We start from the raw sequence: 144,179 nt of genomic DNA on the forward strand, positions 1-144,179 counted from the left end.
CACCACTGGAATATACTTTTTAAATGCATACCTCTGTTCAGTGTGTGTGTGGATGTCTATATGTACATACTTACTAAATATATATATAGAAAGAGATAGGCATTTGGAGCATGTGATTAACATCCCTCACAAGTATCAAAAAGTAAGGAAATGACAGCACAGATACTAAGGATTGCCAACTTTTATAACTTGGTGAAAATTCAGATTTCGGTGGGTATATCAAAGGTATATCAAAACACCCTATACTAGGACAGAAATCTAAATGATCCATTGAATAATTAACCTACAAAAAATAATAGATACAGTCATTCTCAGAAAAGATAGTATGGTTTTGACTGAGATGTTCCAAAAGGATTATGTATAAGGCAGAGATCCTGAGTAGAAACATGGGTACAAACAGTTAATATTTGGTAAAAGCTGTGTAGTGCTGAAGACAAAGGCCTATAATGGGAAGTGTCAGACACCTTAATAGGCAGCAATATAAGCACCATCTGTAATAAATGAGTGAGGGATTGAAAAAGAAAGAAAAAACAAATTAACCATAGCCTAGAAACCTCAAACAAGGTGTCTCACTTTGCTGAAAATAAGATTTTTCTTACTAACAAGTACAGGAGTTTTACATGACATACTGAGAGGTATATTTCTTTGAGATGCTGGTCTATCTCAGAGGTATCATAAGTATAGAACCATGTAATGTGGCTGTTACTATGGAAACAACTGCTTTTCTAAGGAAAATCAGAAGGTATAAGTCAAGTAAAATCCCAAATAATTTCTCATGACATAGGTTGGACATGTTGTTAAACTGCACCCTTAACTTATTGCATACCATTTCTGTCAGTTCTTCCTTAGTCTTACAAGTGTTTCATGTAAGAACAAGCAATGCTAATTTTTCCCACATTAATTGAAGCAATACATCCTGGGTATGGCAGCACAGATTTCTTCATCTCAGCAGTAAATGCAGAGCAGACTAAGATGGGATCTGAGGATCTCTCTGCTAGAAGACATACCTTCTTAACACAGGAATCCATCTAACCGGCTAAGACCTGGTAAGGTGGTGCACAGGTTGTGGAGGGCATAACTTCACAGCTTACATGCTAAGCAACAAAAGAAAACAGCATGCCAAGCACAAGGCAGTTTGTTTGTTTTCTATAAATAAAAACAATTCTGTGAAGACTGACAACTCACAATAATGTGTAAGAACACTCAAAAAACAGAGAAGAGATTTAGAGGAAGAATTGCTAAGGTTTGCTGTTACAAATTCCTCTCTTGCAAACGTTAAAGGATGTTACCTGCCAAATGACCCCTCAGCTCTTACTTTGCATCTCTAGGTCTCCAATGTCCACAAAGTATCTCCAAAGAAACCCCAATAATTAACTGTTTGCAAAAGATATAGTGTTTAACTTCTGTTTCAGCACTATTCCCTGAGCCTGGGCTACAGACTAGCAAATTATACTTCCCTTGAACAAGGGAAGCTGAGTGCAGGTCTGCTTCTTAATTTATGTGTTCAACTGAACAACAGGCTCAGGGGAGCTTGCCATCACGCTCCCTGCAAAGAATTTCAGTTTTACAAATTCCAATAATCTTCCTCTTTCTCACCAGCACAAACACATAAAGCCTTTGCACTACAAGAGATGAAGATTTTGTGTGAGATGACATATTGCTTGACACAACAACACAAAATACATTAAAAATAAAAATAATAATAATAAAAAAAAAAACACTTTCCACTGTCCCAATATGGAAGTAATTAAAAGCAGCAGATAGGGGTCTGGTTGTACCATTTTCTAGTAGGTCTGTAAAGGCACAGGCAATTACTCTGTATGAATGTGACAGGAGAAATTTAAATCTGAACTCTACCCACAGCCAATAAATCTTGCATTAGCCTTTTACCTAACAAGAATGACACCTCATACAATGCCTCTGTGACCCAGAAAGGAAAAAAGATTAAAGAATTAGAGGGAATTTCAAACCAATTGCTGCTTCTCTCTATGAAAATCAAAGAGCGTTGCCTTCTTTTCCAAGTACTTCTCCTCAGTGTAAAGGTTATGTTCAGCCAGCTGGGAAACAAACTCTGCCACGTGGCTTTGGGGACCACAACTGCTGTGTCAAAAGTCTGGTACTGCTCAATACCAGGGAAGCTGCTTGCAGTAAATCAGCATGCTAATAAATAAATAAATAAATAAATGGTTGAGTAAATTTGAATAATACGTAAGTTGAAAGAAATTGTCATCTGCTAGAAAATTTTCACATAAACAGAGAAAGGGGCTTCAGTAATTCATCCAATAAGCTATTCACCATGAATTATTCACTTAGTTTTACTACTAAGGCTTCCATGTGCTTCAAGTCATGCAAATCTGAGAAGGAGATGTAAACCTGGGAATCAGGATTGTGAAGGCCCTGCCTGCTCTTATATTTTCTAAGAGAGGAAATGAAGTTAGAATAATTATATTTTTCTATTTTTATCTTGCCTATTAATCTCTTGGCTGGATTACTGAGGGATACTGTATCTCTGCTTTGCCCTTTCAATGGCCCGTTTCCTCTGGAAGTCACTAAGGTGAATTTTTCCTTTCAGCTGTACTCTTCCCCTTTGCAAATAGAGTCTCTAACGATCAGAGGAGAATAGAAGTGAGTTAAGTGCCAGTGGATATGAAGACTTGTTTTCAGGACTTTATCCATATTCATGAAAGAAAGTAGTCCAAAGAGAAACAGCTTCAAGAGAAGTTTGATGATAATATAATAAGGAAGGGAGAAAAGAAGTAAGAAAAACAGTGAAAGCCACATAAGGAATAGAATAAAATAGTGATTAAGATGCAAGGAGCTTCAACGTAAATTCCCTGTCCTTGAGTTATCATTTCAAAAAGAAAGGGGCAGGAGTGTTTGGTTTTTTTTTTTTTTTTGTTTTGTTTTTTTAAAAAAAGACATCTTGATCATAGAGAAAACCTAAAAGCATGTTACCTAAGGGTATGAGACACTGGTATACCTCCCCAGGTTCACAGCAGCATCTCTGACAAAACCTGTCCCTACAGGTTTTCCTCCTGCAGGAGGAAGCAGAAGGCCTCCTTTTTCCATGCATTGACCTGCAGGTATCTTCAGTAACTGACAGCGGCACAGATGTTTAGCAAAGTATCATCTGCATTTGTTCGAACTCTGCAAAGAAAGTTGTGACACTGTGGGTGTTTCTGTAAGAGAGACAGGTGTAAAGACTGGGCCTGGTATCTGTGCCAGACTGTATCTGTACCTACTCCCTGGTGAGAATGAAGGGACCCCAGGCAAGAGGGGGGTTGACAACCTGTTTTACTGAATCTGTGCATATAGATGTACCAGTCACTCCTCTGGGAGAAGATAAACTGATCACTAAAACATTTTAGATGACATCTAACTCTCAGGACAGATGCTTTGGAGAAAAGACATGAACAATACTATCATTTTTCTATATCCTTTAACTTGTAGAATCACTGCTAGTGAACTGGAGGAGTGCTAGTTGGTCACATAATATGGACTGGATATAGATAACACATTGGTTTGAAAAGACTGATAAAGTGTCAGCTGAGTCTGTGACAATATAAAAGAGAAAGAGCCACATTACAGAAAGAAAAGTGTGTTTGTCTTCCAAAACAAAGCAAAACAGTCAAAGACTGAAAACATGGTATTTATGTTCTAGTGGTTTGATCACAGGTTTGGCAGCCTGAAGTAATCATGTAACATGTTTACATCTGCTGTTCCCAGCTACTTAAAAAAGGAAAAAAAAAAAAGAAAAGAAATTCTTAAAGCACTTAAAGCATGTGTCCTTCCTGAGACATGCTGTCCACTGCAGTCCCTGCAGTATGTTCCTTCTGCATGGGGAAGCATCCAGGGAACAATCAAGCTGTAGGTCTGCATACTCAGGATGGAAGTTCTGCCTGCTTTGGTGATTCAGGATGGAAGTTCTCCCTGCTTTGGTGAAACTTTTAGCAGGTGAAGCAATTTGGTAGAGTATGTCAGCAAAGTCGATGGATATTTGTACAAATTAATCTAATTTTCCATGCTGCATTCTATCTTGTTTTGTACTACTGCATGTTACAATATAATACTGAACTTATAAATATGCACAGAGGATTTTTGTTTCTTAATATTATAAGGTTAATAGTCATGGTTAATGACGATATTTAATATGTCAATGAGGCTGTGAAATACCAAGTTGAATAGCTTTAACATATAAGTTCTATTTGTGAAGCTACAAAAAGAACCTTGCCAGAAATGTATTCAAACCAAGATCAGTATTGATTTTGGTCCCTGGAACATGCACTGGACTGTGACAGTTTTAAATGATAAATGTCTAGAGAATTGTTTGCCAGGACAGAGGGAAAGAGAAAGAGATAAATCTGGTATCCCATAATGCACCAACTGAACTAAGAGCAAATATAACAGCATCAGTATCTACAGATAACCTCTCCTTTGATACCCATACACTAATGAGCAAATGTATATACTAATGTATTAAAAGACCTCTGAATTCCATGTACTGTACTTACAACTCATAGAAGAAAGAGTGCTTCAATTAATTGCAGATGCACCAGGAGACCAGACTAGCAATTACTTAGTCCCATTTGTTTTTCCACCTGTTCTATTGACAGTATTATTTAGATTCATGGTTTGCAGACTATGCTTTTTTTTTTTTTTTTTTTTTTTTTTTTTTAATACAAGTTTTTTCCACTGATACCAAAACTTCAGATGTAATAGTGGAAGTACCATCACATCATTTTGTCCTGAGGTATCTATTTACATGTATACTGGAAGCAGGCAAGGACAGAGGAAGGAAAGAGCATAGCACAATCACCCATGTTGGACTGATTTAATACAATCACAGAACTGGACCATAACTGAAAAGAAAATAGCAGTGAACAAATATAAGTAAATGATACCAAATTTATTTTCAATTTGTACTTCAGCTATTTTTCTAAAACCTTTTTCTTGGTGATTAGCCCAAGCCCTGAAGCATGCTATTTTGTAACACCTTCCCACCAGCTGTGGAGTACTCTTTTCTAACAGGGACAATGCCCTATGTTTCTCAGAAAGGCATACACAGACACTTAAGTAGATACTGTAAGTATGCACATGTACATTTAAGTCCTAATTAGAGAAAGGTATATAAATACATTAGCAAGTGATGTGTCTTCATTTATGAATAACAATTTTTATTTCTTCCATTTTAATTCTTCAAGAGAATGATAAGTGATGCCTACTTTGCTTATTAGACAATCTATAAAAGAAAGTCATTAAAACATGTAAGAACATTTACCTTGGGAGCATTAAATAAATTGTAAAGGCTTAATCAAAAGGCATGTGTTGTTTTTTTTTTTCTTTTTTACATTTAGAAATATTGACCAAGGTTTAAAGTGAACGGACTCTTTTAGACAACCAAGACTAAAAGTTTTGGCAGAATCCTAACGTGCTCAAAGGTGCATACCAATGTCAATGTTCAACCCCCCTTAATTTGGCAGTTGACTAAGGACTGTTGATATTAATGGCTGTTACACCCTTCTTTGCCTCAATATATTTAGAAATCTCTCTCATGGCCTTCCTCGTTTTTAGTGTGCTTTATTCTTTCTCAGTCTGTCCTCACTTATCTTCCAGAAGATTTGGCAGCTCTCAGTGACTGGGTGAAAATATAGAAAATATTTTCCTTTACCTGCTGGCCAAGTTGAAAAAAAAAAAAAAGTCCTAGGAAACATACACCATGGTATTTACTTTTTTTTTTTTTTTTTTTTTTTTCTCCCCCAGATAATATCAGTATTAGAAGGAATAGAAAATATTTTTGTTATCAGGCTTATAAAGACAATTTTGGCATTGCTTGACTGACAAGGGAAGGCTGTACAACATTGTCTGAAAGGATATTTAGAACTGGCCCAGGCAGCCAGATGCCATCCAAAATGAAGGTCACGAACTACAGCTTTTAATGGGATCTTTTCTAAGCTCTGCAATTCTTAGTGCCAGAGCCTGGCATACTTCCATGACCTTTTTCACCAGGAGTGTCCCAAGTCATAGGAGGTCTCACTGTTCTTAACAGTTTAGGTCACTGTGAAAATTATCAATCTAGAGCAAAGCTGCTTTGGAGTATTCAAAGGAATATTTTCCACCACTGCCTCTGTTACTTAGAGAAGTTAGAATGAAAATGTACCCCAGAGAAAAACCTAAAATAGCATTTGCATGCATACAACAAGAGGCTAACAGCTATGTGGTCTTGAGTGTGGTGGTGTGTGAAGGAGCGCAGTTTTGCTTTATGTCATGGAAAGACACGCAGTAATGTCCCTCCCATTTCTCCTCATAGCCACCATAAGTAAACCACAGCCTCCCTCAAGTGCCACAGCCCACCAGGAGAGAAACACTATGCCGCTTTTAGAAACAACTGCTGCCCACCAGATGGTGGGGACGGCGCTTCTGCTGCAGCCACCCTGTGGTGCTCGGGTCTGCTGCTCAGTCCTGCCCGTGGCAGAAGATGCTGTCACCACTGTGACAGTCGGCATTTTGGCCACAGTTTTCATCATCAATCAACACTGTTAGAAAGTGGCAGGCATCTATCTAACAGGAACATAAGCGTTCCTTATATCCTTGCTATAATCCCTTTCATAAGGATTACATTTTACATACACATATATATACACATTTCTATACTTGTATTGAAAAACTTATACGTCCACAGAATTTAAAAACAAATGCTAGAGGGAGGGTAGCAAGCTGCCACTCACTCTCCAACTTCCTGCCATGCTGCCATGTCTGGCGTGTGGGGTTTGGGAAGGTTTGGCAGCGGATGCACTGATGGTCCATCTGCTCACAGCAATATCAACAATGCACCAGGTTTCTAACTGTATTCCTTAGCCATGCCACAGCATTTATCATTCAAGTAGATTGTTTTCCTACTACTTAATGCTGATTTGTAAGCTCTGTTTCTACTTAGCCCCCTTTTCCTGAAAATGAAAGGAAATACTATAAATGACTCTTACAGCACAGCCTTTCCTTCACCATACCACAGCCGGGGGGAGCACGGGGGAAGCCCATTGTGCTGGCTACATCTAGCCCTCTGAATAAGAGAGGGATCTACATCTAGATTTGAATATGTGAATAATCCAGTCAGCAATAGAAACGCATATCTCCCCGCAGTGTATTTAATTTCCACTTGCTACGCTCTCCCCCATGCTGCTTTGCATCTCTGTAAGTCTTCAATTATTATCGCTGAATCAGTCACACAGTGTACACCCTGCCTGTCACATGGATCTGCATCAAATTCACCACAATACACTCATGCCTATAGTTTAACTAGACTGTTTCTATGGTTATGACAGATATATTATTGCTTTTGCTTAATTATATACCTTGCTCTTGAAAACTCTTTGTGATCCAGTCCCTGGATAAGACTCTGCAACAGGGTCTGCTGACGTTAACGTGAAAAACTAAAATAGTCATTTTCTTCTGAGCTGAGGAACACTGGAGGCTTAAAAGAAATCATACAATACATGTCAATAGCCACTGATGGCTAACAAACACTGATTTAAAGAACAGCAGAACGGTATGAGCCCTAAACTATTCTGTACACAGTATCTGGGGAGATAAAAATGTTTTGATGAGTATGGTTCTGTTTTTAAGCCAGTTAATCACCATCCCAATCTCTCCATTGATTTTACTGCATTTCATATCTCACTGTACCATAATCACACCTAGCAGTAACTTTCTTCTCGGACACCTTGCTTTTCAAGGAAACTCTATTTGCTTATGGAAAATAAATAGATAAATAAATAAATAAATAAATAAATAAATATGTGCATATATATATTTGGTGGGCAGGGAGCAGAGGGGTGGATAAAAGCAGATTCTTTCTGATGTCCCAGAGGGTTATATTGCTCCAAACTTAACTAGCCTCATTATCTCATTGGCTCTGTCATGAATCATACAGATTATGTCAAATAATCAGCCAAACTCTTCTACAATAGGAAAGCTCTTCAGATTTCTCAGTATGTTCATCCCAGCACACAACATCAGCATTGAATTCATTCTGCATGTCATTTCAACACAATTATTTTACACTAGGAGCTATCAGCACCTATTTATTGTGGCACAGTACATTCTAGAAGACAGCTTCCCTTTAAGAAAAAAATTCAAAACTCAGGACAAGAGGTTTGCTTCCACACTATTTCATCTGCAATGACTTTCACTCAGCAGCAGCGCAGTCATCTTCCTTTCTGGGAGGCCAACACAGCAACAGAAGTGAGGATCCTGTTTCTGATCATCAGTGTACTTCTGCCACAGCCTCCAAAGCATTTGGGGAGCAGCTGGTTAATAACAACTTTTAATTGTTATCAAGAGATGCAGACCATTGCAGCATCCATTCCTACATCAAGACATATAATTCAGAACAGAATTGGAAAGAATGGGACTGTAAGTGACATGGATCCCTTTCTCTTTATTATGCACCACAGATGCTGCAGAGATCCAAGACATTTCAATTTCTCATACATCTTTTTGGGCTGTAGACACAGATCAGAAAACCAGATGGACCTATCTCAAGCCTACTGGAGGCTGATACAACTCTGCTAACAGCCCTGAGAGTCTGGTATGGCTGCTGAGGCATGTGCAGTAGGGCAAGGCATTACGCACATTGTTGTGAAATGAACGGTGCACGTATTTATATATGCAACACTCACCATGAGAACATGAACAAAAAGAACTTCACTAGAAATTGAAGATTTTAAAGCACAGAAGAGGGGCTAGAACAAGGGGGAAGTAAGGGAGAGAGAAGAAAAGGAAAATAAGGAAAAAAAGAGGGCTCAATACCTATGACATGAGAAGTGAGAGAAACACACTTTGGACAAAAGACCCAAAGTACTGCAAAAGGGTTCTGCAGGACAAATAGGTCATTAAACATGTGTAACAGTGAGAAGGAGTGAATAAGAACCCATACATCACTAAGAGTAAAGCATAAAGGATGGATGGCTGACATGGTAAAATAATGATAAACAGGATCTTAAATTTCCCTTTTGTCCCAAAACACATCAGAAATGAAAATGTGGCAGGAAAGCTTGAGGCTGAAGCACAGGAACTGCTTACCAATGCACACAATAGTGAAGGACAGGAAGAGAGGGACCATCATGATCAATTGAAAGGGTAAGAAGAATTTAGAAAGACAGAATGTAATTACTTAAACTGGAATCTGGCCAGGCTACTAGAGATATCAACCTTGCTATAAAGACCTTTAAGAGGTAAAATAGCAAGTACAAAATGAGATTGGCAAGATTATACGTTAAAGATCCAAGAGCACAAAAAGAGAAAATGCACTGCAGAGGAAGAAAGCAAAGCTACACAAGAGGTTAAGCTAAATAACAAGAAATTTTCAAGTGAATTAAGAACATGAGGTCAGCAAAGGAGACAGTATGACAGTCCTCTAAGAGGTAGGAACTATAATTTATTCATGAGAGGGGGAGAAAGGCAGTAATTCTAAGTGTGCTGGAGCCAAGAATCCAAGTGTAAAGTTCAAAAATGACACATTCTGTCAAAGGAGTTTGAAAGAAACATACTACGCCAGGTCAAAACATAAAAACGTAGGAAACGACTTGGAAAAATCCATCAGATCATAATTGTTTTTAACCAAAGCCTTAGCAGTACTGGGCAGATGTGAAGCCAGTGATGACAAGGATGAGACTGTAAATAAAGTCGTAAGTACCTAACATTGGAAAAAGGAAGAAGTCCAAAATAAACAATGTACAAATTAAGCATTACAATTGGAGGATAGAGGTCAACAGAAAGCGTTTTCTTAGTAATGTAATGAAGTAGACTGAAAGAAGATAACATAAAAGAAGGTAACAAAGTACCAAATCTCCCTTCTTACAGACACGAGGCAAAATGATTTCTTCCACCTCCTACTACTGTGTTATACTAATACTGAGGAGATATATGCAATAGCATATTTAAAATAATAATTATCAGTGAAATGAGTGGAAACGACCAGAAAATCCCATCATGTTATCTTTCCAATATGCAGAAACTTAATATATTGACAAGCCCATATTTTGTGCAGAAAAGGAAAAAGATATGGAGATAAGAGTTCTGAACTAAGGTAACCCATGGCTTCAATCCCCACGGTATAAAGCAAAGAAGAAAAATGGGAAAAAAAAAAAAAAAAAAAAAAAAAAAAAAAAAAAAAAAAAAAAAAGGATAAAGGGCATAGGAAAGTTTCAGACAATCTGGACAATCTAACTAAAGAAAAAGCCCGTTGGTGGGGAGAGGGGCCCAGAGCAGGAACCAGCTGTGATCATACTGGTGAGGGAACTGTTCCAACTGCCAAAACAAATCAACAAACAAACAAAAAAAAACACTTGTTCCACCTATGTTATTACTTATGTTCGTGAGAAATAAAGACTATAAATAAAATGTGCATTTGTGCCTACAAATAGGACATAATTCTGGCTCTGGGGATAAGCTAATTGCATAACACTGTGAGCACATTGATCACTGAAGAATCCTTTGCTTTTCTTCTCAGGACAACTCAAGTGTCTTTCAAGCAATTAGAAAACAGATTTAAAAATAAAAAATAAAAAATCTAATTTTCCAGATAGCTGTATATTCACAGCTCAAAATTCCTGTTATTGAAAACCTTAACATATACATGCAGAATGACCCACCCATAAAGGAAGGCATCATCTTCCTGAATTAGAAGCCAACTGATTTGCATAGGATATAATAAATAAGGACTTAGAAATAAAGATGGTGCATCATTCATTAGTTTAGCTTTGCACTGCAGCAGCTAAGGGAAATTCTAATCAATATAGTGAACATGCAGCTTGCTAAACATAAAGCACATTTCATACAAAGCTGAACATTTTTCTGCCTTGTCACACACAGAATTATCTTAATTATTGTTTCAAGGAACAGCTTTACATAGAATCATCTACTAGTCCAAAATGCTGCTCAGAAACTCATCACTTGGAATAATTTATGATTTTTTCTTCTAACATCTTGGGCTTGTTTGATATGCTTGCCATTTCTCGCTGACAGGGAGGTCGATTAAATCACATTTATATTGTAAACGTATGCATTGGCTTTTTACCCTAGGCGGTGGATGAAGAGATACAGAGCCCCATGGGAAAAGCAAGGCCAATCCACTTTCATATTGCAAATTTCTGCTGTTCGGAGAAATGAAATGGTTGCCAGGTGAGAGCTGGAATTACTCGAGGATTGCAAAATGTTATTTAGAATCCTTTTGAGAGAGGTTTCTCTCCCCCACCTCACCATTTTCACATCTTCTGCTAATGCAGCTCACATCAGTTTCTATGAAAACACTGAAGGAATGCACTTCACCAGCATTCTTCAGAGGATCTGTATAAATCAGGCTTTTACTCTGCCTGCATAAAGCAGGCCATTTCTTTACTTTCAAAGGAAGAGGGGAGAAGGGATTTGTAATGTTTTCCAAAGCATTATGTCTCCCTAAGATCATTCAAGATGAGGAAGGTCACCACATGTTTTTGAACTAAAAGAAAGTGTTAAAAATGAGGAGGGTAAAGGTCATTGCTCAGGGCCATGGAAAAATGAGGCTGTGGTATCATTAACCCAACAGAACTAATTAAGAAACATTCAGCTTTTATAAATTATGCAAAGCACTCAATTTGCACTTTTTCAGATTTCTACCATAACAGAGATAATTAGGAAACATTTAGAGCAACAGCATAACCTAATAAAGCAACCCTTTCATACCAGGATGCCTTCCCACTAATGCTCTCATACTGACAATAGCGAGAAACGAGTATTAATACCTGAAAAAGCTTTATGGAAACTGATTCATCTGCGACCTAATGCAAACAAGACCATGGTGGTATTTCCCCTTCACTTAATGCAACAGCAAAAAGCCAGTCAGTCAACCAACAAGGTAAATGACTGTACGACTCTAAGAGCTTTTTGTTATTTTGTGGCAGATTCAGTTTATCTGATTTAACCTTAAGACTATGCAGCCTGTCACTCAAGGATTATGTAAACTGAGGTCGAACCTTACAACAGAGCCAAATCCCAACTAGAACCCCTGAAAAACTGGGGAGCTTGGTCTTTCAGTGTTTATTATATCAGCATAAAGTGAGGTATCAGCTTGGTTCTCTGCTTAATTTTAGCAGGCTTACATTGGCCAGATATATTAAAAAAAAAAAAAAAAAAAAAAAAAAAAGTGCTCTAAACCAAAAAATCCCTAACTCAGGAAAATTCAGAGAATGGTATCTTTGCAGCATACAAAATATCCAAATTATTTAGCTCTGCACATTGTGCCTGCTTTTGAAATGGTCTGTAGAGCTAACCAGAACCTGTTCCTCCTCCCCGCGAAAGAAAGACTATATACAAGGTAGAGAAAAAAGAATGAGTGTTCAAATCAAGCCTGGGGGGAAGATGGCATGAAAGAGAAAAGTGTGAGGGGGAGGACAGAAGTTTCATAAAAAGCATAAAAATCCAACCACCTCTAGTATTTCAGGGGGTAAAGGAGATTTGCAAAAGCACTCCTGCCCTCAGATCTTCTATTTGTACTGCTTTAAGGAGTGAGTTACAGTGAGACTCAAACCCACTGAAGTCAGTGGAAAGATTTCCTCCACTGATCTTTAGATGTTCTGAAGGAACTAGATCCTGATCTGGCTGCAAGGCTTTTGATGGCAGTGCAAAGGACCTTACATGTAATTGTGAAGATTCAGCTTGTGAACTGCAGGTGATAGAGACAAAGAAGAAATTCTGGTTTAGTAAAGCTTTAGTAAAAACTGTGGAGTATAACTCAGCAAAGGTTTCTGGTATATCATCCATTATTTTTCCTCACATAAACTCTACAGCCAAAAATATGCACTGCTTGCTTGACAACAATCAAAGTCGATCTGTGTAAATTCCTGAAGTTTTTCCTCTTCACCAAAAGTAAAAAACGTTCACAAAATATTTGCAAAACTCCTATATATTTCTGCTATTGCCATAACTCCTATACTTCTGCAACTCTAATGAAAATTCACTCACTAGAACTTTTTCATGTTACCGACCGTGTAAAGCTTCTACCATGAATCAGAATAAAATACATGCAGCTATTCTCCATCTCCCATATTTCTCTAGTTATTGACAGAGAAGGTCTAGCACTCCATGGTGCAGGTTTCGAAGCACAGAATTAGCCCCACAACCACGCATACCAGATTCTCTGATGCATGAGGTGCTTTGCTTAAGTGGCATGTATAAAAACCAGCCAGCATTGAATGATGTGTGAAAAGTTTGCAAAATGAATAAAACACTAGCATTTTCTTTACTAGGATTATTAGCTTCCTAGTATTCATTTTCCATATATTGGCTTATGCCTCCATGCAAAGCGCTCATTGTGTATGAATCTCTCGTGGTTCACATTACAGTTGAATGCATACTTTTACATGCACTACTACTTTTCCATAAATGATGAGAAAGCAAGAAAAACACACCATGTTTTAAAAATTATTCAAGACAGAAACACTGAGGAAAAAAACGTCTCCAAATGTAACTGTGTAGTCAGATACTTTTAGTGTAAATTCGCACAGATAGCGGAGATGACCAGGAAATCACAGAACACGTTATAATTGCTGGGTTCTGCCACTGACCAGCTACATGACCAGAGGAAATTATGATGGTTGTCTAATTCTATTTCTGCTTTCCTCATTGCTTTTAGGTGTCTTTGGCCTAGGAACTGCTCACATGTAGCATTAGGTACTACTATGATCCAGGTAATGACACTAACAACAGTACAGGGCCTTCAAAAATATAAGTTTCATGCCATTGTTTCTACTTTTCTGTTTACCTGATTGAAAGTTGCTTACTAGAATGTCAGGTATGACCATCAGTCACTGCCTGGTAAATCATGAGATTATTACACAGAGCAGCAGATCTACTGGATGTCAGTTTTTGCAGTGATAGAGCTCTGATACATCACCCAAACTTACATTAACTATGGCTCAAAGACATTCAAAAAATTGAAACAAAATAGAGAACACAGAAACAGATTAGAAACATATTCCATTACTTCCATTCTCCATTACCACCAAAGAAAAGACACCTTGCCTTGTAGTGAAATAACTTCCACTACATTCTACATGAAATTGTTGGACAGAACCTGGGTCTCCTGAACCTAAGTCCAGTATACTGATCAAAAACATGCCCATCAATTTTTTTTTTTGAAAACACTTCTAGTTTCCCAAGCTTTTTTCCACCTTAAAAAGTTTAAGACTCAAAAACAGTCTTGGAGTGACCTGCAATCCCTTCTTTCTTGAATAATTGCCAGTTTTGAGTATGAGCATATAATGAGAAACATTTGCTCATGTAAATAAAAGCTGCCTTGCCCTGTCCCTCATTAGTACAAATTCACCTGTCCTTTGTTTCAGCTGCTGGCTGAGAGGAACAGATATAAGTTGTATTCATTACAGTCCTTATTATGACTCTTGCTACAAGAACAAGACATCCTAATTGTAAGACAGATGAGAAAGACAGTGGGCATCCTGTAGTACTGTGACCTTTCCAACATTTCATATTTTGACTTGCTGACCGTTCCATCTGCTTGTTGCACGCTGCAGGGAAGAGAAAATAGTCATGCATGACGGTAACTAGGAGGGAGGGTGGTACAAAATTAACCCATTAAAGCAAGCCTATGTGATCTCATTAAAAGTGTCAGGTTCGGGCCCTCTCTTGACTCCTGCTAAACTACTGGGGCTTAACCTGCTTTGATATTATTAGAACACTGTTAATAGTGGCAACAGGCATTTTTATGAAGAGAGTAATATCTTTGAGATCTCACTCAGCGATACAAATTCTTTCATGAAAAAGCAATGATGGATTGCTATTCTGGCAAAACTTTGCAACAAGTGACAAATCGTGTTTAATTCCTTGGATATTCATTATCATAACACTAATCCATCTGGCATTAAAGAAGGAATAATATGCAAGCCTGTATTCTTTCTCTTGCAATTTAGAACAAATCTTGAATAGCTTTTGAGATCTTTTAATCAGAGATCCCCAGATACTTTCATATCACACCAAAATACTATAATATTACATTTTTGGCTAATGTCTCAGAGCTTTTATAAATTATCTTGAAGTCTGAAGCATAAAGACGTGGCCTTTCTCTATCTTCCTACAGTATTTGTAACTTATAACATCATTACTTCATATTGGCTCTAGGTACTGGGCCAAAATTCCTTGAGAACATAAATATTTGCAAAACTAGGGAAAAGAAAATAAAAACTGAGTCACTGACAATCCAAGTCAGCAAGGATTTGAAAGACAGACTGATGTAAGGAAGTTGCAATTTTAGATTACAACTTGTGACAAACCTACCACAGGCCTTTTATTTATTTAGCATTGACAAAAGCTGGGTTTGGAAGGTTTGCAGTTCTTATCCCATTAAAACATTTCACTGAAGCAATATAGTCCACATCTTGTAACACAGTGAAATTTTGCCCAATGGTTTAATTGTTCACCTTAGTCATCAGGTGCCAAGTTTCTATCTGCCCTGGGATAATATTTAACAGCCAGCACAGCCCTGCTTACAGACATGTTTATCACCTCACCTAATTTCACCTGTGTCCAGGAGTCTTCAGTTTCCCCCTGAAAGTTTCTTTAACCTGTGGTATACACTGAATATATTTCTTTAAAATCAAAAACTGCAGTTTTCTATAGCTGCAGAAACAAAGACGATGACAAAAAGGATTTTAGAAACAATGTTATATGCTTCTCTGCTTCCCCTAAAGACCTGACCAAGCCTTGGAAGGCAAACTGAGAAGGGTAAGGCTCTGCGGACAGCCATGTCCAAGGGCTAAGAAATAGAAAGGAGGTGGGTTAAAGGAACAGTAGGAACAGTTGCATGGCAAAAGTTCAGAACAGAGTAAGAAAAAATTTGTATCAGGAAATCAGCTAGGAGTCAAATGTTTGAGAATCTAAAAAGGAACAAATGGAGCTGAATCCTACAGAAAAATAAACAGGCCAGTCAATGAAAGGCTGAAAGAATGAGCAGGAGGAGGGTTACAGCAGCACAAAATTCTGAGCAACAGAAAGGGAAGCGGAGCTACAGGAAGCAATTGAGTTTGAGATGTTGGAATTTGAGATGATGGTGACCAAAAAGGAAAATATTCAATATGTAGTTGAAACACAAAATTGCTAAAGTGCGACAAGGAGGTCAAGAGGTAGATATAAAAGGGGAGCATATGGAAGCTACAATACTAGCTTTGCAAGAATACATGTCACAGCGTACACATCCACAAGGGAAAACTGATGGAAATGTGACTGTCAAACAAAATAAAATAAAATTAAATTAAAAAGGCAGCAAGAGCACATTATTTTGGCTTCTTAAAGTTTTAGAAAACTAGACCTTTGTAATTGCTCTTTGCCTAACTATTCAGTATGTAAATAACTCCAGTCATAAGGAATTAATAATTCAGAAGCAATGAAGTTAAAATTAATTCTCCCGTGTCTAATTTCTTCTTTAAAAAAAAATACATAATACACAGTGGAAATGAAAATGGCTCAAGCTGTTTTTTACACTGGTTAAACGTATTCATGTTTTCTATAGCGTTCTCTCTTTCTTTGTATGAAAACTGTTAAGTCTTATTAATATTATTATTTAATAAGATTAGTAAAAATTAAATTCCACCATAAAAAAAAAGAAAACATGTTTCCTTTTGTTTACAGGTAATTAGGTAATTTAAAACAGAACAGAGAAAGAGATTAATTAACTGGGGGAGGGGGGGAACAAATGCTAGAGAGGAACTGATTGGTATTGCATGAATAACTATTAAAAGGCACACTGCTTCTTCATACATCCCTGTTAAATACTAGTAGGTAAAGTACAGAGAATTTTAAATGTTCACAGTTTTGCAAGGCAGTAACTAACAAGCTTTGCTGTGAAGTATAATCCTACAGGTCCTTGATTCAAATGGGGAAATTTGTAAGAATTGATTGAGAAATTGTAAGAGATTTTATGATCTCTCTTGTAAGAGGTTGTAAGACATTCCCAAAGACATTTCAGGTGTGCTTATAAAAACACAATGCAATGAGTTTTGATAAATCCAGGGCTGGGCAGGAATGCAGAAGCTCTCAGTACTGTGGCAACATGCATCTGCAATTATCTAAAGGACTAGCTCTTACGTGGCGCACTTTGTTTCTCTAAAAAGCCTTCGGTACGTCACCAGTGTTGGAGTATGTGACTTACTGATGCTTATCCTGTAAGAAATTAGGAGCGTATACAGCTGCTGAAGGCTTGTTCCTAGCTTCAGCTGAATCACAGAAGCAGAATTTAACACCAGACTTTTTATTCTTACCTTCTTTTTCTAAGACATTTAATTTTTACCTAAAGCTTACAAAAGGGGCATTCAAATTAAATAAATCAGCTACTCTGATACATGCTATGGAATAAAAACACTGACAACAGCAGGATGAACTGAAAGAACCAACTGCAAGCAAAATGCACTTACTCGGTAAGGATTACTGCAAACACAAAAAAATAAGTGCACAAATGACTGAGCTGAAAAAACTGAGTGAACAAAAACCTTTTATGCCATTCTGAGACTACCATTATTCATTAGTAAGAGAGCAGTCTGTTTACACTGAACCTGAGAAGACGGGATCAATTTCTGCAGGTCCTATACAGATTGCATATGGATTGCAGATGGACTAGGCTCCCTCAGCTCTTTCAACTCCACTTCTGCAAAGCACTTAACTACACATTTAACTGTAAGTGCACAATCGTGCCATTCTTATTCCTGACAAACTTAAACTTGATTTAGGCTTGAATACTCTGGTTTGCAGACTCTACAGCAAGCATAAGGGCGACCAGGTGTGTCCCTGCTCTCCATTGCCACTTCTTGTGACATTGTGGCTGGGGCAGGGAGAGCCTAACCTTCACTGGGGTGGCCGTGCAATTGGGTCTAGACCCTTCCCACTTCTCAGCTTATGTTTAATCTTGTTGAACTGTGCCTGAGTACTATCTGTCATTAACATGCTCTGTACCGAGAAATACATGTATTCTTGCTGTCCATCACTGAAGCCCTTTAAGGGAAATCCCCTTCCTTCACTGCAAGCTGCCTCAGGCTCTGAGGTAGAGCACATGCTTCATCCACAAGAACATGGGACAACTCTGAAAATCCTAGTAACTCTGCAGTGTAATGCAACCACTCCTGATCAGTTGAAACAAGGCAAATCCCAGCTCCTGATGTTTCAATCATCACACACTGTTTGGGTTAATTTTCTTTTGTTTTCTTGGTTGGTTTTATGTTGTTGGGTGGGTACAGCAAGAAAACCATAAGAAAAGAAAAAATATGCCAACACTCAAGTTTGACACTACTCTCTCTTAATATATAAAGTAATATATATAAATATATGTATGTATTATACATTATATATATAATTATATAACATATAAAATTAATATAAGATATAAATATTTTTTGTCAATGAACAAAAGCTGGTACCAACATATTTGAACATTGCCAGATACCAATATTTCCACTGAAAAATGTACTTAAAAATACATTGTGAGAAGGTGATAAGTTATGTGAAAGCGCTATGTCAAAGAGTGTTCAAGAACTTGCACATTATTAATTTCACATCCCTACTGAACACCCAGATGTGGTCAAATTAAAGATAAAACTAATGACAGTAACTCATTAGGTTGTCAGAGGAAGTCTGTGATAGTAATAGATTAGAATACAAAGCCATCTGAGTGCCCAAATGATAGGAAGACATCAGGGTGCAGAATATAAGCCATCTAACTTAATAATATTCATCATTGTTTCAGCCTCAGCTTAGTGAACTATATAGCTAGATGAAGCAAAAAAAAATCTGAATAAAATGGACCCACCTTATATCTTCATATGGCCTGTCATATAGAGCCTTTCATCTAACATTTTGCTATTTGCCATTATTAACATGCCATTTGTGCTGGATCTGTCTCAGCCAAGACAGTAAATGTCAGGTTTTGCCCAGAAGACCTACACATTCTTGCTATGAAATACCAGTCCATTGGTCACAGTGATTTCAAGAAATACAGGAATAATCACATTATCTTGAAAACTCATTTTTAATGTTACTGAATATTTGTCTATATATGCATTAATTACAGTTGTTGTTGTTGTTAATAACTTTGCTTTACAGAATTAGAAATGCTATTTTCAAAAACTAGTCAACACAAAATTGCACATCCACTTTCAGGTATTAGAGCAACACAGCAGATTTGCAGCATTTTCTCAAAACCATTTTGCTCTACCAGAAATATTTAGTTAGTCCTACTCAGTAGCTCCTCTAAGTAAAAATTCAAATCAGAAGCATCTACAATGCTGTATATAATTTTAAGATAGTGCTTGGTAGCTCCCTAATCTAGAAGACAGCTTTTGAAACTGTGATAAGAGATTTTAGCTTAGGCGTGACCACCCTTTTCTCTAAGGCAGCCAAGATAGTGCTTTCTTGCCTTTAACACCTTCGCTGCTGATAGACTGCTCACATATCTCCTGACACTGTAGTTCCCCAAAAGAGACTACCTGCAAATGAATCCGTGTCTGAGGGTTTTTACCGTGGCTGTATTTCCTAGGTGTACCTGGTGGAAGTCTATCAGCATTAGAGAACCTAATTAGTCAACTGAGAGCTGGAATCTCACCAGGCTAATTTTTGCTGTCAGGGATAATGATAGATTTTTCAAGCCTTCAACCAACAATTGGTGCAAAAGATCAACTCACTAATGATTGTCAATTAGTCGTGTGACTATTGACTTCATTTTTCTGCCTTTGAAAAACATGTCATACTCATTCAACAACAGCCCACGCCACCTGTATTTTGCAGCTGTGAAAATACAGATATTCCAAATAAATCCCCAGAGACAGCAGAGCTAAATGTTTTTTGGTAAATAGTAAATGCTTTATCATTTTAATGTTATTAACTGTGTTCATTTGCCTAGAAAAACAGAGTGGAACATTCATAACTGCAGAATAATCTAAACATTTTTGACAGTAAGCTCAAGTATTCATTGCAACAGCTTAGCTATCTTGAAACAAGAATTAAAAACAAGACTTCAGTTAGGAAACTGAAGGGTACCTTTGTATCAAATACACTTTATAAGTCATCTCCAATAAACATAACGATAGAGTTTGTATGTTCACAGAGGCACTCAAATCCAGGTCTCCTTCACATTGTTTTGTGCATATGCCGACATTGTTTGTGCTATTCACTGTACAACCATTAGGATGTTGTTTTTTTTGTGGTTTATTTCCTCAACATATTAGCACTGGAAGAAATCATTACTTTTTGTGTTGTAGTGCGCGAAAAAAGAGCTAATGCCAAAGCATAAGCCTGTTTACCAACAAGGATGACATAAAAACGTATAAATTCTTGGAAGTTTGTAAGGCAACAATGAAGAAAATAAAGACCCACATTTAATTCCTGAAAGGATTTCAGTGTGGCTAGCATTTCCATAGTTTGTAACTCAAGACAAAATCGTTCTTGTACACTGCATATAGATGACGTTACCTGCATGACAGGGTTTGATAGTGCTTGGTAAATGCTGACAGATCAGGGACCCCACCTTATACAGTACACATTATTGAGTATTTCCACTTCTCTTCAGTTTTTCTATAAATGAATACAGTTATTAGGGAGATTGGATATTCAGGTTCTCATTCAGCCTTAGAGCTGCTGTAATGTAGTAGAGGTATTGGGAGAGCCTCCCATAAAGGAGGACAATGCCCTTCAGAAAGCAAGAAACTAAAATCAAATACAGGAAATGGACCTTCATCTCAATTCAAAACAGCCTTTAGCTTAGCAAATGTTTTCTTTCAAAAGGAAGAACGCATTTCAGTGGAACACTTCAGATCATCACCAGACTACCTAGATAATCTCAGCAACACAACCCAGGAATGATACGAACTTTTCAAAGCGTTCTCAGTAAAAAAGCATATGCTCATCTAAATAAATATAAACTTCCATCCCCACAACCAATCCTCAAGATGGTACAAAGTTTCCCCTCACACTAAAACAGCAGGCCTCGAAATGAGCTGGAGAGGAAGAGCAGCGCTGCTTCTTCTCTGCCTTTGCCTCTCCCACCCTACCGGCAAAGAAACCAGTTAGTGCTAGCAACAGCAATGCCTTCAGCTACCAGAAATCTAATAAGAATCAAATTGTATTTTCACCCTTCCTTCAAGTTTAGTAGTGTAGGTCATTAGCAATATAGGTATGGAAGCAATACTGCAGCATATGACTGAAAATGCTGACCACCAAAAAGTGTTCTTTCCACTTGTGCCAGCACACACTATGGACCTAGGTTCATGTTGGGAACAACCCAAATACTTCTTGATTCCTAATACTTTGAGCCCATTTTCTGGTCATCCAACCAGACACCTTCAACAAAAACACTGAACTCAGAGTAGCTCAGCCCTCTTTAACAGCTTCTTAGCCTGTGATTTGTCCGTGATGGAGTTAATTTTCCATGTAGAACCTTGTATGGTGCCGTGTTTTGGATTTTTGACATAGGCAGTGGTGATAGCACACTGATGGTTGAGCTGTTCCAGTGCAGTGCCTACACAGAGCCCAGGGCTTTTCTGCTCCTCGTGCTGCCTGGCCAGTGAAGGGTAACACCAGGAACTAGTGCATCACGACCTGGGAGGGAACATGGCCCTGAGACATGACCTGGGCTGACCAAAGGGATACCCCCTGCTGTGTGGCGTCATGCTCAGCTGTAACAGCTGGGGAAGGAAGAGGAAGGGGGCCATTCAGGGTGATGGCATTTGTCTTCTCAGGGAATCCTTCCACAAGACGAGCCCCACGCTCCTGGCAGCGGCTGAACAACCACCGCTGATGGGAAGTAGTGAATGGATGCCTTGGTTTGGTTTGGTTTGCTTTGCTTGCATGTGCGGCTTGAGCTTTCCCCGGTGAACTGTCCTTATCCCAGCCTGTGGGTTCTGGCACTTGGACCTTGGCAATTCTCTCCCCCACCCCACCTGGGGAGGGTGGGAAAATGGCTGTGTGCTGCTCAGCTGCCTGCTGGGGTCAACCACAACAGGCTGGCATAGGAAGGGCTAGAATTTTGGGAAGAACCCAGTTTTTATATGTTCCTTTAAGTAAGTTCCTTGCAATTTCATTTAGAGAACAAAAATTCACAAAGCTTCTCACCATATTACAGATGAAAAAATACAGGCCTTGCTATGCTGAGCAACTGGGTTAAGTTCCCCAGATATATCCCTGATATAGAAAGTTACTCAGCTGTAATACTACTTCATCTTTTCTGTCATTAAAACCCTAGCAGCAGCTGACACACATGGAAAAGAGTTTCAGGGCCTAGTTTATTAGTTTTAATAAGAAAATGTTCATCACCGTTATTCCAGCCAACAACAACAATAAAACACCTTTGGAAGTCTGTAGGAAAGGGTACTTTCAGCTCATTTGAAAATCTTCAGATTTGTCATCTAACTCTGAGATGCTTATGATCACTACCTAAACAAATATCACACCATTAAAACCCAACAGTTTTCTGATGTCATCGTAAGTAAAAACTGAAATTCAGAAATAAAGAAAGAGGTAAGCAACACAGATAACCCGGCATGAGAAAAATTGCTCTGAAACACTGAATCCTATAGACACTACAGGCAGTGTGAAATAGCATCTAGGAAAAGGATGAGAATTTTAACTAAAAGTCTAACTCTTGGCTCTACCTACAAGCATGTGTTCATCATCCAACCTATATCAGAACCTAACCAGACAAAATTCCTAAGAATCTATCCATTCTCGATAAGATGTTCTGGAGCCCTGGACTGATGGCTCCTGAGCCTCACCAAATCACAAGCTGCACATCTGAAAAAGTTGGGCATATTTACTTATTTAGCAACAGCAGCTGAATAGATGGTATAATTTCCTGATTCTGGCAGCTGGCACGTAAAGGAAACCACCAAAGACCATGACAGCTCTAATAAAAATCTCAAGAACTGATACAGCCTCTCTTACAAAATGCCTGAGAAAGCCAACCTTGCAAAGATGTTGGAAAGATACTGCTCAGTCAGAACTGGGGCTGGACCCCTCTGGTAATTCCCGAAGAGAGGAGGGGGAAAACAACAACCACCGCCATGATGACAATAACCATCCAACTCATTACAAATCATTACATGACAGTAATGACAGTATAGCAATTAATGCACTGTATTTCTATATGAAATCCCTCACAAGTGAAGTTAATCTTATATGTAATTTTTCATTAACATTTTCCTAATTTCCTATCTGAAAAATAAATAAATAAATAAAGGGATCTTAAAATTAATAGTACTAACATACAGGCAAGATTGTAGCTATTCCTTATTTCAGTTCCTGGCCTGAGAGCAGAGAATAATGGAGAATCTTTTACATGGTACTTTGTTCTCTTTGCCAGAGATCCCTCGTTGATTCCTTTCACCAACCTTTTTACTTAGAAAACACACTCCTTAGTATAGACATGGCCTTTTGTTCTATGTCTGCAGGCAAAAAAAAAACCAAACTTCCATCCTAACCAGGGACTACAAACAAAAGAAATAAAACAACAAGATTAGGTAACCTTTGTTTTATACACATTTTTCAAGGCAGAAAAATACAGTAATCTGAGCATTAAATATAGTGTTGCTGGTGGCATCCTTTGATTGGTAATTTCCAGAAAACCATGTGTGTTTCAGTAACTGGACATGCTGTAATGGGGCCTTCCCCCCCCCCCCCCCCCCCCCAAAGAATTCACATTAAACCTTGAGCTAGGCTAGATGGCACATCACATCTGAAGGGGGAAAAGAAAACTTCATGTCACTGGAATTCTGTCTCAGTGGAGGCTGAGAGCTTGGATGTGCTTTGGTTATTGCTATGCTGAGTGCTAAGATGGCTGTTAAATATTTTATCAGTGAAGACTTAAACCAGGAAATATGCTGAAAACAAGGCTTGAATGATCCCTGTTTTGAATCTCATGTGCAGATCCATAGAAGCAGCTTTTTATCGCCCCCCCCCCCCCCCCCCCTTATTTTTTCTTTTTTTCTAATATTTCCTCTTCTTTTATTTATGTTTCTCTCAAATATCTCCCCAAAAGCAGCTACGCTGAGGGTTTTTTTCCACAGCAGTGGCTGTGGTACAGTGCACTTTATAAGGGCTGACAGTTAACTGAAGTAAACATAAGGACACAGCAGCATTAGGGACGTCAGTCTGCAAATAGAATTTCGTTGTAATTCTCTGCATGAGGTCTGGGAGCAGCCGATGGCTGAATTGAGAGCAGGGCTTCTGCAGATTTTATGAGGCTGATGCATGTGACTGTTCTCCCTCCCTCTGTCACACTAGAGGCTTGGCTGATGGAAAATCATGCGATTATCTCTGCATGCATGTGTGCACGCACAGCAGAATGCACTTCTCAGCTCCTCGCTTTGCCTTTCTGCCATCAGCTCTTCACAGCGGCTCGTTACCACCAGATTCCCTGCGTTACCCCTTGGGAAGGCCACGGGGGCCAAGCAGCTCCCTCCGAGCCCCTCCGCACCCCGCAGGACTCCCCCGGAATGCCCCCGGCCACGCTGGGCCACCGGGTGGTGCTGGGGCAGGCTCAGCCTGCCCGGGGCGGCCCCTCGAGGTGGCTGCACCCAGCACCGAGCGCTCAGGCACTGTCAGGGCCTCATCTGACAAGGAAAGTGGAGCGGAGCTTTTCCAAAGCTGGATAGGGGCTGTCTTTGTGCCCTATGGCGGGGCCGCTTTGCCCGCCGCCAGCCAGCCCAGCCAACAGCCCGCTGGGCAGAGGGGAGCGAAGGGGGGAAGGCCGGGCCCGCACATGCTGCTGGTGAAAGCTGTCCCCCGGCCGTGTGTGAGGATCAATCTCAGGGACACAAGCCATGCAGTCGACACAGCTGTAACCTGGGGGCTCAGCCGCTGCCGCCCTGCCTTCAAGCCCATTTTCTCCCTGCATTAAGGCGCCTTTACGGCCTGTCCAGCGCTGCACCACGACAGAGCACACAGTTACAAGATCATAGAATCACTAAGGCTGGAAAAGTCCTCCAAGACCATCTGGTCCAAACATCCACCTACCACCACCATCACCCGCTAAACCATGTCCCTAAGCACCAGGTCCAACCTTTCCTTACACGCCCCCCAGGGGCACTGACACCACCACTTCCCTGGGCAGTTCCCTGGGCACTTCCCTGGGCAACCTGTTACACTGCCTGACAACTCTTTCTGAGAAGAAATATCTCCCAATTTCCAACCTAAACCTCCCCTGGCGCAACTTGAGGCCATTCTCTCTATGCCTAACTTTAGTTAACTGCGAGAGGAGGTCAACCCCCAGCTCCCCACAACTTCCTCCTAGGTAGCTGTAGAGAGCAGTGAGGACTGTCCTGAGCCTTTCTCCAGACTAAACACCCCCAGTTCCCTCACCTGCTCCTCACAGGACTTGTGTTTGAGCTCCTTCACCAGCTTCGTATCCCTTCTCTGGACACGTTCCAGGGCCTCCATGTCCTTCTTGTAGTGAGGGGCCCAAAGCTGAACACAGCACTCAAGGTGCGGCTTCACCAGAGCAGAGTACAGGGGAACCATCACCTCCCTGATCCTGCTGGCTACGCTATTCCTGATACAAGCCAAGATGCCGTTGGCCTTCCTGGCCACCTGGGCACACTGCCAGCTCATATTCAGGCAGGGGTCAACCCAACAGCCCCAGATCCTTTTCCCTTGCACAGCTTTTGAGTCACTCTCTCCCAAGCCTGTAGTGCGGCAGGGGGTTGTTTTGGCCGAAGTGTGGGACCCAGCACTTAGCCATGTTGAACCTCATCCCACTGGCCTCTGTCCATCGACCCAACCTGTCCAGGTCCCTCTGGAGGGCCCTCCCACCCTCCAGCAGATCAACACTTCCCTCCAACTTGGTGTCAACTGCAAGCTTAACTGAAGGTGCACGCAATTCCCTCATCCAAGTCATCAATAAAGATATTAAAGAGGGTAGGCCTTAACACCGATCCTCTGGGGAATACCCCTGGTGACCAGTCGCCATCTGGATTTCACTCTGTTCACCACCACTCTGGGCCTGCCATGCAGCCAGTTTTTAACCAGCAAAGAGTGTACCTATCCAAGCCCTATCCAATTAAGCTTCTGCAGAAGAATACTGTGGGAGGCCATGTCAAAGGCCTTGCTCAAGTCTTGGTAGACTACGTCAACAGCCTTTCCCTCATCCACCCGATAGGTCACCTGGTCATAGACAGAGATGAGGTTGGTCAGGCAGAACTTGCCTCTCATGAACCTATGCTGACTGGACCTGATCCCCAGGTTGTTCAGCACACGCAGTGTGACTGCATTCAAGATGACCTGTTCCATCATTTTTCCTGGCACCAAGGTCAGGCTGACAGGCCTGAGGTTCACCAGGTCCTGCTTACAATCCTTCTAATAGATGGGTGTCACATTAGCAAGTCTCCAGTCATCTGGGACCTCTCCAGATGACCATGACTGCTGATGGATGATGGAAAGCAGCCCAGCAGGCATGTCTGCCAAACTCCCTCAGCACCTGAATTCAGGTGGATAACGTTTATTAGAACAAGTTGTTACTTGGTAAGTTAAGCCGGAATGAAAAGCCTATGGAGAAACATGCATGGAAAACCATTGTCCTATGAAAAATAACCTTAATAAAGCCCTGGTAAAAGCGGGGATGCATCCCTGTTGTTGCGAGAGGTAGTAGGTGCTACCATCAAAAACTTCACACATTTATTCACAGTACAACAGACAGTAGTGTAAACACTTGAGTAACTATTCAACTATTTCTCATCTAAAAGTAAGTAGGAAAAAAAAAAGACTTGTAATTGTAGGTGTTTCAGGTTAAAATAAAGCAGAAACAGAGCTGTATTATCAACTAAGATTCATACATGAGAAAATTCAGAGGAAAGGTATGAAAGTTAATGATTTTTCAAGCAAACTGACCATTTAAGTCAGGCTCTACAACATTATGTAAGGAACACTTTCAGAAACATCAAAGCATTTTGAGTTTCTATAAAGTATGCCTTGACACTCAAATAAGCCAAGTGGTTTTTATTTTTGTTTTAATAAATTTTCAAGCAAATTCTTTTATTCTGGTCTCCTTTCTTTTATGCAATAAGTTTTTTTGTTTTGTTTTGTTTTGTTTTGTTTTGTTTTCACGTTTAGTTCTAATTCTACAGAAGAGGATATTTTGTCACTATCTTCAATGGGCTAGGACTCCACTGTCGGTCTTTTAATAAATATAAATATGTATATAGGGAGTTAATCAAAGTCTGTTCTGTAGTAAAGAAAATAGTTGTTTTTGTCTTGTTTTCAATAAATGTGTTTTAGTAATGCTATTTTTTTGCAAGATATCTTTCTTCAGAATGCTTTCTTGCTGTTTGATTGTCTGTGTGTATCTATATTAATAAATAGCTTAGCATCAATATCATAGAAATGGAGTGCTATGTTTAAGTTAATACATAAACTTAAACTCCCTCCTAACATGGAAAGGAGAGCATCCAGTCCATGCAGTTCAGAAGGTTAGTGATGTGCATGTTACCCCCATACGAAAACAGCATTGTGGCAATCAGTTTTGTCTGCTTAGTCTCAGGCTGTATTTTATAACATGTGAACAAGTATTATATTTTACTACTATGTACACTATATTTTTTATTTTTTTTTTGTATACAGCTGAAAAAAAGCCTATATGCAGTATGTTAGAAAAATTAGGCTACTGTGGTCTTCAGTGGAATAACTGAAGTTACTGAAATATTCCTGAAAATTCACTTAGTATTTCTGAATTCAGGATTTGCATCTAAAACAGACACAAGTGTGTGTCAACACAACTCCTTAACCACCATGTACTTACCTACAGGGGTATGGCATGCAAAAAAGCAACGTGATTAATAGTATGTTAAATTCAAACATTATTAAATTCAAATGTGAAGTCCAAAGTGTTCAGAAAATACTTCAAAAAATGTTAACAACTGCCATTTACAAGACTCTGGAACCTGCAAGTGCTCCATGTAAAAAAGCAGTTATGCTTCTATTATCAACACACCTCAAGATTTAAACTAGGCATTTCAAAACACAGCATGCTGAAATATGACATTTTCATTTTATGCTTAAACATTATTGAACTGTGGGTAAATGTGGGGAAGGAACAAAAAATCTAGCAGGAAGGTCATTTTCAAAATTAAGAATCTGCATTGTTGATATCGCTGGTCAAAAGGTGCCCTAAACCATGTAAAATTGATTTGTTTTTCAACACTTATGATCAAAGTCTGGGGCATTGGCTCATAATTAATGATTGGTTGGGTGGAGCTGAGTCCATTAACCTCAGGTGTTCATAAATCCCTAGGACTACCTTCTATCAAGGTCATTAGTGCTATTAAAGCCAAATGTTTTACATACAGTTGTATTTTTGTGGCCTGATGGAAGACTTTCAGCAGAAATGCTTCAATTTCAGTTGTCTAGGTGCACTTGCCTAGGTTGCAGTGATGTTCTCTACAATGTGAAAGAACTCATCCCTGAAGAATCAACACATCTCCTTACATTGTTGTGATTAAAAATTAATTTTAGGGATGGGGTTCCAAAATGCCCAAACATAGACAAAACACATATTTCCTACGCTCTGTATTACCTGCCATTGATGACCCCTCCCAGCTGAGACTGGAGCACAACTGCACAGAAGTTTTGTTTCCTTGACTTCTTTCAAAGAGGTGGCAAGCAGTGGTCTCCACTTGTAAGGAGCACCTTCAGGTCCCATCTCCCAGTAATAGATGTGGGCACTCATGGGGCTCATTGAAAAGCAGTAAATAGGTGGTGATCAGAAGTAGTTTTCTTAACTCCTCGGTTTTGATGCATAACTCTGCTCCCACTGCCTGTTGTGGCTTTGTGCTAATATTAGAAGGGTCTGAAGACAGACTGAGCACCTCTGTAGCCTACCTGCAGAGGAGAATCTATGTTTGAGCTTGAACCAGGCTGACCTTACAGTAAGCCCTGAAGAACAATATAAACATTTATTTATATGTTACAACCACCTACCCTGAACACTTATCCTGTCTCTATTACTAGACCAAGTGGCACATTTTTTATATCAGGTAACTGAATCAATGTTTAAAATAGAAGCATGAACTAGCTTTGATGGCATCTTATAAATTCACACAACTTGTATGTTTTTTTTTGTTTCAGCTTTCTTGTTAGGTCTCATAAACCAAAGCCTAACTGAATTATCCATTTGGATAGCATAGCATTGATTTAGATATAAAAGAAACAGGCTAATGAGATAATTTTTAAGTATTACTTTCATGCCTAAAACCAGTCTGCTCTCTACCATACACCCTCAAATCGTTTACATTTTGCTCTATCTCCTATGAAAGGAACATTAGAAAAGGTTGGAGAAAAACAGAATGGCAAGGTAATCATTGTGCCTTTTAATTTAATGTAACCCCTGCAAGATTACTAATAATCTAAGTCATCTTTTCTTTCCCTCCACTCCATCCTTTGGTTTCCTACAGCTTGGATATACTCATTACTAAATTATCTTATTTGTGTTTTGGCCAAATTAAAATATATGGGCTTTGTCTTTACAGTTTCTCAATGAACAATCTGTTTAGTCCAAAGCAAAAGTTTTCTTCTTCTATGTCAAATTCTCTTCTATGTATTGAGCTTAGCAGTACTGAGATGTCAACAGTGTAATAGTGATACACATGATTGGTCATATCTAAATACCTCTTGCAGTAACTATGTATGAAAGTACTGTAGAATGAATAATGCCATAATTTTCATATGGAGACCAGCTTATATTTATCTTCCCAGGAAAGAATATAGGGCACGTAAGAGGTGAACCCAAAATGGACCTTCTTATCCACTGATTCCAATCCCCTGCTATCAGCAATCCACTATCTAATATAACTGCTTGGTCATTTCTTGCCCCTGCTACTCTAATTAAGGCTATGCCAAAGTCTGACTCTTCTAATGGCAAGGAAACCTTCTTCTAATTTCCAACCTAAATTTATTGATAACCGTTTGTACCCATTTGTTCTTGTGCGTGTCCTTCAGAGATTAAGTAGCTCATCTCTTTCCACTGCATTTTGCCTACCACCCGTATTCTGTGATGTATTCATAGACAGCACTCAGATCCCACTCAGATTCATTTTCCTAAGTTAAATGAGCAATCTCTTTTCTGTCTCTTTTCAGAAGACAGGCTTTTCATTAACCTCACAGCAGTTCTGTGTACCTGTTCCAGTTAAAGTCGATCATTTCTTAAACATGGGTGAACAAACTTATACCCAGCATTTGTGATAAAGTCCTGAAACATTTTGTTGCACTACTGAATTTTCACTATTCCATGTCAAGTGGATATACTTCATTTGGCAAACTCTAGCACCGTTTGCTTAATTTTCCTTACAGCCCCTTACTCCAAGCCAGCTGTGTTATGTGAATGACTTAACATACAAGTCTCTCTCTTCCTCAGCTATTTCCAGCTATTGGCCCCAGCTACAGAAAATAAAATCTCAATATTCTTTTTATTTCTATTTGAAAAGAATAAAACCCATACAGAATCCCTCCCTTACTAGTCCTTCACTGTGTTCTCTCACAGAAACCACTAAGTCTTTAAAAAAAAAAGGCAAATTTAGTATAAACAGTGAAATCTTAGTGCATTCACTGCCCAAGCTTCACTGTTCCAGACAAACAATCGTGTATTAGTCCATACCCTTCATGTTTCCAGTATCATACTGCAAAGAGTCTAATACTTAGAACTTTTTTACTTTACAACCAACTCAGGTGCTTCAGTGTCACAGCCATAAAAAAAAAAAAAAAAAAAAAAAAAAAAAAAAAAAAAAAGTAAGCTGAAACTTCCTAATATAACCATCAACTAAATAATAAAAAGGACTTGCCCATATTGCTGCCTACAATGACACATAAGTCCCTCAGCTAATTTGGTCAGCTTCATACAGCACCTGATTTTCTGAAGGTTTGTCTCTGAAAGTTTTACAGGCTTTGAAAGAGAAAAACTAAGTTCCATGTGTATTTTACATCATTTCTGTAACCCATCTGCCTAAATGCAGCTAATAGGTTAGCAGCACCGACACACACTTTACATCGCAAGATAACCAACTGGTATTCGTGCACCTCCCAGAGCATTTTTGTTTCTTGAACACATTGGGATACATCTGTTATCATTTGTAGTCCTGAGCCTGGCTACATGACCTGCAATCAGCTCAAGTGCCCCCCTAATTTCTGCACAGAGACTGTCTGCACCCCTTAAACTACCATCAGGAAAAGAAACCACCACTGAATTTCACTCTTCTCCCTCTGAAAGTGCAGAGGGCACGGGCAGTTACAGGAAGGAAATAGCAGTTTGTTGGGTCCCTTGCAAGCTAAATCAAGCACCAGAACTGACACATAGAGAGAAGCAATTTTATCCGAGCAAAAGAACCAATGCAGGTTTCTTTCCTCACAGAGCAATGAATGAGACAAGCAGCAAATTGTGCCCACAACTAGAATCTGTCAGTCACCATTGATTTCCTGTACTCCTAGGGTAGCACTGCTGTGGCTAGTGTGAGATTGCATGGTAACAACCTGACCCCTTTCTGTCAAACAGGAAATTTAGCTGGTGGACTGCTCTGAAATCTCACCAACTGCTCAGTGCCTCTATACAGTCATACTGTTCATTTCTGGCTTACTCAGACATCTGTTTGTACACCCAAAGGAGATGGCTACGAGACAGCTATATAAGCCGCAATATGCAGTTGTAGAGACTCAGTAAAGATAAAGCAGTTATAATAAAGAATATTAAAGCTGTCTACATGTAAAAGGTGATTTAGTTAAAAATGAAATTTTAAAAAACTTCCTTTTGTGGGTGATTCACAGATCTATCCACAAGAAAACTGGTACGTTATTTAGTAATGATGTAATGGGGAAGTAATTGTTAATATTTCACAGATGCTGCAGAACATTCGGTCCTGCTTCTTCATAAACAAATTAAGGATGAGCAAACTGACTATAACAGGAATACAAACATTCGTTCTCATTAGGAATAGTAAATATGATCTGAGTATGAGGGTGATGTCTTTGCTATGAGAACTACTGTCTGGAATAAGTTAGCAAAAAAATCCTCTGACAGCTCTTCAAGAATAGATTATTTTCCTTTTTATAGTAACAGGGGTATCAGACAAAACACAGAAGTCAGCTAATAGAGTGCTGTCTTGGAAAAAAAATCTTCTAGTATCAACTTTATGTCACTGAAATATCAAAATATTCCCATCATTATTTCACAACTAAACTCATGTAAAGAAGGGGGAAAAATCACATTGCATTAGAACAAATGATTCTATCCACACAGAAACACCTAGCAATGGATATGTTTGTAGTCATCTCCCTTACAGGTGAACATCTACAAAATCCATTCATCATTACTGAAACAAGTATAGGCTGATTTTTTATATATTTATTTTTAATCCTGTGAAAAAGCCGCCTTCTGCCTTCAGTATATTTCTGGCTAGAGAGCATGCAAGCTACTTAGTGCGTAAGTTCAAGACAAGATGAAGAAACGTACACCAGTTTATTTAGCAAAGTCTAGTTCTGCAGTCAGTAATCTCACCAGTGAGCTGGTTTGATGCCATTCCATAGCATTTCACTCAATCACGTACCACACAAGCGTTATCTGATATTCATCAGCTATGAAGTATTACTGAAGTCTTCATGTTATTTCTTCATTCTCTTATAACAGCATATAGAGCTTAGAACTAGTCATGTAGGATCTCACATACATGCATAAAAAAACATGCATCTTTAACTTACAATTTAAACTGAGCTAGACACAGGGACGTCAGAAATCTCTTCAACAACAATAGGGCTATAGAAAACACATTTCTTGCATATTTGCACCAGAACAAGTGAAGTTTTGAAACAAACTTATATTTTGCCAACATGAAGGTGAAGGCAAGGCAGTGCGAACAGAATATCTGGCAGAGAGCACAAGGTAACTGTATTCTTTCAAGTAACTCACCAGAAATAAGTGAATATAGGAATTTGAATCAACCTTCTTTCTTGCCATGATAGCGTCTGTTATCTGTAGGGTTTCCACTGCAATTTTAGCAGCTGCCCCTGAAGGATCAACAAAGCCCAGCAGCTTTCAGGGGGAGCAACAACAGAGGGCAAGCAGGAAACAGATTTTTTACTCTAAATGCCCTGCTCCCCGAGGCACTCCTGAGAAGACAACATCTATATTTATGATACTATAGCCCTCCCTGAGCTCACCAGTTACATCCTATCCCCAGTGGAAATTTAATCACTGATTTTTATGAAATACAGGATCAGCCACAGAACATCAATCTCTACGTAATCTAAAAAGGAGCCCTGTAGACAGGTTTCAACCGAAGAGCTTGTATGTTCTTGTCAGCAAGAGCCTTATCCTTCTAGTAACTGCTTAGTTCTATGCATCCCTCAAATGGAGTACAGAATTCAGGTAGCAGTGTGGTACAAGCAGTTTCATTCACTTATTGGAAAAGCTCTATTTCACAGAATAACAAACTGGTTGAGATTGGAGGGAACCTTTGAATATTGTCTGGGCCAACCACTCCCTGCTCAAGGCAGCAATACTTCCTTCCATTCAGTTCTCAGGAACCTCCCCAATTGCCACAACCTTTCAAAGATAATTGAATGGCTTTGCAGTGACATTGGCCACCTTCCTCAGCACATGTGGGTGTATCCTGTTAAGTCCCTTGAGCTGTGCAAGTCCTGTTGATTCTCAAGTTCCCTAACCTAACTGTCCTCCAATCAAGAAAGAGTATTCCTTGCTCTGAACTTTACCACAGCTTTCATGGACCTGGGTTTCCTGAATATTGCTCTTACCAGCAAAGACTGAGGCAGCCACTGAGTTCCTGTATTTTGTATTTCTTCCGTTATACCAAACATGCTGTGACCATAGGCTGTTTCTGGGGTCTTTCTCCTTAGAAATTTTCTTCAAAAGGAGTGTTTACTCTAGAAAATGCCATGAAGCCATTCAGTAAGGCCCGGAGGAATTTGTGCAGGACAATGGAGGCTGCATCCTTACTGTCACATGAAACTCACAACAGACTGCTTAGATGCTGCATTTCTTTCCTTTGTGACCTCTCTGCACAGTAAGTGCTCAGGTCTTTTCAGCTGCTTTATCCTGTCCCCTCTCAGTGGAGCAGTCTGTTGCACTTATCCTTGACCTGGCCTCTCACTAGTCCTACTGGCTCGCAGGATACTGTCAGTGACTAATGACTGTAGCAGTGCACCCAGAAAGCAACAGGGAGGCAAAATGTGATGAAACTACAAGTCCTATACCAGACAAAAGAAAGCAGTATTTAAAAATGGTGTAATTCTTCTGGTCCTTTTCCCTACAAAAAGCTGCACCTCTTCAGCATTAGGGACTCTACAATTTCCATTGCTCTGTATCTATCCAGGCAATTTCCCCACGTTAATGTTTTATGTGTTTTTTATTTATTTATTAGTATTATTTTTCCTTTTGTGCATCTAAAGCAATGATCTGTGCCTGACTGACGGACCAAGAGTCTATGCTGTTACACCAAGGGGCATGGTTCAACAATAAGACTCGGTAGGTCAGGTTGATGGTTGGACTTGTTATCTTGAAGATCTTTTTCAACCTAAATAATTCTACACCATTCTGCATGGGCTCCTGTTTTTTTTTTTTTTCAGTATGCTTACCAGTAGCACCAGAAGAACTTGTGCTGGCATGGGGCAGCTTAGATTTACTTTTCCTCACTGAACTTATGATTTGCCAGCTGAACTTTGTCAAAAATAATAGCAAAAGCCTAACTGCATTCTAGAGGTTTTATTAAAGGGGACCTTGTCAAATTTAAGTCATACAGTGACCTTTTCACAAACAGAGCCTCCATTTGTAAAAACAAACATTATGAAGTAACAGACCTTTGCTTCCACCTATCTACAACATTCTTCCCAGAAATAAAGAAGAAAAATCAAATGGAAGGAGAAACAGGCTATTCACACTCCTTAAGTCAATTATACAGTTGGGTGAACAGAGTTTTCTGGTTTTTCAGTCAAATTAAATCAGCTGGTACTGTAAAAGAGTTAGGTCAGTTGAAGCCTTCAAATGTGTTATGGATTGATTGGAAATATTTTATTCATAAGTAGATGTTCTTTTTTTATCTGAAGTTCTGTCCTTTTATTTAACCCCTTATTCTTTTCATCTAAGTCTATTTTTAAGGAAAAAGAAAAACCCACAAAGTTGAGCAAAATAACAAGTTCAAATCATACTGACCAATACTCAGAAAACAGCTGCACAGTCATTCGCCTTAGCAGTCCAAGCAGCTTGGGCAAGCCCCAATGCGTTCCCACTTAAAGCTATTTCTTCCACTTCTCATGGCTTATTTGTCCTTTTGCTGAATATTTTGGCAGCATTTCTCAAAGATCAATCCATGCAACCAAGGCTTCAGCTCTGCCACAACACACCTTCTGTAAAAATGCACTGTTCTCTATAAAGATGTCCCGTCCTTTGCCTTTAATTTGCATTAATAGTATGTTATTGTAAGCAAAACTGCAATAACAGCTTTTATATCATCTCTTACCTTATTGTTCTTTACTCTCTGTCATTATCTACAGGATATGTTATATACAAAATAATTTCTGCATAACTTATCTGCACAGTACCTTTCATAAGTCCACATTCCTTGAGAAGGATTCCCTAGAGCATCTTTTTCAGAAATAGCAAAATACTAAACTCCTTCCAAACATCAAACAAAAGAACAGGGAAAAAATGCAAACAGTCCTTGGTCCCACAGATTTCACTTTTTCCAGATCATGCCAGACTTCTCTACCTCTTCTTCATGTGAAGCCTTTTGATACCCTGACACTCTGCTAAGTCAGCTTCCCCTAAGTCTTTCCTCCTGTCATTTATTTTCCACAAGGTTGTCCATGGATTAGCACAGGATACAGAAGACTATCAATTTTAGCCCCTTTTCTTACCAGCATTAATCTCAACAAGACCTCCATGGTAATTAATCCTCCTTAATTACAGTGTCACAAGTGCAGGGGGAGAGAGCTGCAGATCACAACAGGCACAGAATCATCTACACTTTGAGGGTTGATCTTCATTTGTGTATTTATTCATTTTTGTACTTTCTAACAAAACAGTTCTAATCACAATTTTGAAGCTAAGCTTTTGTTTTCACTCCAAGCCAAGTCTGCTAGGCCTGTGATGTATTTTACATGACACAGTCCCATTCTTAACAATTTTCAGCTACTTCCATTTTAAAAAATTTCAATAAGAATTTTACCAATTAAAAAAAAGGCAGTACAGATGAGCTTACTCATTGTCTGAGCTCCTATAAATCACTTCCAATAAATAATATTCCCTTATGGTTTAGAAATTTGCCTAATTTAATCAATTTCACAAATCAGACTGATTCACTTAATTAATCTTTTTCACTTCTAATACTTTGTGTCATCATCCTCTACTTTTCTTCTGTCCTTTCCTGCCATCTCATCTTACAACAAACCAGAAACATTTTTCCTTTACAAGCATAAAAAAGAAAGAAATAATAATTTTATTCTCTCTGCATTTAAAATTATCTCAAAAAAAATATATATATATAGAAGAGCCAACCTTGAATAAAGCACATATTGACAGTGAAGTGCGGCTAAGCCATGTATTGCATGCTGCTAGCTTTCTATAAGGCATCAAACATTGAAGTTGAACTTTTGCCTGGATCCTGTCATTTGAGCTAATCTATTTCTGCTAGGAAACATGTTGGCAGTGGCAGGTGAGGGTCTTTATGGTCTAACTGAAATAACAATATCCCCAGCAAGGCTTTAGAGAAAAGCCAAGTATTGACCACAAGAAAAAGGAGAGAAATAGCAGATTGTAAGAGCTGACAGGAAACCCAATTTCCCCTACCACTTAGTTCGGTAGATGAAAAGGTCAGAACTGCACTGCAGGGTTGTTCCAAGCATTTTATACAAAAAAAATAAATAAACAAACCAAAGCGCTCTTGGGTTTGGTTGTCACACACACACACGCGCTTTGGAAACATTTGTACTCATTGTTGTGGGTAGATGAAAAATTTACTTCCATTTTTACTAGGAGACTGCTTCTGTTATACCTAAATGGTCTTTGACAGGGCCACCCATTATGGGGTAGCCTTCTGCAGCTGGCAACAAAAGGGGACACATACGAAGTAACTGGACCAAATCCTAATGTAACTTCTTTCCAAATAGTTTCTTTGTTCTGGCTCATTTAAGCATCACCCAAGCCTATAACAAAACAAGATGCACCTATGTTTTCCCCTGTGGTAGGGGGTTCTTTGCTCATTTTCAAGTAATGTTAGACTAGATAATGTTTGTTCCTGACTCTAAAAATACATAGAATTATTCATTTACATACTATGAATAAAATTCCATGTATTAACTAGATATTACTCTCTGCAGAAGAGCAATTTCCTCTGTTCACTCTAAGTTAGCTGTGGAACACCCAGCTCGAATATAATCAATTAAGATGAAATTCTGCTCATAAAAAGGGGGCAGATACTGCTCAACAGCCTGCAGTCTGTAAGCCAAGAAATTGTGCTCTTCTCAATAGGAGTTTAGAAAGGAGTCAAGAACTATCCAGAAGTGTCTTAGAAAACCCCAAACCATTTCTTTGGTCTATGTATCCCCTCTTTTTTGTTGTCATGGGATTGGGGGGCAGTTGTTTTGCTTTAAATGCAGTCTACCTCCCTTCTCATTTTTCCACATCTGATAAATTTTTGTTTTAATTTGTAAATAACAATCTACTCCAACAAATTAGATATGTATAAAATACATATAAAAAGCATATAAAAAATACATGTAAAAAGCATACAAAATACATATATTAAAGCAAACTTGGAGGTATTCGATTTGTAGCATAATTTCTTAGTTTCACGAAACAGAGGTAGCGAGATACCACTAATCACTATCCAGATTAAGAATAGCATATTCCAATGCCAGCCCATTAGCTATCGTTTCCTAATTTGGGGTCATGCTTATCAGAGCCTCTATGGTCCTCATATTTCTCCAGGCTTTTCAGAACCATGCTAGCTAAAAAGATATGTACTAGAAAAGCTGGCCTTCCTATATCACTGCTCCAGATCTCTCAGAGCTTGTTGAAATGAAGTGTAGCAGCTAAACCATTTCCTGACAGTACAGATTATTCATTCCACAAGTTACCCATACCTGTGCAAGAGATTCTTTAAGGACTCTACTCCATGCCTTTTTAAGAAACAACTTAATTACAACAACCTAGTGCAAATTGTTACCAACAGGATGAAAGAGTTTACTGCAACACATATACTAGTTTACTTAGTGGATTTCATTTGATGGCTACAAGCTCAGATTTTCACAAAAGCTTGTTTGAAGGTAGGGTGGCACATAGAAGACTGGAGGAAAAACTTGTCTTATATTAGTACCATTGAATTAAGCATCTTTTGTAGACAGAGACGTCATTTAATTTAAGCTTCAGCCACTATCCCTAGTCTGTGGTCAACTATGTAGTAAAGAATTAATAAAATAAAGCCTAACATCCCAAAGGAATTTAGGAAACCCGTATCACGCGTATTTTACACACAGTCTCTTTTTTTCAGCCTGATAATATTTTTTTTTCTATTTCAATTAAATTCATAAAACATTTCAAGAAACATTTCAGGTCCTGAAATGACATTATACATAGATATCTGTCTACATACTCTGTATATCTGTCTATACACTAAAGGTTTGAGCTACTTGGAATTTATAAAGCTTCGTTAATTTAACCCACGTGTTAAAACTGGTGGAGTACAATCTAAATTTCAAAATCAATTTGTACTTCTCATCTGTTAAATTTCACACATGAAGCAGGTTTTCTACTGTGGGCACTGGGAATAAAACTCAAATTTACATAATTCATATCCAATAAGGAATAGTGTTCTAAAAAAACACGCACTGCAAAAATGAAGTCTACAGTCAGAGTATAGATTTTTAAATGTGGATCTTCCCCACAGCTGTGGTTTATATTTAGATTTTTTTTTTCTCTTTTTACAAAACTTCTCTTCAGACTTTCCCCTAGACAATTTCTTATTATGGCAGCTCAGTTTCAGCTGATCAAGCACATACATGTTTGGATAATTGAAGACTAAGCATACACTCTAATAACATCTTCAGTTTTTGGGAGCCAAATTCATACCTAAAAGACAAGACGCTCCTCCTATTATTCAGTGAAGGCTACCAGCACATACAAAAGGAAGCCATATTAAACAGAGCCATTTTTATTTTCCTTAACCTGCCAAGCAAGCAGTTGGACATAAATATTACATACCTGTTTCCCTGAGAAACCTTTTTCACCTACAAGCTTGCTTCAAAACTCTTACCATACTACCCAAATGTTGATCACATTTTTGCTTCCTTCTCTTATTTTGACCTACTTAGATGTGAAGTAGCTAACTAGAGGTTTCTTTCTCTACTCATTTTGTTGATTATGCTCTACATATCCCAAACTGCTTAAGCAAACATTAATTCATCGTTCTCTTGCTCTTTATAGAGGACAAAAAATGGCATTAATTTCCTCTGGAATCTCTCAATTACAATGTATTTGGGAATCCATCCTCTCCACACAGTATTTTGTGAAAATGTGTAATGTGTATGCCATCAAAAAGTTACTTAATCATAAATATTTGACTATTGGAAGTACTGCCCATTTTGCTGGCTTCGTGTATGCACTGACATGGTATTTGAAACTGTATCCCAGGGCTGCGTTAATTATGCATTGCAACAGCTGCCATAGATCCAGTAGTGCCAGCTCTTCTGAATAGGTTTTGCTATCTGAATCATGAATACAGGAACAACATCCTGACAGCACTGTGCCTACAGTCCAAGCTAAGTACAACCATTATTTTTTATTCCAGTGCTGCTGCAAAACACTCTTAAATCTGGACTGAATCATGTCTGCATTTCCTTCATGACAAGAGCTTTGCATTATGTTTCATCCCTGTTTTTACCAGAAAATTGTGACCTTCCTACTTCTAATTCTGAGAGTTTTCAGGTTTGCTACTCAAACAGAAAACACTACAAATTACCAACTCCCTGCTCCTGGAGCAGGGTAATGTGTCATGAGGAAATTTGAGAGCAAAGTAGTAAAGAGCTTCATGATGAAGGCACTTGCATGTAAGGCAGAAAAACAAAAGTGGATGGGAACAGTGAGAGCTAGCAGACCAACGGAACTGCCTAACAGAATACTACATCAGTGGAAGGCATTTTTGTTTTTTAACTCAAGTGATAAGTCCAAATAAGATAGAAGTAGAAAATGAACAATATATACACAGATTTGTAGGCATCCAAGTAGCTGTATTTAATTATTACATGTAGAATGTTTGACAGTCAGGTATATAAGGGAAGCAGAAAGAATATTTCCATCTTCCTGCAAGGTGCTGCGATCTACAACAAGGATTCTAGGTAGAAACCCTTGTATGTAGCAACCAGAAGATTTTGGAGTACAGAACTCTTGCAATCATTTTCCGGAGTTCCCAAGCACTTTCTTTTTGTATCCACGTTAAATTCCTAAGTCCTAAATACATTCCTAAAAAATGAAAGGTTTAAGAAGAAAAAATATAAAATCATCACAAGAATAATAATTCTAAGAACAAAAACATGAATCTCAGGTTTGTCAGGCATCTAATCTCTGTAATCCACACAACAATGACAGCATCCTGTGCTCAACTATCACCTACCCCTTCTCAGCTTTCTTATTCAAGGGTCTCTTTCCAGAGTAGGACTCTTATCTTTCTCTCTGATAGCCCCACTCCCACAGTATTGATGTTAAGAGGATATTTTTTTTCTTACATTTTACATTTCCAGGGTATAGTTTCCTAGAGGAGTTACTTCTCAGTAAATTCAAAGACCTTTCCTTGGGGAAATTTAAGAGAAAGGCTTGCTGTCTTAACTGTGGCAAGACATCAGAAAAATGAATTACTTTACAATGGTCAATCTACAATAATCTGTATTTACTTAAAATTTGTGTTCACATAGTTCATCCATGCTCCTCTGTCTGTGAAGTTACATAGCCTGTTCTCCCATAAGCATCATCTCATGGAGCTCATTTCTCCTCAGCCTCTCAGCTCTTTAGCATCGTGTATTTCTTGACTCAAGTCAGATGCACTTAGGCAAGTGCAGAATGGCAAGACTGAGCTTCACAAATAGCTGGGTGCAGTGACCACCTCATTACTCAGATATTCAGGTTGCAACATTTGTTTTTATTAGTGTGTCTAAGAGCCAGGAGCTGAAAAACATTTTCTTGGAAAAGAACAAATATTTAGGCCCTAATCCAAAAAAGCACTTAAGGACATACATAATTTCTATTATATTGACTTTAATGGGATTACATGCAAATGTTTTGTTGGATTTGGGTGTCCGTGAACTAAATTAATATAAGTCAGTATTTCAGAATTTATCTAATTACTGTGTTTATTAAAAATCTACTACCACAGGCATTTCAGCATTTAAGCACTCAGGTTTGGACTTGTCAGTATGATAATTTTTGCTGAACTGTTTAAAACAGACAATAATACAGCAACAGATTTTCTGATACTTGCAGCTGAGCAGGCAACTGTTTACCATGCATTTAGAGTCCAAAATTTCCAACATTTTCTTGATTTTCTTATATTTAAGTGTAAAAATAAAATGAAATAAAATAAAAATAGATAAACTGAAGTTTCCAAACAAAAGCAATTATTTCATTTTGATGTACTGGACAGGATTCCTTTTTACAGCTTTCAATGATTTATAAATCCTATGTTCCTATGCTTAGGGAGAAGAGACCAGCGTTTAGCAATGAATTGATACACTTATGTGAAAATGTTTTGTCAGATGAACTGCTGTCTTCCTTCAGCCAATACCTTGAAATGAAGGATATACTTTTACATTACATCTAATGGTGAGCAGAAACAGAGTATGTATAGAAAGAATCTCCATTGTTTTCTTTTTGACTGCAACATGGAAATCAAGTGCTAGAGCTACAGTGCTAAAGCAGATGTCCTGGGAAGCAGTGGGTAGGTCCAGACAGCCCTAAATTGTGTACATGTTGTCATAGCCACTCACATCACTCCCTTATGGGGCTTGCTGGCTGTGCCTTCACTTTGCAACAGCAGGAGCAGACAGATGTCCTTCAGAACCCCTGTGGCATCCCCTCCTCCAATTCAATGTACCCTAAGTAGTGGGAGCTGTAGCATGGCCTGCCAGATCCCTTCCTTTATGGCATTGTTGTGAGATTGCATGTTGCACACCCCAAGGATCTCTGAAGGTCTATACATCATGGGACAGTAGTGAAGAACTGAAAGACTGACAGATCGAGCACTACTATATCAATACTGCTTAGAGTGATAGGCCCCTGGAGCCAACTATTCTGCAAGCCATCCAGGTTTCATACAACAGGTAGTAGCTGCCTTGTTCTGAGAGCAGGCCAAGGAATAAGGCACCTATGCACACAGCATGGATAAAGAAGGTTTAAGGACTTCATACTAAAGCAAGGAGATAAGTTATTTAGTAGCATAGGTATTTATGCTCTGAGGACAGCCAGAGATTTGAATGGAGACTATCTTCCTTTTTAATAAATGGGGTTACTTGCTGCTTCTGAACAGATCCTTTGATTAACACAAATAACTACCCAGTTCCTTTCAAATCAAAAGCTGTTCCCCCAGCAACAGATAAGGGTCTCAGTAACACACCACTGATTGCATTTTCTCATCAGCTCTATGTAGACCTAGACCTTTTCCTGATACTCTTAACAAAAATGACACAGGTTTTGAAAGAATTTATACTTCCCCAACAAAGCACACATATGCACCAGTAGTTTAGAACAGGCTTTCAGTAATTTTACATACACAAGTTTTGAATGAGCTAATAATTAAAATTTCTAAAAAATAATACTGTGAGTACAAATTTAGAAACCAAAGGAAGCACCTAGGAAAAAAAAGGAAAAAAAAAAGTCTTAAGTGCTTGTAACTTTTGCTTCTTGGAAGAGATTTTTGTGAAACAAGGCAGACTAATTAAAACTGTGAATCAATTCCTACAGACAAATGGATGTAAAGGAGAACAAAAATGTAGTCTCATTCTTTGTCTTTATTAGGTGGCTGAATATTTACAGCAGATATAATTTTACACTTCCAATTATAGGACCACACACGCAGCAGAAAAATCCCTGAAACCTTCAGCAGAACCACCCCAAAACTCGAAGCATTATATTGTGACAGTGCAGTGTTCTTCACAGCCTTCTGCCTTAGATGATCTGAGCAAACACCAACTGAAAATCCAGATTTATCTAGAGAAAAGAAATCGCTGCAAATATTCATGTATTCATGTATACTCTGAGAATTACTTCATTCAGATTGACTGTTTCTCATGCCTCGCTCACTAATCCTCTCAGTTTTTTGCTTGAAAACTGGTTATACTCTGCTCATTAATTTAAGGTCTGAATGAAATTGCCAAAGAGACATTGAAGAATTTTTTCCTTCTGTGTAGAGTCAGACAAGCTAGTTTCAAAAAGCCTGGTAGAGCTGTCTTTAGGGAAATCTGGTTAAGTAGCTACTGCGTACTCCACTTTTTTGCAGCAGTAATTCACTGAACTGTTCAGCAAAAACTAGACTGTATTTCAGTTCAGGCAAGTACACATTAATTAGGATTTAAAACCAACTGAAAATATTAGCAAAAGTTTTTTCCTCTGTATCCACATGTTTCTACAGTAGAGCCGTGTAATAATTCACCGTTCTTCTTGCCTGTGCAATTCAGTCAGTGCAAAAGGAAGATTTTTTCTACTGCTACCAAAAATATTTATGTGTAATGTAACCTCAGTTACTGTCACTGAAAGACATTTTCATTTGTTTCTATCTGTAAACTGAAGTTATTCTAAAATTTTGATTAAGAAGCTTAAGACTGAAAATTAGAAGTGATATAAGGTCCTCTCACATACCAGTTGGGAAGTAATTCAAGCTTAATGAAATACATAAATATATACATGCACACACACATTTAAGACAATGAATGTATCAACCACATCAGTAGAAGCAATTGTCTTAGTCAATATAACTTCTTTTTTTTTTTTTTTCCAATCTGTTAGTTCTGACCAAAACTCCAATAATTGCATACAGTGAAAGTTAAAATCTTTTGTACTTACATCTCTGACCACAGCATGACAGATGCATTAACTGACACACGTGAAGGCTGACCCATTCCAATTTTTGGATTCTGAGGGTGGTTTCATCATCATTTTCCATGTGAATAAAATAAGCCAACACGTAATAATTCTTAAAAGCAAGTCTAGATTTACTCCTAGTAACAAATCATATATTTCTAAAAGCATAAATGCACATACCATGGTTTTTATTATTTACATATCAAAACCAGCCATGTGAGAAAGTGACTTGGCCTAGCCATTTTAGAACACTTAAACCACCACTGCACTTTGATTGCTGTTATAGACACACACAAAATGACCTATTTTAATTGTGATTTTTTAGTACAGCTATTCAAAGAGCTGTGCAAGAACACTATTGCAGTTCCATCCTGGGACAGGCTCTGCCTCCCAAGCTGGGTGCCCACTTCATCGCATGCTGCTCTCTTCTGCCACTTCTACTGAATAGCAATGATTTCTGGCTCCGCCACCATGGGACACTCCATATTTCACAGGTCACTCTTTTTAGATTTATTATGGATATTTTGCTGTGCCTGTTTGCATGCATCACTTTAATAATAGAACACTTAAAATGCTCCCACTTACAACTCTTTCAAGTGTAATTATGTTGGAAGCGCTGTGCGCACTGTTCTGATGGCAAGGCAGGCAGAACAGACTAGTCAGGCTCACTTGATACAAGCTCATCTGAGGACTGCAGCTTTTCAGAAGTCCCAGTGTACTGACACCACTATGGACATATCAAGTCATGTAATTTTTCACACCTACTTTCAGAAGAGGCATTTGCACTACAAAGCTAATGTCCTGCAGGTACAAGGTTTAACTTCGGAAAGCTATTCAGGCACTAGAACTACCTTAAAAAAAACAAAACAAAACAAAACAAAACAAAACAAAACAAAAAAACTGCAGTACTTCCTTTAAGCTTCCTCAGTATTTTTAAAACAGACCCCGGTAATAAACTCAAACAGTAGCTTCCATGCCAACCTAAAGTGATACACAAGGTTCTCAGTTTCAAGCACAACTGAAAAAACACCGCACAGATCCCACTAAAATTAACACTAAATTCAACTATTTTGCAAGCCTTAGCTCTAATGTACATTTCACTTTTCTGAAAGCACAAGTGCTACAATGCCTCTGTTACGACGCTTGACTCATTTTAACCATTACAATTTCTTGAGAGCATCTTGGTAATTGCTTAAAGCTGTCCCTTTGCTGAAAAAGCAGGACCCCCCATTTAACCACAATGATCTATGCACTCAGCTTCTGTTTCAGAATTTCATCTCTTCCATAAGTAAAAGAAATAAAAGAAATTATGTACACAGGGAAAGCCACACACACTCAGCATTTCCTTCTGTTACGCAGGGAGAGACTCCAAGCCTGGACTAGATATGTTATATCTGCAGTTTTCATACTGCTGACACCATTACAAAGTTATACAGACACAAGGAACATTCCATTTGTTGATTCTCCATTGCCAGGAGGCAGTATTATCTCACTTGAATATTCCAGCTTCCCTTTATTTTTAGATGTTTTTCAAGACATCGCAAAGCACAAACGCAGCACATGTAGGCAAACAAGTGAGCAGCACTGCTAAAATCAGCTGTTGGCAGCAGGGACTGGTTCATATCATCTGAATTGTCATCCCTTGTACAGTCACAGTGGAGTTCCTGCAGGGAAACTGTGAATAACCACTGCCAAATCTTGTATTTTTGGGATGTGAAGCATAGCAACAAGGGAGGGTGGTTCTTCTTCCCCTTACCCAAAGTCTCTGCAATTGCTTACTCCCTTTATACTCATAAGATGATCTCTCTTAAGGGCATAATTTATGAGCTACTAGTAGCATAAGGATTTTGGAACAACAGCCATTTGGTGGAGACTGGGTCAAAAGCTGTGCAGAGGAAAAGGATTGGGGGGTGCTGATTGATGCTCACCTGAACATGAGCTGACAAGTTGCCCAGGTGTCCAAGAAGGCCAATGGCATCCTGGCTTTTATCAGGAATAGTGTGGCTAGCAGGACCAGGGAGGTGATCATTCACCTGTACTCAGGTCTGGTGAGGCCACAGTGTGGCCTCAAGTACTGTGTTCAGTTTTGGGCCCTCACTTCAAGGAAGATATCGAGGCCCTGGAACATGTTCAGAGGGGCTACAAAGCTGCCGAAGGGCCTGGAACACAAGGCCTGTGAAGAGCAGCTGAGGGAACTGGGATGGTTTAGTTTGGAGAAGAGAAGGCTCAATGAGAAGGCAGGCCTCACTGCTCTCTACAGTTACCTGAGAGGAAGTGGTGGGGAGCTGGGTGTTGACTTCCTCTCACAGATAACTAGTGATAGGCCTAGAGGGAATGGCCTCAAGTTGCTCCAGGGGAGGTTTAAGTTGGAAATTGGGAGACATTTCTTCTCAGAAAGAGAGGTCATGCACTGGGAGGAGGTTGTGCAGGGAAGTGGTGGTATCACTGCCCCTGAAGGTGTTCAAACAAAGGTTGGAGCTGGTGCTTAAGGGCATGGTTTATGGTTTAGTGGGTGATATTTGTGGCAGGGGGATGTTTGGACCAGATGATCTTAGCTGTCTTTTCCAATCCTAATTATTCTATGATTCAATAACTGTGTGCCTTCGTTGTTGCGCAGTGCTGCATAGGCCATAAAGGCGCTATTAACGTGCACCTGCACAGCTTCTGTCCCTGCGGCCGATCCGCAAACACAGCCCACAGGCAACCCTCGTCCAGGGGGCATCGGGTGCAGGCCCAGCCTTCCCACTCCCTGCCTCAGGACATGGTTTAGTGGTGATATTGGTAGTAGGGTGATGGTTGGACCAGATGATCATGCAGGTCTTTTCCAACCTTCAAAATTCTATGACTAACTACCATTCAAAACCTTCGCTGATGTAATATTAAACTCACAGAATTACCATTCTCCAAGTGTTTAGTCATGAAACTCTATGTTCTTGCACCAACGTCAATTCAGCTTTAAGTTATCTAGTGTTTTTAATAAGTTTTTAGTGATATGAATAGTAGTATATTATATTAAATCAGATTTTAAAAGTAAATAAGATACTACATATTTTCTGAAAACCTCAGCCTTATTTTTATCTTTCATTAGGCTGTATGAAGTACTTACTTTCCCCTTAGTAATACCAAGGTGACTGCTTGGGCACTTATTTATATTAGACTTCCATAATTTATGAAAAAACTAGCATGATACCACCACTTTAAAAGATGAGAATGTAGCCATAGTTGTTGGCCATGGGTCTAAGACTACTGGTTTGACCTAACGAGTTCTTTCATATGGCTCTTGTAGCCTATGGAGCAAATACCACTCCATTCACCCATCTGCAGAGTTTCACTTGGCCTCTGTCTCTCCACATGTACCAGAAAGACGAACTTACGCTCAGTGCAGAATCCCAGCCCTGGAGGAATGTGGGCATACGGTTGATACACTTCATATTCTCTGCTGGCAACACATTGCTTGCTACAGGTTGTATTAACATATATAATCTGGCTTTACACTAATTAGGTCATTTAAGTCTAACAGCAGTCAAAACAGCATAAAGCTGGAATATACAACATGAAAAGATAAGAAAATGGAAGTTAAATTTTATTTACAAGACACTTATAACAATACAAGCCTTCCTGTACACTGTATATCAACATTATTACAAACTCATTTTAGCCTATTTCAATAGAAAAATGGAATCAAAATATTTTATTTCTAATTATGAGCTTTCTAAACCATCAATGCCACACACGTCTTTTTATATTGTATCTCATAGAGATTAGCCTGCACCATGATGAAATGGTCTTGATCTCAGTTAAATGCATTCTTAAGGTACTTAAAATGTACTGCTTCATCACTGATATTTTTACAACACTGTCAAGAAGAAATAACATTTTTCATCCTGCTTTACTTCACGATAGTAATTAACAAGAGTCTTTAGATGCTGGCAAAACTGTCCCTTTTGAAGTTCCTACATAGCTGTCACCCTGGAGATAAAGGCAGATTATTCAATCTTGACATTATAATTGTGAATACAAGATAAAAGACTGGATTAGCAACTTCATAAGTTCATGCCTAAAAAAAAAATGAGATCACCATGAAGTAATTCTACTTCTAGTTTTGAGGGTTTAAGGAGTTCCTTAAGGATGAAGAGGGAGAATATCACCTCTTGAAAGGGTATGAAATGAGTTATATATCTTTTTGAGCAGTCTTGCAGCTACACCTCTTCTCTTGCATACATTATTTTTATCTTCATTTCTCTGTATAAAAGTAAAAGGAAACATATACAGAAGACTGGTTGTTGCAACCTTTTGCCTCTAAGGCACTGCAGGTAATAAACTGAAGACCAAAAGTTGAATCCTAGTGGTATTAGGTGATTTGGTGAAGGACTTGATCTACCAAATGCATTGTGTCTTTCTCATAGCGAGCACACTTAATGAAAACTTTGTGGCTGAGAATCTGAGCCAAGGACTTAGCTTCTCATACTGTCCTGCCAGTGAGCAGGCTGGGGTTGCAGCAGGAGCTGGGACAGAACTAGGACATCTGACCTGAACTAGCCAAAAGGATATTCCGTATCATATGATGTTATGCTGAGCCATTAATGATCATGAGACTAATCTGGTATTTGGACTCAGCATTGCTGTCAACTCCATACTTCGGGAACTATATCTCAGAAACTACTAATAATTGCACCTTCTACCTTTTTTGTTCAGGTAGACCACCTATAGAAGGGACAGAGAGATGTTTTTCCCCCCTTTTCATTCTCCCTTTCTCCTTCACCCCCCTGTTCTCTTGCAGGCTAGTTACGACAGCTCTTCAAAACTTCAAATATCCTTGGGATGTTCAAACCAGCGTGTTCTTATTATTACGTCTCCTGAATGCACTTCAAATTTTGTTTAAAGTTAACAAACTACTTCAGAATGCCATCTAGAGACCTGGCCTGAGGCAGGATAGTTATGAGTGGCAGGAGTGTGGGAGGATATGAGCAGGCATCTACAGCAGTCAGCACCGACAGCGCTTCGGAAATTCACCTCTGAACAAATGTAAAATCCAAAAAACTGTCAAAAAGCTTCAAAAAGGTGTGTCATCACCCTGACGATTCCAAAGAGACACGAAAGACAGCAACATGCTGGGGCTTGGCCTATGCTTACAGAGCCATTCAATCAATGCCATTGTAACCCCTGTGGCCTGGCCAAGCAAACAGGCTGTGCCCCTGTATCATGTACCATGTATATGTCAGTTGCCCCTGTATCCAAGGTGAAGAACTGGATAAGCAAGTCAGGTCATTTAGAAAGCAGAGGAAATCCTACTCAGACTGGGAAGGAAGAATAAGATGAGGCAGACTACTCTGAAGTGGCTGGGCCATCACAGGAACACAGAAGATGAAGAGGAAAATATAAGAGCATCAATAACTACTTTGGCAAAATATTTTTCTAATTGTTTTGTGCACACTAATTAAACAGCACAGGGTCAGATTTCTCTGCCCTTAGAATGCTATTGATCCATTTTGTGGAACACAGGAGAAACGTGGTCTTCAGACCTGTCACTGTACATAAGTAATTATCAACCTGTGGGCAAATGAATAAAGTAATATTCAACTAAACATACAGTTTTTTAACAAGTCAATATTAATGTTATATGTTATAAATTTAAAGCAATGACATTCATTGCCTTCAAAAGCTACATGATCATTTTATTGTACCCAGAGATGTAGGTGGAAAGAAAAAAAATATCACATTCTTTCCTGATAGCATTCATAGCCTGAGGAATCCCAAGTGGTTCTGATTATGTATAGACAAGGCAGCTGTTTGAGTTTTATTTTTATTTTTTTTTTAATTCTTGAAGCCAATGGGTATTTATCCTTGAATTTCAGCTGCTGAACCCCATTTCCAAGCTTTCAAGTATCGTTTAGAATCATTAGAGCTCAAGTTTTTCCTTAAGAATTATTTTGTTGTTGTTGTTTGCTTTCCCCTCCCCCCCCCCCCCCCCCCCCAGAAAGGAGTAAACCAATCACACCCACAATACTTAGCTAGATGATTTTCCTGTATATTCCACATACAAATAATGAAGACGTGGAAGTACAACTTATACAAAGATATTCTCTTTCTACAGAAAAAATAAAAGTAAAAAGAAAGAGAAAAAATATTGCACGTCAAATTTTGCTGGGCTGCAGACAGGAAGAGCTTATGATATCCTTTGTCAAAATCAGTGTACAGCAAAAGATGCCATGAAAAGATACCAAAAAACTCACAGAACAAAGCACTGTTTTTTAAAAAAAAAAAAATACCCACGTTCTCAACTAATCTCTCTGTAAGCCACTGACATGGAAACGCTTTTTAACTTCATTATTTAGAATACAGGTGTTTGCATTATTTTGAAACGTCCTCTAATTTCATTATGTTACTGTTTTTAAATCACCTGTGATTTGATAGGAACACCAGAAACTTCATTCTGAACTGCTTATTTTCAGAACACAGATCAAAAACCTACTAAAATATTATCAAATGTTTTCAAGTATAAAGAAATTCCTCAATCAAGTATGATATGGCCCAGGTCTCAGTGCTTCATATGATCAGTGAAATATTTCCCATTTCCTATTATTTCTCATTTTATATTAATGAAATTTGTGTAATTCTAATGAGGAGCAGATTCATACTATTCTAATTGTACTGACATACACTGTTTTCCCCTTAAGTTATGACTAAGTTACTGGAAAATTGGCACCTTTTTATTGATTGCAATTCCTTTAAAATATTCCTTTAAAAACAATTCATTTAAAAAGCAATATGCAGGGGTTTTTTGTTTGTTTTTGTCTTGCTTTGTTTTTAGGGTACCTGTGAATGTTAATGACAACCTATTTATCATAAGATTAACTTACTTTTATAAATAACCTATGAAGACTTTTTCCTCCTTTTTTCAATATTTTCTTCCATTATATTTAATGGAAGAAAACATATATTTAATATAACATATCCAATTTTATCACATTGTTGAATATTGGCTCTGGATTTTTCCAAAATTGTTCAATGTGAACGAAGATTCCAGCTGTTTCTTAGTTTGTAGCCAAGTGTCTAATACTTCAAACTTCACATTTCTAATTATATATATATATATTATTATTTTTTATTACTATTATGGATGAGAGAATTTCACATATAAATCATTCTCACTTGGTTCATTCTCTCCCTGACAGAAACTCCTCTCTAACACACACAGCTGAGCAGTGCTTGAACTCTCTAGCTCTTGGTACATTTCTTCAAATGAAGTTTGATCATAGTCATAAAAAAACAAAAATTGCATATACACGCATTTCCAGAAAAACAATAAAATTGGTACACACTACTTATATACATGTGTTTTATGTATATATTTTAATATAGAGATAGAGAAGCTATCAAAAAGACTCCAAACTGCCTATAAATCTTTCTTCAAACACCTCATGTACATGAATACTGTTGGATCATCCATAGGAACACAAATCCTATCAGATAATCTGCAGGCCAGATGACAATCAGAACAGAAAGTTCTCAAAGATAAAGCAGGAAACTCAGGTTATTTATGGCAGTTCTGACCACTGAAAAGACCATCATGTATTAGAAATGTGATGTTTGAACTATTAGACACTTGGCCCATACTTTAGCCCTTACTTTTGCAGAAACCTGAAAGATCTCTCCAAAATTCAAGTGATTTTAAGGGAGAACAGGGCAAACAAACCAATTCCCAGGACCAGCTGGTGCTCGCCCAAGAATTCTAACCTCTGGGAGAAAAGTGTGCAAGGTATGCTCAAAGCTTATGATGCTTCAAGACTATGCAGTAGTAACTAAGACTCCTAGACAAAAATATAGCCAATGAGATACAGTTCAGGGTAAAAATGTACAACTTAAGAGAAAGAAAAACAAAAATCTATTGAGGATTACTAAACATGCAGTGAATGGCCATAAAGCATATGGGAGGTACCACGTACACATGCCCAATTCTCATTCATACTAGGGCACCCACTTTGGCCCACTGTCAAAGGCAAGACACATTGGCTGAATACGCCATTAGTCAATACTCATAGGAGGCTCTAGAGTTTTAATGTAAATGTATCTGAGCAAAATGAAGTCCTCTTATCCAGGAATTTAACAAAGTACATAATAGATACCAGTCGGTGTGGACAGATAGGGATGCTGCTGTATTATTGACTAGATTCAATGAATGAGACACAGAGAATTTGATAAGCTTTTATATAGTTAAACTCCTGAACAACTACACAAAAATTTATGCTGGAGGAGAGAGACTGGTTGTGAAAAGTGATCATCTCCCCTATGTTTGTAAAATAAATAAATAAATAAATAAATAATGAAAAAACATTAATGCATCTTCAACATCTGATGTGGTCTCACAAACATACCATATATGCTATATCATTCTTAGCTTATTTCAGTAAATGCCTCAGAAATGAAAACCCAGATAGAGAGCACAGAGAAATCATCTCCTGGGAGTCTTTAACCATTTGTGTTAGAAGAAGCATTATACAGCCTCTGCTCACTTCATGCTTGGCACTGCTGGACACCAGAGTGTTTATTTCCAAGGATATGAGCAACATTCCCAGCACCCTGTTGCTATAACCTACTTATGGTTAAAGAATTTAGACAGGACTAAAAATAAAGGGAGGACCAGACTGGGACCTGACTGGTGTCATGTGGTAAACTGATTTAGTATCTCCTGTTGTCTGTCTTGAAGGGATCTTTGCATCACTATAACATGATTTAAAAGCCTCCATAACAAAGAAGTATTTACCAAAATTTATTTGAAAATATTCCACAAGAGTGATCTCATTCAACACAGGCAAGCAATTTATCCTTAAAAATTGATTAACCTTCTGGTGCAACACTGCACTTCTGGTTCATTACATAATCAAAACATTAGTCCTAACTCTGGATTATCTCACTGATTTTCAATAGATTGATTTGAATATGATCACTGTTTAGCTAAATCCGCATTTCATTTGATTTTTTATTAGGAAACATCCAAGTGATCTTCAAAATTACAAAACTCTGTGAAGTTGTATGCCATGTAAAACATATCTTAGACCAAGTGCTATAAAATGAAAGTCAGAAATCTGAAATTTACTCAAATAAGTGGGTATTTACCAACCTCTGATTATAAAGGACACTTCTGCCATAATAAGAAGAATAAACAATGTTTTGAAGATAAATATTTGGCAAGAAATTTGACCACATCTGTTATTGTCTTCTTCTCCTCCCAGTGAAGATCAAGAGTTTATACCAGTGACTTATACTCACTTAGAGAGATCTTTAGGATATTGCACGATTTAAGTTCATCGTCCCCCTTTAAAAAAGGAGTCTATTTTTTAAAGCAAGTCTTCATCTGAATAATAGAAATGTACTGTGCTCACCATTGTTTTTTTACTCTTGGCTTTTCCCACATACTGATTGCTGTGACAGTCAACAATGCAGATGTGCTTTCCACAGCAGTATTGGTGTATGCATGTCTAAGATGACCTGATTTTTATTTTTTTTATTAATATTTTAAATTTTATTTTAGCCTTGTATCCAGTCTGAGACAGTCTTACAGGTGTAGAATACATGTATTTGTATTTCATAAGTCTTACTTAGTTTTCTTTGAGTAAAAGACAGCATGAAATGTGGGGCTTGAGCAACTAGCAACTCAAACCCCTCATTTGGAGAACTGTGCTCGTTTCAAAGTTAAAAACAGCCACATCAGCTCTCAGCTTATTCAAATCAGCGCAGCCTCTAGGACCTCAGATACTAGCTTCTAGGTAAAAGAAAAAAAAAAATATATATATATATATCAAGGTGAATACCAATGTCATTGCTTTGAAACTTCACCAAGGCAGAAGTATTTTCAAAACATTACCAAAACAGGTACTTCCTCAAATTTTAGTTGAGGAATGTAAAAACAGTAAGAAAGTAAAACCACCATAATCAGATATCCCCTCACATTTCCATGCAGCTAATATATTGAATACAAAAGGATCTTATTTAAATATTAAGCAACACATCGTGGGGTTGGCAATTAGCTATGAGCAGTTTTGCCCAACTAATAAATAGCATCTAGTCTTGTGTATGTAACAATAATAAGATAAGAGTAAAATGGCAGTAAGACAAGCCACAGGGACTAGATACAGGTAAGGGGACTGAAAGGAATAATTACCAGATTGTACCAGAACTTGGTGTTAAAGTTGGAGCTTTGTGGCTCTGTCCATCCCCCTTTACAGTGAGCCTGGATCTGGCCCTTCCATTTAACAGCACTGTTCCTCTAAAACTAACTCTGCTTATTAAATTAAAGTTGCAAATGTCAAAATCAGGTCATTGAAACTGTAGTTCGGCTGGCTGGGGATTGAACAGTTTGTGAGTCTACCAAGTTCACAATACAGACTGAGAAATGTGGAAACGTTATGTTCCACAAGCTCCCTGATTTTTACACAGAATTTCAAACCAGACGTCATATTTAGCCTTTAGAAATGTGCCTATTTTTGGAGAGAAATAACCATGAAGGACTGGCACCATGTACCCAATTCTTGGTAGTGTAGCAAAAATCACACTCACTCTGATCACCTGCCATTCATTGCCCTTTATTAGGAGTTCTATGGGTAACATGGGTAACTGCAGATTTGAAAGCACTCATACCTACATTCACAGAATCACAGAATCACAGAATCACAGAATTTCTAGGTTGGAAGAGACCTCAAGGTCATCGAGTCCAACCTCCAACCTAACGCTAACAGCCCTCCACTAAACCATATCCCTAAGCTCTACATCTAAACGTCTTTTGAAGACTTCCAGGGATACATTACCACATGTGATGCATTGGAGCTGACAGCAAAACTCGGTTCATTTCAGAACACAGTTGTGCAGGTCTTATATTTGAATATATATTCCTTCTGCTGAAGTGTATTGTCACTGATTAACCATGATTTCTCACTAAGTTCAGTATTACATACCTCATAGTTCTTAAATCTCAGCAAGCAAAAGCCTGTCATACATGTAACTCACTACATACCATTACTTAGCTACAAAGGAACAGCAGTTAGATTCATGAGGAAATATGACAGATCTCAGACTAGTTTGTAGGCCTCTGCAGACTGCTGGTGTAGGATTTTGACTAAAGCAAGCATAATGCCCAAATGCCCTCCTGTCAACTCCTGTGAAAGCATGTTTTGGCCTTTACCTTCAACAAGGAGCCAAGAGCCTGAATGCTAGTGGAGGCTCAGTGAGCCTCTCCACCCACCAGGTCAGACCAGGGCATCTTTGCCAGGGGGTGAAATGAAAGTCCATAGCTCTGAGGTCTGTTTCATCTCTTCTATTATTCAGTGCTATTTTTTATTTCACATTGCTGTAAATTGTACACATTTCATCAACAGTAATTTCCTGTCTAAAACCCTGAAAAGGAAGTTCACCCTCATGGCAGGAAGATTAGCCACATTATAGCTTATGAGTTATTTTTACAGTGCCCTTAAAAGGAACAGGAAGGAAGGAATACTAGAGATCATGCACTGTTATGAAGTACGCATCCTCATTCTCTAGTATTCATTGATATAAAATGGTAATGGAATTACTGCAAGACAGCAGTTATCTGTTACTGTCACGTGATAGCATCCAACAGAAACGGATGCGATGGCTTAACACTGTTTTGAAATATCTTAAAAAGCAGGTGTTAAATTAAAAAATCCATAAAAAAAAAAAAAAAAAAAAAAAAAAAATGTTTTCCCTGAAGATTTATTAATATAAAAGCAAACACTTGCAAGAATCTAATATGATTTTTTTTTTTTTTTTTAAATTAAGATATTGTAGAAATGAAAAGATAAGTACTGCCATATTTGGAAGTACTTAGCATTTTAAAGTGCTGTACAGCATGTGAAGAACCTCTCATCTCTCTGAAGTGCACCATTCTTATCCACTAGGCTAACACAAGCTGCTGCTGCTTACATTGGCAGTGGGTCTACAAATACCAAGGGAAGTACCACTTCTGTTCAGGATTCAAGCCTGGGTTTTTGCTGATAGCTCTATCAAAACTGGGATTGTTTTCTGCTTGCTTGTTCTTTAGGTATATGGGCAGTGTACATTGCAGCCTAGGATAACCATGCAGAGCCACAGTCTGAGTACTACACAGATGATTTGACAAGCAATTCTTCCTGGTGCAGTTTGCCCCTAAAGGCAAAAGTTTCCAATTATTTCAATGAGGTTCAACATTTAATTCTTACTCTTAACCTTAGCCTTGAAATGCATCTGAAAAGCAAATCCAATATGCTGGAAAGCACGACAGTTTATCTGACTTTCCCTCAAAATCAGATGAAAGACATGGGAGCCAAAAAAAAAAGGTAAAGAGGACTCAGCACTATGACAATGGTATACATGTAGCTTTAATTCAGTTTGGTATTCCATTTCTAAAACAAGCAGGCAGGCAGGTTCATCAGCCAGTGAAACCCATTCAGTCCTTGTCCAATATTCAGAGTAGTCTGAAGCCTAAGAAAAAGGCTCATGTCAAGGCACCATCATCAAAACAGTCAACACAGTCTCCAAGAAATCTGCATAATTTCTCTGAGACATACAGACTAACCCATCAGGAAACAGAAAACACCTGTGGAAGGTGAAGGCACAAGTCAGAATCCCAGCTGAAAAAAGGACATATGCAAAGGAATGACCTATCAATCCTATACCCAACACAAGCTATGGCTGCGTAGCTGGAGACAAGAGGTTAGGGAACTATGAAGACAGCCACATTTATCTGTACCACTGGTAAATCTTACTTTCCAGTGCTTTGGCTACGCAGCCACAACTTACTTCCCAAAAGAGCTGATTTCAGAAGTTATAACAACCCCTGTGGCTCCCCATAAAAACAACAGAAATAATTGGCAAAGCTAATTCCCTTTGGCCAGAAGAGGGTCTTTTTAAACACATTTTGGTGAGGAGGTATAGAGGTTTCCCATACTGTCAAAATTTTTTTACAATGCTTTTCCAAAATGAAATAACTCAATTTTACAGTTACCAACTGCTTATTCTGAGATGCAGAATTTGTCCTTTATGTTTCCAATGCTTCTTGAGACACAAGTCTTGTCCACTGCCCGGTTTTGTCCTTCTGCAGCTTACAGGTTGACACTGGACTAATCCTGTTTGTTATGCCTTCCAGCAGCCCCTGTACCAGCCAGAAAACAGAAGCAAGCTCTGGCACTTCCACAACACTCACACATGCCCCCACACTGGAAAGAATTATCCAGAAAGATTGCCCTACAGATTATATGAGGGAGGTTTCTGTCAGGGGCATTGAGACCAGCAAAGAAACAAGAGCTTTTTAGATCCTTCAGGCTTGTAAAGGGACTGGAGCAAGGAGAGAAGTCTGGTCCCATGTCTTGTTACTGCTCTCTAAAATAATCTGTGTTTGACCCACGAATAACGACTCCAGCTGAAGTACCTGGTAAAGCCAAAAATGAATTAAATGCCTGTGTGGGCCTGATAATATACAGCTATAAATGCACTATGCCCAAATCTTTTGTGAAACAAATGGCAAATGTAAAATAAAATGGATAGTTTGGGATAGTTTGAACAATGATTTATACAGTGGACACGTTCCATAAAGGTATTTTTTTCCTAGTTCCCAGTTCACTTACACTGCTCCTTCTTTTTCATCTGTTCCATCACACCAATGTACATTTTAATGAGCTATCCAACACAGTTCCAGACTGTCACCAACAATATGCTCAAAAGGCCGTCATGGACTCCCGGGAGTCATTTGTTAAGAGTTCTGCCACCAAACTTAAGGGGAGCACAGGTTTGTTAATTAGTATTGGCTAGGTCCTGACAATGTATTGGAAATGTTTTCCCTTCCTCCAGTGCAGCTCCAACATCTTATCAATAGTGCTAAGAAGCATCCCTGCCCAACATCTTTTCTGAGGCTTGTTATATTTTATCCAAGAAATAATTTCAGGGAGGTAGTGGACTGCCTTTCAACAACTGCTACCATCAAACAGAGGCTGTGCTGAAGATATTTCCCAAAGGGACTCCATCCTTCAGCTGGTAACTACATAAATTCAAGACCATGATACACTATCACTATAGTAAGTATGGATCTCAACAAGAAAAATCATTCAGTTTAAGTCCTTTGGATGAAACATGCTCAGGTTGTTCTTGTTTAATTGCACATGCTAAAGAAATGGAAAACTCACTTAAGTTCACCACTGATAATCATAGCAGTATAGTATAGCATTTATAGAAATACATGTCTAGATACTTTTATCTCACCCATCTGATTTGTGGGTATATCTTTTCAATTTGTTCAAGCTCAGACAGAAGTGTGTGATCATCCATTGTTCATGCTGGTGGCATAGCCTTGATATGCTAATTCTTCAATGTTCAACTGCTTTTTGTTACTGGATAAGCTCAGTCATATCACCACTGGTTATTTAATTTTCATGTATGTGTACTGTTTAAAGCATTACCAAGTGGACTGGATCCATTAGTACTGCCTCTATTCCTCCATCAACATGAACAATCTGCAGACATTTTGTTTAATTTTATTTTTTAATCTTACGGGGCTTTAATACTTTATATACTTTATATTTTGAAGTACATGCAGTTTCTAATATGTTCAACTTACTTCATTTGTTATGTGCATACCATCAGCAAAAACTGCACAACCGCACATATTTCGGATGTGTCTCAAGTTCAAGTCCAACACAGACACTTGGATCTGGCAAGACTGTGAGCAACACAACCTTCTGAGGACTGGTCCCAATGATGTGATTTATCTAGTACATGACAGTAAGATGCCATTAACAACAGTATCCCTGTAAAAGGCAAACATTCATCTTGGAGTCAGACAAGCAGTGTGTGACTTGTCCTACACAGCTGCTCAAGGGAAGATTGAGCAGGAAGGCTTCCTCTTTCATCTCTCCCCAGCAGAGAAAGTCATCAGAACTGCCATCTTCACATTTCCCAGGGTAACTCACCATCAGATCTTGTACAAGAGCATGACAGAGAAAAAACATTAATAAACTCCTTGCTTCTGGAATTAATACTGGAATTCATCAGTGCAACATGCTCTGGAAAGAGAGTCAAACTGTACTGCTATCTATGGACAGCTGGCAGCTAGATTAAGAAAAGTGAGAAAGCAGTTCCACTCCACAGAACAAAAATAATGAATTAGGGAAACCTGCCTGAACCCTCCATGTGCATGCACTGCCTCATGTGCCCTGAACGGCACATAAAGAAGCAATGCATAAATAAAGAAGCAAAAACATCCCATAAAGAAGCAATTCTCCTCCCCCATACTCTTAGAAGGCACCATGTTGCCCATATACTGGGGCTTAATTTGTTGTCCAAAGACTGCTTTAGGCTAGAACTTGCAAGGATGCAACTTCCCGCAGACACAAGGACTGGGACGCACACCACTACCTACTGCAGGCACAGCTTTCAGCCCCAAAAAGCTGCTCTGAATCACCCCTCCTGGAGCACCTGGATCTCCATTGAGCCTCTGGAATGGGGCTACGCGACTACAGCTACAGCATAGCCACAAGAGAGGTGTGAACTTAGCTTACATCTCGGTGTTCCCAACTTAAACTCTTCCACACACAAGATTGGCTTAAATGCCATGAAAAACAAACAAACAAACAAACAAACAAACAAACAAAACCTGTTCTCCTTAAACCCCTGCAGGTTCTTTAATGTGTAAGCTCAAGTAATTAGTAACATCTGCTAATGAAGTGAGCAGGTACAAACATAACCTCTTCAACTAATGCAAGAGATTCTTAGACTGAACTAATATCTAAGGATAAGCTGTTCAGAAAAATAAGAAAAACACATTCAAAGGTCATTATTTTTGTTGCTGAGACCACATTATTTTCTCCAGCAGAAAGATCTATCTCTACCAAATGTAAAACATATGTATTGAAACCTTACAATTTTTGTTCAGTTTATGCAAGCTGAAAGCTTGCCATTACTTTCACAAAAACTAATGCATCTTTCTTACAAATGAATGAGGCAAAATACAGAACATATACTGTAATCCAATGCTGAAACACTTAATTGTTGGTGACTGTATAATTAAATATTCAGAAAAATTACAGCTTTTAGTATAAGTGGTTTGTAATACTTGATTTGAAAGAGAAAAACTCCTGTGTAACACCAGGACATAGTAAAAACAGAGCACAGTAGCCACTTCCATTGCATTCCACTCAGCCTCTTGGCTGAGAAGTTTTACTTGGATTTGCTTTAACACTGTTGCCATCTGAGTTTGTCATTAGAGAAAGTTTTTCCTCACATCTTGCATGTGCTGGCTGACAATTTTAAGTCCAAAGCCAATAAAAGAGTGAAGTTAGAATCACTTCTTACGTCATCCTAAAAATTGCATACATTTCTTTTTACTCAAATCTGGTCTGAAAGCATTGCTAACACAGCAGTTGTCTCAACACAATTGTTGAGACATTGTTATATTTTCTGTTTTGGTGAAAACCTGGAGTTTCTTGAGTATTTACTTTACAGATAATCACTGCACAAGTATGTTTATTGCTATCTTGAAATGCCCTTCCCCAGGGTTGAAGTTACATGATTCTTCTACTTGTTACACACTGCTACTTGTCTCCTAATTCCCAGGTTTCCAGTGGTAAATGAAAACTAAGTCAGATATTACCATTAATGTCATCAATAGATTTTCCAAACAAAAAGCTAAATTCTCCATTAAAAGATAAATATTCAAATGAATACTCAATACAAACTGTTTGCCTTCTAACTATATGCCATAACTGATACACTGAAGTACAGAACAAAACGTTCTTAAATATAAAATGATATGGGAAACTGCCTTTTATTGAAGATGTCATAAAAGAATGGATAGAGTAAATGAGAGAAGGCTAACGCATTCTCTCAAATGAAAGAATGTAATGCAGTTTCCTCCAAAATGTTTGTGTAACCCTATTTATCACCTGCTTTCTTCACACTATAGGTAGAGCTGTGAAAATGCCCTAGTTATACCTTAGAGACTCTTTTTAAACTCCAGTGGCGTGGTGGCAGGAAGGGAGAGGTGGCTCAAGACTAGAAGTTGTATATTTACACGTTGGACTGAAAATCCCCTTTTACTCTATCCCACATAATATTAGTTTTATGTTAGTAATCACTTATTATTTTAGGTAGTTCCAATTATAAAATCGTTACTGAGTTACTTAGGTAATTATGTCATAACTGAAGTCTAGGATTTCCCAGTGGAGGGAGTTTTTCTCTCACAGAGTATGTCTTTGGAATCCTGAAATACAGAAGGAAAACAAGCCAAAGAACTAAATCATCCACACTTAAAGATTGGCTGTGTTGAGGTGGCTTTAGGAAAAATGTGCAACTACAAAGAGCTTCACACTTGTAAAAAAAAAAAATAAATAAATAAATAAATAAATAAATTATAATAAAAAGCAGATGGCCTTTTTCATCTTGCTTTGGAAATAAGCTTTTATGTTTGGTCTCTGCACTGTGTTTATTTGTGTGCCTAGACGTTACACAAGTCCTTAAACTAAAACCTATAGAAGCCAACTGAAAAAAGACATTCATACGGCTGATTTTTAGATCATTACATTAATGCACATATTCATAACAGCAGTCTGGACATTAAAACAACAATATTTGCACATGTAGCCGAAGTATGCCAATATCGTCTTGCTTTATGCCAGCATATCTTATTCTTCTTCCATTACAGAACACAGTCCTTTCCGCCAAGCATTTTTTGTTTCTTTCTTAATCAAAGAATCTGTAGGCAGTGTGCATGTGTGTGTCCTCTTACCTATGAGGAAGCTTGTACGCATAAATAAACCTCAGACTAACTACTCAAGACTGCAGGCAGAATTATGTCCAATATGGTCATGTGAGATTGCACAGAACTCCTCGGAGTTTGGAGGACATGCTGTGCAGGAGCTGGCTGGTGGCAGGATAAGAGAATTGCTGGAATTTCTGGATGCCGTCAATGCAAACCAAGTGCACTGCCCCCATTCATTGCAAATTTCATTCCAGCTGATGTCTTCAGTGTTCAAAGACAGTTCTGATAGCAGGAATTCCAAATATAAAAAAGATGGTTGAAGTAAATTCACAAGTAACATTTGCAGAAAAGAATTATTTTTCAGCATGATGTTGGTCAGCAGGAAGTTCTGAATAGAACAGGAATTATTGTTCTAAAGCTCAGCTTTGTGCTGAAAACAGTGAATAATTTAGCTCATATAGCTCATACAACTTCTTGCAGTTTGCCAGGAGCTGAGCTCCTGCTCACTACAAAATATTTTGTAACTGATATAGTTTACATTCTTTGATTGTACTGAGACCTGAAATCCTATGTTTCTTCTGGCCTTTAGGATCAATCAGAGGAGTTTCAATAAGCCTGATCCCAGAAACTGACAGACATCTTCCAGCAAGCTTACCTGGCGTGATTTGGTGCTTTCACCCTCATCTGTCCACCCTCTCTCTCTGCAGGAGGGTACTGACCCCAGAGCAGAGCAGCACTTCTGAGTTCCCATGTTCTGCATCCAGTGGAATCCTTGCCAACACTGAAAGCCATTTTGTATTCATGGAAGGATCCAAAGCAAACAAGATCTTACCACACCCCAATGGACTTGGGGTTTCCTCACCTGCGAGCAAGGTCTCATCTGCATGTATATGCCTGACTGAAAATTGAAGTAGCTTAACACAGCTCATTTTGACAACTTTGCCTCTGGGCAGTAACTCTGGAAAGCAAGCAGATAGCTGAAACTGTAATGTCTGAAAGCACTCTGACTTAGGGGCTATAGTTCAGTTGGTATCTTTAGTCCACAAGCCAAGAGATGCAATAAAACCGTAAGTCAAGTGCCCACCTTCATTTCAGTGGTACAGTTTGGTGGTTCTTTACTCAAAAATCTGATACACCAGATTATGAGGAGAAGACATTTCATGTAAAGATACAAGTTCTTCTGTTAGCTTTTACACTAGTGTTTTCAGCAATATAAATTTTCACACAGCATCCTTTTTTTCTAGGTTATTACACTCAGGACAAGAAAAGCCACAGGCCATACTAGATACTAGGCAGACAGGATGAATATCTGGACTTGGGTTTACCTTTCCAAACTTAACAAAATGTGTAACTAGTATGAAGCACCACGACTGCTCATTAACACAGTTGGGAAGTAGGAATGCTTGAGAGATCATGTTTTTACAGATAACAAGAAAACAAAACAAACAACAGAAAAGCTCAGTTTATCCCCTGCAAGTCATACCTGAAAGCAACAACAGAAAAAATCTAAGTGGAATTTAGAAATAAAAAATTGTCAGTGCTCAGGAACAACACAAAGAAAAAAAAAAATCATATTCCTTTTCACTGTGTTGCAGCCAAAATAACAAAACCGACTTCTGTTGTTAAGTAAAAAAGTACTAGTATGTATACATTTAACCTGAGTGGAATTGGAAAATAAGGACACAAAAAAAAACCTTCTAGGGACTAATTGCTTCACTACAGGAAACTGATGCTTGTTAGTTTGCTCAGCAACTGGACTTGAAGTCAGCCCCTACTCACTAGTAATTAACACCGGTACACAGCAGCAATTGGTAACACAACTGCCAGCTGGAAGGGAACATCTTCCAGTACAGATACCACGCTGCAATAGTGACTTCACTTAGGGAGGATTTGCTCAACACTAATTACCAACTTCAAAAAGCAAATAGCTAAAAGCAGAAGGCTAGATCACTGCACTGGAAGTCAAGAAAGAATCTGAATGCAACAACACAGCTCTAGAGACACTATCAAAATATTCTTTGTACACCTGCCCACACAGTTTTGCTTTCACCATGTGTGGTAAATTCTCAAGACTCGTCCAGTGTATTGACCAAGTGACTCTTCTTTCATAGGTATCACAGGTTCACTTCTGACCTAACTTTGCGTGTATACTGTACAGTAGAAAAAATCACAGAATCACAGAATTTCTAGGTTGGAAGAGACCTCAAGATCATCGAGTCCAACCTCTGACCTAACGCTAGCAGTCCCTACTAAATCATATCCCTAAGCTCTACATCTAAACGTCTTTTCAAGACTTCCAGGGATGGTGACTCCACCACTTCCCTGGGCAGCCTGTTCCAATGCCTCACAACCCTTTCGGTAAAGAAGTTCTTCCTAACATCTAACCTAAAACTCCCCTGGCTCAATTTAAGACCATTCCCCCTCGTCCTGTCACCAGGCACATGGGAGAATAGACCAACCCCCACCTCGCTACAGCCTCCCTTGAGGTACCTATAGAGAGCGATAAGGTCGCCCCTGAGCCTCCTCTTCTCCAGGCTGAACAAGCCCAGCTCCCTCAGCCGCTCCTTGTAGGACTTGTTCTCCAGGCCCCTCACCAGCTTCGTCGCCCTTCTCTGCACCCGCTCAAGCACCTCGATGTCCTTCTTGTAGCGAGGGGCCCAAAACTGAACACAGTACTCGAGGTGCGGCCTCACCAGAGCTGAGTACAGGGGGACGATCACCTCCCTAGCCCTGCTGGTCACACTGTTTCTGATACAAGCCAGGATGCCGTTGGCCTTCTTGGCCACCTGAGCACATTGCTGGCTCATATTCAGCTGACTATCCACCATCACTCCCAGGTCCTTCTCTGCCTGGCAGCTCTCCAACCATTTCTCTCCCAGCCTGTAGCTCTGCTTGGGGTTATTGCGCCCCAGGTGCAGGACCCGGCACTTGGCCTTGTTGAACTTCATGCAGTTGACCTCAGCCCATCGGTCCAGCCTATCCAGATCCTCCTGCAGAGCCTTCCTACCCTCGAGCAGATCGACACACACACCTAACTTGGTGTCATCTGCAAACTTACTGAGGGTGCACTCGATGCCCTCGTCCAGATCATCGATGAAGATATTAAAGAGGACCGGCCCCAGCACCGAGCCCTGGGGGACGCCACTAGTGACTGGCCTCCAACTGGACTTGGCTCCATTCACCACGACTCTTTGGGCCCGGCTATCCAGCCAGTTTCTAACCCAACGAAGCGTGCGCCAGTCCAAGCCAAGAGCAGCCAGTTTCTTGAGGAGAATGCTGTGGGAAACGGTGTCAAAAGCCTTGCTGAAGTCAAGGTAGACCACATCCACAGCCTTTCCCTCGTCCACCCAGCGCGTCACTTTGTCATAGAAGGAGATCAGGTTCGTCAAGCAGGATCTGCCTTTCATAAACCCATGCTGACTAGGCCTGATCACCTGCTTGCCCTGCAAGTGCTGCGTGATGACTCTCAGGAGGATCTGCTCCATGAGCTTCCCTGGCACTGAGGTCAAACTGACAGGCCTGTAGTTTCCCGGGTCTGCCCTCCGGCCCTTCTTGTAGATGGGCGTCACATTTGCTAGCCACCAGTCAACTGGGACCTCCCCCGATCGCCAGGACTGCTGATAAATGATGGACAGTGGCTTGGCCAGCTCCTCTGCCAGTTCTCTCAGTACCCTTGGGTGGATCCCATCCGGCCCCATCGACTTGTGCACATCTAAGTGCCGTAGCAGGTCACCAACCATTTCTTCATGGATAGTGAGGGCCACATCCTGCTCCCCATCCCCTTCCACCAGCTCAGGGCACTGAGTATCCAGAGAACAACCGGTATTGCCGCTAAAGACTGAGGCAAAGAAGGCATTGAGCACCTCCGCCTTTTCCTCATCTCTTGTAACTAAGTTTCCCCCCGCATCCAGTAAAGGATGGAGATTCTCCTTAGTCCTCCTTTTTGTGTTGATGTATTTATAGAAACGTTTTTTGTTATCTTTAACGGTAGTAGCCAGATTGAGCTCCAGATGAGCTTTGGCCTTCCTAATTTTGTCCCTGCACAGCCTCGCTACATCCTTAAAGTCCTCCCTAGTGGCCTGCCCACTTTTCCAAAGCTTATAAACCCTCTTTTTTCTCCTAAGATCAAGCCACAATTCTCTGTTGAGCCAGGCTGGACTTCTTCCCCGCCAGCTCGTCTTTGGGCACGTGGGGACAGACCGTTCCTGCGCCATTAAGATTTCCCTCTTGAAGAGCGCCCAGCCTTCCTGGACCCCTCTGCCCTTCAGAACCGCCTCCCAAGGGACTCCACCAACTAGTGTCCTGAGCAGCTCAAAGTCAGCCCTCCGAAAGTCCAATACAGCAGTTTTACTGGTCCCCTTCCTGGCCTCGCCAAGAATAGTGAACTCCACCATTTCGTGGTCACTCTGCCCAAGACAGCTCCCGACAATCACATCCTCCACCAGTCCTTCTCTGTTTGTGAAGAGAAGGTCTAGCGGGGCACCACCCCTGGTAGGATCACTAACCAGCTGCGTCAGGAAGCTATCTTCCACGCTCTCCAGAAACCTCCTAGACTGCTTTCTCAGGGCTGTGTTGTGCTTCCAGGATATGTCAGGGAAGTTGAAGTCCCCACGAGTACAAGAGCTGACGATTTTGCAACTTCTGTCAGCTGCCTGTAGAACTCCTCATCCGTCTCCTCATCCTGGTTCGGCGGTCTATAGCAGACCCCGACCAGGACACTAGCCTTGTTGTCCCTGCCGATCCTAACCCAAAGGGACTCGACCTTGTCATTCCCAGCCTCGAGTTCTACAACCTCGAAAGACTCTCTAATATAGAGAGCCACACCACCACCCCTTCTGTGCTGCCTGTCCCTTCTAAAGAGCTTATAGCCAGGCATTGCGGTACTCTAGTCATGATACTGGTCCCACCACGTCTCCGTGATGGCAACCAAGTCATAGCCTGCCTGCTGCACGATGGGTTCCAGCTCCTCCTGTTTGTTACTCATGCTGCGTGCATTGGTGTAGATGCACTTCAGCTGGGCCATTGCCTTATCCTCCGGCCTTGCCATTGTTCCCCCTGGCACAGCCCCAACAATCCTAGCTTCAGCCCCATCCCCCTTCCTACCTAGTTTAAAGCCCTCTCAATGAGCCCTGCCAGCTCCTGGCCCAGGATCCTTTTTCCCCTAAAAGATAGGGACCCGTCTGCGGCCATCAGGCCAGGTGCTGAGTAAAGTGCCCCATGATCAAAAAACCCAAGATTTCTGCGTTGGCACCATCCTCGGAGCCACATGTTTATCAGGTGGGCAAGACACAAGTCCTTTAATCAATTCCTGTTGTTCAGGTTTAGTCACAATGCCAAATATGCTGATAATTAATCAGTGTAAAGTTGAGTTACAATCAGAAGATGATCCTTTCCAATACAGTTTCTCTCCTGAGTTTGAGAAAATTCTCTGAACACTGACCCAGCTCCTGAACTTTTAGATCAACGAAGTTGAGCATGGAGTTTTATACTTCAACTAAGGACAAGCTTAATTGTTTTACACTCATGCCATACTCAAATGATCTGATCTAATGACTGCTAAATCAATTTATTTTCCTCTCCAACTCACAAGACCAGCCCTAATTTATTTTAGGCTCTAAGGTAAAATTCAGACATACAAATAAGAAACACACAAATAGTGCAAAAACTATTCAGGTAAGAAATGCCCATAGGATTCCTAGTTTTAGATGCACCCCCCCCCCCTGCCCCCCGCCTTCACAAGGCTAAAAAAGATTTCTAAGTGCAAACTCCAAAAGCTGCATGGTGATGGCCCTTCTACATCTATAGAAACCGCAGTTACTCAACTTCACTAAAAATCATTTTGTTAGTGTTTCAAGTGAGGTATTTCAGTATACTCGTCTATGCCATAATTTTTTGGCCCTTTTCTACCTGTACATGGACTCCCTTGACAAGCACATTGGAAACAATCAAAAAATACTGAAAACTACTCATTTGTTGCTAGTCACTGTGTAAGCTGCACAGGAACATATCTGAAATGATGTGTTTTTCTCAAGCCACTGCAGTACCAGAGCACTCCTGCTGTGAGTATTCCTGCTTGATACCAACAGCTCATGTGACCCAGTCTCAAGTTAACTGGACAGTTAATAGAATTTGGCACCAAAATATATCAACCATAGAAAAGGTAAAGGTGGCAAAATCCCTTTAGGTTTCTCTTTATCAATGCATGCTGCATACATACATAAGCACAATCCATCTATTTATATATGTCTGTATGTATAATCCATAAATCAGTATATATATGCATTTGAAATAAATTATTGACACTGGCTTGTTTACTTTTAAATTTACTTCTGCACTGAGTTTGATGAGATAAGACACAGGCACATTCAGAGCTTTAGCATAGAAGAACCCCAAAAGAATAATTTAAGCCTCTCTTGAGCAAGATCATTTAATGAATCTTCTAGATGTTAAAAGGTTTTATACGCTTTTAAAAAAAACATTTCCCAATTGCAATGCCATGATATTGCCTCTGAGAGCTAAGAGATAAAGTGATATACACATGCTGAACACATGGATATGAACGAAGTGGTTACCTTGGCAACAACAGCTATGCAAAAGCTTCCCTCTACTAAATTAGAAGAGCGAATATTGGGAAAAAAAATATGTTGTTTCCACTTGGATCCTGAAAATAAGTTGTTATATTTAATTTGTAGATTTTTCAGAGCCTTTGACTTTCCACAGTTAAACTACACTTACTTTAATCGCACGTGTGTCAAACTTCTAATACATAACACTTTTATAGTACTTCATTTCTATTTATGCCTTAATTCAGATACATTTTTTCTTACTCAACTAAAGGTGTAGACATATCCGAGTAGAGTAAGTTCGCCACCCTGGTCCGCAGTCACTGTATATACTGCAAACATAAGTAAAAAGAAACAATCTTTTACATGTCTTGACAAATACATCTCAGTGAAGGATTTCCAGGTTACCAAACCACTTAGCTCTTGCTTAAAGTCCTACATAGGACAGCATTAGAGAATATGCATCAGCTTTAGAGAACATACCCAGTCAAGTCTTCCCTCTGTTGCAAACAAGCATGCATCGTCCTGCCTAGAAGAGCCCCAGAAACTTTCTTTTTGCATGTGCCATGCACTGCAAGCCCCTCAGAGTACTTCCAAAAGCTAGAAAGTCAATGCTCTGCAGCAAAAGACTGAAAGCCACAGCCTGTGAGAGGAAGAGAGCAGGTGACCTCAAGACCAAGAGCAAATGAAGTCTCTGCCTATTCCATTTCCAATTCCATATGCAGCTGCTGTGTAGGAGTACCAGACAGGACTAGAAATCTCCTTAGCTTACAGAGGTACCGAGTGATTAGACCTAAAAATATAGGTGTCTGTAACTGTGTAAATAACATCCTTGAGTAATGCTCCATTCCCTTCCATGGGAGAGCAGCTCACTGCAGATAGCAGCGTAGGGTAAAGCCCACACTGCAAAACACACAGAGGCAGCACAGTCATAACACATCTTATTACAGAGAGGCACAAGGCAACTGGGTGAGGAACCTCCCTCCGGAAAAACTCATAGCAACTGTACTAACAGTATGACTGCATCACTACAGACATCATCCACCGCTGTCACTCCTGATTTCTCATTGGTACAATTAGGGACATTTAAGTAGGAATTAAGTGCCTAAATTCTTGAGAGAATCTGGCCTCAGAGCTCTACTAAAAGTTTCTTCATCCTCAGTGAAACTCTGCTGCCTGTGGTAAGAGAATTCCATTTTAAGGAGAGCACTTGAAAGAGGAGATCTGTGAGGACCTTCAGTGTAAGTACTTAGAAAAAAAAAAAAAATCAGTTTAGAGTTGTTGTATCACTTGTTTTCAGTAAGCTTAGAACTTGCTTCCCCTCAAGTCATCTGTACTGCCCACTGATAGAGATGGATTGTTGTTAACAGAACGTATGTGTTAATTTAGGACTTGTTACTTGCATTTCCTGGTCATTTGTCAACTACTTATATATCTTGTTATGCTGGTACCATTTATTTGAACCAAAATGCCATTATAATATCATTTAGCCCTAACACCTCTCCCACAGAACTAACTGTGACCACACTAGTCAATGGCTGTAATTCCTTTCCAGCAGTAATCTGCTGCTTACAGACCACACAAAATGCAGCAACTTCTCTCCAGGTACACATCAACGTAGGAAAGATGTGCTAAGAAGGACAAGGTACAATAAGGTACAGAGACCATATGCTAGCAAATGAGATATACTAGGTATCCAAATGAGGAACAGACAGCTCCAATTATGATTTCAACTGCCTCAATGGGTGAAAATAAAATAAAATAAAATAAATTCTGCATGGTGCTAGAGGTTTCTTTAAATCATTAATGCGACCAGACTAGAACAAGGAGGGTTTCAGGGTTTCATACCACAGTACCATAAGCTCTGGCCTCCTGGTACAGTTATAAAAGCAAAGCTGCTGACCTATCCTCTGAGCCCTTCAGTGAACTGCTTCAGTTCCTCTTCTACCTAGTAACACTGAGACTTGTCTGCCCCCATTGCCATTAGACTGCAAAACTCAATTTTGCAAACTAAGCATTCAGTCTCACATAGAGCATGTGTATGGCTGATATTTAAACAAATTCTTCTCAATCTATATTATTCTGATAAGGAAATAGTCACAAAATATTAGAGTTAAATAAATAAATAATATTAAATACCTATATTCTGATCCAGAGTCAAATACTGGAGTCTGGTTCCAGACTCGAAATGCTTTTCTCACTGTTAATTAGTGGACTAAGTTCTATTCCCTTTTATATGCCATGAAAATGCCAGGGAAATGTGCCTTCACAAACACTGTTTATATAAGCTGAACCAAAATATTTCTACATTTTGCATTTCTGGAAAGTCCCATCATTTTTTTTTCTTTTTTCCATCCAAGCATGGTTTGAGTGCACAAATATAGAATTTCTTGCAAAATTACTTTCAGTTTCTGACCACATCACGTTGACTACATGTTTAACTTCATGGATGCAGAGACTACAACAGCAGCTGGTTATCTAAATACTCGGCATCATGAGTACATTAATTAGCAATTAAGTATTTAACCATAATAACCTATCCATGCCTCTTATCTTTAAGAATAGGCAGCAGTAGAATGAAAACATACAAGTAGGAAATAAAGGACTTTATCTGTAGTACGTTATCTTTAATAGTTATTACATCAGGCATTTACAGATTATTTAAGAGAATTTAAGGTAATTTAAATACTCAGACTTCTCACTGGAAGGATGGAAGAGAACAGGGGAAAAATACAGGAGTCAACTCTGCAAAGAACTCCATCAAGGAACGTTCAGGTCATTTGAAGGTTTATTTAAACCACATACACACAAGAAATTCCACCATTTCTGAATGGTTTCTCACACATGCTATTCCAAATCCTTGTATAAAAGGAGGCTAATAGCTTTTAGTGACTATTATAAACTTAGAAAAATCCTTTTTACAAATACAAGTTTATTCCTCATTTTATGCTTTTGTAGTAAAACTTTGAATATTACACATTCCTATCTTGTTTCATAAAATGGAATCATTCTAATCATTTTATAGATGGAAAAAAGAGTGTTAATCACACCCTGCCTGAATATCACCCAAAAGTCTGTACCAGAACTGAGAAACAATAAATTTCATGTCTGTTCTCTACACTTTGCTGATTTTTTTCCAACTTTACTGCCATTCCAGATATTCACGGCAAAGGGATAAAAAGCACTCCATAATTAGGAATATTCCTTAGAATTACACCTCTGCTGCTCTCTCAATTTAAAATTTGAGTGTTTTATCTTTGTATAAAGGAGATCTAAGAAATTCTGAATTGAGCAAAAGATCAGAGATGATCATTATAACAGTGGCAATATTGTAGACACACAAGACAACAGAACCACTAGCTGTAAATCTAAAACTGCTGGAAGAGCACACAACACCACAGCTGTCCATTTAGACATGTTGATAGCATGTATTTTGGGGGTATTGTTTCTGAACAGAAAGATGCTCAAGAGTTAGTAGGGAGCAGGCACCATACGTGGTAATATGAGATTATGAGAATTGCCATACAAAATTGAACTGAAGGTCTTTCTTATCCTGCATAGCCACAATACCATATTTTGTGGAAAATGATACTAGTAACAAGACAAAAACTAGACCATCTTCTGGATGCAGCCAACAATCTTTCAGCAACCAGCAACTAGAAGACTCAGGAAGGTAAAATACAGATCATTACTAGTCTGCAAACAGCCTCATCATGACAATGATGTGGGACGTTACTGAAATATTCAAGCTCAGGATTTCTTCCTAGGAGACCCCAACCCCTGTTTAGGGTAACAAACTGAAATAATTGTATATTTAGCATGTAGATTCAAATATAGCCTATTAATTACTGAAAAATAGTAGGGAACTAAACTTTTGATGATTGCAGAAGCAATTCATGCCCAACAGCAGGGTGAAAGTGCAAGTATTCTTCCAGTCTTTTTCCATTCTGGTCCTAAGTGTCTCAACTGACAAGCTAGGCAGCAGCGAGAAGGGAAACAAAGGTGCAGAGATTTGCTCCCACTCACATGCCAGATGGATGCCCAAAAGAGGTGGTTAGAACTAACGCCTTCCAAGTTCTCAATGTAATCCCTATACTGTAATTTATGCCCTGTACCTTACCTCTACATGCCTCACTGAAACTGTATAGTGCTCATGGAGATTACTAGGTCTAAGAGGTTATATTATTGTTATGTAAAGAACCTACAAGATAAAGCAATATATGAAGCAACTTAGTACAGGAGACTACCTGGATGTTGCTTTTTATGCTAATAAATAGATGTTTAAATTAATATGCTGCAGGAAAGAGAATAAGAAAGAGATAAGAGATAGTCATTTATATCACACTTAGGCAACTGCATGTAGCTTGTTACATGAGATGTGCTTTCCAACAGCAAATAATGAAATTATACTTTTTGTGCTGTTAATTATATGCAAATTAAAACTGGGTGCACATTAATGCGAAGGAGTTTAATATCCATTTAATCAGATCCTCCCTGCAGGGCCCAATGATAAAAATGACAGAAGACTTGCATTACTAATTCTGAACTTCTCAGATCTTGTACATACTTACCTTATAAACCAACTACTACTGTGACACCTGCCTGCTGGGCTAAAGGTTTATGTTGATTAGGTCTATAGGAGTGAGCTGTAATCCTCTTGAAGCAAAGGTTTGGTTCCCTGAGCTGAGAAGCCTAAAGAGTGAATCCCTATAGTAATGGCAATTTAGTGGTTGAAATCAATAACAAACCCTTAACATTCAAGATCATTAGAGAAGGACTTGGGCTGTAGCCTATTTTAATATTCTGCATGGTCAGGCCACAGATCAGTTTAAATCTTGTTCCCCTTTCTTATATCAGTTTGGAGACCCTTCTCTCACCTCGTATCTGATTACGTATATAATCTCCCTTAAGTTTTCTTTCTTGAAGAACTACTGAATATCTACTCTTTCCTCAGTCCCCATTTTTGTTCAGCTTTCATCTTCATTTCTAATTCTAGCATTGCAAGAAAATTCCCAAGGAATAGAAGGGCAAAAGCCTACTTGATGTAGATTCTCTCTATCAATATTAGTGACATGAAGGCCCTTAACCCTGTTTAATAGCTAAAAAGACAAGTGGCAGGGGAAGAAAACAGAAATTTATATCAATGAGGCCATATTCTATTATGCTGCCTCACATGGTGACAGCACAGGCTCATGAATTTTCATCTGACATAACAGTCAAGATCACTCCCAGGGTCTTACTGCGGAGAATGCAGATTTGCCTTTCTCCCTGCATCACAAGGCTGTTGAAATCAGCACCAGCTGGACTGGCCTCTCATGAAGCTGAAGAAAAATCAGTTTATTTCTTCCATTGCATTGCTACAGGAAAAACACTCCCTGTTGTGATGGTAAATCCCACTAACCTGATGAGAGGTTCCTTACTGTCAAGCTGCACAGCTTTGCTCAAAAACCCCAGGCAGCCCTGTTCAGCAGTTAATACAGAGATAAGACTGAATTAGGATAATGTGAATTGTTTCAAATTTGTTTCAGCCAAAGACCACAGAGAAATAACCTGCTCATAAGATGGGAGATTGCTCCAGTGGGTGCATACACTACTGATGATGGCAGTAAGCCCTGATGCCAACTCTTCCTCCTGGGTACTGGCAGGAAGAACTTCTGGAGGGAATCACTGCACAGAAATTGCACAGCTCTTGTAGCATCCCCTTAGCACCACCTCAGTGCACACCTCCCTAGTAAATAGCGCATCCCCACTGTCTAGAAGGCACACAGTTCTTCCGCCATTATCAGCCCAACCTCTGTGTCAAACTATTTCTTCCATTGCCATCTAGAGATCATAGAAGGGAGCATTTCACCACAGGTATCTCAGCTCAACTTAGAACCTAATGCAGCACATATCCCCATAACAGATTCCGCCATTACTTTTCTTAAAATAAATCCTGACTTAAACACTAGTATAAGCTACAGTAAAACACGGTTTTAAATTATAACTATTCCCTTGCATTAGGGGGTTGCTAATCCAGCACTGACTATTAAATGAGCATATAGCATATTTTATCTTAAAATTTTCCAAAGTGATAGATATTTTGAAATCTCTAATTACAGATGAGATAAATACATAATTACAGACTTGGTAGAAAGTGCATTCTTTCCTCATTAAACTGTAATCACAATATTTTCCAGAGAACATTTATTTTAACCAGACTTTTTAGATGCAACTGCGTCAAAGCTTGCTAACAGGAGCCTTTAGTTCCTAGGTCATTGATCTAATATGGTGTAATGGATTCTTAGAAGCTTTTTTAGTACTGTTCAGCCACTGCCATGAAAGGCAGAGCTATATAGAACAGCTGCTTTGTTGAAAGAACATGGTTTTTCCTTGCTTTGTCCCTCTGAAAATGTTTTATTGGTGTGCCAAATTCTATTTTTCATTCACAAGGTTAAATATTTTTTAAATCATATTTAAACCACTTTTTTTTTTTTTTTTTTTTTTTTTTTTAATTTAAGTGTAGATCTACTAAAAATGGTATTCATTGGAAAAAAAAAATCATTATTGAGAAATCCAATTTTAACTTGAAAGCAAAGAGATAATGTTCTACTCCTGTCTGGGGAGGGAGAGGGGAATGTAGATGCTGATAAAACGAGTCAATTCTAAAGTTTTCCAAAACATGGGAAAAGACACCGAAGGTTGTTCAAGACAACATCTAGACATGTATTTGAGTGCCCAGTTCCATTTTCCAAGTGGGCAGAAAATGCACAACTAAATTGAAATTGGGTTACTTCCAGATCTGAACACTTCTGAAAACTCAATGCATGCAGAATTTAAATTGACTATAGCTAATACCTCTTATAAGTGACTCCATGGAAAATGCAAACGAAATATTTTACAAATGTGCTTTTAAAGATTATGTACCCATCTCATTAAAGGAGATTCTCTTTAACTTAATGAATTGATTCATTTTCGTTTCATGAAACAAGACACACTTCTTCAAAAGAGTTCTAGGTAACTAAGTATCCTTATGGAGATAAATAGCATTTATCATTTTTATTATTATTATAAAATGTAAAAATTAGTATTAATAAATAAATGTATACTAAGTGACAATTACTTAAGTACATCTTTAACATACAATCCTTATTACCAAAATTATTACCAATTATTATCAAAAGAATCTATCTGGTTGCAAATCAGTATGTTTTAATTATTTATACCCAACAACAGAGCTGAAAACTTTCTTTAGGAAAAGAATTAAAAAGCAAATTAATATTCATTATTTAAATATAAGTTGCCTCTGCCTGCTGACTTAAATCATGATTAAAACTGGTGATTTCAATCAAAGCCGTTCTGCTGCGAACCACCAAAAAAAAGTTTTTGAATTGTAATCAAATAATATGCAGTATTCAGTATTAATTAGAGTGTTGTATGGTTAAGACCTGGTTTCTCAAAGGAGACATGCAAGGGTTTCCATGGTCTGAATTCTGATTTGTCATTTCTCTTTTCATTCCATCTGCTACTTACAGAACTTTATTGCATAAGTGCAACCTGGTTCGTGCAGAAGACACTGTATGAGACTGCAATGTATTAAACTGCACAGTAAGAGAAAACATTTCTAAAAACTGATATATATAAAATGAATAGTCTGAAACAAATCTGAGAGACATACAGTCATAGTTTACTTGTCATCAACATATCTAGTGCACTTTAAAACCTCATTGATCTAACTGTTCAAGTCAATAGAAAACCTGTGAACAAATCTAGTCTCAGGTTAACTAGTTCTCTGGGTAGCAGGATAAACTCATAATTACAATTATTATAGTAACTAAGTCACATGGATTCTATTCATCTCTAACTATTAAGGGAAAACTGGCAATACCTATGCCTCTCTACCAAGAACATTTCTCCTTGTGCCCCAAAATTCTCAGCTTAGTTGATCAGGATGACAAGGTATTTTTTCATAATTAGTTTTGGTAACCTATTACTGGTGCCAGATGATATCTTTAAATAGCTTATAAACTACAAATATATATGGTAGGGAAAAGTAGCACAGCAAGAATGAACTACCATAGCCAATATAAGCAATATGCAGTTAATAGAAATTATACATGATTTATCATTTTATCAACGTAAAAGAAATGTTGCTTTGACCTCTAGATAGTACTGCATAGATAACATGGACAGTGTTGCTGGTAAAACATCAGTCAAGTTTCAGTTTAACCCAAGATATCCTTGCATGTCTTCCACTATTTCAAACTAGTGAAGTCCTAGGGAAGCAATTCATTTACATATCTGCCCCGTTCTTCTGGGACATCAGAACAGTGAACAACAGAAGTCTTCTGATGTTCCATTTTTCTCTCAAACTTTCCATTTAAAGCTATAGGAGATACTATAAACTAGCAAATGAACGTATACTTAAGGGTTTGAAATAAAGGCAGGGAGATCATGCACCAGTTAACATCATGGGCATAACAGACTTGACTTACAGGAAATTAATTTAATTGTTGCCTACTAAAAAGTGATCATCAGTGAGCAACAATGACAAAAAATAAAACACTTCCCCCCCTCATCCCCCCCATCCTACCTCCTTTTTTACTTGCTCCATTTCACTCCTGATCTGTGTCCTCAACCCTGAGCAGCACAGGGGGTGAGTGGGTACCTTATATGACATTGTTTCACCTTCATCTGTAATTATTTTGCCATTGCTCTGGAGGAGAAAAAGAGAAAAAAAAAAAAAAAAAAAAAAAAAAAAAAAAAGAAAAAAAAATTAAAAAACATACCTATAGTACAGTTCTTCAATTCCACTCACAATCATAGAGTGTGCTGGAGGCCAGCTGAGAGACTAATGTGATATTGGTGCATCTCTTTGAAGTTAATCAAGCCAATACCTACACCCCAGAAATCAGGGACCGGACTTCAAAAGATCGCAAGCAGAATCAAGAGGTCCTGAGGGGGAGGTATGATGGACGACTTAGGTAATTATGTAAACAGGCACGGAACTAAATCTGTGAAAATCTGAGACACTAAAGGGAGAGACACTCAGAGGAATGAATTAACATGATCTGAAATGAAAAAAAAAAAAAAAAAAAAAGGAGAGAGAGAGAGAAAAGGAAAATCATAAAATTTCCATAGAGATCATGTCTTTCATAATTCAATCAAAAGCTTCCTTTCTGAACATAATAGCTTTTAAACCTTAGCCAGAACATCTGAGCTGGATTTACCATTAGTTTTTCTTATTTCTTCTCTGCTCACACACTAGATGAACACAGCTTAACATGGTGAAAAGACCAATGGTTTCACTATCACCGGGCATCTGCCAGAAACCTAGATAACTAGATAAAAGTGGTAAACAACTCCCCTGTAGAAAAATGAAAGGGTAACAAAGGAGGCGGAAAGGTGTAATGCATACAAATTTCTCCCCTGGTTTTCCAGGGTTAGGAAATCACATCACTCACCAGGGTTATGTATTCAGGGTCCTGAAGAAGATGAACAGTTTAGGACACAGCCTTCTAAGCATTTGTACTGGCTGGTGGCCAAGACAGACTTGGTGTCCACATGACATTCCTCTGCATTAGCCCTCATCCCTCTTTCCCTCTTTCTTTTCATCCCTCTTTCTTTTCTGCAGGGAAGTATTTAATTCTGCTTCAGATTTATTCTTTTCACTGCTTCCAGGGTAATAACACTTGTTTTATCCTTGCTAGTCACTACGCTTCATGCAATGAGCCTTCTCTAAAGATTTTTATTACACTGGCCATTATCACCCTTGCACCATCTTCTATTTTTCTTGCATTCACTTATCGTCTCAGTGTATCATCAAATGCCAGTTATTCTTCTATTAAAGATGGACAATGCCTTGCACAACTGGGCTGCAACACTTGCTCAGAAGTTCTAATTGGTTAGAAACCAAATAAAAACAATTGTTAGTACTATTAATTGTGTAGGCACTGAATGCTTCCTACGTACAGCTTGTCCCACAGTGCAAGAGAGCTGTTTGAGTTATAAGAAAGTGATGCTACACCTTGTTAGCAGCTCTCCCCAAAAGCCTCACACATGGAATCAAAAGCCTTGAAACTAAGCTAAGTTGTCAGAGCAGGGTCAGTTACAAGATAAATCACAACTCGGCCACCAATCTGTCCTTTCTGTGAGCTGTAAGACAGGAATAAAGATGAGCAGATTCTCAGGTTGGTCAAGGCACAAATGGTGTATTTCAGTTTGTCACCAGCTAATAGAAAAGAAAATATTAAAACACAAATGTGTCCTATTAATAAAAAATTAGATGCTTAATGTTCTTCATAATTAATATTAATGAATTTATTAAAAATGAATATTAGTCTACAAGCTTTCTTTTTAAAAATAAAGTAACCGACTGAAAATAATAGCAGTTCAGACACCGCCTTTATCACTGTGCCATTTGGCAAATTTTATCAAGCGTTTAAGGAAAGCATTAACAGAACTAGTTAGAAAAGGCACGATGCAGTAGCTCATCACCATCCCAGCACAACACTTCTCTTATAGGTATCAGGATCAAACCCGTGCTATCTCCCCCATCTAATTCTCCTGGATCTTGCCATCAGTAAGACCATACAGGCACGGATTTATCTCCCCTGCACTTCAAGGAATGTTGTATTCATTGATTCATTGAAGCTACTACAGACAAAAAAAAAAAAACACCTACATTCAGGACAGAGTAAAAGCAGTACATTACTGTCTTCTCTGCATATATGCCTAGCGTGCATTTGCCATATCTCCTTAATACTGGGAGGAAAGTCAATCGTGTCACTGCTTCCCAGGGTGCCTGTTACAGTCTTCAGTTTGACTGCCAGGTCCCTTCCCAATTTCCATCCTCTTCCCTTACACTGTTGCACCCTGCTTGAAGAACAGGAGGGCAGACTGTTTAATCCTACTGAAGACCAGGGCATATCCTTTCCTCTCACAGTCGCACTGCATGAAATGTTTTTTTCTTAAAAAATAAGAAAATACAAGAATACCTCTTCACTGAGCCTCAACTGAAAACATCAAGTAAAATTCTTTAGCCTTGACTTCAGACTAAGTAATATCAGACTTTTAAAGCCCTTACCCTGCCCCTTTACACTCATGTATTGAAAACTGAGTTACTTCACTGACAGCAGCTTAGGTGATTATTTTCTTGGTTATATGCTCAGGTCAGGAACATATCAAGTGTCCATCTTCCTGCCACACAGTTCAATATAGTTCACTAACTGATAACAGATAGTAAACCAAAGGTTTTTTTGTTTGTTTGTTTGTGTGTGTGTGTGTTTTGAAATGTCACTGATTTCAAGATCATCACTGGGAGTAGTATTTCAGGGTATTTGTGCACCCATCTAGTTTCACCATCTCATTGCAACAGAACCACTTCGAAAACCTCAGTATCTCTTGCACTCATGCCCACACTGTTGTCTTTACAATTTATACCTAAAGGCAACAGTGAGCTGCAGAGTTCTGTGAAGGCATACAAGCTTCCTAGATTCTGCAGGAAAAACATAAGCCTATAGGAAGAGGTTGTAAAATCTGGGATACTTTGGGATTTCACCATGCTTTTGCTTAGGGCTTTCCCCTATTAAGATCATTTTGTCTTTCACAGAATCACAGAATCACAGAATTTCTAGGTTGGAAGAGACCTCAAGATCATCGAGTCCAACCTCTGACCTAACGCTAACAGTCCCCTCTAAACCATATCCCTAAGCTCTACATCTAAACGTCTTTTCAAGACCTCCAGGGATGGCGACTCCACCACTTCCCTGGGCAGCCTGTTCCAATGCCTCACAACCCTTTCGGTAAAGAAGTTCTTCCTAACATCTAACCTAAAACTCCCCTGGCTCAACTTAAGCCCATTCCCCCTCGTCCTGTCACCAGGCACGTGGGAGAACAGACCAACCCCCACCTCGCTACAGCCTCCCTTGAGGTACCTATAGAGAGCGATAAGGTCGCCCCTGAGCCTCCTCTTCTTCAGGCTGAACAAGCCCAGCTCCCTTTCATAACTACATCTTCTGTTACGAACTCCAAGCAGAAGTTTCAACCCCAGATGAACTGCATTATGAAGGAACTGCCTTACCCAAATCTGTCCCCAGGGATCCTGCACTTGTTATGAGATTTCCTCTAAGAAACCTTTGCAGCTTCTTCTCATTGTTGCTTTTCACTGCTATTCAATACTCTAAGGCATTCTGCACTGTACTTCAGTTCCTAGCACTTGCTCCTTGGTTTGGGATTTTACTGGATAGAGCCTTACTAACCAATACTAACCACATAACTAGGTTAACGCATCACTACAAGCCGAATAGAACAAACTGAAAAGAAGTGTAACTATTAGAAAACAGGAGAGAAATATGCTCAGAAAGCAGAAAGTGAGTGAGGCACTGATTAAGAATACATCAATTCCAGAACTGCAATAACAGAAGAGGAAAGGGGACCAGCAATGGAGCAAAATACACAGACCCCGGGAGTCTGAAAATTCAAAATTATATAAAAAATATAAAAGAGGCCACTCTAATTTTAGTACATGAGAAAACAGCTGCTGAACACACAAGTCACAGAAGGATGTAGCTAGTCATGACCACTTTTTCTGCCATTTTTCTTTTCAGCTCAGGCAAGACCAATGTGTGGGTTTGGGTAACTGGGCCATCTTTTAAGTCTTACTCTGTGGTTTACAATGTAAACTGAAAAGGCAAAAAAAATATTCTGAAAGGTACAAAGAACTCTTTAAGAAGGAAGTGTTTTCCACCATTTTGTTTAGCGCTGCTGATAAACACTGACTACTGCCCTTGGTGACCTGGTGAATTTATAAGGCTTGGCAGCTTCGCTGTACTACCAAGGCTATCACATAACACATCCACAACAAAAATCAAAGATTTAATCAGGCAGTAAGCAACAGCACAACCAGCTTCCATTGCACATTTAGCAGTCCCACAGAGGAGAATAGTTTTATGCTGTGCCATTACATTTCTACAGTGCACAAAAAATGCTTGAAACTGTGTTTGCTGGTCCATGGAATTAAAAACAATTGCCATCACTGCCAGTGAAGCCAAATCACAACACGATACACCTCTAACCAGCTTAATAAAGTAACAGACACTAGATGCAAAGCAGAAAATATCCCTTCAGAAAGCTACATCAGGTAGCAAAGTAACAGCATGCACATTTATCTTCACAAGATTGTTAGGGTTGCATTAAAAGAAAAAAGCTTCAAGAATGAAGAAAAAAATGAACACGGCAACCCAAGACTTCCAAAGCACAAGTCTTACTGAAACTCAGTGGGAATTGGGTATCTAAACTCATTAGATGCCTTTTTAAAACCTCAGCCAAACTGCAATTATACAAATCTGATTTGAATTTTGGAATCAGCATTGCACCACAATACATCAAAGTGAAACATCCATTCCACAGACACATTTAAGCCTCCAAGTATCATTGTTTCCTCTTAAACTTAACTTTAACTGCTTGTCTCTGCTGATGTTCAGAGCTCTAACTCATTGAGACCTTCCAGCTTCATTTTGTTATTTTGAGAGGGTGATGAATTAGAAGTCAGTCAGTATAGTGATGCAAACGATAATGAGCTGAAGTATCTCCTATTTGTTTTGTTCGACAGAAGTCACATTTTTCAGTGCTTCTCTTGCTAAGTACTCTCATCTGAGTGTCACAGACTCTTTCCAACTCTACCTAGGATCACGTTATTTTGAGGCCAGGAGTATAAATAAACCTCAGAATAAATTTTTTCAGAGCATTCATTGATGCTGTTCAGACTTTCAGTGTGCTTTAGAACAGACAGATACTTACTGAGTTTTTAAAGCACCTACAGGTATGCAATTCTCAAAATCCTCTACCGCATCTGTTTGGTACTTAGGTTATCAGAAACCTCAAAAGTCAGGTTTTAATGTGTTTTAATGTATCTAGATAAAACACAACACATCTCCATGAAAGTAGAATTTTGATCCAGTTTTTTGAACTACTAAGCAGCTTGCTGTTCTCAATTACAGACTTTTCAGATCAAGTATGGCCATAGGAGTCTAAAGTAAGATTTTTTTTTTTTAATTTATTTATTTTTAAGAACTTGCCTAGCTCTAGTGGGAAGGTGAGGGTAACTATTTGGCTTCATAGTCCTGTGTAATGCTGGATGACCTGCCCATACATTGCAGAACAACTCCCATTTTGGAGCAGTTAGCCTGGCTAAGGCTACATTTTAAATGCTAAGTAGATTAAAGGTGCTGAGTGGATCTAGAAAGTAATGTGAGAGGTTTCACCAGTCTCTGAAGTGTTAATGGAGATAAAACAGCATGAGAAAGCCAGCATGGCCTAGGGCTTAGTCCCCCAAGCCACCACTGAAACCTGCGTGCATGTGTATGCCTACAAAGACACAAAACTGAAATAAGTTAGGAAGGAAGAACAAGCTTCAATTCAGTGAATATTTTACATCATCTCCCTGGCTGATTTTTTCAGCACACTTAATCCCATTCTCAGATGCTTTGCTTACACTTGGTATGCAAAGCAACACAGGGTTACTGCCAGCAGAGCAGCAAGAACTTCTCTGAAGGTTTGAGTAAATGCTCTGACACACAGAACTGAACTGATTTCCCGAGAATGACTTGACATCTACTCCATCATGTAAAAATGAGACTTTACGAAGACCAACTTCAATTCATTTTAAAGACTCATTTGAAGACCCCATTCCAGACCCTCACACTGTAGATTTCACTTCCCCAACTGCTTAACATGCACATTGGAACCTCCAACACTGAGCCGTATAGATTTGTCTTTGTCTTTTGTGTTAATTATTAGCTGCTGCAGAGCTGTCTCTGTGGGTGAACACACACAGAAACAAAGGCTGCAAGGTTGTAAAACCTTTTATCTCTATCAGGGCACATTATTTGATAAGGTGCTAAGCTAATAGCAACGCATGTCAAATTGTGTTTAGACAGATCAGTGTGCAGGGAATTGGAGGTTATATTTGTCTCTGGAAACCAGCACCTGCAGAAGTGAAGAGAAATTCATACCAATATTCGCAATACTATTTAAACTGTAAACCATCTGAAAGTAGTTATTTAACAAATGGCTCTAAGAAAATGAACCTCACATTTAATTTACGTTGTGTCTATTCTTTTGTATGTTCATCATGCTTATTGTAATGAAAAGTCAAAACAGGAAACATAGTATGGGACAGTGAGCAAGGCAGTTTCATGTCAAAATTACACAGCTTACACACTTGTAAAAATAACCTCTGACAACCAACCTCAAGATGGTAGCTTAGGGGGAAGTTCTAAATATTTCCCCATGAGATACAGGAAGATGCATCGAGAAGTGACTAAAAGAACAACACTAGACCCATACAAATATATGGTAAAACACATCCTGTATATTAGAACAAGACACTTGTTTTTTATCATTAAAAAAAAAAAAAAAAATCATTTATGACTTCCAAGGTTTGTTGTGTCCCATCTACCCCCTTCCTCACAGATGTTTCTCTTCTGTTTTCCAGCTGCTTACCTGTACTAATTGCAAGGCCGTGTCTAGACAGGACTACTTCATGGCAAGGCAATGAGAACATGACTTCTCTATGAATGTTTACCAGGCTGATAATGGCACACATTCAGCATACAAAATGTCCTGTGGTCCTTTCACCAGAAAAACCTCACCTTTTCAGATAGCTTCGTCAAGTTGTGTATGTGAAACCAGAGTCTTGCCATTGGTGCTACATATGCTCATTGACACTGTTTCTTTCAACACCTTAAACACTGCCTATGACCAACGACCTCAAGATGTAATAAAGAATTATACCTAAATACTAGGTGTCTAATTTGCACAAAACTTACAACCTTAATCATCTGAGTATCATTGTATCAATGACATATTTAGTAATCAGGACTTCAGGTCATCAGGATGGTCCCAGTGCTGTTAAGAAGTGTATGTTTGTAAACCATGTTTGGGTAACTGAGGATCAACTATTCAGATGATGCTGTGCACAAAAATGAAGTTTAAATTGTTCCTTTCTCTACAAGGCCTGTGGTAATCCTCAAGTAAAGACTAATGCCTGTAGCAGCTCTGTACTGAAGGATGTGCTTGCAAATACATAAGAGTTTATATGACTGTGAGACTTTGTACATGATAGAATAAATATGCATTTTAGTGCTTGCATCAGTGAATAAACAAGTCTCCAAAATGCCACACAAACTAAAAGCTAATAAATAGATGTTTATTCCCAGTTCTTTTGAAGGTTAAGAACTATTTATGAAAACATCTTCATGTGAGCAGTCGTTTCCAACACTGCAATAAACTGACAAACAACTCAACATGTGCAAAAACAAGGTACACTTTTATCTCAAACTGCCACAGTTTACCTCTAGGTGTGATGACATCAGACACGAATACAGGGTTTACAGAAACGTTGCACACCTTGCATTCCTATGTCCCTATTTCCTAGATTGAGCTTTTTCAGAGCTAAGAAGCAAAATGGTAACAGGCTTCATGGTAGAGTATACTGTAATTTTGGAGTTCACATAATTGACAGACCTACTTGGGAATACCTGCACTCACCTATAAGGGCAAAAGGGCAGCCTAAGCATATACTTAAAATGGATAAACTTCATTATCTTTTTGCACATATGTGCACATACAGTGGCTTTTTTCTTCTTCTTTTTTTAATATCAATAGGGTAAAACATTCTGTTTCACCATACAGGAAAGCAAAGCTTAGTGTCACTTTTCTATTTGTGAACTTTCTCAAGGAAAAACCAAATTTAATTTTTGGATGCATTTCTTCATGTAAAGTTCCTTCCCCCTCTAGACTGAGCTAAGATTAAGATGGTATCATAACATTTTGTTTTTTGTTGTTGCTGTTTTTTGCTTTTTTGTTTTTCAAAAAAAGAGATACCCTACCTATAATGTTTTTTTCTCTTTCCAATGAGCAGACTGACTACAACTCTCTCACTCCACCACCACCCTATTCCATTCACCCAAAAGGTAAGAGAGGAAGTGTGAAAGTGCAAATATGAAAAGGATCAAGGAAAAAATATCTTAGAAATCTACATTCTCTGCAACAGTTGTTAGAAGGTATCTGAGGGTGATACAACAGGCCTGAAAAACACTCAATAGTTCATCTTTGCGGTCAATTACATCAAGGTTATTGAGCTCATGCATCTTAGTTTGAGCTCAAAGGAGGAAAAAAGATGAGGTAAAGTAATGATAGTGACCATAAGCTTGGACACAGACAGACTGACACTGTCTCACCTGAGTGAGGACCCCATTTTCTGCTGGTAGGACACCTGTAGAGCAGGCAGATGGGCACACAAGCTAGCTGGGTACAGATCAATAACTTGGCATGGTAAGGAAGCTCTTTGCAGGCAAGAATCAAGTTCTTCCTTCTGATTGAAAGGGGAGAGGAACTGCAGGCTGCTATACACATGCAGAAGAATTTTTCCTCTCAACTCTCTCCATCATGAGATTACCCCATCACCAATTACTTGTGCCCGAGCTCCTAATTTTGATCACCCTGAAGAGGAAAACACTTCAGCATGTAGCATGGGTTCTTCCCTTTGAGTAAGCAGTCCAGCAAACAGGCAGATGGCAGAAGCCAAACACATGAAAATTAATACACTGTTAGGACACGTTTTTCATCTGAACATGTTTAGTGCTTGAACAAGAAATTGAGATCACATATCCTCATTTCAAAGGCAAGGTAAGCAAAACAAATGAAAAGACTTGTCCCAAGAGGCAAGTGGCAAAACTAAAAAGGTGGAAGAAAAAAAAAAAAAAGAGGTAGTCTCAAGTTCTCCTCCTTATCCTGTCTAGAAGGATACTGCTCATCGTTCAAAATAACCATGAAGCAGTTGTTTACTTCCTGCTCCTACAAAATAGGAAGTTATATTAAGACCATGTTAAATCTTCCTTCTCACTCTAACTCCTGCTGTTACTCTAAGGCTGATAAACAAAGTAGAAATATTGAATCAAAACATTAAAAATTATTTCCTTACCAAAATTGATTGTAACAACAACACTAGTGTGTATGTTATATCATTTAAATACATTTTCCAGTCATGTAGTAATATTCTCAGATTGGGTTTCTAAGCCACAAAACACATCTGTAATTCAGAAGAGCGTGATATGCAGCAAGAGGATGCAAATGAGACCAGAACAACCCTGACAGAGAAACCTCATCCACCCACAAAGAATGGGTTATGCATGTTGCATTTTCCAGTCTATTTCTCTTAAACATGTTTTGCACTTCCTACTGCTAAAATAACTCTGTGCTACATTAGAAAAGAAGCAGTGGCAGAAACCAGTGTGTGCTCACAAGCTGCTTTCTCTCCCTGCATCATTCACCACTTCCTTCTGTTTGTTTGTTTGTTTGTTTGTTTTTGTTTTTTTCTTTGAAGAGATGCAATTCATCTGTAGCATTTCAGATGTGTTTAGGTTCACTACATCTGTTGAACATTCATACTAAATACAATTAAGTTGAGAGTAATATTATATTTTTCTTGTTTAAGTGTTTACTGACACCCACATTAGCCTAGAGTGGCTCAAAGAAATCTGCCTGCTGCAAAATGGTATGAGAATAGAATATGACTTAAGAGAACATAAACACATGCTTGCACATAGACACATTTATTCATCACAGTTTAACAGAGCATGCATTTAGTATTTAAGTGATTATGCTAAAAAAAAAAAATATGCAAGGCAACAACAAGTCTCTCTCCCATCATGAATGAAGATATAATCAGCAACAGCAGGTTTTGCTTCGCCTTTTTGTGGTACAGTGACAAATTAAAGAGGCCATATAAACAGACCTATGTATTTAGAAAGAATCTTTTTGGTAGAGACCTCTAAGCCACTTGAAAATATGTAACCCACACTATATAGCAGCTAAACACCTATTACTCCACTCCTCCAGAATGTTCCACCTATTTCAAGCATTCCTCCAAAAATTATTAATATACATCTAATTTGTTATTAATAACAACACAGAACAGTCTAACAGATGTGTCTGATCTGCTTAGCAAAGTACACTGTAGTTATTACTCATTGGGAAGGGAGGACACATATGTACATACCTCTTCAGACTGTGTACCTTAATGTTTCCATAAAGAGCCAGAAGAATAATGATCATGTATCAATATATTCATGTGCGCTGAAATAATAAACACTGTTTTAAGCAAAAGTCACCAAATAGTGCCACCTGCTGTACACTGCCTGATACTGTCTGTCTGACAGCCAGCATTGCCTGCTCTGAGTTACCTGAAATTCACAGGATATTACACAGTTCAACTCCTTCATTCAGATTAAAGACTGAAAGGCTATAACAGAGAAGAGAAGCACAAAGAAACAAACAAACATCATGCAACCCCGCGGGAGCCGGAGGGGTATAAATAGCACATTCATTGTGCCAGTGCCTGTCTGCTCTCACAGTGCCTCCAGGATCCTGGAACAGGAAATCTGCCATAAGAAAATCATCAAGTGAACACTGATGCATGCTTCTCCCTGTAAATGCCTTTAGAAGTGCTATCTGTGACCAGCTCATTAACATGGGTGATATGTTACTACTCAGGCTATAGCAAGAACCTCTACAGGTTCCAGTTTAGAGCTTTTCTAGTTGAAGTAATGAACCAAGTTGTACGCCCACAAACCTTGCATCACAGAAATCTAGAGCTAGACTTCCAAGATGCTGCTATTGGACTCAGAAACTGTTAAGATAAGACCCCACCACAAATTTTAAAATAGGTAGGGCAGTAGGGGACCCTTAGTTTCAGCATGCTCACTTGTGGTGATGAAGACAAATTAATTATTTGAAGCATTTTAAGATATTTACGCAGTGTGCCCAAAGAAAACATCCTCATTTTTAACACAGCCAAAGCTCACAAGACAGCTGTGATGGGATGTTTTCAAAGCAGCTCAGATTTCCAGAGCAATTGCCTTGAACAACTCTTCCTGATATTTCTTTGGATCCCAGCAACCAGCAAGACTGTTCATCCTCCACAAAACACCAGCTTGAAATAATTTTTTCAGTCACACACTAGCTATACGAGAAATGAGGTTTCTTCAGTCCCATGCTGATACAATCCATTCCACTGTAATGACTTAACTGAGGTGAGCTGAATTGATGGAAATTTCAGAGTTATCTCCCACCTGGATAGAACTTGAATAGATTACTTAACTCCCACAAGCTGACCAAAGAGGTCGGGCTGAGGTATGGTCTGTTCACCACAGAGAGCTGTTGGATCCTTTCACTGGGGACAGAACCTTCACCTCCATGGAGCTGTGCAATGTGCTGCGAACCATTTGATCACCAGGAACATCTCAGAGGTGAATGTAGTTCGGCAGAAACATGTCAACCTGGTAGCCAGCAGAATGACTTGTGAACGAAATGAGGGAAAAACAAATGAAAATTGCTATAGAAACTTCAATTTCTGTTATAAACAGGACCGGGATGTTTCTGTGCCACTTGAGTTGCTAACTGTTCACTCTTACTTCTACACAACTTTTAATTTGTAAAACATATTCATGAAATTAAGATTTAATTTTTTATATTTTTAATCACTATGAAACTACAGTTTCAAGGATCATGTCATGAATAAAATTATTAAAAACCATAGCAACAAGGGACAGTAATGAACAAGTATCCATCTTAATTTCTTGTACACTTATCAAGTATTTTTTGTTGGCCTTTTTTTGGTTTGTTTGTTTAAGTTTAAATGAAAACACTGCATATCTGACTTTACTCAAAATGATGTACAGGTGTAAGTACCTGAGGGCCATATTCTCATATATCCCTAACATCCCTTGACATTGCCTAGTTATGTGACATTAGACATCAGCTAAGCACTGAACCAAAGGCTGCTGTCACAACAATCTCATGTTTGCACAAGCTTTTCCACCAACATTCATTGACTTCAGGAACTGATTCAAATTTCTCAAGCTAGCATTGCTAGGAACCCCCTTTTAGCGTTTGAACATTGTCTCAAACATAACCAGAACAACATATATAATAGAAATAGCCAATGAGAAGAGCTCCTAAATTCTAGCTTTCATGGTACCTCTTAAGGCAAATATCACAAGTTTTGTTTTTATTTTTGACTGCATCAGTGGCCTATGAATCACAGCTCTCCTGTAGCCAAAGAGGCCTCATTTGACAGTTATCACTGCCTGTCACACTCTATGAAATGCTAAAGGGAAATATAATGCAGTTAATGAAAATGCTCAAGATAGATCACTTGTTGTGTATGAGCATGCACATATACGCCTACATGCAAATCTCATGTGTGGTATAGAAAGCCAGCAGGACTTTCTGTAATCCTCCCACGTATGGGGTAAGCCAGCAGGGCTGACAAATCTGGAGGTGTCGAAACCCTGCCTCACCCCTCCACTAGGGAACCAACTCCGAAGCTAACTCTGAAAACCTCTGCTCAGTTTCTCACCCCCTGGGATGCAAGTCTTCTGGTACCTCCATTTTGACACTAGGGTCACTGCCACCCACCCACTTAGAAACAGCAAAGCAAAACATGAATATTTACAGAAAAACGCTTTCTTCAGTGCATAAATGGAGTAAAATTGTATGGGTTTGTTAAACAGTGTTACTTAGACGGAAAAGCTAAGTGGACAGAACCAGCAGGCTGTACTGAAGCTAAGCTATTTTTACTGTTCTGGGCAATCGGATTTCAGAGAAGCATCTCAAATGACAGGAAATGTTGCAACCTCCATTCAGACAAAAATGCTGTTAACTAAAGTGAATCAGCAGGGGTCTCCTCCTGACTATTACATGCCCCCAGAATTGTTCTAGCTATAACCCCTACAGGAAAAACAGACACTGACCCCATGCATGCCAAATACCTCCAGGAGTGATAACAGGACAAGCCTCTGCTGAAATTTCTGCATATTTTCTCTATGCCACCATCCATCATAGTATAAACCACGCTCTTTCAAACGAGGCATAAAATAGATGCACACTGCACTTCACCCAGATTGCTGCTATCTCTGCAGCTATTCCAAGAAAATACATCTGTTTTCAACAAGTAAACATATAAGACTACTAGACGCTACCCAAGGAACACTTTAGGATTGATCCTGTCTTATGCAATTGCAGTTTAAGAACAAAGTTGGCTCAGATAAGCAAGTGATACTGAGACTTCAGGCTCTATCAAATGAGCTATTTAGTTGACATAGGAAAGTGCTATTTTACACATTTGAGTAAGACATCACTTAAAATACTATATATAGTTCTAGTCGTATGCAAGAACTAGGAATTTAAATGGGAATTAATTCATAGAGGACCTATTGCAGTGATTAGAAAAATTGAATGTCTGCAGTGATATTGAGAGGATGGCTTGTTTTGCTAGCAAAATAAATGCCAAGAGAGACTATCTGACTTCAGAAATATGTTATGGAATAAATATCAAGGAGGGATAAAAACTGCTTAAGACAGATTAAGGATCAAAGGCTATACTTAGTCATGAATATTATTCAAACTAGTCCTGCAAGAGGATTGTTTTCAGGGTAGCTGGTACAAGAAACCAAGGTTGAATTTGAGCTGGAGCTCAATCAATGTGTTAAATAGACTGAATGACACCACACAAGAAAATTTCAGAAGATAATAGAAGTGATCTTGATATTTGAATCTGTGTCTGATGTGATCTTCTAAGGAGAGAACCAAAAATCAAGCTAGATTGTGTTTTCCTTCATTATGTTTGCACTCAGAAATCCTGTGCATCAGGACTTGTTTTATTGGCAACCTAAAGAAGCCTGGAAAAGGATCTATGCTTTCTTCGAAGCATAACTTCAGTCTTGGGGGGGGGGGGGGGGGGCAGAAATCAGAAGAGGAAGAAAGCGTCTTCTTCCTGCGGGGGAAAAGCGAAAAAATAAAAAATAAAAAAAATAAAAAAATCTATGCAGCTAGGCAGTGAATTTGGGTACTAACACTTTCAATGACAGCAGCATTCTGCAGATGTATATTCCTCTTATGTTCACACTTCAACACATCACCAGGTTTTTGGCCAAAATATTCTTCCTGCAAGTCAGATTTGCATGACTGCTGCAGAGGAGGATTGTGAAGGGGGTTGTGTGTTTGGCTTGTTTTTTACCTTCTCTGTTTTCATACCATCCAGAGAATCATTTAATAAGTTAAAAATTCCAGTTGCACTACAGGGTCATTGACCTATCCTATTCACTTTTTTATGTCTTATACAGAGATATGCACCGAACTCTTAGTAATGTTTTTTGTTATATGGAAACTATACACTTCATATACATTATACACGTGTATGCATGCATGAGATATTCTGTGGATTCGTCTCAACTGTCCACTGTACAATTGCTTGAAATTACTAGGCAGCTAGTAGTTGGCAATCATATAATTCCTCCCACTGCTACATTCTTACTCATGCAACAGTCTGCTTGAGAGTACACAACAGCCATTATGGAGCGTGCCTTCATTCTTATATTGCTCACTATTGCCAGGTGTCCAAAGTCTAGTAGGGAAATCACGCAGCAGGTAAATGCAACCAGCATTGCATTTCAATGGTTTCCAAAGTTTCAGAATCACAGAAACCTTCAATTAGTCAGCTGCCTCCTGATTTCTCATGGCAGAAAATACAGCCTTTGTCCCTTGATCTGCCCATCTGATTTGTTTGTGGCTGAGCTTCTTTCTCTCAATGCCAAATTGCTATGTGGAAAACAAATTTGAAATCCTGTAATTTACAGTCAGGTAATTGGCAGCAGAGGTGCACAATCACCTGCATTAAATTAACCGTTTAAGCCATAAATCACATTTATGATTTGCACTGTAAATGTAATTGTTAAGAATGTTCATCTTAACAGTAAATAGCAGTTCAAGAAATCAATTTAATAATGATGGATTGTTTCCAGCTATAAATAATGTTAGAAGAGTTGATTGTAGGTAGAAAACTCCAATTCAAATCCTACAGATGCATATCTCAGTATAGTCTTAAAACCACAAATGAACTATTTAGTTTTACTGTTGTAACAGCACACTTGTGAGTCATTTTGTATGAGTATATATGTCAAAGGAACTTACTCTAAATGGCATAATTAACCAGTTTGATTCCTGATGCTTTAGAAAGCAACTTGAGAAGACATCGTCTGAACAGCTGCTTTTCTGAAAGGCCTAAGTAGAAAGGACATAAATTAAGTATAAAGTCAGTTTATGAAAATATTTTTAGAAATATGAATGATGGTGAAGAGTTTGCGTGGCTCTATGCTTCTTAAACCAGTTGAGAACTGCTTAGGAGATAATTAACTGGAACAATAATTCGCTATCAAACATGAGTTTCCAAAATCTGTTTTTCTTGCTTAAACTGTTTTACCACTATTAACATGTAGATTCTAAGAAAAACTGCACATGGGGTGATCAGTTCCTGTACCAAAGAAACAGATGGCTATATATTTGCTACCATCTTTTACCTTGCTTATCTTCATCTACTAATACTAATAGAATTGTTAAACAAGTTTGAGGGTGGGTGTCCAATACCTGCAAGAAAAAAAAAAAAAAAAAAAAGTGTATTTGTTTGTTTGTTTGTTTGTTTGTTTTGACACTATGCTATCATGGCTGATTTGAGTACTAATCCATAAAACATCCAAACAAGTGTGGCTCAAGAGAAGGAGTATTAGAAATGATAATGGAACAGAACAAGGACTTGATTTAATCCTCATCTGTTTTCTACTTTTGGCTAAGTGGAGACAGATTTGGTTTCCCAGTTTCCAGATTGTGGCCAAAGCCCTCACAATCCTAAAAGAACAAAACAAAGGACTCACAAGTAATCAGCTAAAATGCCATCTCTGATTTTGATGTAGCCAAAGCTGCTCCACTGTTTAAATGCTCTAACTGAATACACACCACCATACATGCTCTCTGGGTCTGTGATGAGTGGTGCTGTACACAAACTCAAAATAAGGGCCTTGATGATGTTCACAAAAGAAAAAATATGAAAAATTCTAGCATATCGTTAAGCTCCAAGTGTACAGATAAGGATATTAGAAGTTATTGCTTTCAAGTAAGCAGTCTTTCATGACTTTCATAAAAAAAAAAAAAAAATGCATTTAATGAAAATAATGAAGGAGGACATCCTTCAAACCTGTTGATTTTGAGCAATTTTACACTAGTTACTTCAATGAAGTTTGAGTGGAACCATGCCAATCAAATGAATTCTAGCAGAATGAGTGACACCTGAATCAAGTTCACAATTATTATCCCCAGAAAAATGCAAATATTAAGACTGTTCTATTTAAAGAGAAAAAAGAAATCTAAGATCTCAACTAAAAACTGTGAAACACTGTTTTCAGAAGACCCCAGACACAACACAACTGGAAATAAGTTGTACTGTAGCTATTCCACCATTTTGCATCCCTTATATCATTGTTGTCTTTCTCTTGTTGATGATATAACTGCGAGAAGAACATTTGGAAATGTCAGGCATGCCTTTCAGTACGTCTGTACATACATGCAAGCTATTGCATGTCTAGAGAAGTCTAAATTCATCATCGCAGCTGTTAGCATTGTACATGTATTTGGCTCAGGTAGCTTAAGGGGAGAAATTAGATTCTGTGGCCTTCAACGGCACTTGAAAGACCCGAGTCCAAGGAGTGAAAAGCAGGAGGGGTTGTTTCAAATTCACTGAACAGAGTCTTTAACTTGAACAGTAAAGGAAAGCAATGAGAGACATATTTTTTAAGTGTATTTTTTAAGGCAGGTATGCAACAGACCCACACAAAAGCATCAAAGTGAAACAGGTACTCTGACAGAGCCACATACAACAGACAAATGAGGCAGAAGAGTTTGGGTCTCACCATGCACTCTCCCAGAATTAAGTGATTTTTTGTCTACCCTCTCCCAACAACATTAAAAGGGACAGATCAATCCAGGGACTTCATTTTACTAGCACCAGGTTAGAGAACCAAGCAAGGATATAACAGTCCAGTAGTATTCTGTTGGTCTACGTATCCAAACTTACTTTTTCTGTTTCCAAAACTGACCACCCTAAAGCTCTACACCAGAGTGAGCAGAAAATAATCTTCCACCCTCATAGTGAGGCTGTTTTAGTAAAAAGCCCTAACTATTAAAGCTACTACATGTGGAAATACAGCTAATCAGCAACCATTATTCAAGACAGAGAGAGATGGTAAACCGAGATTTGCCTGCTGCAGTAGAGCTAGTGGTGGTTTTTTGTTTGACCTCCCTTCCTCAGAAAGTATTGGCAGCTGGCTATGGGTAGCTATTATCAGGGAAAACATGCTACATGGATAAACGTAAATTAACAAATGGGCAGGAAGTGTTTGGGGTTGTTTGGCTGTTTATCACTGAAGAGAAAAAGGATTTCACTTATTTATTTTGGTTTTTAATGTGCAGTAATATCTTAAGTAGTGCCCCAGAAATACACTTGCAGAAGTACACATTTTGCACTAAAATCCAGGGAGGTGCTTTTTTCTAAAGCTTTAAAAAATGCATGAATATTCAGAGAGCATGCACATCTTGATGCCATCTTTCACGTATTCAAGTCTGACACATTCCTGAAAGGAAGGCAGTGGATTCAGAGTATCACAAATTTGGCTACCATTTCCTGGCTTTGCTCTGTCTTCCTGCCTATTTTTTGACTGAGTCAGCCAACTGGATAATGCTAATGGCAAATGAAGTACACAGAGAAGTAAAGAGTTCCAGACATTAATTGAATTTTAGAAAGTAATTCAGTAGCAGTAAAAATAATGGTTATACAACATATAAACTACAGTTTGAAGAAAACATGGCTATCATGGGATTCCCACTAGAAACTTCAAAATGGGACAACACGAGCGTTTCCTCCTTTTCAAAAAGGCAGAGCAAGTATGTCAAGGCCCTTGGTGAGAGCATTACGCCTGCCCCATCTCCTCCAGTGTGCCAGGGAGGAGCTGGCACCAGAGGCAGCCTGCCATCTTGGGAAGTCACCCCTCAGCTAGGCCGCTCCATGGCCACTCACACAGCCTCCACTGCTATGCACCCAAAATGGATTCCTGTTAGACTACAGCACCCAAACAGCCAAAATTACCGTGAAGTTCAACCCCTTGTAAGGGAACATCTATAACACTGTTTTGTAATTCTTTTGTGATACAGCTACATCTTGATAGTGAAATCTTCACTTCCTATTGAATTGGCCCAGAGTAGTTTCAGGAGAACATTCTCACCAGCATCTTATACAATTAATATCAGGAGAAAGCGACAAAAGATTTTTGTTTTGTTTTGTTTTGTTTTTAAAACAAAGTAGCACAGTTTTATCCCCTGGAGCAACAGTTCAGACTACTTATTTGCCCATAGTATTTCGCCTTCCAGAAATCAAAGTCACAGCATCCAAGCATACTCCTTTCCCAGAGGGCATTTTTTAAGCTGATGTTTTATATAATACTGAACTCTTCTCATTCCATAAGGATATTCAAAGTGCTAGGTCTGATCTATAATGCTTAGGTATATTTTAGCACAGACTTCATTTTAATATTCTTCAGGGTCCCCTTTATTACAGTAATCCTAATTACTGTCAGTTTGAGGCATAGGAGGTTGACTAAAGAAGCGACACCTTTTGGCAAGAGTGCTGTGCACTGTAAATACGAAATTATATCTTCATTTATCTCATGTTTTCTTTGGTTTATAACATCCCCTCAGTTAAAAATGGAATGCTTTATCCTCTAGCAAAAAATTACAACCTCACTAATAACATTTTTTATTATTATTTTGTTGCATAAAATGAAAATACAAATAAAAACAGGATTCTAGAATAAGATCTGTATTTTCAGAAACACAGTTGATATAAACCAGCAGGGGAGTAAATTCTGGGAGGACAATATAGTGCCTTCATCACCTCCACATCAGCACAGAGCAAACTGAATTTTTGGATTATAGTATGATTGATATTAATTTATTATTATTATTATTACACTTATGCAAAGCATAGGTGAACAAAAAGGTTTCAGAAATACATCAACTTACTATTGGACTGTCTTCAGCTTATTTTTACATAAAGACATGAGTAAGCATGATAAAAAGGACTTGACTTACCACACAGTTGTGATGAATCAGTTGGCCACTGTATATACCTAGCTACCCCAAAGGCAGTCTGAGGGTCTCAGTTTAAAAGCCCAGACATTTGCTACCATCTTAGTTTTTTGGTGAATGCTTGTAAAACACACCCTGTAACAACAACAGGATGACTAAACCCAAGTGTCTGCTTGTTAGAATTGCACTACAGGCCTGATCAAAAATCCCTTAAAGTTCAAGCAAAAATACTGTTTGTGACATTATGGGTTTTTTGTCTTTTTTTTTTTTTTTTTAAAAAGAGAATTTCCTGATACCATCTGCTAAAAATGCTTATTAACCACAGACTTTTAGAAAGACTTTCACAGAGATTAAAAAAAAAAAAATTGACTGATATTGTCTGTAGATGGACAGAATTTTTTCTTACCTACAGAAAAACTTTCAATTTCTCTCTAGTTCTCTGGTCTGTAGCAAGAGAGTGCAAGTATTTATCTGAGTAACGGGAAAGGATTACACATGTAGATGGATTTATGAAACATGAGTCCTGGCAGGCTTGTGAAATTAAAAGAGCCTAATGCATGGGGAGTGATATACCTTACAATAAGGGAGATGTCAAGCTGTGGAAAAACTATTCCAGAAAGTAGCTATGAGTTAAGTACAGAGTTCACTTCCCTTGTCACTTGATCCTCTCCTTAGAATTAAGAACTGAACTTACCATTTTGAAACATGTAGAGTAGCAGCTATAAAAATCCACCACAAGAACATTCATATTAGGAGATTTTTCTGCCTTTACGCAAGTTTAAGGGATTGTCAGAGGTCAGAGAGAATTGAACATCCCTGCTGAGTCACTTCTATGAAAGGCTTGCTGTGGAATGGTGTAGGTGTACTTACTCTCGGTGGCTATTGAGACAGGACAAAAAAGAGGAATGGGCAGAAGAAAAAAAAAAAAAAAGAAAGAAAAAGACTTGCTCAATATTGACTCCTGTTAGGCCTCAATAACAGGGACCAAGATCAACTTTTCAACCTAGAAACGTGTTTTTTCTGCTTTTATAAGAAACACACCATATTCACAGATCTTTCCAGTAATATCCATAAGATTAATTACAGCATTTAGGATGAAGCAGATATGACAGGTTCCTCACTGTTCAGTTAACCTTGTCCTACTGAAAACAGGATTTTTTTCTGTGCATTAAACTGGGAATTTAGACACTTGCAGATCTCCAAATACTCTTTAATGAAAAATAGAACTAGCTCTTGGCAGCCACAGAATGACACATACACCACCCCCCTCCCCGGCTATTACTGCCTGGTCTCGGTAGGTGAGGGCTGCCTTCCCCAGGAAGCAGCCAATACACTGTTATTTCCTGGCAGGGGGCAGACTAATGACTCAGAGTAGGAGCATAGCTCGCATTTAAATGCGAGATTGGACTGAATTCCTTCCAGCATTCTGGAAATGCAGTGGTTTTGTTTAGGAGATTAACAGAAGTTACTCTAAACCAGCTTTTACATTCTACGACTTACTGCAAGCAAAATTATCTCACATTTGGAATACATTAAGCAAAGACCTATCAGTGTAACATCGACACCCTGGTGTAAAGCCCTATCTTGATTAACTGATTTTATTTTAAAAATACCCTCTTACCTCCCTGCAGTGCATTAGTATCAGGCTCAGTATTGGAAGCAAAAGGACTATTCAATTAAATTCAGATACGATTCCTTACTGCAGTCTCCTAGATTCTAAAGGCAGCTGCCCCCTGGTCTTCCCCTTAATACAAAGGTTGATATGTCACCATTGAAACTACACGCATGGTGACATACCACTCCCTTTGGATATTTAGAAAGCAAGAGTAAATGAGTAATTGGTTTCCTGAACACAGATGAACTGAAGCATAGAGTTATTCCTTTGAGTTATCCTTTGAGTTATCTAATCCTCAGCTCCCCACCACAGAGGGTACACAATTACCTATCACTTGCTTGTGCATTTTCTGCTGTGATTTTTACTTTCAGTATTTATTGGTCATAAAGCTTTGGACCATATAGCTCACTTTTCTCTTTTAAACAGAGTTCACAATGAACCATAATCACAGCTATACACAGGATTTACTGCAGACAGTTTACCTGTGTAGAGCTGCAAGAATATTCATGAAATGTTTTTCTGCAGATTTCCTATCAAAAATCACTTCTGTAAGTGCTAATTAAAAGCCTAATTAGTACTAAGTCAGGTAAAGAAATAAATACTTTTCCATGTTATTCCATGTTATATTATTACTGCTTACAACAACGAAGATTTCAGAGCCTTATAAAATAAAAATAGAAAGGTTTAATCCCCCATAGGGTGAAAACAGATTTCTTTTTGCCACTAGTCAAGGTTAATGACCACTGAAGGCTGGTAGATGAAGATGCACAGGGACTTTCCCCAAAACCAAAGCAAAGCTGGTAGCAAAGATCTTAATGCATCTGAATCAAGTCACCATGGAGGAGGGACTTGCATCAGCTAAGAGTAAAGCAGGATGAGTGGAGAATTCTGCTAGTGGGATATACAGCATTATTAACAATATTTAAAACACTACTAGGCTCTACAAATGTCTATTTCCAGGCAGCAGAAATCATAATTACCTGTAATAGCAAACAGCACTTTTATGTATTTTTTAAAAATATCATAATAATGCCATGTAATGCCTAGAAGAACCCTTTAAGACAATTAATCTGTAGAAAGCTGCATTTTCAATAAAGCTAAGAACCAGCATCCCTTCATTCAGGATGAAATCAGCCCATGAGTGAACTCTGACGTTGTGTTGCTTCTAAGCGGTTGCTGGAGCATGCCGTTTCTCTACTCTCAGTGTAGAGGTCTGGGGCTCAAGTTCACTCTGAGGTAAACAGGTTTTTTCAGCCTGGCTGGAGATGGGTAATTACATAGGCTGCAAGCACATGCCTGCTATGACAATGGGTCACGTTTCATTTTTCTTCTGCTGCCCTGCACACCCATTGTATGGGTAGAACTCAGAATTCATGCTGTATGGATGCAAACACACGGGACAGGACTTTATTATTATTATTATTATTATTATTTTTTTACTATACTTCCAACAAAGGAAAATGACAAACCACTAAGGTGATTCACCTGGTCCCTGCTCTGAGTGATCCCACAACAGTAACACAATCTGTAACCAGTTCATCAAATATTTAAACCCGGATCTGTAATTAAGTAACTGTAACTGCTGCCTGGAGAGGCTGTAGGTTTAAAAAAAAAAAAAAAACAAAAAAACAAAAAAACAGACCCAAGATCCACGCTAAAGATGAAGTGCTTCTAGTAATTCTACCTTTGAGCAAGCTTTTAAAATTAAAATTAAATGAATTTACAACATGTCATTATTCCTAGACCTTATGGAGTGTATACTTTACTGCCTACAGAGACAGCTTCAATCATACTCGAGCATTAAGTTGAATTAGTGTCCCAGAGTGCCTACTCCCCTCCTCCTTTTAGCAGGTCTCTGTTAGGGCACAAGGTCACAAATGGGGATGAGCTGTATGCTGCCTGCAAGTCCCTCATCTGCCTATTAAGGGTGGATCTTGAGTTTTATGACTGCAAGGCGTATGTCAGCCAAACCATCATTAATTTAATTTATTAGGGGGAACAGTGAATGATATGATTGAAATAATGTATAGTCAAGCTACTCTGACAATGCCCTATCTGCTTATTACAGGAAAACCTGTTCTAGTCAGTACCTCTGTACTGGAAGCCAATCTTTCCCTCTGGGATCACTTAAGAAATAGGAAGGGGGTGCGGGGGGGTTGGGGGGGGAGCTGGAAGCACAACCAGATCATATCTTCCCTGTGATCAAAACTTGCTATTCTCTTTTCCTAGCAAATCTCTGTCTGCCTTATATTCCAAGGCATCACCCCTCAACCCTTCCTTTTCTTTTTCTCTGTGCATCCTTGGGGGAATTTCCTACTTATCCAGGCCTTAGGAATTGATTTCATTTGCTTGTTAGAGATCTGGAAGGAAGTTTAGAACTTGAAATAGAAATAATATGAACCTAATGCAAGACTTGGAAATAGAGTGTCCTCTTTCCTACACTGGGGACCACAGTACTGCAACAGCTGCTTTTCTATCTGGATCAAACATCCCATTGTAAGAATTGTTACCAATACTCAATTTCTCTAAAAGACTATTTAAAAGACTATTTCTGGAGCTCTTTATGACAGTTTATCAAGCTGACAACACACTTCTTGTAGTATCCTTACCTTGCTGTTTTTTTTTTTTTTTTAAATGTGTTTTTAACATAATTAAATTTAATCAGGGAATCAACAGTTCAGCCTACACATTAGAAATTAAATTTAGAAGTAACCAATGTAGTAGTTATACATTTACATTGTAAGGGAATCAGGAGAATAGACCCCTTCCAAACAACGTACATTAACACAGCAGCTATTTAACATTCACCACCTTTCCACCTGTCTTCATCATTGTTTCCCTTTAACTCTTGCTTGGAATGCAATTATTTTTGGCACTGGATTTATAAAGACACAAAGCTAACTGAAATATATTTGATAGAGATATTTATTCAACACTTAGTCGGAAGTATCAAAGTGCTAAACGGCAATAGAGATGAACCACTACCACTGTCACTTGCAAATATGGAAGATTTCATCACTTAGCTATAAAATGCTTCAAGCTTTTTTTCAGATGTTATACTGAGCTAATAGTTCAGTATTTTATACAACTTCTTTAGAGAGCTCTGGAATGCAATTTACTTTACTTAGCTCATAATCACTTTCTGATCTAGGTCCTGCTCTGTCATCTACAGTCCCTTATCATCAAGTTGCAATTAGCCCCGAAAATTGAGAATTGTTATTATTATTTATTTATTTATTTTTAACTGAATGATCATCTCAGTGCACAGATACCACCTACACACTCACTTCGATGGTTCTACAGAGCACAAGTTTCAGACAGTTGCTGAATTAAAATTGTTAGTCATTTCAGACAACCTCAGAGCTTTACTGGTATGTCTGACTTACGAAGTAGAATATGGCTGTAACTACACAAGGATTGGCTTGTTTAACATCCTGTATGCAACATCTCAATAATTTGAGGTAAATTTCCACCAGTGGTAAAGAACAAGTGGTTAACAACTCTGGTTTTTGAAACACTACTTCACCTAAGCAGCTAGAGCAAAGGACTGATGAGAATTAAACATCAAGAAGTCTTCAGCTTGCACAGACCTTTAGAAGTCCTCTAATATACTGTTTGCAAGTGCATGGATAACACATGGAGGATGTTTTGCATTTTGTCTAGATGTTTTTTTCCAGTTGACGTTTAAGTGTCTTTTATATTACTTAGGCTAGTATTAATCACATGAACAGTAACAAATTCCCCTGTGGGAAGAACTAAAAACCAACATTCCTCACTGTAACCTACATGAAAATACATATGAATTGCGTTTGTTGTTGTTGTTTGTTTTGTTTTTGTTTTTGCTTTTGTTTTTGTTTTTTTTTTTACTAGAAAAAAATCTGTGGCTGCATCAGCTTTAGGAATTGTCCATTTCTATCAATTAGGCAACATATGTTAGCAAACAATTCCAGTACCATGTTGAAACTTGAAGATAAAACTAAAAAAAAATGATAGTTTTTAAAAAATGCCAGCAGCTTATATGTTCAAGTTCTTATGTCCATCCCAGCATCAGCAGAACTACAGCACAGCTAGTACAGCTGAAACAGATACCCTTAACATTTTCAACACTGCACAGATCCCAAGGTATGAATTCTACTAATGTGTGCAGGAGTTTGTACTGGGTCTGGCTGGAATGTTAACTTTCCCAGCAGCAGCCCATACAGTGCCGTACTCTGTACTTGTAGCTGGAACAGCAGTGTTATCACACCAGTGTTGTGTCTACTGCTGAGCAGCAGTGGCACAGCATTGGGCCTTTCTCTAACCCTCCTAGGGGGTGGGCAAAAAGTGAGGAGAGAAACATCACTAGGGCAGCTGACCTAAACCAACCAAAGGGATATTCCATACCATGTGATGTCACACTCAGCAATAAAAGGTGGAAACAGGAAGAAGAGGGGAGGGGTGGGCTCTCGTGAAAACGTCGGTCCTCCTCTCGAACACTGGCTGCGTGCGTTGAGGCCTTGCTTCAAGGACATGGTCAATCATCGCTCATTTGTGGGAAGTAGAGAGTAATTTCTTTCCTCTGCACTTCCATATAGCCTTCATTTATTTTGTTTGTTTGTTTTCCTCCCTTCTTTTTATTTTTCCCTTTCCCCCTCCCTTTTCCCCTTTCCCTTTTTATTTCCCCTTAGTTAAATTGTTTAGTTCATGGTAGTCTTTATTTAATTGTTATTAATATTTCCCTTTAATTAAATTATCCTTATCTCAACCCGTGAGTTGTTCTTTGCTTTACTTCTCCCCCTCCTCATCTAAAGGAGGGGGAGTGAGAGAGCGGTTGTGGGGTTTAGCTGCCCAGCACGGTAAAACCACCACAGAGTTAAAAAACACAACGCACATTCAAACTATATTCAGACATTAGCAAATCAAGTTAGATCCCTTCCATCATCCACTTATTTTGATAAAACACTCAAAGCCCGCATCTCATGTTGGTAAAGGAAAAAACAAACAAACAAACAAACAAAAAAAACCACTATACAGTACATAAACCAGCAATCTGGTATTGTTATAGTTCATTAATGATTTCTCACTGACCGAGTAAATTTTTCCTCACTGAGGATAATTTGACACCTTCATTTCTAAACACTGATTCTACTTCTATAAATTGCTAAAATAGTATTACTTACATTCCTGAAACGAGCCTAGGTGCACTGAAGATTTGTAGTTAAACACAGAATAGATGTCTTTTTATTGATGAGAAGACCTCGGTGTCATTTCTATCCATTTGTCATTAAAAATTATTCTCACCCTTAATCTTGAGCTTTTGTTCTTAGGAATAAATTGCAAGAGCATAAGTGTTGTAGTAATAATTTATTTTTTTGCACTACACTCTGCTTTTCAAATCTAAGAAGTCTTACTGTAAAATAAGACATGGGAGGTAAACGTTAAAAAAAAAAATGAATGAAAAAAAAAAAAAGAAACACTTTTTCCGCAATTATTAGTCTAAGACCATCACTGAAAGGCTTGATTTCATCTCCCACAGAAAACAACTGCTATGCTCACCCTCCTGTTAGAATTCCTCTCAAGGGCTGGGGAGCCACGATGTCAGTCAGGGTCTGCCATGGGGTTACACCAGCCAGGCTGTAGTGACTTAAGCTCTCCTGGGCTCTATTTTGAAGCAGCAATAGTATTATTATTGGAATCTGAGTGCATATGGTCGTAGCTTTCACTTAAGGGGTTCAATGTGATTCAATGTGACAACCTGGTTAACTAAGTTCTAATGCCAATATTTCATGCTTGTTTTACAATTATTCAGTACTAATTGGATTAAGGATATATAGGAAAACAAATACATCAGTAATAATGCAAAATACATAACTAAAACTAGAACAGTGGAAACCTACTTGCACAAGCAGCTGTCTTTCTGTTAGGCACCTATTCCAAAATCTTGTGTTAACTGAGAAAAAAATCTCACAGGAAGCATTTTATACTCTGCCCCTTATTGTTCTTGTTGCTCATTTCTTTTTTTGAAAGAAATTTTTTGACTGCTAGGACTTGGTGTACACCATGAGAGAGTCTCACATGATTTAGTGGTAGAAAGAGTGAAGCATGCTCAAAGCAAGGGCCTGTGAAATAGCACGGTAGTCTCTGTGCTATTTTAAGCAATGGAACCAAGGTAGTGTGCAATATCCAAGTTGTACAACACTGGCAAATAGCTAAAGACATACTATTTGTTATGTAGCTGTTTCCTGCTCACTAAGGGCTCATTCTGGACTGTTAGGTGTCAAAAAATCCCGTGTTGCTGTAAATACAGTTCCCAAAATAAGACTTCTGTGTTATACTTGATTCCCAAAGAACTAGAGCACTGTGAGCAAAGCACTCTATTCCTCTCTGCTGCACTCTCAAGTTATTAAAGCTGATAATTAACAAGAAACCCCCAGAAGTTAGTGGGGAAGTATAACCAGCCCCAATTCATTTGTCAGGTGTGACTGACGTGTGCTAGTGACCGGCATTGGCAGCAGCAGTGTCAGAGAAGGCTGGCTGCTATGCTCTGTGGAAACTGCCATGTGGATAAACAGAATTTTCTTTCCATGTTTCATGTCTCAGTCAAATTCAGTTTGAAGGAAAGCACTAATATTTCAGTGTTAATGTCTTGCCTACTCTGAAAAGTTGCCCTGGCTTAAGCTGTTTAAATACTTTAAATAGGCAATCACTGGGGCATTAAACAAGCTTCAAGACGGGGAACCAATACAGAGCATGAGAGGCAGCAGCATTACCTGTATGCAATCAAACATCAGACTGGTACGTATCCATGGGCAGACCAAGGCCCAGTGTAGACACAAACTGAGGAATTCCTGCAGATTCCTCCGTGCCCCCCTTAACACAGATTTTTGTCCAAGTTACACTTTCATGTCCAGCAATACCTTGAGTTGTGATCTTCTGCTTCGTTATACCTATTAGCAAATGATTAAAAAGCATAAACAAAGTCTTTAAAGGAAGCCACAGCAAATCTACTAGGCTATGGCATACAAATTACGTCAACTGAACTGGGGAGGGGAGAATCAGTTTTGTTGGCAAATTGTCTTAGGCATTTATTTTGAGAATTAATACAAGTCCTTCAAACTGAAGACTGCTGCATTATCACAGGTTCATTATAATGTATGCATTATGTATCACTCTCAGCTTTACTTCCTAGTATTATCAGCCTAAAAAGCAAACACGTTTTTTAAAACCACTTTTTTTTATGGTGTGCCATGACAGCTGATTAATAACTGATTAATAAATTTTCAGCTCCAGGAGCTGAAAGCTTAGTAACCAAAGCTAGAAAATTCAATCTCTTCCTTATACAGAGAGGGAAATCTGAACAGAACTATTAAAAAAAAAAAAAAAAAAAAAAAAAGCACTGTTTTTTTTTTTTTTTTTTCCCATCATTACAAGATTGCTTGCATATTTTAATTCTTCCATGGTTAATCTTTCCAAAAATTATTTTTGAATACAAAGACACTCTATAAGGTGGCTGTGATTCTCCAGCTGGTAGTGGCAGAAGGTGTTATTATACTCTTCAAGAGAACAATGAAAAAAAATATAATTCAAAAGTAAACAAGTGTGATGATTTTCAAAAGGTACACAGAGTATTGGAAATCAATAAGAGGACAACTTTTACACTTATTTTGCACTGCTGAAAACCTTTCTGAAACATTTTAATGCAAGGAAAGCATGTTTTGGAAAGAATTTTCTTCAGTAAATTTATGTGGAAAGAAATTTCTTCAGTAAACAAAGAAAACTGGATAGAAACCATTTGAAAGACAACAGCTCTATCCCAGATTTCATGAGAAAATAATGGCTATTGCTAACAGAAGAGTCAGAGATCTGAGTTAAGTTTCTATTTGGGTTAAGTTACTATTTTTCTCAACTTCATCTTTTTTTTTTTTTTTTTTTTTTTCTTTTTGGTTCCTGTATATCCTTTTTCTTTTTCTTTTTTTTTTTTTCCAGCTTTGTACCATTCGTTAGGTGTAGTTTTTTTGCTTTGCAAATCATTTCCAAGTACTTCATTACCTATTAAAATTTTTGATTATTTGATCATCATTTTTGACTCATACGTCCATAAAAACAAAATTCCCATCATAACTCTTGTGACTAGTGTACACTGCATGTATCCCTGAGAAACACACCAGATCTATTCATGGACATCTAATGAAAACTAACAAAATAAACCAAAATGAAACATCACTGGCAGAGTGTCTTGCCAGACACAATAATTGCAAGGAAGCAATGCAGCAGATAATGATTAGGTCTAGAACATAAGGCATTCAGAATGTTTTTCTAGTTTTTCACAACCAGCTGCAATAATATAGGCTTACTCTGTGGATTCTGCACACACACATACATGTACAAAGAAGTGCCCTTCCTTAATAGGGCAAGAAAAATAAGAGTCAGATACATTGGCTTTGTGGCTAGATTCAAGTTACATGCTTCTGTCAACATTTTCCATTATTAAATATGTGTATTCCAGAGTCTAGCAAATAATATATTTTAAAATATTTTATCTATTTAAGCATACACAAATACATGGATATCTTTCCAAGTATGAAGAACACACAAGTTATGTCTCCAGTATACCTGCTCAGACTGTCCCTACCGAGCCTCAGGGTTCCAGCCAGGACTTGCCCTGGTTTCCCAACCATTTGCCAGTGCTCAGGCCAGTACTGGGACCAACACCATGCCCCTCCATCTGCTGGATTCTCCCCACTTGGAGAAATGCCTAAACCAGCATCATTTTGCTCAGCCATGTTTGAGACCTCCAGGAAACCCTCAGCTGGAGCCAAGACACTTCAGGAAGCACGAGGGCTGCCACAGACCATGCAGGACACCCTGTGAAAGCAGGCAGCAATGACTGAACCCCACACCTCTTCACCTCTATACTCAAGTGGCCGACAGACCTCTGGTCAGTGGCAGTCACACATAGGTGGCAAAAGTATGGAAGGCAGCACTGGGCACTCCTTGAAAATACATTGATAGCATCTCTGCACAGCTTGAAAGGCTACATCTTGTTCGTGACAGCATTGATGTTTGTTTGTGCTTGATTCCATTGGGATCAATTTGAATGGACAAGAAGTGGCAGTGTAAATAAATTCCTCTCTCATCTGTATTTGTGGTTTCTCCAAGTCAGATCCCATAACTCAATTCAGCTTCAGTTTTGAAGAGTCTCTCCAGATTCAGTGTAATTTCCATGCTGAGCACAAACTCCCAGAGAAAAATAGAGAAGCATGGAACAGAGCAGTCTGCATCAGGTGTAAACTCCAGTTTCTCTTAACTAATGATAAATTGTTCATAAAATAACAAGACAAGCCTGTATTTCTGAGGACAGTCTTGTAGAGGAATCCACCAAAAAGATGAGTAAGGGAGGCAAAAAGTGAAACAATCCTTTTAAGCATATGAGAAAAATCCTTGAAGTAACTGTGCATTCTTGCAAACGGCTAACAACACCCACAGCCTAGGGTAGCCACATCCTAGTTCACCGTGCAAGATGCAAAAAGCAGGCAGCTGCAGTCAAAGCATCCAAAACCAGCAATACACAAGAAATGGGAAATAGCATTCAGAAGAGATTGCTTTGTGCTGTCTCTATCTAGTTAAGCTACATAAATAGCCTTGTTATTACTGTTTACAGAAATTTCAAGGGGAAACAATTCTGCTAAAAGATCACTATAAGCTTATTCAGTTTTGCTAGAGTTGTTACAGCAGTATACTTAGACTCAGAAAACATAAAAATACGAAGAGATTATGTAGGTTTTGATTGTTTTAAAAGATAAACTGTGTATTCATCGTAAAATTAGAATTGAAAAAAATAAACCACAAAGTATTTCAATTGACCCAATAAGACACAATCTCCCCCTAAGACATTTTTTAAATTATTTTTCAAGTTCTGATTTGATACAGACAAATTTAACAAGCTCATTTCTTTATAAATCAGCATGTGCATACATGCTGTCACAAGCTAGCTATGCAGCTAGTAACCTAAAATCCCAAACCAAACATGAATGCTATATGCATGTAGAAAGACAAAATACTTCCCCTCAAATTACCTGACTGCTACAGAAATAAGACCTGCACAATTCAACAGAAAACAAGCCTGCACTCAGTAGAAACTGTTATCAAAAGCAAGTGATAGAAAGCATAAAACTTGAACTACTTTTTTATTTTATTTTTCTAAAGACAAGACTTAGAACCTGTTTTGCTAACAAAACACACATATTCTTATCTCCAGCTGTCAGCCAAAGGAACTGTGTAAAACACTGAATTATCTATGTTCAGTGCTGTGATAGGTACACCATGAAGGCACTGCAAAAGCACCTACATCTTTGCAGTGCAGCAGAAGGAACCTTTGTGATGTGACTGCAAACAATTCTGTCAGAATCCCTGCAAGAAGCAAGCCCCACCAGTCTCCTTGCTTCCCGTATACAAAAAGCACCCAAACTACCATACTGATTTCCTAAAGAAACTGTGAGCTTTTCTACCCTTTGCTTTCCCAAAGCCAACTGTGTGCATGACTGCCCTCTCAATTCTTTAAGCACACAGCATGATTATTCCCATTTTTAATTCTGCAGAACAGAGTCTTTTAGAAAGCACTTGATAGACTTCATTTGCTTTCCATTTCATCCTTGTTTGTATTCTTTGTGTATGCATCTCATTTCCTTTGGACAAGATTTGTTTTGCAAACTTTTCATGTCAGCAAATACTGGGAAACAAAGATAGTTTAGTATATTGTGCCTCATTTTTCCTTCCTCCTATTCCTAGGAGAGGGGACGTACACCACTGAAAATGACTTTGCAACTGAAAATGTATGTTTTAGTTACTTTGTGAATTCTTGCTGTTTGCTTGTCAACTAAAGAAGCAAAACAGATTATTGTTTTATTTTTTACTACTAAGGCTATGTAAGTAGCAACTTAACATTCTCCAGTTTTATCACTTATATTAGCTCTCATTTTTAACAAAACATAGGAAGGCAATGTAATAACTTATACACTTAAATTGTGCAATCAAGAGTACCACACTGCAACATGAGGATTACTATGCCTAAAAATGTCTGTCCAGCACTGATCAGGCACAGCATGCGTTCCTGAAAGAGTGGGGCTGACCAGGTAGTCAAAACTTTTTATTGTTTGTTTGTTTTTTTAAACTGTAGACAGAAATTACCCTTACATGCCATGTAACTATGGATGGCATTCTAAGTTCACATACACTGGCAAGTCAAAACTACCGACTACTCTTGATTTCTTATCAGCTGTCAGCACAATTGATCTACTGATAACAACTCATCCAATGTGACGCTGTTGACACCAAGGCACGCCAGAAAGACTCTTATCTCCTTCCTGAAGTCAGAAAATACTAACAGGGACTTAGACTTCACAGTGAATACATTTTGAGATCTATTACAAGAAATATCTTATGAAACCCGGAAAGGGAATATAGGGAATATAATTTATCTTCAATACAAAGCTGCCTGCTTTGGGTTCAGATGAGGAAGTTCTTTATCATGAGAGTGGTCATGTAGGAACAGCCTTCCTACTGCAACAGCCTTCCTAGAAAGTGGTTGTTTGCACCTGTCTGTTTGGTAGAAATTAGGACAATGCCCTCAGTAACACCCTTAACACCCTTTAACTTTTGTCTAGCCCTTACATGGTCAGGCGGCTGAACTTCATCTTTGATGGTCTTCTCCAACAAAATTATTCAATTACTATTTTGCACAAAACATATGTCAAAATAGCTCAACATTTTTGTTTATAAATGGCTAAAGTAAATGCAAGGAGACAAGTCTCTTACACTGAATTTCACTTCCTATGACTTTATGAAGTCATTCCTGTCTAATACATGTCAAATGAGATTGTCTCTCTTACTAAGGTATACCATTTTGATTTATATACTTAGTCTAAGTAATATATGATTTACTGTACCCATGAAAACCTGCTCTAATTATTTATATCCCATAGTTAAAAATTTACATCTAAACCATGGTTTAAATGCTGTGGGCATCTAATGTCTTACTACGAAGTACTTGTGCCTTTTTGCAACTTCGGCATCCCATCTTTTCTTGCAGTGCAGACGGTGTCATGAACTTGTTACTAGGCCTTCCTTCTACCATAGCCCTATCATTTCTGCTAGATTGTGTTTCCATACCTTCTTATTTCTTATCTAGAACACCTCCGAATTTTCAGTATTTTGCTTCTAGATCAACAAGCATTATTCCATTTGTATTGACACTGAACTTAACTAGCAATTAATTTCTTCTGCAATTCATTTCTAATACAACTTTTCTGAGGTTGGTTTGTTACTGCCATACATGAACAGAAGTACAGGGACTCTCAGAGGCTTTCATGTAATGTAGCATTCTTTACTAGTTGATTATAATAATCTATTTTGTCCTTGTTAGTCCCTGATTACCAGTTTTATAGAGATCCAAGGTCAACTCCATGCCTAAGCTTTGGACCACCTATTCCAGAAGTGCTACTGGCCTGGTCTTATTTTCACTTAGGTTTTTTGTTTGTTTGTTACTTAAAATGTTGGTCTATGAGACTAAAGGGAAACACTGGGGACAAAAATGAGCTTTGTCTGTCTAACTGCTCAAGTCCACTTTTGAGTAGGACATAGTCTACTGAAACACCTTCCTCATATTCAGAAACAAGATCATCCTGCAGACACAACAAGGTCGTGTGTAACACACAAATTTAAAATGTCTTCTTCTATCTGAATGTGATTTTCCCCCTCATAACCCTGACAGATATTCATTTCTCTTTTCCCTGCTGGACTGTAAATTATCATTTTACTCTGAAAGCTTCACTTTGTTTTATCCTGCACTTTCTTACTGAGAACATGATAGAAGAAGTCCTGGAGTTTCCAGTGTCTTATCTAAGGGGGATGAAATAAAGCTGAAATAAAGATATAAATAATTCAGCAAAGGATCAGAAAGCAGTTAACAAAGGGTAGTTCACAGAATGGATGACACTTGGAGCTCACTGCAATATGGTGCTTTTTTTTTTTTTTATCAGCAGAAAAGGTGCAATAGTTCTACTTCTGTTCAAAAGAGCATAAAAACTTTACATTTTCTCTAAACTATTCAAAATACTGTATGAATAATTGGAAGAGTTCAAAAATATAGTCATCATGATCTTACACAATTGGAACTCAGAGGATGATCTGGAAACGAATGCCTCCAGTACTAAGTGGAATTCGGAACACAGCTTTTTGTTCACGCTTAAATTCATAGCCTATGCAATTCTGCACAACCTGCAACAAGTCCTAGAGGAAAGGTTCTTCTCTAAAGTGTCTGCATATGATCACTTCTGCTTCAGCTCTCAGACGTAAAAAAAAATCCAGTTGCATTTGAGAAAAAATATTGTGTCCTGGATTCAGCAGTCTGTTTCGATATGTCATACTGGCTAATTATAATAGGTCAACTCAAAATGGAACTTGTGGATATTGTGTGGAGTACACACATCCAAGAAAGCCAGGGCATGGACTGAATGTTTAACTCATCAAAATATATGTGGAAACCATGATACAGAAGCAGCTCATGACCTTCAAACTTGCAGGTTGTTAGCCACTGAGAGGCAAAGATCCTATTTATGTCAGTTCGTTCCTCCCCCAACCCCCACACTCTCATTTCACTATCTGCAACTACAAATAATCTTATTTACTACTTAAATAAGAACATCATTAAGGTATGATGGATGGCTAGCTGTATAGTTTACAGGCAGAAAACAGCTTATACATACCTCACTGTCCATATTGTTCAACAGTCTTGCAGATAATACTGTAATTTATATGTGCCAATTTACCTGGCTACTCTCACATTTCATGAAGTGGATCTGTCAACAAAAATGGAAGCACACACTACAGTGATATTTAAACTAGTGGTAAGGTTTCAGAGATTAGGAAATAAAGCAAGAATGGCCAGCCACTGGACAAATACTTATCAACAATCTTAACATGGTGACAACAAGCTTAACAATACTAACAAATGATAATATTCAATGTGAAGTTAGATTACATCCAGAAAATTGAAATAGTGATCAAAAGTTGTAGGAGATGGCAACCAAAACAAGTAGAAATATGGGTGTGGGGGTGAACAGCCTAACTTGGACACTGTGGACCAAACCAGTCACTTGTGTATCACAACAGGCTGCTCTGACCTTACTAAAAACACACCGCAAACAACATCCCATCACTGTTTTCTCCTTTTTCTGCTGTAACACAGGGAACACTGTCATCTTTTCATGTAGCAATTATGCCTCCATGATAATGTCAGAAAATAAAGTAGTTGAAGGTAAACCCAGGTCAATAGGGAAAGAACTTGTTCACAACAAAGAAATTTGTTACTGGCCCAACAAGGAACACTAGCAGCACAACTGTCATAACATCATAGTTCCACTCCAATCTTTCCATCTGGATACCGAATGGGTTTGCTTATTACCTTATGTTACTTGCAATATTTATTGCCTGTTAGACAACTGCCTGCAGTCCTTAAAAGCAAAGGATCCATGCTCGTAAGTGGCATGTTGTCATTATGAGCAATTATATTTCTCCTCGTCATCTTTAAGCTAGAAGGTGAGATGCTGCTCTTGGGCACACTGGCTGAGAGAGCACTTAATAAGAACAGAAAATGGAAAAGAACACAATAGAATAAAGATGATGGAAACTTAATTCTAATCAGTTTTGTGTTTCTCAAACTTCAGTTGTACTCAAAGTACACCAGAGAAATCACACAAAACACATCATATCATTATGGAAAATGCACGTCAGTAATTTACAGAGGTCTAAAGTAGTAAAATAGAATGAAAAAAAAAAAAAAAGTTATTTCCTTCTTCAAAATGACTTCATTGTTTCACATACTGAATATCTAATATTTCTTAAAAGTGTTCATACACGAAAAAATAAAAAAATAAAAAAAATAAAATACAAAGAGTAGTCACCATACCAAGTGAGTAGCTCACAAAATTTAAGTGATTCATAAACACAAGTTTTTTGGAACACCTTCCCCCTGCTCAGTAAGACCATTTTTTGTTCAAGCAGTTGACTAGAACACCCATTTTGAAGTCAAATAGCCTTCATTGACTATCTCCCCAAGACCAATAATTTAAGCACAGTACTCTATACTGGTGAGGATCTCAGTACTTCTGAGTTTCAGTCTTTCATTTGTTGCTGTATGCACCTAAAAAGCCTCATTTTTCTTTGTATTAACGGCATTATATATATATATATATATTTTTTTTTTTCCATCTGTTTAGCATGTTAGTTTCTTTTTGTTATCAAGTTGTCTTCATTTCCTGAAGGACCATCAAGGGAAATAACTTTTATGTGGCCTTTTCTTCTGCTAAACCCTCACTGAAATTTCATTATCTGTATTATTATTTTATGCAATTTCTTTTTTTTGTTGTTGTTGTTGTTCAGAAAAGTCTTGTTTGAATAACACATTATAGAGTCTGCAACCAATACAAATCGTGAATTGTTCTGCTAAAGATGGTACAGTTCGATCATGGAGATGTGAGATCAGTAAACAGTCAGGACACTGTGTTTCAACCACTTACCAGATCATATAGCAAGTCACCAGCATTATCTCCAAATTTTAGGAAGTGATGTAACTGCATTATCAAACAATAATAAAGGAAAAAAAAAAATCATGTTGGAAACCAATACCTAGACCACTGTAACCTTGGAACCATGCAGATTTATATCTCAGGTTCCAAACTAACTTTGTCAGAAGAAAATATCTGAGGTTTCACAACAGAAGCTGTGTACCTTCTTTGTTATACACAGCCTAAACACGTTTGCCAAAGCATCTTCTGGACATGCAGGCAGCATGTCTAAAAGAACACAAAATCATAGCAATTGATTAGGATTTCACCAAACCCTTTCTTTGCATCCTTAAACAACTTCTCTATGGGGCTGGGTGGGCTTCTGTCCTCAGAGCTGACTGTCAGAGAGCAGCAGCATACTTATCTGTATGCTAGTCACATCCAGCCCTCCATCCATCCAGAGACTGCAATCAGGTACCTGATAATAATGCAAGTCACATCAGCTGGACTGCTGCCGCATTGAACTGATTCATGCTGGTGCCTTGATGCAAATAACAAGGACACCAGGGCCAGGAGATGTAGCGTCTTGTCTTTACAATGCAGATGCTCTTTCTGAGATGGAACATTCCAGTTTCTTGCTTCTCTTGCAGGTATGCAGAGCACCTACATTCCCTCTTCGCCTCTGGCTGAAACAACAGCATTGTGAAATACATGAAAAAAAATATCAAATGCTTGAAGCAGGCGTGGGGAAATAAATATTATTTACTCAGTAAGCAGCTACTGTTTTTTCAGTGCTGTGACACTACTTCTTATTTTAAGTGATGCTTTCCATCATCTTTGGGCACTGGGTGAAAATTTATACTAATATCCTTAGAGCACAGAATGTAAGCAAAGGGTTAGTCAAACACTGTTGAACTGATACCAATCAAAGTAGCAGCTTCTATCATGTTGAGCAGACTATTTTCCTCCTTATTTGTTTAACTACATAATCTTACGGAGATTTTGTGCATGTAACTTACAAGTACAAAGCTATGCCATGGCACTACTAATGACTAAGTTTATATGTATTTTTTTTCCTCCAGTATTGTCCTGTCACACCAATGGTTTAGTGTCAAATCATCCTGTTAAACAATCCTTAAGTCATGTACACCTTTGATACAGACAGCAGAACAATGATAAACGAAGTAGCAGCAAACTAAGGTAACTTACACTTCACTACAGATACTAGTGCAGGAGAAACAAGGATTTAATTTCCCCTATCCCACCTGCTTTTGCTCAGATTCTCAGACAGTTTGGGATGAAATGCACATACGAGTATCTTACAGAAGGAGAATGGACATTTTTTTCCCCTGGGAAATGACTCCTTTCTGTATCACGCTCATTTCTTTGTCTTTCATTCAGGAAAAAGATATTTGAATTCAATATAAAGAATTATGAGGAGGGGAATGAAATAAGGAAAATAAATTATTTAAAATTATTATTTTAATCTTTTTTCAGTTGTGAAAATCATTCCGTACATGGCCAGATGAAGTCAACAACATCACGTCAAATCGTTTTTTAGCTAAAGACAATCCAGAACATGCTACTTAAAGGCAGAGTATTTAACATCTCCCCACTGTTGATCCAGCCACTTTCAATAAAAAAGCATTTCACTTTTAAAGGATGATGCATGAAGTATGAATAGAAAGATAATATGAGCACAAGTCCATTCCAAGACTAAAAACCTATCAAATATGAGAACCTGAAGAGCTTATACAGACCATATTTCAAGTGCACATAATGTTTAGGAAATAAAATTAATTCACTCTGGATTATATCTGGAAATGAAATTCATGTCATTCCAAACCTATTACTCTGATTCAAACGTATGACAAACTACATTACTCTGATGATAACTGTACCCCAGGTACCTCCCATAACACAGAGTTGCTGTAGCATAAGCCCCACCATACATAAGTTACAATTGACTAAATAATTTCTCCAACAAACCAAGCATCCATCCTGGTCCTAAGCAAGGAGGAAAAAATATCAATACATGACTGGAAACCAAACAGGAAGAACATCATGGATTAGCTTCAATAGAAAAAAAAAATAATAAAAAAAAAATCACTCTAGATAGAATTTTGGAGGAGGGGAAGTGGGGCTACATTAAGCAAGGGTGAAAATGAGATACTGCTTTAATGCACACTATTTGAAGTTAAGTTAAATTCAAACACAGCTAAGATAAAAGAAAACACTTTCCCTGCTGCACATAGTAAAGTATGTATTAAGAACATAAAAGCTGCTATTTAGGCAATCAGTGCATTGGTCCAAAATCACCCATCCCCTTCTCCTATTAGATGACCTCCACACCCAGATATAATTAAGATGTGCGATTTATGAAGAGCCAATAACACTGTTTTCCTTCTCAGCTAGCGAGATGAAGCCTTTTCTTCACTCAGCCCCACAAATATACACATAACCAGGCCAACCTGCAGGCACGAAGACAGTACATCCCCAAAAGCAGCCTCAACAACTCTGACACCACTGCTCCTGTACCCAACACCTCTGAATCTTAGGTCCTGTTACAAGATCCACTGCACGTGACAGCTGTGTGAGAATAAAATACATCTTCTGAGGCAAGGACAGGAGACAGACCTTCTGTAGGAGTAAACAGTTGTCATCTCTTCAAGTTCCAAGTGGAAAGATTTTGATCACAAATACTTTGACTGAAACTGGAACTTTCAAGTTAAGCTCCATGTGGACCTTGCTAGGTTTCTTAGGTCACACTGCGATACTGACCCTGAAGGCTGCATAAGCAACACAGCCAAGCATACCTGAATGATGGCAGAGTACCTAGCACAGACACAGGTGGACAGACACTAATGTCAAGGGAGCTACTGCACCAACCTTCATGGCCAGGCAGTTGGCCCTAGCATCATCACACAAACAGGATCCACGAGTGCAGAGCATGCTGTTCTTCACCTCTAAAGGCTTCTCACTTCAGTGCACCAACCCACAAAAATAGTAGAAGGATGGTCATGGGGAGATTATCTATGGAGAACAGATTTGAAACCTATTCACTTTCATAACAGTAGAAGCCTGCTGGATGAAGTGCTGCTCCTTTGATCACAAAACATTTTTTTCAAGGACAGTGATGTTCGTTGTTATTTTTAAGATTATTCTTATGTCAAAGACCCCCACATTACTGTACATCTTCCACCACGGAAGTAAACAGAGAGAAGATACTTCACTGGTTTCCATTTCTAACTTGATGTGCCACACGGACAGCTGAACTTCGAGAACAAGCACACACAACAGGCTCTGACAAAGGGCTTTATGATCTTTTATGTTTCGAGCATGGGTCTAGGAGTTACAAGGTCAGGGAAAAACCTCCTCAAGGACTCAGTGAGGCAAGAGTGTGGCTTAGAAACTTAAGACTACTTTGTGGTAATTCAGTTCCTATTACTCAAGATAATGAAAAGGTAAATTATTTATTCAAATTTCTTTCAAGTTTAAGTCTACCCGTTAAAAGACAACAGGAATTAAGTTACTAAATTGATGTTTACAAGTGAGAGGAAGCCTCCAAATTACAGAAGACTTGAAACCGATAGGCTATGTGGTTCAGCTTGCTCATCTGTTAAGTAAATGATACAATTTTAGAGTCCTTTGCCACAGAGGTTTTAATGAACTTAATCACGTCATCATTACATTATGTGAATCACAGAATCAAACAGAATTATCTAGGTCGGAAGAGACCTCAAGATCATCGAGTCCAACCTCTGACCTAACACTAACAAGTCCTCCACTAAACCACATCGCTAAGTTCAACATCTAACGTCTTTTCAAGACCTCCAGGGATGGTGACTCCACCACTTCCCAGGGCAGCCCATTCCAATGCCTCCACAACACTCTCATTAAAGTTCTTCCTAATATCCAACCTAAAGCACCCCTGGTGCAACGTTAGCCCCTTCCCCGTCATCCTGTCACCAGGCACGTGGGAGAATAGACCAACCCCCACCACTCTACAGCCATCCTTAATGTACTTATAAAGAGCAATAAGGTCGCCCCTGAGCCTCCTCTTCTCCAGCTGAACAAACCCAGCTCCCTCAGACGCTCCTCGTAGGACTTGTTCTCCAGGCCCCTCACCAGCTTTGTCACCCTTCTCTGGACTTGCTCGAGCACCTCCCTTGTAGTGAGGGGCCCAAAACTGAACACAGTATTCAAGGTGTGGCCTCACCAGAGCCGAGTACAGGGGGACATCATTTCCCTAGACCTGCTGGTCACACTGCTTCTTATGCAAGCCAGGATGCTGTTGGCCTTCTTGGCCACCTGAGCACACTGCTGGCTCATATTCAGCCGACTATCCACCAGTACTCCCAGGTCCTTCGCCACCTGGCAGCTTCCAAACCACTCATCTCCCAGCCTGTAGCTCTGCTTGGGGTTATTGGGCCCCAGGTGCAGGACCCAGCACTTGGCCTTGTTAAACTTCATGCAGTTGACCTCAGCCCATCGGTCCAGGCCTATCCAGATCCTCCTGCAGAGCCTTCCTACCCTCGAGCAGATCGACACATGCACCTAACTTGGTGTCATCTGCAAACTTACTGAGGGTGCACTCGATCCTCTCATCCAGATCATCGATAAAGATATTAAAGAGGACCGGCCCCAGTACCGAGCCCTAGGGAACGCAACTAGTAACCGGCCTCCAGATGGATTTGACTCCATTCACCACGACTCTTTGGGCCCGGCTATCCAGCCAGTTTTTACCCCCAATGAATCATATGCCAGTCCAAGCCACGAGCAGAGAGTTTCTTGAGGAGAATGCTGTGGGAAACGGTGTCAAAAGCCTTGCTGAAGTCAAGGTAGACCACATCCACAGCCTTTCCCTCATCCACCAAGCACGTCACTTTGTCATAGAAGGAGATCAGGTTCGTCAAGCAGGATCTGCCTTTCATAACCCATGCTGACTGGGCCTGATTGCCTGCTTGCCCTGTAAGTGCCACGTGATGACACTCAAGATAATCTGCTCCATGAGTTTCCCTGGCACTGAGGTCAAACTGTACAGGCCTACAGTTTCCCGGGTCTGCCCTCCAGACCTTCTTGTAGATGGGCGTCATGTTTGCTAGTTGCCAGTTGACTGGGACCTCCCTCAATAGCCAGGACTGTTGATAAATGATGGTAAGCAGCTTGGCCAGCTCCTCCACAAGTTCTCAGTATCCTTGGGTGGATCCCATCCGGCCCCATCGACTTGCATACATCCAAGTGCTATAGCAGGTTGCCAACCATTTCTTCATGGATAGTGAGGGCCACATTCTGCTCCCCATCCCCTTCCACCAGTTCAGGGTACTGGGTTATCCAGAAGAGCAACTGGCCTTGCCACTAAAGACTGAGGCAAAGAAGGCATTAAGCACCTCCGCCTTTTCCTCATCTTTCGTAACTAATTCCCCCCTGCATCCAGTAAAGGATGGAGATTCTCCTTAGTCCTCCGTTTTGCATTAATGTATTTGTAAAAACATTTTTTGTTGTCTTTGACGGCAGTCGCCAGATGAGCTCCAGATGAGCTTTGGCCTTTCTAATGTTGTCCTGCACTGCCTCACAACATCCTGATACTCCTCCCTGCGACCCACCCTCCTTTTCCAAAGATTGTAAAACCCTCTTTTTCCTGCTAAACTCAAGCCACGAATCTCTGTTCAGGGCAGGCCGGTCTTCTTCACCCGCCAGCTCGTCTTTGGGCATGTGGGACAGACTGCTCCTGTGCCATTAAGATTTCCTTCTTGAAGAGCGCCCAGCCTTCCTGGACTCCTCTGCCTTCAGAACCTCCTCCCAAGGGACGCTACCAACCAGTGTCCTGAACAGTTCAAAGTCAACCCTCCAGAAGTCCAATACAGCAGTTTTACTGGTCCCCTTCCTGGCTTCTCCGAGAATGGAGAACCACTATCATTTCATGGTCCTCTGCCCAAGACAGTTTCCAACCAACCACATCTCCCACCGGGTCCTTCTCTGTTTGTGAAGAGAAGGTCTAGCGGGGCACCTCCCCTGGTAGGCTCACTAACCAGCTGCGTCAGGAAAGCTATCTTCCACACTCTCCAGAAACCTCCTAGACTGCTTTCTCAGGGCTGTGTTGTGCTTCCAGGATATATTTGGGAAGTTGAAGTCCCCCAAGAGAACAAGCGCTGATGATTTGCAACTTCTGTCAGTTGCCTGTAGACTCCTCATCCCGTCTCCTCATCCTGGTTCGGCAAGTCTATAACAGACCCCCCACCAGGATGCTTGTCTTGTTGGCCTTCCCACTGATCCTAACCATAGGGACTCAACCTTATCATTCCCAGGGAAAGGGATGGATGACACCTGACACAGTGCTCCTTGACTGACAGGGACTACTGAGGGCAGCCAAGTGCACTGTCTTGGTTTTAGTACTTAGAGACCCCGCACTATTTTGGAGTTGCAGACTTCCTTAAATACTGGCAAACTTAGCTGCTCTGCATTTTTCACAATAATTCTTGTGGTATTCTGATCATTATATGAAGATACTACTGCCCAAATGACAGCAGCTGATGCACGTGATTTACCAATTTGACTTGCTTATTTGTCAAAAAACTGAAGCTCATTAGTAGCTTTTTTCCAGTACCGACTATTTTTAGGTAGATAGTGAGCTTAAGAAACAATAAAGACCATGATCTTACAGTTCATCAAGATTATCAACTACTTAGATATACTACAGTCAAAAAGTACAGGGAAAAAGTTCCTTCGAAAGCCTTCAGAACTCAAGCCTAGAAAAGCTTATCATCATATAGTTTTTCAGTGTTGAATACAATTTTCCCCATGCATTAAAAATCAGTTTTCCTATACAACGTGGTCAATACAACAGCACAAACTCATAAGCTTTTTTTTTTTTTTTTTTAAAGAAACATCTCAAACTAAAACAAAAACTGCTGACAATCAGTTGCAACTTTAAGAGCCCCGTAAAGCGATTTTCTTAAACTGAAGCTACACCAGAAGACTACAAACAACATGTTTGAAACAGCGACTGATCCCCAGGAAAGGAGTGGACTGCAATATTTTTTAGTACCTACAAGTTCAAAGCATGATAATAGACATAAACAACTCAGGATTTGATTCAGAAGCATCTCTAAATGGAGAAAAAGAAAGAAAAATATACATCGTTTGCGTACAGCAAACAAAATCTTCTTTCAATGCTATACATAAGAAAACTCCAATGCTAAGTTAATACATACTCAGGCAACCTAAATACCAAATTTTCTCTTAGAGAAATCTGTCTGTGAACTTCAGGTTCCTCACATATCAACCAAGCCTACACAATCATTCTGTTTGAGCAGCTTTTCGTTATACCAAGCAGACTAGCAAGCAGGTAAACATACAGACAACAAACCACGAAGCTCACTACTTCACGCCTGGATAACATATATACATGTATTTGCCCAAACTTTTTCAAGGTCCACCGAGTCACTGTACCTCCTACTACTCCAGCTGGAGAGCCTTGATTACCCATCCATCGAAGGATGGCTGGAGACTTCAATGTAGTGCATGTCCTGTGGAGCAATATCAGAGCCTGGCTAACCTGGGGCCAATGCAGTGCTTCCTTATGGGTGAACCTTGGTAAAATTTTACATTTCCCCTTCCTTAAAGTTGTGTTCAACAGATGTCTTAGATACACACCAAGTCAAGACCCCAGATGACTAAGCAACAGAAAGCTGAGACACAGAGAAGCCTTGAGCTTTCACACACAAAATCTGTTACAAAAACTTCAGAGTGCATTGCCCTTCGTGTCCTTCAGGACTGACCCTGAGATCAAAGGGATCAATGCAGCCAGTTTCAGTAGGAAGAAGGTGAGGCCAGGCACAGCTGTGATGCTGGGAAGCCAAACAGCCTTAGCCACAGCCCCAGGCAGGCAGCAGCTAGCTCACTGCCTCCCTCTGGGGCAGGCACCATCAGCACACTGAGGGCAGAAGCAGAAGACCAGGGAAGGTATTCTTCTCTTTGGGAAGTGCAAACTAACCAGTATGTATTTTACACAGATCAATACAGTGAATGGCCTAAAGTAAAGTTGACTCAATATAATCCTAAAGCATCACGTAGGTTTTTGTTTGATTTGGGTATTTTTTTGGTTGTTGTGGAGTTTCTGTTGTTTCTGTTTTTAAAAACCATCCATGAACAACTTCCAAACTTCTGCAAATCACAAAACACCATTTCCTGTAGCTGTTTTTCAACCAGCTTCAAACTGATGTGTTCAAACAATGGGCAACTGGAATTTCACTCTTTTAGTTTGGGTCCCCAGAAATATAAAAAATAGCAGAACTTGTTTTATTATTATTTTTTAAGTGTAACACACAGTTTACAAGACAACCTTTTTAACGGTACAATTTCCCATTAGGAATTTGCTACAAGAAATAAATTGGAAATAAATTCAAATTAAGTCCAAAGTCTATTTCCAACTAAGCACAAAGATGAAAATCTATCTCCAAATTTTATTTTGAAGCTCTAATGCACTTCCAGGCATTAATGGGTGTGGTTTCTTCAGGCATAAGATACCGTCCAGGTTGACTATTGTTATCAGATGCTGGGTTTTTCTTGTTTAGTTTTGAAGACAGTTGTTTTTCCTCTTCTGCTAAATAAATGTCACTGTTGATCATTAGAACAGGGACTATACTTCAAATACCAACAATCAAGCCCCTGAAAGTAGCACTGGCAAAGAAAGTACCGCACACAAATGCAAATGGTTTATTGATTGCATGGTTCTGTAAAGTCAGAGTTAATAAATCCCTCTAAGGCCAGCTTGGTGAAGTGTTTTACAGAACTCGGTACCAAAGTGAGGACTTAAGGAAGGAGTCTTTAATAATGAGCAAGCGTTATCTACAGGTCGAATGATGAAAGCACACAGGAGGCTCCCAGTACTCCAACCAGACAGTGTGAGCGGAGCTCCCTGAAATGTGAAAAATTTGGCAAGGCCAACTCTCTTCGTAAAAGTATACTTGGGCTGCCAGGCCCCCTGCTGCCAGATAATTGTCTGCATTGCTGAGGATTTCTGATTATTTTTGTGTTACAAGAAGGACAGGAAAACACAAAGGAAAAGTAGCTATTCACCAAAATGCAGAGAAAATGCTGATGGCTGACAGGCTCCTAGCTTATATTATCAACATCCCTTGAGAATATTCTGCTCACAGATGTGTTTCAAAAGCACAGCAGTAGGAGGTAAACAAACACCATACACCTTTCTCTAAGGAGCTTCAGTCTTCTCGTCCTGATCTTGATTTATCAAATATGCAACAATCCACCACTACAACATAGCTTCTTAGAATGCATTTTTCAAAATAAACTGATCAGGACATATTAGAACTAAAAAATGTCATTACAGGGTATATAATTTCCTACTTAAGATAACACTTGAAGTTTTAAACCAATTACCTGCACGTTTAAAACCCAAAACTTGTTTGATCAAATTAATATTTCTAGTCCTAACCTGGGGGAATTAAGGGAAACAGACTCCCACAGTTACCTTGACATTTTGGTCTAACAGTTAATCAACTTAACCTACCAAAAATTTGCTTTTTATTTAACTTCAATTAGTCTGGCTTCAGCTTTCAGACAGACATGTTTATTATGTTTTTCTGTTAGAAGAAAAAGTTATTATAGAACTTCCTGCAAGTAAAGGTACCAATAACCAGCAAGATACTGGTTAATCCTGCTGACACACTAAACACACTGTGCTCCTAATATCCACCCCTGACAAACAGCCCTCAAATACATTGTGATTTTCCCATACACACCTTTTTTGTGTTGTTGTTGTTGTTCTAGTGTTCCATTCAAAGTTTGGAACAAGCACAGAGCATTTTAGTTCTGGCCTGGAATTTTGTACCAAATTGTTTATACCAAGTTGTGCGCAACGACACAATTCCATCCCTAACAGCTATTCGTCTGTTCATCACCGCTGTTCACTTGGTCCTTTTCACAACTGCAGTGTGCTCTGAGTTGCACCAAGTTGCTAATCTGCTACAGTGACCAGGAGTCACTGCTGTCTAAGATGTAGTTGCCAATTCAACAACAACAGGTTTGTTAGCCCTAGATGTCTAACCTTGCTTTGGGCCTTGTAAAAATATTTATTCGGACAGACACAGGTCATTCAGTCATTTAAATCACTCTAAAGCCTTGTTTTCTTTCCTGTTTATCATGCTGCTTGGCCATCACTTACTTAAACGTGTATTTGGGGATTAGTGTAAACTACTGACTGCCTGGAGTACGGAAAACCTGAGCTTGCATTTAAAACACAGGCTACCAGTTCAGTTCCAGAAATGAGGTTGGTCTCAGCAGGTCAGCTGATACTCTGTGCTTCTATGCCTCGATTGCTTCTAACACCTGAGCTATCTCATTCAAAGCTGGCAGGTTACCTCTGCTCTTCTCTCTTCAGCCAGCAGCAATTGAATATAATGAGGCTAAGTCAAGTGCTTTCCTGCATAAGGAGTGCCACTGATATTGGCTTTAAGGAGTCCAGCGGAGTATTATAGCTGAAGGATATAACCCTCCTCTCCAGTCTCCCAGCCGCAACATCTTCCACTTGCCTGTGGGAAAATCCTGTCCACTTTCCTCACACTTCTGTGTACCTTAACCTCTTATAGATGTTTCAGGTGCTGCTTCAACTCCATTTTATTTGCTACCATATTGTTCCCTGTAAGTTCTGTAACAATATGCGAAGACATGACCATGTGTTTCCAAAAAATCTCAGTTACCAGAATAAAAGTTTATTGGAAAGAAAAAAAGAAAACCTAATTGAAGAGCCAATCAGTGAGCCAGGGATCCATGTGAACAGATGGCTAAATGCAACCACTAGGTAACTCCATTTTATCTCCTCAATTGTTTACTGAACAAAGTCAGAGAGGGACACACTTCCAGTTGGACAGATTAAGACAGCAAAAAAACACAAGTATGAAAACCTGCTGGAGGATATCTGGGCACTGACATTGTTAATTGAAATAATTACAGAAACTGAGATACTTTATATACTTATACACTAAACACAAAGCTGTATCTCACACACAGGAGTCAACCCCTATTGATAAAGAACACAGCAGCCCTACTGACCCAGTTAGCCTAACACTGCAGTAGGAGCTTGTTTTGTGTTAGCCACCAGGTTGTACAAGCTTAGAGGCTTTTGTTGCCAGTGGCACAAGTCCACCATCTTCTCATCCTGTTCTGCAGGTATTCTGCAAGACTTCCATGTCTTGATTAAGAAGTATTGTTATATTTCAAATGCAGCCTAAGCAGAAGAAAAGGAAAAATAAAAACTCCTTTTCAAGTCTACCAACTTCAATTCCACAACATCCTTGATTAAAGGTCATCATCACTGTAGATTCTGGTTCATCCCCACCCATACACCCCTTTTTCTTCTAAGGAACCAGCATTTATGCACAACCTAGGCTCTCACCCCTCTTCTGCTCTTATTTTCTTCAGTCAAAAATTCAAGTATTCCACGCACACACATACATGCAAAATACTGCAGCAAGAAAAGAGGTGGTGGTTATTATTTTTAATGAGATACACCAACAAGTAAACATGTCTAGTAATTATTCAGCATTCTCTCAAAGATCTTCGCCAACATTTGTCAACAGAGCTGCACAATGGGGAGCAAGGACCACTGCTCCGATGTTGTCAAATGCTGAAGCATCAAGACATGACAATAACTTCAATAACTTTTGGTAAACCCATATAAATACCAAGACTACTATCTCACTATGATCAGGGAAGCAGCTCAAGGTGCTTATGACCAATCTTCTGCCCCTTTACACTGTAGGTTGAGATCTATTTGCAGAACAGCAATATGGCAATGTGACCTAAACAAACAGGCTGTACTCCTGTAATATGCTTAAGTGAACATGCTCTTCTCAAAAGCCTCTACCATGTAGATGGCACTAGAAGGGTCATACAATTTGCTGCACATCAAAGAGAACATGCCAGGAAACATGCAAAGACTGAAGCCATAACCTAGATTCCTAACCCCCTTTTTTTTTTTTCCTTCAGAACCAAAGGATCTCAGTCAACTGCCTTGAATTCCAACCATGTATTTCAGTAATTGCATGGAATTTGGAAGGATTTGACAGGTCTTTGAGTTCTCGCATAAGGAAGCTTTCCAGTGTGGAACCTGTTCGTCCCTCACCACCCCTCCCTGCCCACTGAGTTTAAACCATAAACTGTGGTTCAAAGATAATTAATAGAAACAACTTTGTTGGCATTCAGATGCCTGCTTTCTCATGTTAATTGCCCCAAATTTACTGCAACATTATGAACATTACAAGGAGAATTAGGTGTGTGGAATTTTGAGCTCACAGCAATACAGAGCACGAAGAAAAATGCTCATTGAGGTACAAAATTATTTGCAAGCAGCCTAAAAAGCTTCTCCGTACAATAGATGTTCTGAGTAACATGTTAGAAAGTACTGTACAAGATTCAGTGAAAGATTCAAGAATGCAGTTTTTTTTCTCAGCTGTAAATTGGAGCTGCTCTATCCTAAACCATACAATAGATGGACCACAGGGTAGTTTGTCTCCTAGAAACCTCTTTTCTGCTCTTAAGTACACCCTATTGCATTCCTACAGCCAAACTCTGAGAAGAACAGTAGTAGGGTTACTGTGCCAACTAATAAATCCCTTCCCAAGCAAATTTTAAGTGAAATGTACAATACAAGGACTGAATTATTCAGCAATGCACTTGGCACTGGAAATGTAGAACTGTCAGTTGTCTTTAGCATCATCAAACCTGTGTGCCTGTAGACATGGTCTTTATAGTCAGACATTTCTCACCATACAGCACAGAGGTCACACAAACCAACTGGGTCACTTATGGCAACTTGATATTCTTCATGTTGGTCACCCCAGTCTTTTGGGTCACCTCAAGCCATTCACACTCCTGAGAAAACCTAGATCAGAGGCATTTACCTGTGTAATTCCTAACCTATATAACTGTCCACCTCAACACTATCATTGGACCAGAAGACACTAAAAACAAACTAGTTTACTCAGAGTTAACTCAACATCTTAGGCATCTCAGCTGTAACCAGGAAGTCCTACAAAGGCTTCTAATGCCTAGACCTAAGGAACCAGTTGAAAAACCCATCACAGAATTCATCTATATTAATATTACTGCCCACTGCACATTCCCAGACACACTTAAGCATTTATCTGAACACTTGATACATCTCAAGCTAAGAAAGAAGATGTGAGTACGACTGACCTGCTAGCTGGCCAACTGCCACTCAAGGTCTTCTCAGTTTGCACAATAGCTTCATTAGAGAAGTACAGAGGGAATATGTGTGCATGTGTATTTTGTGTGTATATGCACAATAACTATTTACATTATATAGTGCTTTGTAGAAAAAAATGCAAATCCTGTTCTTGGGTTTATGTACTGTTATTTCTTCACAAAGGTATTTTTTGCTTTCTAAACATAAACTCAATAGAGTGCCATTCATCTGTAAATACAACCATTTGGATTCAGTCAGATTTTAACATGATTCCTCTCAAGAGGTAAGAATCTATAATTTTAGCCCCAATATAGCAGACCAAGTCTCATTGGAAGAGCAATATGTATGACCGAGAAGAGAAGCTACGCGTCTCTATTACCACTGTTTATTTGAAAACATACTTCCTCTTAGACAGAGGCTTTAGAGACCTTTCAAAACAGTATTTCTTGTCATCCAAACAAAGATGACCACACCAGACTTATTGTAGATACTAGACAGACAGAGAATCTTTCTTCATGTCAGATTGCTATTTGTTTGGTTGAACTAAATGTTATGACCTTATCATGACTTAAATTTCCTTCTTTCTCCACAAGGAAATTTCCTGCATCTACATGAAGCTTTCCAAGAATGTCTGATTTTGAGATGCATAGGGAATTATGTGAAAACAATTTTATTTGATTGCAGATTAAAAAAATATATTTTGGCATGTAAAACATTTTAAGTTTTTTATTTTTTGAGATAAAGGATCAGCAGATCCCAAACAGCTTGTGATTTGGCACCTAGTTTGGTGCTTTCCACCAGCTACTGCAGCATCACAATTGTCCCAGCTGCACTGACCAACTTCATCTGGTTAACTCACCCTGACAGCCCAGCTGGAGCAGAGGAGCTTTGGAAAGGAAGCTTCCACCATCTGTGGTCCATCCCATTAAGGTGAGTTGTTGGCAGTGTAAGGCACAATTTCTCAGGACAAAGATTCTAACCAAGTGTGCACAGAATAAGCATGGGTAATACAATTACAAACAATTGCAATCAAACAGTAAGAATTGTAGTCAGGGGAAGACAAAGCAATTAATCCAAACACTAACATTTGCAAGCATGAAAAAGAATTACACTCTATTCATCACCAACAGCACACACACAACATATATATATATATATAACTTTCTATTAGTTTCAGAATAAGAATAAGCAGCTGCTGTACAGATTGGACAGTCTTATTCAGCCAGAAATCCCACCACCACTCTCCCAGACCCCAATCTTTCCTACTTCTCCCCTGCTGTTTCATATCCCCAATTGCCAATGAACCTCATTAGCCTTCCTGCATGAAGCACCTGCTAATCCACCCATCCTTGTTAGCACATTGAAGAGCATCTGGTGGTCTAGAGACAGAGGAAGTTAAAGCCTTTAACTCTATCCCTACCACATGCATTCAGGTTATAACCTGACCAAATTAGGCAAACTTTTCAGAATACGCTCTCTCATTTATCACCACAGTTATACATACGAATGAACAGTGTCAAGTAGTATCTGAACCTAGAGTACTCTGTAGCCAAACACCTGACCACCTTTCAGGGTCATCAAGAGAGGAAAGCAATTGAGCAATTGCTCTGTCCTTATTTTAGAGCCACAAAAAGCAAAAGCAGGGAAACTACAGGCTTTCCCTACTCAGTAATGTTTGGATCTCAGAGCTGCGTCAAAGCTGTTCTACATAAATATCTGTAGTTTTTTAAAAAAGAGTTATTATGTTATTTGCATATTCTTAAGAGAACTCTTGAACAAAAATGATCTGCTGACCAAGTTATTTCAGAGCCTTGAAGACAAGTAACATCTATGAAGGTAATTTTGCAACAGTTTACAACTGTTAGTGAATTTGGTGACTACCTTTAGATGGTTTAGGTGGTTTTTACAGTGCTTTCCATTCTGTCTCCCCCCCCCCCCCTTTTTTTTTTTTTTTTTTTTTAAGAAGGAAGTATTAAACTTGTCTGTTGTCCCTGTGTTGGGGGAAGAAGATACTACTGAGGGCTCTTCCCCACCACACACACAGAACAGTTTATTGGCTCTAAGACTGGACTCTCAGTTCTTTTGCATGTGAAAGGAATTCTTTTCATATACCCCACTGATGGGGCATTGCAGTTCTCATGATGAAAATTCAGTCCCATATGGAACTTCTCCCTGCTTGGGGTGCTAAACATGGTGCATTCGTTATGTAAAAGCAAATATACATGCTGCCCTTAACAAGGTTTGTTTTGTTCATTTATGAACAAAAACCAGTAATTTTTGGAATACCAAAAGACAAGGCAAATTAAGTAGTATTCTAATATTCTGAGCAAGAACTCTTTTAATGCGAGATGAGTCATTCTTAAATGTGAGTGAGCAAGTGATGTTGAGTGTTTTTTTTTGGTGGGGGTGTTTTGAATTTTTTTTTTTTTTTTTTTTTTTTTGAGGACACCAAAATACAAGCAAGAATTTCAGGATTATTGAAGCAATGCTTAAACTAATTTACTACCTGTATTTGGATTATAAAGCTTAAGGATTTCTACATCATCTTGAAATCCAGATTTTTGCTGGAAGGCTTGGGAAATTAGATTTTGGATTTGATGTTTTTTGAAATATTAAGAATTTAGATGGTGGTAAACCTAGGTCATTTTAAATGTTGTCAGTCCAGTGCTATTCATTTGATTTCCTTTCTATGCACTCTCATGGTTAAGTACAGTAAGTTTTGTACCCCTATTGTGGGAACTTTTTGTTTACATTTTGAACTTTTCTTACATCATTGTCTGATAACATCTTGCTATGTTATCTGCTATGTATAAAAACAATAATCTGAACTTCATTTTCTTGTAAATCAGATACAACCAACTCCTTATACCATTTCTTGTATAGCAAGCAGCAGCAACATTCACAGGGTAGGCCTTTTTTCTCTGAACTGCCCTCTTATTGGGTCTATCCAGAAAATATGGCTGGTTTCTTGAGGCACATCTTACGCAAAATAAGCATGCCTTGTGCTTTGAACTGCCTTTCTATCTTCAGAAAACAAGCATCCAACATCTGAAATTGTGGTAAAGAAAAAAGCACTGGTTTACATTGCTGTAGTAGGCCAAGACAGTCAGTGTAAGTATCAAAAAAGAATATAAAAAAATAGCAAGACTGGCCCCTTTATCAAAACATTTCATTCCTTAAACAATGATTTTAATGAATTAGAACACCACTGTTTTGGGGAAGAACATCTTATTTTGCATTCAGAAACCTAAAATTTATAGAGACTTAAAGGTAATTTGATATTATGTTGAAATAGCTTCAAAAACATTTGATAAAACTTCTTGACTTCAGGTGAAGAGTTGAGAATGTGCTCCTCTTTATGGTAGTAGTATTTTAATCTCATTACTATTTCATCTTATTTGTGTCACAACCTTTTCAGTAGGAAACGTAAGAGGGTAGTCTTTTTTTTCTTACAAGTTAGATGTATAAGGATTAAGAGCACTGAGCTTTTAGTGCCTAGCTGCATCATAACCTTGATCACAATAACTTTCTGCATAGTTTTCCACTAATCTGCACACTAGCTTTGCACTATTAGTTTAGAAACCCAGCAAAGGATTCCTAGACATAGTCTGTTGTTGCTAAGCACAAGTGTTCTGTAGTTATCTTCCACCAAAGTCTCCAAAGACTAAGAAAATGAAGAACAACAACATTTGGGATAAGATTTGTCATCTCTGACAGATTCAACAACTAACTTGGTCTCTAAGATCATTTTCATCATCATGTTGACTTCTCCAAAATTCAAAAGCTTTCCACTCCTGCTATACAGACACATAAAAACACTACATAGGACATTTTAAGATGTAATTCTGTGGTATTTAGACAATTACTAAAAAACATGGGGTAAGGAGCCAAGTTAAACATTAAAGGATAAAATCATTTTTTCTCTAATTACCCTCCAAATAAAGAAGCTGCTCAGATGCAGTGATGTTCATACCCTTTCGCTCTACCCCTATACATGCTTATGGAACTTAATTTCTGCCAGAAAAGAAAGTACCAGCACTGTCATCTGTGCCGATTAAGATCTAATTTCGTGCTTCGTTTTACTCGGAAGAATACAGCATTAATGTTACAGGTATGGCACTGTTGTACCATTGCAACAGCACTGTTACCCAAAGCTGACAGTGTAAGCAGAATTAAGATCATCTCTTGCTTTTCTTGTTTTGACCATTCACATATTGGTACCAGAGATCTTGTCCTTTTCCCAGTCTGAACTGGCCACGGTTTTGTCAAACTGACTGGAGACAGGCTCTGCTGACATACATTTAAGAGCTTTTCTTCACAGATCAACCGCGAGAGTTTGTTCCACTGCTTGTGAAGTTGCTCTCTCTGCCTTCTGGAGGGCTCTGCCTCCTCTTGAAGCACCTGGCATTAACCTCTCCCAGTTTCTGGTTTTAGCTGGATTAAACACATATGGCTGTTATGGAGATCATATCAAAAGACAAGATCAGCCAGAGAACAGCAGACCAGACTTGAAGAGAATCCACCATGCCCAAAACATGTTGTGTATGTTGCAGTAAGTCAGCCTATTTTATTCTAGGTCACAGGCAAGATGCAAATTCCTCCCAGCTTACTAGTTGTGGATCAGTTAAGCTAATCAAGTACAGCTGGCTCAGAGTCACAACTTAGATTGGTAACTCATTTGAGAAGGGAAACTCTACCCAGCTAGTACCTTCAGCATGTCCTGAGCTAAGGCTTGGGGCTCCCAATTAACATGTGAATACAAACCATAATTATTACTGCCTGATGGCCTGTCACAAAGCACTGATCCAGAGTGCTATGGGCTGCATCACTTCATGGTCTTTATACCGTTGTCACATTATATATTGGTCAGAAGTATACAGTTCAGGGAACTTACACTACAACACCTCAGTTGCCCCTCAGGAATGGCTTACTTCTTTTGAGCTTAAACACCTCAAGTTGCTTGAGTACATCAAACCTCATTCAAACAGGTAGAAACATCCAGGTTCACTTGTCTCCTTATAATTACTTTTCCTTTTACTTCCTGCAACTGCAAAACATTCATTGCCATTCAGTAAGAAATAGGTTCTTAACACTATAACATCAGTCACTTTCTAATGAGTTCTTATGCAGTTTTGAAACCATAGCACTTCAAGAGTAGTGAAACACACTACTCTTTTATCAGGGAAATATTGAAAACATGCTTTTACATTAAAACAATGGTACACATGTATTGATGTTTTATTTCTGTGGGACAATTCCATTCCCTTTTTTGCCTCCATTTTTGTCCTATTATTTAAGCTTTTTCCTTGAACTGCTAGATGTTACATGGTGTTTGCATGCTTCCAATACTGTGTGCAGCACTTTGTCAAGAAACACGTGTTGAAAGTTGGTTTCTTGACTACCTGTGTATTTATACCTAGCAAATTGAAGTTTGTGGTATGTTGCAAATATGACTTTTAATCCACCATTCATTTCTCCAATGCTGGAATCTAATTTAACTAACAAAAATCCTAATTCACAATCAAGTTCACTCCCCATTTTCAACAGTTCCATAATATATATTTTATCTATAAATAACCCATATAAACTGGGGTTAAGTTACTCAACATAAATCATTTTTCACTTGCTTGCTCTTTTCTAAATTACATTTGAGGACCTTCTTAAACTCTTACTCACTATTAGCTCAATAAACCATCCAAGTATTTTAACCTGGTTGGAGGTCAAAGTCTACTTGTTTGAGTGAGTCAAAAATCCTTCTGTTTATTTATTTATTTATTGCTAAACACATTACACTGTTGAAACTACATTGTAGGATAAACTGAAATCCAGCAATAAATACATTTACCTTATCCTCTGGCTTTTGGTAAGCATCTGCCACTGGGGACATATGCAGAGATCAATAATCAATAAAAAAACAAATCAATTAAAAAAGAATCAGAAGCAAACCATGCCATCACTCCCTCCTTGCTTCACTTTCTGAATCACCTTCAGAGACCGAAGCGTAAGAAACTTCATTAAGTTACAAGTAGAGAACGATTTACTCTGAAATCTGACAAGCTTCCCCCAGCTGCCACAAATCATACTGGCAGTAGTCACCTCTGTCAGAATGTACAGTCATTTTGGAGACAAGAGTCCATAATCAAAGATCTACTTTCCACCCAATCTCTTGACAGAAAGCACCCAAGTTGCTATAGTTTATAGTCATAATGGCAACTATTTAAACAATGCAGTTACACAAAGGTTTTTAACAACTACTTTCTTGCTGTCAATTATTCAAAGACAGCTCAAAATAATGTAGCATTACCATGAAACAGAAACTGAGTTCACCTTCATAAAAAAAAAAAAAAAAAAAAAAAAAAAAAAGCCATCTTCCTTCTGCCTGCTTTCTCAATATTACGTATAGGAATACTAAAACAGAAGTTTAAGAATGTATCACAGGTTACACAGGAAGTATAAGAGAAGATAGAAATTATTTTCCTTAAACAAATCTGTCAATTGAAGTAAGACCTCTTCCATTAAAATGGCAAAATTTTTTAGCCAAACATGGGTTACTACAGAGACCATAAGGGAGCAAAACGTGTCTCATTTCCACAGAGACATGAAATCTGGAAACCTAAGTTCTAAACTATGCCCATGTGTTTGTCTGCGATAGAGCAAAGGGAACTCTGGTTGTTTAAACTGCAGAATTTTTGTACACTCTACTTCCAAACACATTTCCCTTTTGAAAAAGTACTCAAAAGTATTCAAAAAGTACTCAAAAGTATTTGAATTGAATGAGTACTCACTAAAAATTACTTGAATTTTCCTGGGATTCAAGATGTCTGCCAACTTTTTCTTTTTTTTTCCCCTCATCTTTATTATATTTGCTTCCACTATTTACCAGCCTTAGTTGATGAAGCTGCCAAGCTTTATCAGCAAAATTCTTTTCTCTCTTAGCCTGTATCAGTAGTAACCTCAGCATAGTACAAGTACTTTGAAAAAAATTTAAATGTCATGTAAAATGATAACACTATGTATTTTTCCAGGAAATTCTCTGTTGAAGTATTGAGATTTTTTAACAGCTCTGAAGCTTCCCATTTAATAAATTCAGCCAAGCACTGCAGATTCCAGTGGCTTAGAACCTAAAATGTCAACATTTTGGATGTACAGTTGTAACAATAGAATGTAACAATGTGTAAGAGTTGAAATCTCTACTCAAGTGTGTACACAACAAAGTACCACCTCACTGTTAGGCTCCACAAAACATTATGCTGTTAATCACATCTATATTCATTTCAAAAATTTGCTCATAAATACATGTGAATCCGAAGTGGGATTTTGAGAAGCACTACTAAGAAAATCATAAGGAGGCTTACCATCTTAACTAGGAAAACTATTAATATAGTGGGAAAAATCATTAACAGCTTTTCTCCTTTGCAATGCCAGTTCTTCACAGATACATTCACTGACACCTAACAATGACTGAGTTGTATAGCAATTGGAATACTGAGATCTCGTTAACAGGAAACCATAAAATAACAAGATGACAAAAAGACCAAAGAACATATTTCTTGGTATTTGAGAGCTACCTGATTTTGACGAGTTTAGTGTTAAGTTTTAAGTAACTGAACCTCTTGGTAAAGATGTTTTCAATTTAATTTCATCAACTTTTTTTCTTTTTAAATCTTTGAAGTTCATTTTCTTCTGGCTTATTTGCCTTCAACACAAACAGGCATTTATTTTTGACTACGTCATACTCACTTTTCTGAAGACAAAAATAATGTGATAAGTATTTTTCCAAAATGGACTATGTTTATTTGGGTTGGCACAAATAGAGATTTTTTTTTTCCTGAGTCACATCCATGCCCTGCCACCTGTGGTAAGAAGCTTGTTTTGCAACAGAACAGCACTAAATTGTGGATGAGTGCTGGAAAATTTAATTAAAACTCGCTTCAAAACCAACACATCCTGTAACCATCTCAGGAAATCTATAGGTTCATCATTAAACTCATTAGCAAGTTTATGAAATCCAAAAACAAAAAATCTGTTCAAATATGCATGAACACACACAAAAAGCAACCACCCCCAGTAATGCAAATTCTCTTGGACCTCATGTATTGTGGCAAGGCCCCCGGAGTAAGGCAAACATGAACGACCATCTGTTATTTTTGTCTGCAAAGCAGCGACTTCCCCCCGATGAATCTTTGATAGCAGCCAAGCAATGGCAGCAACTGCTGTGGCAGGAACTGACAGCCAGCAGCCCCAGTCTCCATCTCTCTCCTCACTCATCCTGCATGTTAAATGGCTGCTTCAAACCCAGGAGTAGCTCTTTACATATTAAAACCAAATATGCCTTTTCTGCGCTTTCATTTAAATTACCACAAATGAAGGGAAGTGTCAGGGAGCAAGTGAAGGGAAAAAAGAAAGAGAAAGAGTCGGAGAACGAAGAACCCCTCAGGGAGCATTCATGGTGCCAAAGAGATACTCATTTTCAAGCACCATCTGTCAAGATCTACTTGAAGCTTTTTCTTTCAGTGTCTTTATACCCTCCCCCAGGTTTTACCATCCTACTTGCTATACCAAGTGGCAAAAACCTCCAGAGCTAACAGAAAAACTGCTTGGCCTTTGATTGCTTGAGAGGCAAAATGTTACCTCAAGACTGAGCTGTGGTGACAGTCAGCCTCAGGCTCCAATAGGCGTGGTTTGGATGCAGGAGATATTTTGCCTGTGATGATAGACTTGGAACTTCTTTCAGTGCTGCTACAGTACCAGTGTAAAGAAAGGTAACAAACCTGAGACTTGCCCTAATGGTCTGAGTGAGGCCGGCAGTTCAACTGCTGTCCCTGCCCAGTCCAGCTGTGTGACAGCAACAGAAGCCCAGCCTAAGTAACAATATGGTTGCAAAATGGAGGAAAAGGTATTCTCACATCAATTTTGACACCTTTTCCCATTTAGCTACAAATCATCTGACTTGTCAGTCACAGTAACTTGCAGAGATGTAGCAACCTCAACAGGAGGATGCTTCATTACTTACAAGGGAGAAAAAATACCTTCATAGCAGAAGTTTATAAAAAATAACATTTAAATTGGAGTGGAATTCAAATACTTAAATTTATAACTTCATAGGTTTTACCTGCCATTTGTGTCATCACTGAAAACAACGTGGAGGAAGTCATGATCATGAATGATCACAGGTTGTCAGCCCTAAGGAATAATGTATTTATTAGCAGTGATGGGACAGCAAGTCCAGCATGAGCCATGGAAACTAGTATTGCCAAAACAGCTGGCTGTGAAAACAAGTGATATCCTTTCTTTTTTCCCCTCCAGAAATTCTACGTCTTTCACTTCATTTGTTCAGTCTTGAGTCAAATCCAGAAGCTTTTGATGCTTTTACCCAAGTGGAACAGAAACAGGGATGGATGAAGCCATCTGTGGCTTGATAACCAGTAGACAAGTGACAAACAAGTTTTCCATCAGATGTAGTACCCATACCAATTTTGAAGTCCAATTCAAGTTCCTATTCTTCAATGCCAGGGCAGATATTAGCCAGAAGAGTCCAGTCTGACAGCTTTTTTATATACAAATTATTCAATTAACATAGTTGCTGTAAAAACAAGATCCTTGCTAAAGCTGGCAATGCTTTGATTCAAAGACGAAACAGAGGTTGACCCAGGGGAGTGACCTAAGCAAGCCTTTGTATGGAGAGGGGGTCAAGAGGAATTATTCACAGTTACTTTCTCACTGAGACTCTAGTTTAGGTTCTACTACAAAATATCTCCAATATTGCTTCAGACCTAACTCTTTTCCCTAAAAAGGTTCTGATGTTTTAAGTGAGCCACAAACATATGAGAAGGCTTCCCTGTCAGTTTTAATTAGAAGATCCTATAACTAAAAAAACAGTAAAGATCAAAATAAATATTTCTGCAACTAATTTTTGAAAATAATGACAAGTTCTATTTGCCAGCTTTTATTTCAAGTTCTAGGATTCACTTTTTGAGCTTTCATACTGAAGTATTAGTGTTAAAGCCTATGTCTACTTAAAAAAAAAAAAAATAGCATTTTTGATCAAGACCAAAAAATAAAATAAAATCTAGGCACAGATTTTATCATAAAAACAAAGCCAGGACAATTGGTAACAGTAAGCATCAAACCTGACCTTTCAGAAGCAAAACTGAACTTCAGCTACCAACTATTTTGTCATGTTTTATTTAACCAATTCATTTTCTCATGTATTACAGGCTAGTGGCCTTTTTGCAATGTTACTATCCTTTTCCTAAGGAATTTATTCCTCCCATATCAATATTACACACTACGACAACATCAAGATATGAGACAACTACCTACTTTGCCCCGCTATTCACCTTAGTTTCTTTGTTTGGTGAACCAGAACAACCCATGAGAATTTATCAGCAAGTCAGGTTAGCAGGATTCTGAACAGGGTAAGCAAATGGTCAGCATCTGAAGAGTGCATCGCTGACCACAATGAGACCATTCTGCTCTGTGGAGATGTGCATGCTCTATACTGGGGCCTACGCAAAATTCCCAAAACACTGCTGGATGCCAACAACTTTTCTCCCGAGCTAGTCATGAAGAGGGGAGAGTGACTGTTTCCTAAGCAAATATTTCCAAACAATTATGACTATAAAAAACATAGTAAGCTAGTAGGAAACAGAGAAAATCTTCGAGACATTTTAGCAATAGTCAGTTTACCTACCCAGGAGCTGGCTGCATTGCAGAAAATACTCAAAAAGTGGAACACCCGTGTCATAGCTTCCCAAGCAGAATGATGTGAGTAACTATTTTGGAAATGAAAGGCAGCATCCACAGTTTATATTTTTTCTCACTAGGTGGAAAATCTGGACTTTTAATTCAAGAAATTAACCCCATGTTTCTCATTATTCCCCCACACACACTTTCTTAAGTGGGTTTCCTTACTAGTAATGCATTGCCATTAATTCCTCTGCCTCAGCAGCTTTCTCCTCCTTCGATTGAAACAATTTTTGTGCATTTCCTGTAGCCTGTATCAACGTCTTTTGCTGTGTTTGTTTTTTTTTTTTCTCTCCTCCACCCACCCAATTTCCTTGTTTTCACAAGCCAGCTTTGCCTTACTCTGTAGAAAACTTGACCCCATATTCATTCCCAATTCCCTTTAGCTTGACAGCATATTCTCCTACAAGTGTTGTGCCCAAAGCTATAACATTGCCAGCTCTGTTCTCCAGTCTCTAGGCTGCTACTTAAAACAACACAAAAAGAGACATAAGCAAACATATCACATCTTAAAACTACCTGACAGACAAAGAATAGAAGCAACCCAGATCAGTGGGATTGCTGTTCAAGTAGAATCATCTGAGCAACAAACAGTAGGATAGAGTTTTTCTCCCACCCAAACACTGCTTTCACACAAAGGTGTTTACTTTAAAGCCTTCAGAATGACTCACAATTTGTTCTAGTTTAAAATGGTAATATCTACTCTAATATATTCCTCCCCCAAAGGGGAAGCCAAGGATCTAAATTGCCATTCATGTTGTGGAAGAGAGAAGCAATCTGGAGAAAGCTATATATGAACAGAATTCAAAGCGAGATTTGATCATTCCGTATGTTTTGTGTCCTGTATTTCTCAATTCTAACCCCACCCTTAGGCTATACATTTAGTAGGTTTCATCAAGGTTTTGCTGTTTTTAATATAAACAAACAGCTATTGACCATTGTTTACAGCTCAAATTCACATAAACATTCAGACATTTTGTATATCCATTTTCAATATACTTATATGTCTTTTATATGGAACAGTGATCTGTTCCATAAATAAGATACCATCCTATCACATGCTTTTACAGTGACTCATTTGTTTATAAATAGTGCCTCAGTTAGTAATTACATGATTACATTTCCCAGATACAAAACTAAGCTTTCTATTCAAGATTAAAACAAACAAACAAACAAAAAAAAGAACCACTGGTAAGTCAAAATTTCATCCCCACCACGACCACTAGACACTGGAACCTCATCTTTTGTAGTTCAATAAAGACTTGACACAATCTGTGCCTGCTTTTGTGTTTGGTAGAAACAAAACCAAGCTAGAAATAAGATTTGGAAACAAGTTGAAACTGTCTAATTATTTTGGAAGCAGACAGTCTAGAATCTGACATGTTAGGTGAAATTCATAATACAGTTCTTCATATGCAAGTATAAATTTTGGGCTTCTAGACAGCATTCACATACATTTTTACATGCATATCAATCACTTCCATGATTTCAGTGGGACTACTCGTATTATTAAGTTAAATATATTCATTGGTAGTTGCAGATTAGAGACAGACTGATATCATGTAGTCACCACAACAGATTCTTCTTCCAACATATTTTCCTCTTAAGTACAAAGGCCTAATTGTTAAGAGGTTATTAATTTTATCATCAGTGTGTCATCCTAAAACATATCTTACATCAAGATTATTTACAAAAGGCTCTCCATGTAGGACCTTGGTGACTTCACCTTAGTGCTGCAATCTGTATTATCTATATAATATATATATATTCTTATAATCCATAAGCAGGACATCTGTCTATCCATACATGCCTTGTTAGCTGTTCCATCTTCCATTCTGCTTAGATCAAATTCATCTTCATGAGTTCACTGTTGTGTTGTTATAGCCAGTAGCCCAAGAATGTCATACAGTTTGTTAGGAAACCAAATACGTTATAAAATATACATTATTATAAACATAACAATTGCCCATTTGATAGCAAATTTCTGTAGTATTTAAAATACTCATGAAGAACATAATAAAATCATCATGAACAATCGTAATTCTATTACTTCACCTGGTAAGTGGACAAACAAAGGCCAAGGGTTCCATGGTCATCTGTAAAATCCACATACAGGTAGGATTGTTCCACTTACAACATATTATTTCAGACACATGGCAACTCAGAAAGGAATTAACAACATTTTATTTATTTATTTTTACATATGTATCAAGTTTAGCAAGCATTCTTAGATCATAGAGGTCTCAAATAGTATATATTATTATTTATCTGAACAATATATCACATGAACCAGGAGACAATGCAGCTTGTGGGGCTTTCAAAGTTTAAATTTGTTTATACCATGAACTCCATAAATGACAGCATTTGTTGAAGAAGTGGAATACAATTTGGTGCGCGTTACCTCTTCACTCATTCTATTAAATCATTTTTTCCCTCCCAAGATACACATGCTGTGGCATAAGGAGCAAACTGTTGACAGATGGCATTAAAGCACCACAGTACTGTAACTGAGTATTATATTCATACATCCCTGCCAGTTTGGAATCTAATTGCCAGCAAAACAATACTATGATATTACCACATCCAATACGATCATATTTTGCTGAAGTTACACTTGCATCCACTAGTAAATTCTGCTCTCCCAGAACAAAATATTTTCTCCATTCCATTTTGGAAACTGGGCTATAAATCAACGAACAGTAGTTCAGCTCTGAATGAAAACTTCCATCTCCTTCCCTAAGAACTCCCACAGACTTATTGCCAGTGCTGGTATGAAAATGCTAGAGATTTTTTGTTCATTTAGTTGAAGCATTTGTTTTAGACTTTTCTTATTAAAAAGCAAAATGGCACAACTAACACTGGAAGTGTTGTTTTTAAAAACCAACGGAACCAACAGTAAAATTAGCAAGCTTTCCCACAAATTGAGAAGACTTCACCAGTTAAAACACTCACTTCTGTTTCAACTGACAACATACATCATAAGCTGAAGTCAAGCAATTGGGACTCTAACATTCATTCTCCCTGTGACTGTTTTTAACTGGAGATATACATGCATAAAACGTAAAAACCTCACTCCACAGATAATGGAGGCTATGACCAGCTGTTACAGGTGGCATTGATTTCCATTTTTCAGCACAGTCATCCTAATTATCCTTAAGCATTTCCTGGAAATTCATGGACTGATGTTGTAAACCTTCATAAAAAAATTACTACCGTGAAATTTTACTCACATTAATTTCACTGATAAAGTAAACCATTAAGTGCTTACAGCAATAGACTCTCTTTAAGTTCATCTAAATGTGCCTGTATTTATATATGTTTTTATTACTGATCTGATCTCTTCTCTCTAGTGACAGCAATAGGACCTGAGGGAACAGCTTTAAGCTGCTCTGTCCTCCCGCTGGGTGACTGGGATGCAGATAGAAGGAGCAGAACAGGACAGGTAAATGACTGGCTGAGGGGGTGGTGTCTGGACCAGGGATTTGGGTATTTTGATCTTGGGCCGTCCTTTGAGAGGCCGGGTATGTGGGCTACAGACAGATACCAACTGAGCAAGTGGGGCACAAATGTTTTGGGGAGCAAGCTCTCTGGGCTGATTACCAGGGCTTTAAACTAGGTTTGAGGGGGGAAGGGAGGGAAGCTAAAGGTGACAGAGAAGGGCTGGGGGAAGTTGTCACTGCTGTCACTGTTGAAGACAGGGAAAAACTTCTGAGCTCTCCCATAGGATTGTCCGAGGGCTCCTCAGAGAAGGTAGTGTCCCCAGTTCCCCATCTAGTATCTTCTTCTTGCATCCCCCCAGGGGTAACTGCACCTGCTGCTTCCCTAAAGTGCCTGTACACCAACGCACGGAGCGTGGGAAATAAACAGGATGAGCTCAAGATCTGTGTTCGGTCGTGGGGCCACGATCTTGTTGCAATCACTGAGACGTGGTGGGACAGCTCACATGACTGGAATGCAGTCACGGAGGGCTATGTCTTCTTTAGGAAAGACAGGCTGGGGAAGCGAGGGGGTGGGGTTGCCCTTTACGTGAGGGAACAATTAGAGTGCACTGAGCTCCAGCTGGGGGAGGGTGAAGGACAAGTGGAGAGCTTGTGGGTAAGAATTAAGGGGTGGGCTGGTATGGGAGACATGGTGGTGGGGATCTACTACAGGTCTCCAGATCAGGAGGAGGAAGTCGATGAGGGCTTCTATGAGCAGCTGCTAGTAGCCTCAGAATCATGAGTGCTGGTCCTCATGGGGGATTTCAATTACCCAGACATCTGCGGGGTAAGCAACTCAGCCAGGCACAAGCAGTCCAAACGGTTCCTACAATGTGTTGAGGATAGTTTTCTGATGCAGGTGGTGGAGGAGCCAATGAGGCAGGGAGTGCTCCTGGACCTCGTTCTTACCAACAGGGATGCTCTTGTTAGGGATGTGAAGGTTGGGGGCAGCTTGGGATGCAGCGACCATGAGATGGTGGAGTTACAAATGGAACTAGGCAAAGGAAGTAAGGCTAAAAGCAGGATTGCTACCCTGGACTTTCGAAGAGCCGACTTTGACCTCTTCCGGGACCTGCTTGGGAGTATCTCATGGGATAGGATGCTAGAAGGCAAGGGTGCTTGTGAGAGCTGGGCTACTTTTAAGCAGCACTTCTTCCATGCTCAGGATTGGTGCATTCCAAAGAATAGGAAATTGGGGAAGGGGGACAGGAAACCCACGTAGATGAGGAAGGAGCTCATCAATAAGATCAAAAGGAAGAGTAAGGTCTATGAAATGTGGAAAAAGGGCCTGTCCTCTTGGGAGGAGTATAGATGTGTTGTCAGGGCCTGCAGGGACGCGATGAGGAAGGCTAAAGCCCACCTAGAGATGAGGTTTGCAAAAGAGATAAAGGATAACAAGAAGGGTTTTTTCAAGTATGTAAACAGCAAGAGGAAGACTAGGGATAATGTGGGTCCCTTGCATGGTCACGGGAGATGCTGAGCAGACAGACATACTGAATGCTTTCTTTACTTCAGTCTTTGCTTCAAGGACACTTCCCTGGGACTCCTCGCCCCTGGCAATAGGACAAAGGGTCTGGGAAATGGAGGCCTCCCCCCTGGTGCATGTTGTTCGGGAGCATCTGAGTGGGCTCAACGCACACAAATCCATGGGTCCCAACGGGATGCATCCGCATGTGCTAAGGGAGTTGGCAGATGTGATCACCAAACTGCTCTCTATCATCTTTGAAAGGTCCTGGAGAATGGGTGAGGTGCCTGAAGACTGGAGGACAGCCAATATCACTCTGGTCTCCAAGAAGGGCAGGAAGGAGGATCTAGGAAACTACAGGCCAGTCAGTCTCACCTCCGTCCCTGGAAAGGTTTTGGAGCAGCTTGTTCTATATGCCATCTCCAAGCAATTGAAAGAGAAGAAGGTTATGAGGAGTAGTCAGCATGGATTCACCAAGGGAAAGTCATGCTCAATCAACCTCGTTGCCTTCTATGATGGCATCACCAGCTGGGTAGATGGGGGGAGAGCGGTGAATGTCATCTACCTTGACTTTAGCAAGGCTTTTGATACTGTCTCCCATGACATCCTGATAGCAAAGCTGAGAAAGTGTGGGATAGAGCAGTGGACAGTAAGGTGGGTTGAGAACTGGCTGACTGGCCGAGCTCAGAGGGTGGTGATCAGAGGAGCAAAGTCTGGCTGGAGGCCTCTGACTAGCGGTGTTCCCCAGGGGTCAGTGCTGGGTCCGGTCTTGTTCAACATCTTCATTGACGACCTTGATGAGGGAACAGTGTCTGCCCTCAGCAAGTACACCAATGACACAAAGCTGGGAGGAGTGGCTGACACACCAGAAGGCTGCGCTGCCATTCAGCAAGACCTGGACTGGCTGGAGAGATGGGCAGGAAGAAACCAAATGAGATTTAATAAGAGCAAGTGTAGAGTCCTGCACCTGGGAAGGAACAGCCCGAAGTATCAGTACAGGCTAGGGGATGACCTGCTGGAGAGGAGCTCTGAGGAGAAGGACCTGGGGGTCCTGGTGGATGACAGGTTGACCATGAGCCAGCACTGTGCCCTGGTGGCCAAGAGGGCTAATGGGATCCTGGCATGCATTAAAAGGAGTGTGGCCAGCAGGTCAAGGGAGGTGATCCTCCCCCTCTACTCTGCCCTGGTCAGGCCTCACCTGGAGTACCATGTCCAGTTATGGGCTCCCCGGTACAAGAAAGACAGGGATCTCCTGGAAGGAGTCCAGCGGAGGGCCACAAAGATGATACGGGGCCTGGAGCATCTTCCTTATGAGGAAAGGCTGAGAGACCTTGGTCTGTTCAGCCTGGAGAAGAGAAGACTGAGAGGGGATCTCCTCAGAGTATATAAGTATCTGGGGGGTGGGGGACAGAAGGATGTAGCCAACCTCTTCTCAGTGGTTTGTGGGGATAGGACAAGGGGCAATGGCTGCAAGTTAGAGCACAGGAAGTTGCGCACTGACATGCGAAAGAACTTCTTCACCGTGAGGGTGACAGAGCATTGGAACAGGCTGCCTAGGGAGGTTGTGGCGTCTCTTTCTCTGGAGATATTCAAGGCTGTCTGGATGTCTGCCTGGGCAGCCTGCTCTGAGGAACCTGCTTGGGCAGGGGGGTTGGACCC

This window comes from Aythya fuligula, chromosome 7 (assembly GCF_009819795.1).
Source record: "Aythya fuligula isolate bAytFul2 chromosome 7, bAytFul2.pri, whole genome shotgun sequence".
NCBI lineage: Eukaryota > Metazoa > Chordata > Aves > Anseriformes > Anatidae > Aythya > Aythya fuligula.